Genomic DNA, 129,235 nt, shown 5'->3' with positions numbered 1-129,235 from the left:
AACTAAGGTTTGTAACCTGTCCTTTAAATCGGCTTCGGTACCCAATGATTGGAAGTTAGCTAATGTAATGCCAATATTTAAAAAGGGATCTAGAGGTGTTCCCGGCAATTACAGACCGGTAAGTCTAACGTCGGTACCGGGCAAATTAGTTGAAACAATAGTTAAAAATAAAATTGTCAGACACATAGAAAAACATAAATTATTGAGCAGTAGTCAACATGGTTTCTGTAAAGGGAAATCATGTCTTACTAATCTATTAGAGTTCTTTGAAGGGGTCAACAAACATGTGGACAAGGGGGATCCAGTGGACATAGTGTACTTGGATTTCCAGAAAGCCTTTGACAAGGTCCCTCACCAAAGGCTCTTACGTAAATTAAGTTGTCATGGGATAAAGGGGAAGGTCCTTTCATGGATTGAGAACTGGTTAAAAGACAGGGAACAAAGGGTAGGAATTAATGGTAAATTCTCAGAATGGAGAGGGGTAACTAGTGGTGTTCCCCAAGGGTCAGGCCTAGGACCAATCCTATTCAATTTATTCATAAATGATCTGGAGAAAGGGGTAAACAGTGAGGTGGCAAAGTTTGCAGATGATACTAAACTGCTCAAGATAGTTAAGACCAAAGCAGATTGTGAAGAACTTCAAAAAGATCTCACAAAACTAAGTGACTGGGCAACAAAATGGCAAATGAAATTTAATGTGGATAAATGTAAAGTAATGCACATTGGAAAAAATAACCCCAACTATACATACAATATGATGGGGGCTAATTTAGCTACAACGAGTCAGGAAAAAGATCTTGGAGTCATTGTGGATAGTTCTCTGAAGATGTCCACGCAGTGTGCAGAGGCGATCAAAAAAGCAAACAGAATGTTAGGAATCATTAAAAAGGGGACAGAGACCAAGATGGAGAATATAATATTGCCCTTATATAAATCCATGGTATGCCCACATCTCGAATACTGTGTACAGATGTGGTCTTCTCACCTCAAAAAAGATATTCTAGCACTAAAAAATGTTCAGAAAAGGGCAACTAAAATGATTAGGGGTTTGGAGAGGGTCCCATACGAGGAAAGATTAAAGAGGCTAGGACTCTTCAGCTTGGAAAAGAGGAGACTAAGGGGGGATATGATAGAGGTATATAAAATCATGAGTGATGTTGAGAAAGTGGATAAGGAGAAGTTATTTACTTATTCCCATAATACGAGAACTAGGGGTCACCAAATGAAATTAATAGGCAGCAGGTTTAAACAAATAAAAGGAAGTTCTTCTTCACGCAGCGCACAGTCAACTTGTGGAACTCCTTACCTGAGGAGGTTGTGAAGGCTAGGACTATAACAATGTTTAAAAGGGAACTGGATAAATTCATGGTGGCTAAGTCCATAAATGGCTATTAGCCAGGATGGGTAAGAATGGTGTCCCTAGCCTCTGTTCGTCAGAGGATGGAGATGGATGGCAGGAGGAAGATCACTTGATCATTGCCTGTTAGGTTCACTCCCTCTGGGGCACCTGGCATTGGCCACTGTCGGTAGACAGATACTGGGCTTGATGGACCTTTGGTCTGACCCGGTACGGCCGTTCTTATGTTCTTATGAGTAAGACTGAGGAGGAATTGACAGGAGTGCTCAGAGCAGAGGTAGGTCGGGGCCCCAGAGGAGAGATGAGTGAGACTGAGGAGGAAATCCCAGTTCATATGAGAGACAGGACTGGATTACGGAGCACAGATACTACTCTGGAGATGGAAAGAGCTGGCAAGTTCAGTGGGGAGGGGAGGCAGCAGCCCTACAGAGTGTGCTGTCCAATCGTCCTTGGGGAAACTGGGAGAGAGATTATCTGTGAGATGCTGGGACCTGGGCGCCGGGCAGGTGGCAGCCCACTGCACTGTAAGTGAGAATGTCCCTGGAAGGGGACAAGGGCCGGGCTCCCCTGGTCAGACAGAGCCCAGGAGGCAGCTGGATGCTTGCCCCTGGAGCAGGCTACTGTCTCCCAACAGCAGCAGCTGTCATACAGGAGGGGAGTCATCACAGCTAAGGGCCAGGGGACCTGGTGCAGAGTATGGTGGGGAAAGGGCTTCCATCAACAGCACTGTCAGCAGCAGAGTTTGAAATAGCCCCTGGCCTGCTGTGGAGAGAGCATGGGTAGGGCTGATGGTGAGAACATAAGAATGGTCATGGACTAATGGTCCATCTAGCCCTGTGTCCTTTCTTTGGTAGCAGCCCATACCAGAGCTTTTGGGGGAGTAATCAGAACCGGGCAATTATGGAGTGATCCACCCCTGTCTTCCAGTCCTGGCTTCTGGCCATCAGAGGTTTAGGGTCATCCCGAGAAGGGGTTTGCATCCCTGACCATTCTGGCTAATAGCCATTGATGGACCTATTTTCCAGGAACTTCTGCAATTCTTTTTAAACCCAGTTATTCTTTTGTCCATAAGAATATCCAGTGGCAATGAGTTCCAGAGACTAATTGTCCATTGTGTGGAAAAAGTACTTCGTCTTGCTTATAGTAATTCTGTAGCCTGTTAGTTTCATCAGGAGAGTTGGCAGCCCTACAATCGTCTCTTTTCTAAACTCAACAGCCCTAATCTTTTTAGTCTTTCCTCATATGGCAATTGTTCCATACTTTGGATCATCTTTGTAGTCCTTGTCTGAACTTTTTTCAGTTCCACTATATCCTTTTTGAGATGGAGCGACCAGAACTGGACATTGTATTCAAGGTCTGGTAGGAGTATGGATTTTATCGAGGCATTATGATATTTTCTGCTTTATTTTCTATCCATTTTTGACCACTGCTGGGCAGTGAGAAAAAGTTTTCAGAGAACTATCCATGGTGACTCTTGGGTGGTAACAGCTAATTTAGACCCCATCATTGTATATGTGTAGTTGGGATCATTTTTGCCTATGTGCATTATTTTGCACTTATTAGCATTGAATTTCATCTTCTGTTTTGTTGACCTGTCACCCAGTTTTGTGAGATCTCTCTGTAGCTCCTCACACTCTGTTTTAGACTTAACTATCCGGAATGGGGGGTCTAGGAAGTAGTCTTACACCTAGCATGGGGACAGTGCTGCAGTGAAAGCCAATGCAGAGGCACAGTAGCAATGAGGTTCTCCACTATCTACTGAAATCACTAAGAACTGAGCTAAGTGGTAGAACCACAGACCAGGGCAGTGCCAAGGTGTCAGCGAGCAGCAAGCCGTAGCAGCAGCGATTGCAGCAGGGTTGAGCAGTGGCAGTGGTGAGCGTGGTAAAGAGGGCAGCGAGCAGCAGGCAGTGGCAGAGTTAACAGCATCAAGAAAGCAGCAGCAGAGAACGGTGGCAGAGAGCAGTGGAGGGGTGAGCAGTGGCAGAGACAAGCAGGGGGCAGTGGCAGTGAATTCTGGGACTTCACTGACCATCGGTGAGTGGGTGCCACAGAGGGAGTGGGGAGTGGCATATAAAGGGATGTTTGTTTGTCACACTCTCACCCCACAAGGTGGGAAACTGAGGCAAAGACCACTGCCCAATGAACTTTGAGGTGGGCGTTTACTTAGGGTTACCTGCTTTTGAATTGTGATTGTGGTGTTTTCCCAAATTGCTAGGTTCCCTCTCCCGTTTAATAAATCGTTCGTTTTGTTTTTGTTATACACACACTCAGTGGTTGTGAGAAGGGAAGTATTGCGTCTTAGAAGCACCCAAGGGTGGGGTTCAGTTTTCCCAGAACTGAGCCAGTTTTGTTCTGCATTATTAAGAGGAACCCCTCGATAGTTGGGCAGAGGGGTAACACAAGGATCAGCAGCGTAAATGTTCGGTCAGATTGTGATCTAGATCTCTGTTGTCTTTGCCTTTGTTCAGAAGGACACAAATGTTCCCTTCCCCACACATCTCTAGGAGAGTCCCTGTATCCTGGCAAGCATGACACCAGGGGCGGCTCCAGGCACCAGCACCCCAAGCACGTGCTTGGGGTGGCAAGCCACGGGGGATGCTCTGCCTGTCGCCGTGAGGGTGGCAGGCAGGGTGCCTTCGGCGGCATGCCTGCGGAGGGTCCGCTGGTCCCACGGCTTCAGCGGACCTCCTGCAGGCAAGCCGCAGAATCCGTGGGACCGAGGACCTCCCGCAGGCAAGCCGCCGAAGGCAGCCTGCCTGCTGTGCTTGGGGCGGCCAAATACCTAGAGAGGCCCATGCATGACACATGCATACAAAAAAGAAAATCACATGTGTGATGAACGACTCCCAGCTATTAACAGTAAGTCACTGCTGTGTGTTACCCTAGGTTGTACCCTAATTTCTTCTGGAGAAGGCTATCATTGTCACAATAAGGAAGAAGATTAGTGAGCCTGTTAATAACCCTCTCCTTCTTCTCTGTGTACTCAGGAACAAGCTCAGGGCTGTTTCTAAAATTCAAATAATGGAGACGAGAGGAGGGAGAGAAAGAAACAGTGACAGGTATTAGCTTATTGTGTTAGTCAGAATTACAGCGAAGTGAACAAGCATGAGGAACATACACTATGTTTATACTAGAGAGATATCTCCTGTCCTTATCTAAACACAAGGCTAGAAATTACTTATGTAAATTCTTGTCTCCTGCAGAAGTATTATTTCCCTTTCATTAGATAAGAGCATACAAACAACTAAAAAAAATGCACAAGCCAAAACCAGTAGCATGATCAGAAAGCTCCCTCTGGGGAGTGTGGGATGGAGAGAAAGTCTGTCCCTACAGCCACTGGAAACTCACAAACAAGTGCAAGAAGCTTGTTCCATCTCTTCTTTTGATCCAGATTGTCATTATCAAACATCCAAGGGTTTTGTCTAAAGCCCTTTGAAATAAAAGGAAAGGCTCCTTTTTACAGCTAGATGGAATTTTTGCACCATTTGTTCATTGAAAAATGAAGTTTCAGTTGACCCAAAAATATTGAGACATTTGACATTAATTTGCTGAATGCTTTTGGCCAAAAAAGGAGACTTAGGGAACCATTCAGAAAATTGCCAGCACAGACAAGACCTTCCTTGTAATGTGTAGCCCAGTGGTTAGCATACTCAGCTAGAATGTGAGAAATCAGGGTTCAATTCCCCCCTCTGCCTGAGGTGGACTGGGGATTTATATGTGGGTTCCTCATATTGTATGCGAGTGCATTAGCTATGGGCAGGGGCGGCTCTAGGCATTTCGCCGCCCCAAGCACGGCTTCATGCCGTGGGGGCGCTCTGCCGGTCACCGGTCTTGCGGCTCTGGTGGACCTCCCGCAGGCATGCCGCCGAAGGCAACCTGCCTGCCACCCTCCCGGCAACTGGCAGAGCGCCCCCCCACGGCATGCCGCCCCAAGCACACGCTTGGCGTGCTGGGGCCTGGAGCCACCCCTGGACAGGATCTGGCTATCCTGAGAACTATCACACCTCCTCCCTCCCCACTGGTCAGGGCCCAGAGACAACACCTTGATAGAAATCCCAACATCCAGCTGGGAAAGGCTGGAGGCTGGGCTTATCACCAGAGCATTTCTGCTGAACCTCTCGGTGAGGTCACTGACCTCTCTGGGTATGTCTACACTGCAGTTAAAAACCGGAAGCTGGCCTGTGCCACCTGACTCAGGCTAAAGGCTGTTTAACTGTGGTGCAGGCATTTGGGCTTGGGCAGGAGCCTGGGTTCTAGACTCTGCAAGGTGAAAGGGTCCCAGAGCTCGGGCTGCAGCCTGAGCCCAAACATCTACACCACAATTAAACAGCCTCTTAGCTTGAGCCCAAGTCAGCTGGCACAGACCAGCCACAGATGTCTAACTGCAGTGTAAACATACCCTCTCTCTCCTGGATAGTAGGTTTCTGAAAAGTTTTTCAAGACCTGCTGTGACGTTATGCACCTTGTGGGAGCACCCTTACATCCCCATGTTCATCCTTATAATAAGATTGTGTGGTATCCAATGCAAAATTTGTCATGTCAGGTGTCTTCAGAAGGCTCATGGTGCACTGAGCATCGTTCTTATAGTGGTGTTATATTCATTATTGTTACAGTAATGTTATAGTAATGTTATAGGTTATAATTTTCATGTACATAGTTATGAGGCTGAAAATGTATCCTCATGGCTTAAAGCAAGCCAAGGCAAAAACTCTCCACCTGCACGTAGCTCCTTGCTCAGCTCAGAATTCTGAAATGTTCACTCATGCTGAGGATTATTTATTTGTGTAAGTCATCTTGCTGAACCCTGTCAGTCATTAGGAGCCTGTTTTTCAGAGGTTTTGTGCATCCACCATTCCCTTTGCTCAGCATCTCTAAAAACCAGGCCTATAGCACTAGAAATATTAGCTTATAGGACAGAAATGCAAGGAAAAGCATAGCTTACAGGCCAAATACTTAGGAACCATATTGATATTTTGCATTGTCAGCATCTGCTGGACTCGAAGTTTGATCTTACCAACCATGCTGAAGAAGCACAAGAGACTATATCCACCATTCAAGTGGTTGTGAGGACAAGTCTTAGCATGATGAAAGACTTCCAGATCAACCCACACACCCTAAGTTCACAATAAAACTGGAGGAGGGAATGAAGGGAGATAAATTCTTAATCACTTATCCAGGGAGTCAACATTTCTTTAAAAAGTTTCACTTTCATGAACCAAACTGTCAAGCTGTTAGCACAAATCTTATCTTATTATCAAAAACTAAACTTTAAAGCGGCGGAACAGAGAGAAGATCTGTGGATATGTATAAGGCCACCAGAGCTGTTATAATGGATCTTAGCCCCATTCTCTGAATTTCTTCAGCACTTTGAGGACAGCATCATCTCATACATGCTTTGGCCTTGTAAGAAAATATGCCAATGCCCTTTCTTTGGCTATTTAAAAAAACAAAATTCTTTGTTGAACTCCCAGACTGTGAACCTGCTCAGCAGGCTGACTTGAGAATGGAGGACACTGTTAGAAGATGATCCTGCTGGAAAAGGGTTAAGAGAACTTAGGTCTTGGCTACACTTGAGAGTTACAGTGCTGTTATTGGCTTTATAGTGCTGTAACTCACTCCCCATCCACACTGGCAAGTCACATACAGCTCTGTATCTCCCTGGCTACAGCATTGCTTGTACTCCACCTCCATGAGAGGAATAAAGAGAATAGCACTGCTGCTGCAGTGCTGGCATGCCAGTGTAAACAGAATAATCTTAGTACGCTGTAACTGACCTCCGGAAGCTTCCCATAATCCTTTTAAATAAAGATTACTCTCTTTGTTTTGTTGTGATGCCTCCCTTTATTTTGTTGTGAACTCCTGGCTCCTGAAGCTGCTTATCAAAAAAACAAACACAGCTAGTGTTTGCTTGAAAAGAGGGGGAGGGAGGGGGCTTGAGGAGAGAAGCAGCACAGCGCGTGGGAGGGAGGGAGCGGGGGGGGGGTCCATTTCGAGGAGGCTGCTTATCTGGTCTGTTTGTTTTCAGTGAGTGAGAGAGGGGTGGGGGAGGGGGTCAGAACTTGCAAGGCAGCTGCTGACACATTGTCGGCTCCAAAAATCCACTATCTTTCTCCCCCACGCTCCCTGTCACACTCCACCCCACCCCCCTCTTTTGAAAAGCACGTTGCAGCCACTTGAATGCTGGGATAGCTGCCCATAATGCACCGCTCCCAATGCCACTGCAGATGCTGCAAATGTGGCCATGACAATGCGCTGGCAGCTGTCAGTGTGGACAGACTGCAGAGCTTTCCCTACTCAGCTGTACGAAGACAGGTTTAACTCCCAGCGCTGTACAGCTGCAAGTGTTGCCATACCCTAAGTTTCCTCGCTGAGGCAAGTGGCTTATTACTGAAGTAAATGTAAGGAAGAGGAGAGTGGCTGTCAGAAAGGGCATCTTTTCCTGGGCTGAGCATTCCTGATGTAGGCACTCCCAGAATAGCCGAGCCTGGCAAGAATTCTTGAGTTGAATTTTATTAACAAAGAAATTCACTAAAACATACAGCCAAGTCAGAGGAAATGGGTAAGCTTTTGATACTATGGATTGGAAGAATTTTGTTTTATAGTAGGTTGAGAAAGGCACCTGCTCACAGATGCTCACTGCTAGATGCATCAGTTACATATTACATACCCCCTATTTCCTCAATTAGAAGAAAACTGCTTCATTGGTTTTATGAATGAGCTTGAAAACATTTCAGAGGATCACGAACAATAAAAACTTAATTAACACACAACTAAGATTGAAAGCATGTTTGAATGGAGCCCAAGTAACAACCCAAACCAATTATACTGGCTTTACAAAAATGCCACATTTTTACTGCAGGATGAATTACAATGTGTAGCTTTGAATTCCTGTAAAATGGAAAATCTTTTTCTACACTACAAGTGGAATTTTAGAACTGCAGACCTGTAGAAAAGTTCTTTAACTTTCATTCATCTCTCTGAATGGGTGGAATGCAATATTATTGCTGGATATTCATGTAATTTTTAAAACTTTCATATAAATAGTGAAAGTATAGATAAATCCTTTCATTTTTTTAAGAAGTTAAGATATATGATTTTCAACTGTATAATACCAAATGAAAAACAAATCCCGGCAGGCAAAGTCATGATGTCCCTTAGCATCAAGTAAAATTTTCTACTAAATAGTCAGTCTTAATTTTGTGGTCTATATGTGAAACCCACATCTAAAGTTACATATGAAAAAACAGTGAATGTTTACCAGGAATATTTTACACACACCAACTTTTTTGGAATGTGAAATAGATACTTTCAAAATATGAATAGAATTACAATTTTTCCCTAATACTTAGTAACCTTCAGCTACTGTAAGGAGGAACAAAATTACATTTCAAGGCGAAACTGTATTTTAATTAGCGTTACCTAGTACACCCACACAGCCCTCACCTTCAGTGCAATAAGGGAAAAACTGTTACACTCCGCAAATGTCTTTGGCTGCCACTGCAAAGCACCGAAGTTGGAGCCCCAGCAAAAAGGGGGCAGGAAGGTAAAATTGGCTTCAAGTCACTGTAGTGACACCCTAGTTCTAGGATAGCAAACAACCTTACAAGACTGTTATATGACTGCAGTAGGCTGCTCTGCAGCCCAGAAAAAACACTCCCCTTTCCATCCCAATCAACCCCCATGGCAACCCCTGCACTGGGAGAAATCTCCAGGGGGCTATTACATCTCCCCTTTTCTACCAGAGTGGCATCAAGAGGCTGGTGCAGTGGATAAAGTCTGTCCCAGGGTGGCCTTAAAGCAACTGTATTCCATCACAGAAACCCTCTTTTGAGATCCTGATGATGAAGGAAATGCTACTATACCATGGAGGTGTGGTGCTGAGCCAGTAACCACACACAGAACTGCATTTGCCCAACAATCCAGCAAGGTTATGAGATTGCTGGCTCAGCAACACTGCCAAAGTCTGTGCATTTGTGTCATCTAAGCAAGCAAGACTTTCTGGGCCACAGACATCACGGAGGCCTGAACTGTAATGTCAGCCCAACATGCTAAAACTCCACAGTTAGTGACATCACAGAGGCCCGTGTATTGACATCACACCACTATATACTCAGACACCTGAAAGAAACCCTAATCTTGAAATTTACCTAGTTCCCTGATGTTCCCTGATGTTCCCTGATGTCAGACCAACAAGCTACAGGTCCCAAGTCAGCAAGACGCCTCCTGCCTTGACATCAGACCAACTACCCAAAAGAGCTGAACCAGTGGACCGTCACCAAGGCCCATATCTTTAACCCAGTGCAGCAAGCTGTGGCCATTCTGCTAGTAAACTTCAGAGGGGTCTGCGTGTTGACATCAGATCTGCATGCTAGAGTTGCTGACCACAGGTCTCACAGTCACCATCTGACATCAGCCAAGCAAGCTAGATGTGGCAAGTCAGTGACCTCACAGAAACTCATACCTCAACATCAGTACAGAAAACAAGAGAGGCTCTGAGCCAGTAATTATTATAGAGGGCTGTGCCTTGTCATCAGCCCAGCAAGCTAGAAGTGTGGAACCAGAGAGCTTACAAAGACATGAACCACACAACTCAGTCAAGCACCCTGGACTAGAACTGGTTGGAGCTGGGGCATGGATGAGGGTAAACTGGCCAAACCTCTACCCGGACAAAACTGAGCAAAGATGGTAGGGTTAGGGTTAGGGCCAACAAAATAAATGTGTGCTATAAAGAGAAAAAAAGGTAGAATTAAAAACTCCAAATTACAAATCAAAGTACAAAAACCATAGCAAGTGCTATAATAGAAACACAGATGGAATTGCTAAAACCAATAACAACTACTTACTTGAATTTTTTTGATGAGCATTAGCTATTAAAATGCAAAATAAACAGCACAATGACATGCATTGCACAATGATAATACAGATAAATGACAAAGTGTTCAGAGTAATAAGAGTAATAGAAATAACATTTTTAAAGGAGCAAAATGATAATTAAAATGGATTACAAGGAAGAGAGCGCAATTCAGGGAATCATGGCAGCAGATAAGATAAATGTGTGAACTGCTATGAGACTTTATGTAGACATATAGTGATAAGAGACTCTTTTAAATACTCAGAATATGTGACACAGAATTTGCGGGATTGTAGGTAAATTATTTCACTGCATCACGTCTCCTGTAGCAGTAAAGTAGCACCAGGGGCAGCAGGTTTGTATATTTTTTGGTGGTGTCTAGAACAGGTCCAAGGCAGTTTTTACTGTGAGAGGGAGTTTGGGGTCAGTACTGGGTTTACAATGAGGCCAATGGTGCCATGACACCAGGCCCACACTAGGAAGGGGCCCATTACGGACCCCTCTAACCCATCCACACAACCAGGTCTGGCACCTCGCCCGGGACAGTCCAGCACCCAGGCCTTGCTGTGTGAGCAGCTCTCAGCCAGCAGGTTCCACTCACCTGTAGGGGGCTCATCACACTGCAATTGGGGTCCATCATGTGGGCTGGGCAAGGCTGCTGGCCACAGGGTCAATGGGTGTGGCTGGGCCAGGTGGGATCTCGGGAATCATGTCCCAGGGATTTGCCACACTCCCCAGCACTGCTCCAGCTCTGAGCTGTCTCTGCTCTGGGTCCTGTGTGTCCCCATCTGCCTCCCCAGGGGCAGAGCCACCTGGGACCGGTGCAGAGGCTGGGCTAGTCTCAGCCAGTCACAGGAGACAGTGCAGGGGGGCTCAGCTGAGTCCTGCCAGGCATGTGGGTCCTGAGGGAGCCTGGCTTGGGTAGGATCTGCTCTGGCCTGGCTGATTGCACCACTTCCAAGGGGCCAGAATTATCCTGCTCCAGGACCAGCCCTGGCTGCCCTGCCGACTCAGCCTGGCAGACACAGTTACCTCCCATCAGGGCTGGCTACTGTGGCCAGGGGTCAGAGTGTGGGAGAGTAGGTCTATAGGGAGTCTCGCGGGGGTGCTGGGCATTGAGGGAGTGGGAGGTGCTCAGCAGTGAGGAAGGTTTGCATGTTTAGGGGTGCTGGGGAGTGTGGGGCTTTGGGGGACACTCGGCAGTGGGGTAGGATGACCAGACAGCAAATGTGAAAAATCGGGACAGGGGGTGAGGGGTAATAGGAGCGTATATAAGAAAAAGATCCAAAAATCAGGACTGTCCCTATAAAATTGGGACATCTGGTCACCCTAGGGTGGAGAGATCTGTGTGTGTCAGGGTGCTGGGAAGTGGGGGTGTCTGTGCAGGGCACTGTGCAGTTGTGGCGGTGGGGCTGTGGAGGGCACTGGGCAGTGAGGGGCTCTGGGGGGCAGGTGCAGGTTGTTGTGCAATAGTGGTGGGAGGGCTGTTGGGGTGTTTGGCTGGGGGCACTGGGTAGTAAGAGGATATGTGGGGGGGGTTCTGGGTGGGTGGGTGGGTGCTGGGCAGGGGGTTTGTGGGCATCTCTGGGTGGTGTGGCACTGGGCATAGGAAGACAGAGGGGTGCTGGGCAGGGGTGTAGCATGGTGCGGGCGTGGGCCTGCCCCCAAGGGGAAGAAGCATGATGGCAACGCAGGGCCAGGCAGGCCGGTTTCGTCTGGTGGCTGCTGGTTTGTAAACAGTGCCCTTGTATTGGGCTGGGTGGAGCGGGGCTGTCCCGCTGTGCCATGACCCATCTCCCATTGCTCCCGGCCAGCTCCTCGCTTGCGGGGGGCAGAGTCCTCATTTGCCCCCATGGGGGTCCACAGATGTTTAGCACTGGGCCCACAAAAGGTTAATCTGGCCCTGTTTGGGGTCCAGGCTCTGGGGGGGAGTTTGGGTGCAGGAGGGGTGCAGGCTCTGACCTGGAGCAGAAGGGGATGCAAATGTGTGGGCTCTGGGAGGAAGTTAGCACCTCAGCATGTTATATAAGAGAAAGGAGCTGCAATGACTTCATATAGACATAGAAACTGATAGAAGACACTTTTAAATACTCAAAATGTGTGAGGCAGAGTTTGAGGGAGGGAGTGTCTGTACAATATTACACAGCATTAAGTCTCCTGGCTGTAGCAGTAGAGTAGCACCTCAGCGTTTATATAAGATAGAGAGGAGCTGCAGTGTCTAAGCTTTGACAGTCTAGGACTTGGGATGCCTGTTGTCAAGGTTCCTTCCCCACTCTGAACTTTAGAGTACAGATATGGGGACCTGCATGTGAACCCCTAAACTGAATTACCAGCTTAGATTTGGTTTTGCTGCCACCACTCCCAAGTACTAACTCCCTTCCCTGGGTAGCCTTGAGAGACTTCTTCACCAATTTCCTGGTGAACACCGATCCAAACTCTTGGATCTTAACACAAGGAGAATTTAACCATCCCCCTCTCCTTTCCCCCACTAACTCCTGGTGAGTCCAGATCCAACCCCCTTGGATCTTAAAACAAGGAAAAATTAATCAGGTTCTTAAAAAGAAGGCTTTTAATTAAAGAAAGAAAGGTAAAAATCATCTCTGTAAAATCAGGATGGAAAATAACTTTACAGGGTAATCAGATTTAAAGAGCCCAGAGGAACCCCATCTAGCCTTAGGTTCAAAGTTACAGCAAACAGAGGTAAATCCTCTAGCAAAAGGAACATTTACAAGTTGAGAAAACAAAGATAAACCTAAGGCGTCTTGCCTGGCTGTTACTTACAAGTTTGAAATATGAGAGACTGGTTCAGAAGATATGGAGAACCTGGATTGATGTCTGGTCCCTCTTAGTCCCAAGAGTGAACAACCCCCAAAACAAAAGCCTTTCTCCCACCAAGATTTGAAAGTATTTTGTCCCCTTATTGGTCCTTTGGGTCAGGTGTCAGCCAGGTTATCTGAGCTTCTTAACCCTTTACAGGTGTAAGCAGAGTCAGGATGAGCCCTACCCTGACATCTGGTGGTACATTATGAGGAGTGGGCAAAGGAATTTTAGGAATGTGCATTTGCATTGGTAAACCCACTCCACTTAGCATAACACACAGCAGCATGGGAAGGTTATTTTCACACTGTGGAATCCCCAATTTCTTTGTTATTGGGGCAGGAAGGAAAAAAAGGGGCTGTTACCTTAATTATGTGAATGAGGAACTATGAGACTGCTTTATGACAGAAATGACTCAACCTACATTAAATAGTACTTGCTAGCCAAGGGACATGGGTTCCAAAACCCAGTGAAGAGAGAGAGAGGCTGGGGACTGGTGTGTGTACCTGATGGTATGGGCCCCTTTTGAGGGCCTGGAACACCAATTGCACTTCCTCCTCTCTCCACTGTTAAAGAGCAGAGCTAATTTTGAATCCTTTAGGAGTCCATCTAGAGGCTGCTGACCTGAATTCACGTTGGGCCATGTGGCAGTGGGGCTCTCCTACTACAAGTTGAAATCACTAGGAGCTGAAATCACTAAAAGAGCTAAGCTTACTAAGCTAAGATCACTGAGTGCTGTGTTAAGTGGTGGGAGAGCCTGAAGATCTATCACCAAGCAGCTGGCAGAGCGGAGCAGTCTGCAGCACGTTGGAGCAGCCCATGGAACAGTGAGCAGTGTGGAGCGGTTTGTGGGGGATGGCTGATGTGGTTCACGGGTCTGCTGGAGGAGCGGCACAGCTGGTGGAGTGGAGCCAGTCGTGGTGAAGGCTGCAGCAGAACTCCACGGAGAAGCGGGGCAGTCGGCCCTGGCCCACGTAAGGTGTCCCTAGCACCCTGTGTGTGCCCCCCCCCCATTTCCACCCAGGCTGGGGGGGGGGGTAAAACTCTGCAGATAAACTTTTGAACTCTGGGGTGGCACTGACCGGAGACTGAGACTTTTGGGTTGTTGGACTTTGGGGTGATTGGACTTAAGACCCTAAGGACAGTGCCAAATGTACTTGGAGGGGGGGGGGGTTTGCTTATGGTTTGTGTATAGTCCTGTTTGTGGTGTCTCTCCAACGTGATGCCACATTGTTTCCCTCCTTTATTAAAAGGATTTTGCTACACTCAGATTTCGTGCTTGCGAGTGGGAAGTATTGCCTCCTAGAGGCGCCGGGGTGGTAGGTAAGTGTCCCAGGTCACTGGGTGGGGGCTCGAGCCGGTTTTGCATTGTGTTATTGAAACGGAACCCCTGGATACTGAACCCGGCCCTTGTTGCTGCCAACTCAGAGGGGCAGAAGGGTTACATTTTGGGGGCTCGTCCGGGATCCCTGGGTCAGTACCCCTCGCAAGCACCTGTTGAGTGTTCCACTGTATTGGGAAACAATGGTCTTTATATTTTGAGGAATTACTGTTTGTATAATGGCTAATATGTCGGATTTGTTGGGCCCCAGTCCTGCAGCCCCTAGCTCAGGGGCGGCAGCCTCAGCCAATGATTGGGCACAAGCACTGGGGCATATATTGGAAAAGATTGTGTTGGCCTATGCTACATCAAACTCTTGTCGTAAGTTAAGGTTATTTGCTGGGGAAGAGGAGTTTGAACCCTGGTTGGAGCATACCACTGAAATGCTGCGGGAGTGGGCCGTACCTGATGTAGAAAAGCGAAGATGTCTAATAGAGAGCCTTAGTGGCCCAGCATTAGATGTACTTCGCACCCTGAAGCTCATTGACCCTAAGGTCAGTGTGAAGGATTGCCTAGAGGCCCTTGATAATACCTTTGGGAGCGTAGAGAGCCCTGAAGACAGTTACTGTAAATTCCTTGATTCCCGACAGGAAAGGGGTGAGAAAATTTCAGCCTATATACAGAGGCTGGAGAGACTGCTTCAGAGAGCTGTTATGAGGGGAGCAGTGACTGCTGAGCAGATGGATCAGACCAGACTGGCTCAAGTTGTAAGAGGGACTCGGTATCAGAACCCGATCCTACTTCATCTCCGACTAAGAGAACGGCAGGATCATCCCCCAAGTTACTCCCAGCTGATAAAGGAGGTCAGGAAGAGGAAGAAAGGCAGGCTGCCAGCGAGTGTTGGGAAGCCCAAACATTGGAACCAGCCAGCACAACGCCACTGCAAATGGCCAGTGTACTGATGGTGAGCACTACAGAGGAACTTGCCCAACAAATGCAGGTCCTGACAGAACGGATAGCTGAGCTGCAAAGCACCGTTGACCGAGCTAAGATTTCCAGGAATAAGGAGCCTCAGACTGTGACAATGGAGAAGTCAGTATCTAGAGCCACTGTCCCACCCGGCGAAGGGGAAAGGGCAATTCTTTTGCTATCGGTGTGGCCAGGATGGGCACAGTGCTACTAACTGCCATAAGGAAGAGAACCCCTCCTTAGTGTACGAAAAGCTGAGGAGCAGTTGGGAGAGACCCAGTAGCGGCCGGAAGGTCTGGGGACAGAGACCACCTAGACCTACAGGATTTGAAGATTCCCCCAAAAGAGACCGTCCAGCTGGGATCCCTGCAGGACTGATAGGGCCGCGAGCAGAGGTCATGGTGAGGATTGAAGGGGTGGAGTGTAAAGCCGTGCTTGACACTGGATCTCAAGTGACTATTATATTTCAGTCATTCTACCAACAGATGCTTAGGCACCTGCCTATACAGCCACTGACTGGCATTGGTCTGTGTGGCCTCAGCATGGATGAATACCCCTACCAAGGGTATGTCATAGTGCACCTGGAATTCCCAGAGGAGGTTGCTGGGGTAAGGGAAGAGGTAGACACAGCTGCCTTAATATGCCCTGACCCTAAAGGGACCTCTGATGTGTCTGTGCTGATAGGGACCAACTCCAGTCTCTTCAAGGTGCTCGCGGATTACTGCAGACGACGGGCTGGGGACCAGTAAGTTGGTATAGTAGGGAATGTGATTTGTCGGGACGACAAATTCTCGGCTGGGGGGAGGATGTAAGCAGAGTCAGGATGAGCCCTACCCTGACATCTGGTGGTACATTATGAGGAGTGGGCAAAGGAATTTTAGGAATGTGCATTTGCATTGGTAAACCCACTCCACTTAGCATAACACACAGCAGCATGGGAAGGTTATTTTCACACTGTGGAATCCCCAATTTCTTTGTTATTGGGGCAGGAAGGAAAAAAAGGGGCTGTTACCTTAATTATGTGAATGAGGAACTATGAGACTGCTTTATGACAGAAATGACTCAACCTACATTAAATAGTACTTGCCAGACAAGGGACAGGGGTTCCAAAACCCAGTGAAGGGAGAGAGGCTGGGGACTGGTGTGTGTACCTGATGGTATGGGCCCCTTTTGAGGGCCTGGAACACCAATTGCACTTCCTCCTCTCTCCACTGTTAAAGAGCAGAGCTAATTTTGAATCCTTTAGGAGTCCATCTAGAGGCTGCTGACCTGAATTCACGTTGGGCCATGTGGCAGTGGGGCTCTCCTACTACAAGTTGAAATCACTAGGAGCTGAAATCACTAAAAGAGCTAAGCTTACTAAGCTAAGATCACTGAGTGCTGTGTTAAGTGGTGGGAGAGCCTGAAGATCTATCACCAAGCAGCTGGCAGAGCAGAGCAGTCTGCAGCACGTTGGAGCAGCCCATGGAACAGTGAGCAGTGTGGAGCGGTTTGTGGGGGACGGCTGACGTGGTTCACGGGTCTGCTGGAGGAGCGGCACAGCTGGTGGAGTGGAGCCAGTCGTGGTGAAGGCTGCAGCAGAACTCCACGGAGAAGCGGGGCAGTCGGCCCTGGCCCACGTAAGGTGTCCCTAGCACCCTGTGTGCCCCATGTCCACCCAGGCTGGGGGGGGGTAAAACTCTGCAGATAAACTTTTGAACTCTGGGGTGGCACTGACCGGAGACTGAGACTTTTGGGTTGTTGGACTTTGGGGTGATTGGACTTAAGACCCTAAGGACAGTGCCAAATGTACTTGGAGGGGGGGGGGGTTTGCTTATGGTTTGTGTATAGTCCTGTTTGTGGTGTCTCTCCAACGTGATGCCACATTGTTTCCCTCCTTTATTAAAAGGATTTTGCTACACTCAGATTTCGTGCTTGCAGTGGGAAGTCTTGCCTCCTAGAGGCGCCCGGGGGGGGGGGTAGGTACTTGTCCGGGGTCACTGGGTGGGGGCTCGAGCCGGTTTTGCATTGTGTTATTGAAACGGAACCCCTGGATACTGAACCCGGCCCTTGTTGCTGCCAACTCAGAGGGGCAGAAGGGTTACACAGGTAAAAGGATTTTGGAGTCTCTGGCCAGGAGGGATTTTATAGTATTGTACACAGGAGGGCTGTTCCCTTCCCTTTATAGTTATGACACCTGTGCTTTAAGAACACAGTCCCAGGAGCCCGCCCTCTGCTCCAGCACTGACATGCAACGTCCTGTGAGAACTAAAAAAGCCTCTGCCCCCCTGCACACCCCTATATTTGCAAGCACAGCAGATGGCTCATCCCACAGGGTAACTGTTGGCCCCTCTCCCTGGACAGAGGTTTTTGTCCCCTCACAGCATCTGGTAGCATCCTCCCCTGGGCTTTACCCAGGCTCCCCCCACAATTTTCCCCCTCCAGCCCGTCTTCTGCTGCTACTTACAGTAGCTCGATCCCCCCAGCCCATGAGGCATCTATGTGCATCCTTAGATGGCTATCTACTTTTAAATGAGAAGGGGAGTTAGTTTCATTCTGTCAGTTTAAACAGATTTCTTTATTTGCTTGTTTTTGTGACACTTATTCTACTGCAAAACACCTTGGGGAAAAGATCTGCTTGTTCCAGATTCAGCCCCTCCATCTCCAATGATAGTCTGAGAAAACTCCTGATGCACATGAGGGCCCCCAACAAGCCCCAGAAGCAGCAGGGAAGACCAGGTTCCACTGCCTGGATGCCACTGAAGGGAAACAGACAAATGACAGAATTGTACTTTTTCCGGGATGGAAAAGCTCCGGGATCTTGTCAGACCTCCCCAGTGCCCTGAGAGACGCTCACAGGAGCTCAGCCACCTGCCCCCCAGTTATTCTCCCCTCTTCAGCTCAAGAGAGTTTCCCAGCTGAGGCCTGGGAACAGTGAGAAAACAGCCACTGGGTGAGGGGAGCTGGAGGGTCCCTGATCTCTGGTTCTTGCTGTCCTCTCTCTTCCCTGGCAGCTGTCACCCAAGGGAAGGGATGGCTCCTCTCTGGCACCTGGGGTCAGGAACTTCCCAGAGCTCCCCGCTCATGGGGCAGTGGGGCTGCTGATTCAGCGCCCTCACTCCAGCCTCCTCCCTGCTTTAGGGAGGGTCACCTGGCAGGGGGACAGCAACAGCCTGGGATGCAAACTTTAGCCCTGGCCAGGCCCCAGTAAGGGTCACAGCCCCTCTTATGGTAAGGGGGTTACAGTCCCCCACCCTAGTATCACGGCGTCGCCCAGGGCTCCCTGCTGCCTGCATCAATGGCAGGGGCTGGGGCCCCAGCACATCCCGGTTAGTGACTGAGTGTGGATGAAAAGTTCCCTTGGATTTTGCCCTTTTCTCTCTGATAACTCCATATTGATCAAATCTCCACAGACTTCCCCCATTTCCCATTGAATTCCCAAATTAGATGTAAAATCCCCTGCAGCTCGGCCCCGTCTCTCTTGTTACTGGTGACTGATATAAAATCTCCTCAGGTTGTGTCACTTTGTTGAATTCTCAAATACTGATGTAAAATCCTCTCCGGCTCTGGGCTCCCCAGTCCCTGTCTGCTGCCACTTCCTGTTCTGAAGGGAAACTGTTGCCCTGAGTCATCACCCCAGTGTGGGGGATAGGGGCTGAACCCCCCAGTGACCAACTTTCCCCTTTGCTTCTCAGAATCAAATTGTTTCCCCCTCTATACACTTTAAAATTGACCTGTTGGTGGTGACTATCCCCCATTTGGGAACAGGGTCTCCCAGCTGCTAGTGGGACACTTGGACAGATCTGATCTACTGCATCTGAGGCTAAAACCAGGATGAGGGGTCACTCTCCACCCATGAGGGCTGCTCTGTGTGTGGCTGGGTCCCTGCTCCTCACAGGCAGCGCCCAGAATGGCTGAAAATCTGCACTTAACCCCCGGCCCTGCCCTGCCATTGATATGGGAGGCAGGAAGCCATGGGCGACGCTGGAACAGGGAGCGGTACAGAACAGGAAGCTCCTTTGGTGAGTTGGGGGAGGCAGCAGTCGGGAAGGGCAGCTGGGAGGCTGGATTGGGTTAATGATTCAATCATTTGGAGAAATGAGAGTAGTAATTAACTCAATAGCATTCATCACCATGCAATTTTGACAGGTTTCCATGCCCCTTTTAGGGCTTATGTTCCACCTTCCCACCCCCTGTTTCCGTTGTCGTCCATTTTGAAAAAATGTGAGCGTGTATGTGTTTGACTAGGGGAAATGTTGTGTATGTTTGTGCTTGGGTACATGGAGAGAAAAAGGATGAAAGAAGAGTGTAAAGAGGAAAAAAGAGAGTTTGAGTAAGGTTTAGAGGAGAAAAAGGAAATTTGAAAGAAGAGAGGTAAGTTATTGAAGAAAAGAGGCTGGTTATTCAAGAATAGAAAGAGAAGAAAAAATAAAGCAGTAAGTGGATTTTTTACTGAACACATGTAGAGCAAGACATCCTACCCCTACAACTGTTGGTAGTGAAATGATAGCTGTTCTGGGTGGTGAGGCTGGGGAGCTAGCCCCTCCTTTTGGTGGACCAATCAGAGGTGGTTTTACAGTTAGGTCACAGAACACAGTTGTTAAACCAATCCTAGAGTCCCAACATTTTAAACGAGAGCCTTTTAGAAATGAGCTATTTTTTACCAATGAGCATTTTGCCTTGTGTATAAAAACACGTAGTTTTGCAAGCCTAGATACAAAAACATGTCCATGTACAAGACGCCTACAGAAGCCAAGAAGCCGGAATTGCCTTGGGTGCACCAGTCTGTGTTCAGATGAGAAGGCCACTTTACACTTATTTTGCCAACGAGAAAGGGTTGTTGCCGAGCCCTATGTTTCATCCTGAAATAGAACCGAAGAAAGAGGAAGACTTTATGGAGCCACAGTCATTTGTAAAAGAGAAAAATGATAAAGTGTGAAAAAATTTGTTGTCGGATTTGGAAAAAACTGACTCGAAGACAGAGGTAAAAGCCCTTTTTATAACAAATTAATGAAAAAATTACAAAATGTTTTATAAAGATAAATGGTTAAATATTTTTGTTTTTTATAGGTAGGAATAGAAGAAGAGCCTATATATGAGGACATGGCAACCAAGGGACAGTCGCAGGATAGCAATGTCGAGAACCAACCAATAGACCCCGAGTCATGGAAAGATGGCGATGTTGTTATGGTAAAAGCAAGTGAAAGCTTTACCAGTTGTGAAAAAATTATCACATTAACGTGCTTAAAAATGACTTTTGTGGTTTTTTTGGGCAGATAACCAAGCCGGGGCCGTACAAGATTACTGCTCTGGTGTGTGACAAATAGCCAACAGGCGCAGAGACAGAGGCAGATGGGGAGGTAAAGGCGGCTTAAAATATTTGAAAGAAAAGAAATATATCTATGTATGCCACTAATTAAACGTTACTATACGGTTGGCTTAATAATAGGTTGCTGAAACTATGATCAACAGCACCCTTGCCGGTGGTGATTCAGAAACAAAGGACACGAAAAGGGTGTGCAGCGAGCGGTTGTCAACGGTAGAACCAAAAGAACATGATGAGGTAAAAGTTACTTAGATAATCTTGAAAGAAATATAAATATAAACATATATAAGGGGAGGTTAAATAAAACTATATGTTTGTGTTTAATAACAGGAAGGTGCTACGGGGCCCGACGGTGCATCAGCCGAGGGTGATGATGATTCAGAATCAGACGAGGGTACGATTGAGGTAGCACAAATAAAACTGTAGGTCTTTTTTATTTTTAAGGTTTTGCAACAAAGAATTTAAAACATGTTTTTAGTTTGTTTTTGACAGACATCTTCAGAGGATGAAGAGGATAAAGAGAGGTGGCCTTTGAGCAGAATAACCGTGATATGCACCTGTTGTTTTTGCATAAAGCAAGATGTTAAAAAAAAGTCTGTAAAAAGTAAGGAGGGTGACCAGAAGAGCTGCGAAGATGCCGTTATGGCTGATATTATTAGGGCTGTTGTAGTAAAAGCCATTTACCGCTGTTTGAAAAAACAACTTTTGGAAAACTGTGCAGCCTGCGCGGTAAATGAGCCCAACCCTTTTAGCCACCCTTGGTTTTTTTGGGGTCGCTCAGAAGTATTTAATCAGATTAGATATATTTCTTCTAAATTGAATGTGGCCCAGCTTCTAAATATAGTTATAGCCGAAGGCTACAAACTGAAAAAACTTAACATAACCACTGAAACTATAACCAAAATTGTTAAAATGATTAGGGAGGTTGCAGAAACATCTGACCCAGTGGCTTTGCTGGTAAACCTGTCAAATGAGGTGGCAGCCGATATTGGCTGATCGGTGTGTAGCAGGGTTTGTAAAATGGATTATAAAACTTATTACATATCAGCTCCTGACCCTAAAGGCTCCAAAAATATTGATTAAGATGTATTGTAAAATAAAATAAAAAAGTTTGTATAACCGTTTTCTATATTACTTTGCTTATGCATTAAAGAAAGGTGTATTATGGTACCGTATATTACTTTGCTGTTGCTTTAAAAGTTTTTTTTAAAAAGTAAGATGTGTATAGACGCTGCTGTATTAAATAAAAACAAAAGCAAAAACAAACTCTTGTGTATATGTGTGTTTTAAAGCAAGATGGGTTAAACATGGTGAAGTTGCTAAAGAAAATGTATTACTCTCCCGGAGAAGTTGGGAGTTTTGGGGGTGTAATACCCTTATTTCAGGCTGCTAAAAGACACCGTAAAACTTTAAGCAAAAAAGCAGGTTGCCGCTTTGTTTGTGGATCAAGATGCTTACACTTTACATAAACCGGCAAGACTTAAATTTAAAAGAAATAAAACAGTTGTGTATAATGTGGATGCGCAATGGCAGGTGGATTTGGTTGATATGGCCACCCATTCTAACCACACTGATGGTCGTAAATATATTTTAACAGTAATAGATATTTTGTCTAAATACGCCTGAGCAGTAACCCTAAAGAATAAGACCGGGAAAGAGGTGGCAAAGGCGTTTAAAGCTATTTTTACACAAGGCCATGTGCCTCAAAAATTACAAACAGACCAAGGAAAAGAGTTTTTAAACAAAGCTTTAATGAATTTGTTTAAGCAACAGGGTACACCATTTTGTTACCAATAACGAAGTCAAAGCCGGGATTGTGCAGAGGTTTAACAGAACTTTAAAATCAAAGATGTGGCGGTATTTTACCGCCCATAACACCTTTCGCTACATTGATGTGCTGCAGGCCTTCATAGATGGTTACAACAAAAGTTATCACAGAACTATTAAAGGATGCCCAATTGAGATGACACAAGCTAATGTGCTGAGCATGTGCAAAACCGTCTACGGGGATAGTTTTAAAATAAAGGCGCCACATGTGATTTTTAAGAAAGGGGATCACGTAAGAGTATCTAAAATGAAGGGCACTTTTGAAAAGGGATATCAGCAAACCTTTACTGATGAAATATTTATAGTGTCAGGGGTTTTATTAGGAGGACAAAGGCCTGTGTATGCATTACAAGATTACTGAGGAGAGGAAGTCACGGGGTCTTTTTACCCTGAAGAATTACAAAAAGTAAACCCTAATCAGGACCGTGTTTACAGGGTAGAAAAGATTTTAGCAAAAAAAACGTTAGGGAAGAAACAAGTATTTGTTTGTGAAATGGAAAGGTTGGCCTAAAAAAATTAACAGCTGGTTCATAGAATCTCAGGGTTGGAAGGGCCCTCAGGAGGTCATCTAGTCCAACCCCCTGCTCAAAGCAGGACCAACCCCAACTAAATCATCCCATCCAGGGCTTTGTCAAGCCTGACCTTAAAGACCTCTAAGGAAGGAGATTCCACCACCTCCCAAGGGAACCCATTCCAGTACCTCACCACCCTACTAGTGAAAAAGTTTTTCCTAATGTCCAACCTAAACCTCCCCCTCTGCAACTAGAGACCATTACTCCTTGTTCTGTCATCTTCTACCACTGAGAACAGTCTAGATCCATCCTCCTTGGAACCCCCTTTCAGGTAGTTGAAAGCAGCTATCAAATCCCCCCTCATTCTTCTCTTCTGCAGGCTAAACAATCCCAGTTCCCTCAGCCTCTCCTCATAAGTCATGTGCTCCAGCCCCCTAATCATTTTTGTTGCCCTCCGCTGGACTCTCTCCAATTTATCCACATCCTTCTTGTAGTGTGGGGCCCAAAACTGGACACAGTACTCCAAATGAGGCCTCACCAGTGCTGAGCAGAGGGGAATGATCACATCCCTCGATCTGCTGGAAATGCCCCTACTTATACAACTCAAAATGCCATTAGCCTTCTTGGCAACAAGGGCACACTGCTGACTCATATTCAGCTTTTCATCCACCGTAACCCCTAGGTCCTTTTCCGCAGAACTGCTGCCCAGCCATTCGGTCCCTAGTCTGTAGCAGTGCATGGGATTCTGCCATCCCAAGTGCAGGACTCTGCACTTGTCCTTGTTGAACCTCATCATATTTCTTTTGGCCCAATCCTCTAATTTGTCTAGGCCCCTCTGTATCCTATCCCTACCCTCCAGTGTATCAACCACTCCTCCCAGTTTAGTGTCATCTGCAAACTTGCTGAGGGTGCAGTCCACACCATCCTCCAGATCGTTAATGAAGATATTGAACAAAACCGGCCCCAGCACCAACACTTGGGGCACTCCACTTGATACCAGCTGCCAACTAGACATTGAACCATTTATCACTACCCGTTGAGCCCGACCATCTAGCCAGTTTTCTATCCACCTTACCGTCCATTCATCCAGCCCATACTTCTTTAACTTGCTGGCAAGAATACTGTGGGAGACTGTATCAAAAGCTTTGCTAAAGTCTAGAAATAGCACATCCACTGCTTTCCCCTCATCCACAGAGCCGGTTATCTCATTATAGAAGGCAATTAGGTTATTCAGGCATGACTTGCCCTTTGTGAATCCATGCTGACTGTTCCTGATCACTTTCCCCTCCTTTAAGTGGTTCAAAATTTATTCCTTGAGGACCTGCTCCATGATTTTTCCAGGGACTGAGGTGAGACTGACTGGCCTGTAGTTCCCTGGATTTTCCTTCTTCCCTTTTTTAAAGATGGGCACTACATTAGCTTTTTTCCAGTCATCCGGGACCTCCCTCGATCGCCATGATTTTTCAAAGATAATGGCCAATGGCTCTGCAATCTCATCGGCCTACTCCTTTAGCACCCTCGGATGCAGTGCATCCGGCCCCATGGATTTGTGCTCGTCCAACTTTTCTAAATAGTCCCGAACTACTTCTTTCTCCACAGAGAGCTGGTCACCTCTTCCCCTTACCATGCTGCAGAGTGCAGCTGTCTGGGAGCTGACCTTGTCTGTGAAGACAGAGGCAAAAAAAGCATTGAGTACACTAGCTTTCTCCACATCCTCTGTCACTAGGTTCCCTCCCTCATTCAGCAAGGGGCCCACACTTTCCTTGACTTTCTTCTTGTTGCTAACATACCTGAAGAAACCCTTCTTGTTACTCCTAACATCTCCGGCTAGCTGCAACTCCAAGTGTGATTTGGCCTTCCTAATTTCACTCCTGCATGCCTGAGCAATACTTTTATACTCCTCCCTGGTTATTTATCCAATCTTCCACTTCTTGTAAGCTATTTTTTTGTGTTTAAGACGAGCAAGGATTTCACTGTTAAGCCAAGCTGGTCGCCTGCCATATTTACTTTTCTTCCTACACATTGGGATGGTTTGTTCCTGCAACCTCAATAAGGATTCTTTAAAATACAGGCAGCTTTCCTCGACTCCTTTCTCCATCATGTTATTCTCCCAGGGGACCTTGCCCATCAGTTCCCTGAGGGAGTCGAAGTCTGCTTTTCTGAAGTCCAGAGTCTCTGTTCTACTGCTCTCCTTTCTTCCTTGTGTCAGGATCCTGAACTCGACCATCTCATGGTCACTGCATCCCAGGTTCCCATCCACTATTGCTTCCTCTACTATTTCTTCCCTGTTTGTGAGCAGCAGGTCAAGAAGAGCTCTGCCCCTAGTTGGTTCCTCCAGCACTTGCACCAGGAAAGTGTCCCCTACACTTTCCAGAAACTTCCTGGATTGTCTGTGCACCGCTGTATTGCTCTCCCAGCAGATATCGGGGTGATTAAAGTCACCCATGAGAACCAGGGCCTGTGATCTAGCAACTTCTGTTAGTTGCTGGAAGAAAGCCTCGTCCACCTCATCCCCCTGGTCTGGTGGTCTGTAGCAGACTCCCACCACGACATTACCCTTGTTGTTCATACTTCTAAATTTAATCCAGAGACTCTCAGGTTTTTCTGCAGTTTCATACTGGAGCTCTGAGCAGTCATACTGCTCTCTTACATACAACGCAACTCCCCCACCTTTTCTGCCCTGCCTATCCTTCCTGAACAGTTTATATCCATCAATGACAGTACTCCAGTCATGTGAGTCATCCCACCAAGTCTCCGTTATTCCAATTACATCATAATTCCTTGACTGTGCCAGGACTTCTAGTTCTCCCTGCTTGTTCCCCAGGCTTCTTGCATTTGTGTATAGGCATGTAAGATAACTCACTGATCGTCCTGGTGTCCCAGTATGGGGCAGGAGCCCTCCCCTCTTGCACTCACCTACTTGTGCTTTCTCCCGATATCCTACTTCCCCGCTTACCTCGGGGCTTTGGTCTCCTTCCCCCAGTGAACCTAGTTTAAAGCCCTCCTCACTAGGTTAACCAGCCTGCTTGCAAAGATGCTCTTCCCTCTCTTCATGAGGTGAAGCCCGTCTCTGACTAGCAATCCTTCTTCTTGGAAGACCATCCCATGGTCAAAGAATCCAAACCCTTCTCTCCGACACCATCTGCGTAGCCATTCGTTGATTTCCACGATTCGACGGTCTCTACCCTGGCCTTTTCCTGCCACAGGGAGGATAGACAAAAACACCACTTGTGCCTCAAACTCCTTTATCCTTCTTCCTAGAGCCACGTAGTCTGCAGTGATACGCTCAAGGTCATTCTTGGCAGTATCATTGGTGCCCACATGGAGAAGCGTCTCAAGTGCAAGACCTTTAATAAAGAGGGGAGAAAATGACTGAACAAACTTTTTACATTACCTTACCAAGCAACGCCTCTGCTGGGGCTTTTCCTCAAAATACTGATTCCAATTTTACAATACAACTATCCAAGCCTTTAAATTTGATAGGTCAGTGGGATGTCGCTTTATTGGAAATTCATTATTGTCACTCGTGGAACACACTCTTTTACGATACACCATTTACGTTAGCATCAGAAAAAGAAATCCGAACCTACAACATAGATGCCGGCTATTATTCAAGCATTCATCATTTAATAGAAAACATCAACAAGAATATTGACAAAGATACTGAAAAACTAAATGTCAGCGTCATTTACAGCTCGGTGACTAGAAGGGTTCAGTTAAAAGCAAAGGATGAAAATTACTTTTTTTCCACAAGGGGAAAACTGTCAACAATATTGGGAATGCTTCCGGATTAAATGTGTAGGATAGCACCGTACCCCGCAGACATTACGGGTGGATTTAACTCTTTATACGTGTACACAGACATAGTGGAACATCAGTTAGTGGGGGCTTACTACGTGCTGCTGTTGCGCTGCGTTCCCATTCGCGGTAGCAACAATTAATTTATTAGCATCACGTATGACAAACCGCATTATGTCCCCGTGAGTAAGCAGCATATCAGAACAATTACTATTGAAATAAAGACGGATCAGAATAAACATGTTTCATTTAGTTTTGGGAAGGTGATTGTTAAACTATATTTGCGCCCCAGAAAAGCTGAAGAATGGTGACTATGAAAAACCATGGGGACCCCTTTTTGTATAGGAACTACTACAAAGCCCAGGCTGGTTATGGTTTACCGGGATATCAAGGATTATCCGTTATGTACGGGGCCTTTTTAGGGGGGATATTTCACAGTCTTTTTAGAAAAGCCATGCCACTTTTAAAAAGGGATTTTGACATTATCAAACCCCACATGAAAACAGCTGCAAAAATATAACCAAAGACATCGTGAATCATCGGGAAAGCCGACTGCTGCAGAGGAGCGTGTGGATCGGACACAGACTTCTCTTAGGGGAGAGTCTGATGATAAAGAATCTCCAGGTTATAGTCAGGAGCAGAGGAATGAGAAGTATAATGTAAGGGCCGGATCAGATGGTAAACAGTCACATAAAAAAGAATCTGGCACATCAGAAAAGGGCAGACAACTAAACAGGGGCAGGTTTTTAAAGTGCTTGTACACAAATGCCAGAAGTCTAACTAATAAGATGGGTGAACTAGAGTGCCTTGTGATAAAGGAGGATATAGATATAATAGGCATCACAGAAACCTGGTGGACTGAGAGCAATCAATGGGACACAATCATTCCGGGGTACAAAATATATCGGAAGGACAGAACAGGCCGTGCAGGGGGAGGAGTGGCACTATATGTTAAAGAAAGTGTAGATTCAAATGAAGTAAAAATCTTAAGCGAATCCACAGGTTCCATAGAGTCTCTATGGATAGAAATTTCATGCTCTAGTAAAAATATAACAGTAGGGATCTATTATCGACCACCTGACCAGGACAGTAATAGTGATGATGAAATGCTAAGGGAAATTAGAGAGGCTATCAAAATTAAGAACCCAATAATAGTGGGGGATTTCAATTATCCCCATATTGACTGGGAACATTTCACTTCAGGACGAAATGCAGAGATAAAATTTCTCGATACTTTAAATGACTGCTTCATGGAGCAGCTGGTACAGGAACCCACAAGGGAAGAGGCGACTCTAGATTTAATCCTGAGTGGAGCGCAGGAGCTGGTCCAAGAGGTCCGCTTGGAAATAGTGACCATAATACAATAGCATTCAACATCCCTGTGGTGGGAAGAACATCTCAACTGCCCAACACTGTGGCCTTTAATTTCAAAAGGGGGAACTATACAAAAATGAGGGGGTTAGTTAGACAAAAGTTAAAAGGTACTGTGACTAATGTGAAATCCCTGCAAGTTGCGTGGGCCCTTTTTAAAGACACCATAATAGAGGCCCAACTTCAATGTATACCCCAAATTAAGAAAAACAGTAAAAGAACTAAAAAAGAGCCACCGTGGCTTAACAACCATGTAAAAGAAGCAGTGAGAGATAAAAAGACTTCCTTTAAAAAGTGGAAGTCAAATCCTAGTGAGGCAAATAGAAAGGAGCACAAACACTGCCAACTTAAGTGGAAGAGTGTAATAAGAAAAGCCAAAGAGGAGTTTGAAGAACGGCTAGCCAAAAACTCCAAAGGTAATAACAAAATGTTTTTTAAGTACATCAGAAGCAGGAAGCCTGCTAAAAAACCAGTGGGGCCCCTTGACGATGAAAATACAAAAGGAGCGCTTAAAGATGATAAAGTCATTGCGGAGAAACTAAATGAATTCTTTGCTTCAGTCTTCACGGCTGAGGATGTTAGGGAGATTCCCAAACCTGAGTTGGCTTTTGTAGGTGACAAATCTGAGGAACTGTCACAGATTGAAGTATCACTAGAGGAGGTTTTGGAATTAATTGATAAACTCAACATTAACAAGTCACCGGGACCAGATGGCATTCACACAAGAGTTCTGAAAGAACTCAAATGTGAAGTTGCGGAACTATTAACTAAGGTTTGTAACCTGTCCTTTAAATCGGCTTCGGTACCCAATGACTGGAAGTTAGCTAATGTAACGCCAATATTTAAAAAGGGCTCTAGGGGTGATCCCGGCAATTACAGACCGGTAAGTCTAACGTCGGTACCGGGCAAATTAGTTGAAACAATAGTAAAGAATAAAATTGTCAGACACATAGAAAAACATAAACTGTTGAGCAATAGTCAACATGGTTTCTGTAAAGGGAAATCGTGTCTTACTAATCTATTAGAGTTCTTTGAAGGGGTTAACAAACATGTGGACAAGGGGGATCCGGTGGACATAGTGTACTTAGATTTCCAGAAAGCCTTTGACAAGGTCCCTCACCAAAGGCTCTTACGTAAATTAAGCTGTCATGGGATAAAAGGAAAGGTCCTTTCATGGATTGAGAACTGGTTAAAGGACAGGGAACAAAGGGTAGGAATTAATGGTAAATTCTCAGAAATGAGAGGAGTAACTAGTGGTGTTCCCCAAGGGTCAGTCCTAGGACCAATCCTATTCAATTTATTCATAAATGATCTGGAGAAAGGGGTAAACAGTGAGGTGGCCAAGTTTGCAGATGATACTAAACTACTCAAGATAGTCAAGACCAAAGCAGATTGTGAAGAACTTCAAAAAGATCTCACAAAACTAAGTGATTGGGCAACAAAATGGCAAATGAAATTTAATGTGGATAAATGTAAAGTAATGCACATTGGAAAAAATAACCCCAACTATACATACAACATGATGGGGGCTAATTTAGTTACAACGAGTCAGGAAAAAGATCTTGGAGTTATCGTGGATAGTTCTCTGAAGATGTCCACACAGTGTGCAGAGGCCGTCAAAAAAGCAAACAGGATGTTAGGAATCATTAAAAAGGGGATAGAGAATAAGACTGAGAATATATTATTGCCCTTATATAAATCCTTGGTACGCCCACATCTCGAATACTGTGTACAGATGTGGTCTCCTCACCTCAAAAAAGATATTCTAGCACTAGAAAAGGTTCAGAAAAGAGCAACTAAAATGATTAGGGGTTTAGAGAGGGTCCCATATGAGGAAAGATTAAAGAGGCTAGGACTCTTCAGTTTGGAAAAGAGGAGACTAAGGAGGGACATGATAGAGGTATATAAAATCATGAGTGATGTTGAGAAAGTGGATAAGGAAAAGTTATTTACTTATTCCCATAATACAAGAACTAGGGGTCACCAAATGAAATTAATAGGCAGCAGGTTTAAAACTAATAAAAGGAAGTTCTTCTTCACGCAGCGCACAGTCAACTTGTGGAACTCCTTACCTGAGGAGGTTGTGAAGGCTAGGACTATAACAATGTTTAAAAGGGGATTGGATAAATTCATGGAGGCTAAGTCCATAAATGGCTATTAGCCAGGATGGGTAAGAATGGTGTCCCTAGCCTCTGTTCGTCAGAGGATGGAGATGGATGGCAGGAGGAAGATCACTTGATCATTGCCTGTTAGGTTCACTCCCTCTGGGGCACCTGGCATTGGCCACTGTCGGTAGACAGATACTGGGCTTGATGGACCTTTGGTCTGACCCGGTACGGCCTTTCTTATGTTCTTATGTTCTTATGTCTAGCACCGTTATAAACAAAATAGGAGCACACATGCCACAGGAAGGTTTCAGTTTAGTGGTGATGAGAAGAAAAAGAGCAGTGTTGAGACAGCCGTTTAAAGGACCTCCTAGGCCCTTTTTAAAAAAAAAAAAGCTGTCAGAAGACGTCTTACCCATAAACCTAAAAGGTGCCCTAAGAAGAGGAAGCATCGCGTCACCCGTGGTAAAAGAGATATATTTTAAAATGGCTTTTATTCATTGTGGCTCTGATGAATGCACCAAATCGGAACTGGATTTATTTCAAATAGCCCCCCCACAAACCAGTATCGAGAATAGCTTTTATGTAGAGGTGCCTTCTTTGGCCACTTTGACGGCGAACGCCCCTCTTGATTTTTTTATTTCGGGACACGGGGATCATTACTTAGACCTTAGACCTACTCTACGTGTGCTGCAAGGTGGTAAAAGAAGATGGGTCAGACATTGATGATAATGCCCGGGTGGCCCTAACAAACTACCCCATTGCCACCCTTTTTAACCAGCTGGATGTTACTTTAGGTGACCGTCTTATCAGTCAGAGCAACAATTGTTACCCTTACAGAGCCTTAATAGAGCTAATTTTGAACTACAGCCATGACACCCTCGCTACGCAGTTTTCGACAGGAGGGTTTCATAAAGACACGGCGGGGGCCCACGAAAACACCCTTTTGGTCGGTGCGGCTAACGAGGGGTTTATGCGCAGGACCAGACTAATGGCCAGCAGCAGGAAGCTGGATTTGTTGGGACCTTTAAACAGCGATTTGTTTTTTCAAGAAAAACTATGTCTGAACAGCATGGATTTAATAAATAAACTGATGCGTAGCAAAGATGTTTTTTGCCTCATGAGTGGGAATGCCAACCAGAATTATAAAGTTCACATTATTTCAGTGTCCCTGTTTGTAAAACGGGTAAAAGTAACCCCGGGGGTTCATTTGGGGCACGCTGAAGCTCTAATGACCACAAATGCTAAGTACCCGGTAGACCGGGTGGGCATAAAGGTGTTTAGCATTCTCTCCGGCAGTCGTGTTAGTAACCAGGAAAACCTCTTTTTGGGACAGCTACCCAAGCAGCTTATAATCTGTTTTATAGATCACGAAGCCTTCAGCGGCAGCTACATTAAAAACCCTTTTAACTTTAAACATTATAACATTAATTTTGTGGCCTTGTATGTGGATGGCGAACAGGTGCCAGGAAAACCCCTACAACCTGATTTTGAAAATGGAAACTGTGTGAGGGAGTACATGCAGCTTGTGCAGGCTACTGGAAAATATGTAAAAGGCCGCTCGCTCTTAATCAACAGTGATGAATTTGTCCAAGGCTATACACTGTACGCCTTCGATCTGACCCCGGATCAGGAGTGTGCCGATCATTATTCTCTGATTCAAACTGGAAACCTGAGAGCGGAAATTCGGTTTGCATTGGCTTTGCCCTCTACGGTTAACATGATAGTGTATGGGGTTTTTGATAATGTGCTCGAAGTGAATCATAGAAGAAACATCCTGTTTGACTATATGTGATCATGAACACCGTGCAGCTAAGACATATTTTATCAAACAACCCTTCTTTTTTAGATGTTTTTCCTAGCGACTTGCTTCCGAAAGGTTTTGTGTCCGGAAGACCTCTGGGACTTATTGTTAACACTCACCCCCATAACTTACCTGGGGAACATTGGCTGGCCCTTTATTTACCAAAACAGGGTCCTGGTGAGTTTTTTTGGCTCCTACGGATTTTCCCCAGGCAGTAACTTTTTTCCTAAGTCTATTATGACTTTTTTAAACTGTAACTCTAATAACGTTGTGTTTCATCAAAGACAACTACAGGACCCCCTAGCTGTAACCTGTGGTTATTACTGTATTTAAAAAAAACAACAACATAGTAGGGGTTTATATTTTGATTGCATTTTAAAATTGTACACCGATGATTTACCAGAAAATGACCGCTTGGTGGTGCGATTTGTAAAAGGGAAAAGACCAGACATGCCCAGGCATGTTTCAAACATGTTTCAACATGTCCAAACATGTTTGTCTTGTCGTGAGTTTAAAGAGGCGCATCAATAAAGCACACCTTGAATTTTATTTACGTCTTTTATTTTACACCATTAACCATTTGATTTTTCGCTTTTTAACAGGGACATTTTTAAAAGGGGTGATGCTACTTGTGGCCTTGACAGGATCTAGCCCTGTTTTAAAATGTTCTAAAAATTGTTTATTGGTAACATGCCCTAGGACAGATGTAGGCACGTTCAATTCCACCAAGGCTTTCATAAAAACATTCCACCCTTTAGGAGTCCTTTTGTTAGCGAAAGAATAAGAGCCGGTTATCCCCCTGACTAAATCGAGCATGTGAGACTCCTCAATCGCTTTTCCGCGGTACACAAAACTGCCATTATCAGCCCAAGAAGAAACATCTTTAAGTTTATTTAACAATATTTCAGCTTTTTTCTTATAGCGAGGATTTACCCCCTCCAACACTTCCTGAATGACAAAGTCCGATGAACCCCCCCTGAACTTCAGGAGGTTGAAGTTCCTCTTGCTCTTGCTCTTGCTCGGGGAAAAAGAGGTTTATTTTAGTCTTTTCCGTTTCACCATGCTTGGCCAATACCAGGTATCTTTGCAGAACCCCCTCGTAGAGTTTAGCCTTTTCGTAGTCAGATAAACCAGTTCTTTGAAGAATGTCTTTCATTTCTGAATCCAACTGGTGAGTGGTTGTGTTTCTGATATTTTCTTCACCGCTAGAAGCACACTTTATTTGTTCTAAATAATGGCTAGGAACGAGGTACATTTTTTCAGCGTGTTCCATTATCTGTTAATTAAAAGGCTTGACAGTAGAGGGAGTGCAAAGCTCAACAAAGGTCCAATAAAGCCACCGGTCTGTTTTACAATTCGCTCTTTTCTTTTGAGGGATAGCTTTTTATCGCTCAGCTTTTTAATAATTCCCCATTTTCTTTTTAGGATGCTTATTTGTCGGGGTTTCAGAGGAACATTTCCTTTTAAAGTGTTAAGTGCTATTTCTGAGATGGCCGCTACCAGGTCATCAGAAGCCGAGGAGAAATTAGCCTTCCTTTGCTGCGGCTTGGCTTTGATGAGAAATTTTAAAAGAGACAGGTTTCTCTGCACGCGGTTAGACATGTTTGTCAAGGGGATGATCTTTTTTAAAATAGAAGATTGATAAAAATAACTATTTTTATAGGGTTTTTAAAAGGTGTATACACAGGGCCAGTCTGGGGGAAAAAGACCTGTTCTTAACCTGAGGGCTTCAGGCATTGAAGCATTTAAATCCTCCAGCAGATACCCGTAGGGGTTTTTGGTAGCGTTCTCAAAAGCCTCCAAAAAGAATTGTGTTTTACTAGGGTACATTTGCTGGGCCAAAGTGGTGATTTGAAATTTATCGCGTTTTTTTTTAAAAAGAACCATATACTTAGTATTTAAATTAATTGTACGGCTTTTTTTCCCCTGACAAAACACATTTTGCACAATGTACATAATACTTAGGGTTTTTGTGGTGTAAGTATTTTGTAAGGCTTTCTCGATTTCACTGCTTTCAGAAGCAGACTCCATTAGATCATCTATAATAACCATATTCACTTTATTACTAGGAAATACATGTTCATCATTAAAAGTATTAGGTAAACCTTCCAAAAATGTAATACATGGAAATTTTTGCAGCAAATCTTTATAAAATGGTTGCCAACAGCTATAACACCACACAATATTTTCAGGCATACATGATAACAACTTATTACCATTTTCTAACAATTGCTTTATAAAAAACGATTTTCCAGAATTTGAGGGGCCACAAAGCAAACAGGAAAAAGGGTGAACAAACTGAACGTGGTTTTTCATAATAATTAATACATATACAGCAAGGTTTTAAAATCCTCCTCGAGGGCTCTTTTGTCATAAACGACTTTTGGGGTTTTCTTCAGAATTCTTGTTTCTATCATCCAGTGCTTTTTTACCCTTACGATTCCTGTCTGCTCTACCATGATTTCTTTTGGGACCTCTTCCATGGGGTAATCCCAGATGAATTCTTTTAAGCTTTCAAAATTAATTTTCTTGCTATTCCCTGAGTTCAGTGTGCTTCCAGAGGAGGCCATTTCTTACGAAGGACACGTGTTTTAGGAAGCATGGAAAGGCTGCTGAGAGGAAACATGGACTCCTTCACCACCCCCGTCAGAACTTCGTATTTTGTTTTAGCCCCGAGGTTCTTTGACCATCCACGGAGAAAATGCTACATCAGCGACAGTTCTGAGGAGGAGGAGGGAGTGACCAAGGGGAGCCCTTTGGCCCAGCCATTGATGGATACGCTGGAATCCGACCCCGAAACTCTCCTGAGACATTCCAATGATGGCGACCTCTCTTTGTCCACCCCCTCAGAGGACTCTTTCCAATTTTTCCACATCCTTCTGGTAGTGTGGAGCCCAAAACTGGACACAGTACTTTAGATGAGGCCTCACCAATGTCGAATAGAGAGGAATGGTCACATCCCTCAATCTGCTGGCAATGCCCCTACTCATACATCCCAAAATGCCTTTAGCCTTCTTGGCAACAAGGACACACTAGCAACAAAAACACATCTCTGTGGTGATCTACTGGTTAGGCTTTGGCGCTCTCACTGCTGCAGCCTGGGTTTGATTCCCAGTCAGGGAGTGAAGTTCTGGGGGGAGGTATAGCTCTATGGTTTGAGCATTGGCCTGCTAAACCCAGCAGTGTGAGTTCAATTCTTGAGGGGGCCATTTAGGGAACTGGGGTAAAAATCTGTCCAGTGATTAGTCCTGCTTTGAGCAGGGGGTTGGACTAGATGATCTCCTGAGGTCCCTTCCAACCCTGATATTCTATGACTCATATCATAGAATATCTTCTTGTCCACTGTAACCCCTAGGTTCTTTTCTGCAGAACTGCTGCCTAGCCACTTAGTCCCTAGTCTATAGCAGTGCATGGGATTCTTCTGTCCTAAGTGCAGGACTCTGCAGTTGTTCGTGCTGAACCTCATCAGGTTTCTTTTGGCCCAATCCTCTAATTTGTCTAGGTCCCTCTGTATCTTATCCCTACCTTCCAGCGTATCTACCACTCCTCCTAGTGAAATGTCATCTGCAAACTTGCTGAGAGTGAAATCCACGCCATCCTTCAGACCGTTAATGAAGATATTGAACAAAAACGGCGCCAGGACTGACCCTTGGGGCACTCCGCTTGAAACTGGCTGCCAACTAGACATTGATCACTACCCATTGAGCCCAACGATCTAGCCAGCTTTCTATCCACCTTACAGTCCATTCATCCAGCCCATGCTTCTTTAACTTACTGGCAAGAATACTATGGGAGACCGTATCAAAAGCTTTGCTAAAGTCAAGGAATAACACATCCACTGCTTTTCCCTCATCCACAGAGCTAGTTATCTCCTCATAGAAGGTAATTAGGTTAGTCAGGCATGATTTCCCCTTAGTGAATCCATGCTGACTGTTCCTGATCACTTTCCTCTCCTCTAAGTGCTGCAGAATTGATTTCTTGAGGACCTGCTCCATGATTTTTCCAGGGACTGAGGTGAGGCTGACTGGCCTGTAGCTCCCCAGATCCTCCTTCTTCCCTTTTTTAAAGATGGGCACTACATTAGCTTTTTTCCAGTCATCTGGGACATCCCCTGATCACCATGAATTTTCAAAGATAATGGCCAATGGCTCTGCAATCACATTCGCCAACTCCTTTAGCACCCTCGGATGCAGCACATCCGGCCCCATGGACTTGTGCTTGTCCAGTTTTTCTAAATAGTCCCAAATCACTTCTTTCTCCACAGAGGGCTGGTCACTTCCTCCCCATACTGTGCTGCCCAGTGCGGCAGTCTGGGAGCTGACCTTGTTCATGCAGACAGAGGCAAAAAAAGCATTGAATACATTAATTTTTTCCACATCTTCTGTCACGAGGTTGCCTCCCTCATTCAGTAAGAGGCCCACACTTTCCTTGACTTTCTTCTTGTTGCTAACATACCTGAAGAAACCCTTCTTGTTACTCTTAACATCTCTTACTAGCTGCAACTCCAAGTGTGATTTAGCCTTCCTGATTTCACTCCTGCATGCCTGAGCAGTATTTTTATACTCCTCTCTGGTCATTTGTCCAGTCTTCCACTTCTTGTAAACTTCTTTTTTGCATTTAAGATCAGCAAGGAATTTCACTGTTAAGCCAAGCTGGTTGCCTTCCATATTTACTATTCTTCCAACACATCAGGATGTTTTTTTCCTGCAACCTCAATAAGGATTCTTTAAAATATAGTTTGCTCTCCTGGACTCCTTTCCCCCTCATGTTATTCTCCCGGGGATTCTGCCCATCAGTTCCCTGAGGGAGTTAAAGTCTGCTTTTCTGAAGTCCAGGGTCTGTATTCTGCTGCTGTGACGTTATTGATATAAACTGGGACCATATAGAATATGGTTTGCAACCAAGGTCCTGTAGTGGCATCAAATCTTATGTAAACAGGTTCATATAAGGTGTCTAAGACCAGGTTATGGGTTGCTGGTTATGATTATGCTGTCTGTGTGCATGTATCATTTTTAGTTGAAGTTATGAATATTGGCTCTATACTGTCTGTATTTCAAGTTGGTGCTGTGCTTCTGGGAAACATGCCAGACAAGTTGGTGTTAGCTCTGCCTAGCCTGCTTGATGGCCCATTAAGGACCATCAGCTACACAATTGACCCATGGAGAGAAGGCAGAAACGCCTTGTGACTCAGCAAAGTATGCAGGGACTGGCCCATGTGACTCCAGACTCCATTTTGCTGTAATTTTCCACAGTAAGGACAAAGAGGTTCTTACACCTGGAAAAGCCTATATAAGGCTGAAGCCTCATCTCCATCTGGTCTTCAATCCTGCTTCTTACCTCTGGAGGGACTTTGCTACAAGCTGAAGCTCTGCACAAAGGACTGATGACCCATCCCAGCGGGGGATGTTCTCCAGAGACTTGATTTGAACCTGCAGTTTATTCCATCACTGCTACAAGCCTGAACTAAGAACTTTGCCATTACTGTATGTAATTGATTCCAGTTAACCAATTCTAGCTCTCATCGCTACCTTTTTTGAATAAACCTTTAGATTTTAGATTCTAAAGGATTGGCAACAGCGTGATTTGTGGGTAAGATCTGATGTGTATATTGACCTGGGTCTGGGGCTTGATTCTTTGGGATCGAGAGAACCTTTTTCTTTTATTGGGGTATTGGTTTTCATAACCATTCATCCCCAGGACGAGTGGCACTGGTGGTGATACCCGAAATTGCTTGTGTGACTTGTAGTTAGCCAGTGGGGTGAGACCAAAGTCCTTTTTGTCTGGCTGGTTTGGTTTGCCTTAGAGGTGGAAAAACTCCAACCTAGGGCTGTGACTGCCCTGTTTGAGCAATTTATCCTGATTTGGCACTCTCACTTGGGTCCCACCAGAACCGCATCGTCACAGCTACTCTCCCTTCTTCCTTGTGTCAGGATCCTGAACTTGACCATCTCATGGTCACTGCCGCCCAGGTTCCCATCCACTTTTGCTTCCCCTACTAATTCTTCCTGCTTTGTGAGCAGCAGGTCAAGAAGATCTCTGCTCCTAGTTGGTTCCTCCAGCACTTGCACCAGGAAATTGTCCCCTACACTTTCCAAAAAACTTCCTGGATTGCCTGTGCACCGCTGTATTGCTCTCCCAGCAGATATCTTTACTTGGTCTGTAAAGTGACAGGGGTTAACGTCACACACTCAGCATCAGCATCTCAGCGCACAGGTGAGTCGTACTGGTGTCTGGTTGTGTTACAGCACAGGGGATTGTGATAGGGCAAGGCCAGATGGCTACAGTAAAGTAGTAAGGAACAGGTATGTTAGCCCTAGGCTAAACAAATCCCTAGTACCATGGTAACCAAATGGCAGTTGCTCCAGGTTAATCAAGACACCTGAGGCCAATTAAGAGCTTTCTAGAAGGCAGTGGAGATAGCTACATTGATTGGGCCACCTGAAGCCAATCAAGGGCTGGCTGGAACTAGTTAAAAGACTCCCAGTTAGTCAGTGAGTGGTGTGTGTGAGGAGCTGGGAACAAGAGGCGCAAGGAGCTGAGAGTGAGAGGGTGTGCTGCTGGAGGACAAGCATTATCAGACACTAGGAGGAAAGTCCTGTGGTGAGGATAAAGAAGGTGTTTGGAGGAGGCCATGGGGAAGTAGCCCAGGGAGTTGTAGCTGTCATGCAGCTCTTCCAGGAGGCACTATAGACAGCTGCAATCTACAGGGCCCTGGGCTGGAACCCGGAGTAGAGGGTGGGCCCGGTTCCCCCCAAACCTCCCAACTCCTGATCAGACACAGGCGAAGTTGACCCAGACTGTGGGTTCCACCAGAGGGGAAGATCACTGAGGTGAGCAAATCTGCCAATAAGCGCAGGACCCACCAAGGTAGAGGAGGAGCTTTGTCAAAGGATACAGAGAGAGAAACACAAAGGTAAGTGAATGTCTGTGAGGCTCTCATGACTACCATAGTGTGTGTGGCTGATAAACCATTTGCACCCTTTGCTAAATCAGCTGCGTCACTAGGAGTGTGTACAATGAAACTCTTTTAATTCTGCAAAGCCAATCTGCTTCCAGCCTCACCTGTCTGACCTCAGCACGACATTCTCCCAGCTCAAGGTCACCAGCTCCCTCCCCAGAGACAGCACCAAGGGGATGAGCTGCTGGGCAGGGCAGCCAAAGGGGGGTGGGGCAAGTGGAGCAATTTGCTCCAGGCCTCAGAATGTCTGTGGCTCCCCCGGTACCTCAGCATGCCATGTCAAGGAGTGGCCTTGGACAGCACTGCAGTGGCGTGTAGCTCCGCGGGACCTGAGCTCCTCCCCGCTCAGAGCTGTGTGTAAAGGGGGCGGGTCTGGTGGGCCGAGCAGCAGGAGCTCAGGTCACGCTGGAGCCACGCCGCTGCAGCGCTGTCCAGGGCCGCTCCTGGACGCGGCTCACTGAGGTTCCAGGAGAGCAGAGAAGTGGGGGGAAGTGGCATGGTAAGCCCCTCTGAGCCGGACACCCCCCTGACACCATCCTCCCCACAGCCCTGACCCCAAGCTCTGAGCCCAGCCCCGGTGAGCCAGACACCCCTGTTATATCCTTGGGGGCAGCCGGTTTATGAAGAAATCACTTGAGATCAGAGAGCAGACAGCTAACAAAACTACCATTTTATTATTTACAGACACAGAGCTCACCCAACCGGCTGAAGCCGGCTGGGCTATCCCCTAATAATCTAACTCAGTTGCCATAGGAACAAAAACCATGACAACCAAATACACAACATATTCCTCCCCCTCTGATAAGAACATCCCCTAAATAAAACACACACTAGACTGGAGAAAGAGGGTAGACTGCCTCCATTCCCGGCTAAACCCTGGGGATTATTTTGCCCCATAACTGTGGGTTCGCCCTAGCTAAAGATCCAGCCGATGAGGAGGCCTTCCGTCTCTAGGTGGATTACGGCGAACTTCTGGTGTAGTTGCACCCGAAAGTACCAGGGGCTCAGGGTCCGCAGCACGAACAGGTGAGGAGGTGGTATCAGCTCGTGCTGGGCAAAGGGGTATCTCAGCTGCCGGCAGTAATGGAGGAGAACAGTCAGGAACAGGTAATTCGTGATTCGGTGTCTCACCAGAAGAAGTGAAGTCAGACCCCTCAACTGTAGATGTGTCCTGAGGACTGGCATGACCTGGCAACAGCTGATCTACATGTCGCCGCCAGGTAAGATTCTCTGCAGTCCGGACTGTGTAGGAAACAGGTCCTGTTTGAGTGATGATTGTGGCAGGGACCCATTTAGCTCTGGAAGTATAATTCTGAGCCAAAATTGGCTGTCCTGGTCTAAAGGTTCGGTCTTTTGCTCTGGGTGCCTGTCTGATGACTTGATATTGCTGCTGATGTTGCACAATTCATCGGGGTTCAGAACATTTCAGCAGATCAAAGCAAGTGCGCAGCTGTCGTCCCATCATTAGAAAGGCTGGGGATGCCTGGGTCATAGCATGAGGTGTGTTTCTGTAGGAAAGTAAGAAGGTATCCAGACGCTTTTGAATGGAGTGTTGTCCCCTTGCTGATTTCAAAGTGTTTTTCATTGTCTGCACAAATCTTTCCGCTAATCCATTGGTGGATGGATGATATGGTGCTGACGTGATGTGGTGTATCCCATTTGCCTTCATAAAATTTTAAAACTCCTGAGAGACGAACTGCGGTCCGTTGTCGCTCACAAGTTGTTCTGGCAGACCAAAACGACTAAAGAGTCCTCGTAGTTTTTGGACAGTACTCTCTGCAGTAGTGGACTGCATTATAGAGACTTCTGGCCATTTAGAATGGGCATCTACTGCCACCAAGAACATGCTTCCTTCAAGGGGGCCAGCAAAGTCAATGTGAATATGTTGCCACGGGTTTTCAGGCCAGTCCCATGGGTGTAGGGGTGCCCACTAGGGTGCATTACTCACACCCTGACATGACATACAAGCTTTTGCCTTCTCTTCAATAGCACTGTACAATCCAGGCCACCAAAAATAGCTTTGTGCAATTTCCTTCATGCGCACTATTCCACAGTGACCGGAATGTAGCTGTTCTAACATCTGTGATCTCAGTGGTGGTGGAATAATGACACGTCTCCCCCACAACAACCAACCAGATTGGACAGATAACTCTGTCCTCCTGGACATGTAGGTAACAAGGTCAGGTGAAACTGGAGAGGTTTGTTGAGATTTTCCATGCATCACCAGGTCCATAACTTGGGACAATACTGGGTCAACGCGAGTTGCCTTCTTTATCTGAGTAGCAGTGATGGGTGTATTCTCTACCTGTTCAAAGTAGAAGATTTCCTTTTGGGCACTATCGTGATGTTTGACCGGCAAAGGCAACCTTGAGAGGCCATCTGCATTGCCGTGCAGAGTGGATTTCCGATATTTCATGTCATATGTGTGTGCTGAAAGTAACAATGCCCAACGTTGCATACGACTAGCAGCTAATGGGGGAATGCCTGTGTAGTTTCCAAAAATTGACGTCAGAGGTCGATGGTCTGTGAGAAGAGTAAACTTTCGCCCAAACAGGTACTGATGAAACTGCCAAATTCCAAAAACAATTCCTATTGCCTCACATTCGATTTGGGAGTAGTTAGTTTCTACTTTGCTTAAAGTGCGTGAAGCAAAAGCAAAGGGGGTCGAAGTCTGCTTTTCTGAAGTCCAGGGTCTCTGTTCTACTGCTCTCCTTTCTTTCTTAATCCAATTTCTAAATTTGGATAAAATTCAGGTAAATTATATGAATGAATTAACTGGAGAAGGTCCAAACTAGTTGCGCATGAAACGTTTGGAAACAACGCTAATGCCTGATGTTAAAACTCTGAATCTCTGAAGAAATTTCTGTGGCATTCGAATCGCTGTCATATTTGAGACTTAAATCCATTGCTACTTTTTGAAGATTTGTAGTGTCCTTTTAACAAGCGAATCACCCAAAAGAAAATCGAAATCAGAAGATATCTCATTTGAAATTTCATATCTCCAATTTAACTGAACTATTATGGTGTCAAATGTGGTTTTTATTTGTACTTTGAAAGGTTGTTCAGCTGATAAATTAGAAGATTTGTCTGCACACTCATAAAGTTGCTGCCTTTTTACTTTTCACTTTCGGGATTCAATAAATTCTGCTGGTATTTCTATATTTTCAGCCTTTTTTTACAATCTGTAAAAATATTGACCATATTGTTATCGCTTTCACGCACCTCTTGTAAAATATTTTGTAATCCGTTGATCATTTTACAAGCCTGAGAAACAGTGATGCCTTTTGCTTGTAGGGCTTTATTCACTCTGTCAATATGAGTTAGGATATTGCGCCATATGGGTAATGTGCACAAAAGTTCATAATTAATTTTTTTAAGAAGGCTATCAGTTGTTGATACTGCTTCTGGACATTTCGATGCAACAGCGACATTTTTAGAGCCTTGGTCACTTCTGTAATCTGTGAATTTAAGGATTCAGTTGCATTAGCTCTTGATGACCATCTAGTATAAGCATGACCTTTTAGCGATACTTTTAACATACCCATTAAAATATCCCAGCAACTGATTGAATGAGAAAAACATATGTATAACTTTTGTACAGTGGCAAAGAATGAAACCATAGTAGGATTTATGTAAGCCGCACATACTCCAACTAAATTCAGACAGTGGGCTGAACATGGTACAAAATTCACTAATCTATTTTTTTGCAAAATGACAGCTTTGACGCCTTTGTACACATCTGACATATTTGCACCATTATCATAGCCTTGGCCTCTTGTGTTTTGAAAATCAAGCCCATCATTTTCGAGCTTCTTTATTATTTCTTTGGCTAATCCACTTCCTGTTTTTTCTTTGGGTTCAATGAAGTCTATGAAACTTTCTTCTATAGATACAATTCCATTATCGATTCTCACGTATCTCACAATCTGGGACATCTGCTCTCGATGAGATATGTCTGATGTGCAGTCCAGAAGGATAGAATAATATTTAGCTTTTTTAAATTTTGGATATAATTTCATTACGAACTTGGTTTGCTAGTAAGCCAATAAATTTGTTTTGTATAGCCAGTGAAAAATGACTCACTGAACCTTTTTTGTGAGTTACGATATGCTGTTTTAGTTGGACATCATAATGATTTATAAATTCCAATAGATTAAGAAATATTCCCGAATTAGAGTTTTCTATACTGCTACATGATCCTCTAAGTGGTAAATTGTTTTTGGCGCAAAACATCACGGCATCAATAATTATTTTTAGAATTTGTCTCCATTTTTGTTTATCAGTTTCAATAGCTTTTTGTAGTGCATCATCACCACATTCTCCGCTTAGTAATATCTTTTGTAAGGATTTCCATTTACAGAAATTTTCATGATGATTGGTTGAATTTTCATGTTCCACAACACGGTTTAAATTTTTCCAATAATTAAATCCTACTTTCTGATTTGCAATATTAAGTTTGGTAAAGCGCTGATCGAACAACATGCATGGAAAATAAAAAAATAGGCTTACTGGTTTCTGAGTAAATAAGTCCTAAATTCGGGGATTGTACCGACTGACTGGAGATTAGCTAATGTAGTTCCTATATTCAAGAAGGGGAAAAAAAGTGACCCGGGGAATTATAGGCCTGTTAGTCTAACATCTGTAGTATGCAAAGTCATGGAAAAAATCTTAAAAGAGAGAGTGGTTCCGGAGCATGAGGCCGATGGCAACTGGGATAGATTACAGCATGGATTTACGAAAGGTAGATCGTGCCAAACCAACTTGATCTCCTTCTTTGAGAGAGTAACAGATTTTTTAGACAAGGGAAATGCGGTGGATCTCATATATCTGGATTTCAGTAAGGCGTTTGATACGGTACCGCATGAAGAATTACTGGTTAAATTGGAAAAGATGGGGATCGAAGTGAAAATCCAGAGGTGGATAAGGAGCTGGTTAAAGGGGAGACTGCAGAGGGTAGTATTGAAGGGGGAACTGTCCGGTTGGAGGGGGGTTACCAGTGGAGTTCCTCAAGGCTCGGTTTTGGGTCCGATTTTATTCAATCTATTTATTGCTGACCTGGGAACCAAGAGTAGGAGTGGGCTGATAAAGTTTGCGGATGACACCAAGTTGGGGGGTATTGTCAATTCGGAAGAGGATCGGGATATTCTCCAGGGAGATTTAGATGACCTTGTAAACTGGAGTATTAGTAACAGGATGAAATTCAATAGTGAGAAGTGTAAGGTTATGCATTTAGGGATGTCTAACAAGAACTTTAGTTATAAGCTGGGGACGCACCAGTTGGAAGTAACGGAGGAGGAGAAGGACCTAGGAGTCCTGGTTGATCGCAAGATGACTATGAGTAGGAAATGTGATGTGGCCGTTTAAAAAGCTAATGCGGTCTTGGGTTGCATTAGGCGAGGTATTTCTAGTAGGGATAAGGAGGTGCTAGTCCCGTTATATAAGGCGCTGGTGAGACCTCATTTGGAGTATTGTGTGCAGTTTTGGTCTCCCATGTTTAAGAAGGATGAATTCAAACTAGAACAGGTACAAAGAAGGGCCACTAGAATGATCCGAGGAATGGAAGGCCTTTCGTATGAAAGGAGACTTGAGGAGCTCGGTTTGTTTTCCTTAACCAAAAGAAGGATGAGAGGAGATATGATTACACTCTTTAAATATATCAGATGTATAAATACCAGTGAAGTAGAAGAATTATTTCAGCTCAGTGCGAATGTGGACACGAGGACGAACGGATATAAACTGTCAGTCAGGAAATTCATGCTTGAAATTAGACTAAGGTTTCTAACCATCAGGGAGTGCAATACTGGAACAGTCTACCGAGGGAAACAGTGGGGCGAAGGACCTCCATGACTTTAAGATTAAGCTAGATAAGTTTATGGAGGATGGTATGATAGGATAACGGGCTTAGTCAATAGGTCAATTATGTGCCTGGTATGATATAACCTTTTCCAGAGGGTTTGGCTGGAGAGTCTTGCCCGCATGCTCGGGGTTCAGCTGACCGCCATATTTGGGGTCGGGAAGGAATTTTCCTCCAGGGAAGATTGGCTATGGCCCTGGAGGTTTTTCGCCTTCCTCCGAAGCATGGGGCAGGGTTCACTTGCTAAGGAGTGGGTGGATCGGCTTATGTGGCCTGCATCTTGCAGGAGGTCAGACTAGATGATCATAATGGTCCCTTCTGATCTTGAATTCTATGATTCTATGATTCTATGATAAGTCAATGATGCTCTACAGTTTCACCATTAAAAAGCTTTTTAAAAAAACAGTCTCCTGAAAATTTTCTTCCATCTGCAGATTTTCCCTGGTCAGGTCCATGTTCAATAAGGTGGCATCTTATTTCATCATGTATACAGGGCCAAGATGGTGAATAGTTAAAATTGATTTCAATTATTTGCCTTGCAGAGGAATTATGTTGCTAATTGCAGCTGTTCACATTAGTTTTAGTCATGATATCGAAGGTGTCGATGCCTCATCATTGTCAGTAATCAATACTGAAGGTGAAGTTGTAACCTCACGATCCAATTGCTGGTTGATAGCAACAATAATTCTGAAGTTGTATAATTCTCATTGTTACTATTACATAGGGGTGCCGAACTTATGACGTCAGAGATGTCTGTTGGCATATTCCCATCGTTTGATGCATTTTTCACTAGCCATTTCCCCATTGTCATTGACAATTTTTCATTTTCTACTGTAGCATGTTTTCGTCATTTATGGTTGTCAAGGTGTCTCCCCCACTCTGAACTTTAGGGTACAGATGTGGGGACCTGCATGAAAATAACCCCTAAACTTATTTATCAGCCTAGGTTACAGTAGTTGCCACCACTGAATGCTTTAAACAAAAAAAAAGGGAAAGGACCATTTGGAGTTCCTCTTCCCCCAAAATATCTCCCTCCCAAGTCACTATAACCCTTCCCTGGGTAGACTTGAGATACTTCTTCACCAGTTCCCTGGTGAACACTGATCCAAACCCCTTGGATCTTAAAACAAAGAAAAATCAATCAGGTTCTTAAAAGAAGAATTTTATTAAAAATAAAAGGTAAAAATCCTCTCTGTAAAATCAGGATGGACCTTAACTTTACCAGATAATCAGATTCAAAGAGCCCAGAGGAACCCCCTCTGCCCTTAGGTTTCAAGTTACAGCAACCAGAGGTAAACCCTCTAGCAAAAAGGAACATTTACAAGTTGAGAAAACAAAGATAAAACTAGCACGTCTTGCCTGGCTACTACTTACAAGTTTGAAATATGAAAGACTCGTGCAGAAAGATTTGGAGAACATGTATTGATGTCCGGTCCCTCTTAGTCCCAAGAGCGAACACACCCAAAACAAAGAGTACACAAACAGAAGCCTTCCCCCCTTCCCGCCAAGATTTGAAAGTATCTTGTTCCCTTATTGGTCTTTTGGGTCAGGTGTCAGCCAGGTTATGTGAGCTTCTTAACCATTTTGAGGTAAAAGAGGAATCAACCCTTAACTGTCTGTTTATGACAATGGTACTCTGCCCCACTCGGACATTTAGAATTCATAATATTCATAATGCAGGGTCTTGTTCAGTAGACTGGAATAAAAATTTAAAATACATAAATGTATTAAATTTGTCTAAACATTAAACAACATTAATATATTATAGAGACTGCAGATTCCCAATCTGTGATCTCCATAAGAAATAAGGAATGATAAACAAAGGCACTCACCATTTGGTGAGTCTTAAGCGGATCCGATAAGTCCTAATATATAATAAGCGTGTGCTCACTGGGAATACTAGAACTTGATTACTCGAATGACGGTTGTTGTGTCTGCAGACTAATGCACTAACACAGGCCTGCAAAACTCGTAAAGCAGTGAGGGCCATATTACTCCAAAGAAAACAGCTGAGGGCCGAAACCCACGGCCTCTCTGAACACCCCCTCCAGCGCCGCCCAGCCCCCTGAAACACCCCCCCCAGCACCACCTGGCCCCGCGGAAACAACCCACCCCCAGTGCCGCCCGCCCCATGAAAACAAACCCTCCTTCCCCAGCGCCGGCCTGTCGAATCAGCTGTGGGACGAAAAGGAAGGGGGGGAAGAAACGGCACACATAGGGTGACCAGATCACAGCAGTAAAATAGGATCTGCCCCCTCCCCACTTGGCCCAACCATCACACCCCTCTTCACCCCCTAAACCCCTGCTGGCTTGCTGCGTCCCTCCTACTCAGTCCCCCACCCACCACTCGCCTCCTTTCACCTTCTCCCTCCCTGCCAGAAACCCCCATGCCTGCCCCTAGAACTCCTGCTGGCTCACTGCTCGCCTCTTTGCCCACCTGCTCCTTGCCCACCTGCTCACCTCCAACTTGCCACTTGCCGTCCCCGCCTCTCCCTCTGCAAGTATAAAGCCTCATTCAAAGATCCAGGGGTCACTATATTACTGCACACAGCAGTCAATCAATGCAGTTGTAGATAAATCTCTGCATTATGCATTTTTGTATAACTTTTATATGACTTTGTATTGACCCTTGGGAATATGTTATAGCGGGCCCCTAAGGTAGTATAATTAAGGTAAAAGAAAAATGTCTTTTTGCTAGATGTAGAATAAGATCTCCCCCCCCCAGTTTGTAATCAATTGCCTGTTGAATGAACGAGGTGTGAATGAGGAAGGCGTGGAAGGCAGCACCTCCAGTCAGCTGCAACTCTTGGAGAGGGGCTGGGAGCCAGACCAAGGACAGGCAAGCTTGTCAAGTGGGCTGACTAGAGAAGAGCAGACATACTGATGGCCTCTGGGGTTAGAAGCAAGCGCCTTCCTTTGGGAACACCCTCTTTGCAGCATTGGGACAACTCCCAGCCCAGAAAAAAGCAGCAAAAAGGACCAATGGACACAGTCCCAGATTTTGAATCTGGGAGATTTGCCCCTCTCCATCCACCGACTTGCCGCTCGCCTCCTCACCCCTCCTCCAAGTATCAGGGGCGGCAGGTTTGTAGAAATTTTGGTGGTGCCCGGAATGCTTGGAGCCCGCCCCCCGAGACTCTTGCCTCCCACCTGCCTAAGGGTCTGTGAGGGAGTTTGGGTGGGGGGAAGAGGTCTGGGGTGCAGGCGCTGGGTTGGGGCAGGGGATTGGGGTATAGGATGGTTGAAAGTTTGGGCTCTGGGATGGAGTCTGGGGTACAGGCTCTGGGATGGAGTTTGGGTGCTGGATGGAGGCTCTGGGACAGAGTTTAGGGGCCGGAAAGGGGGTGTGGGCTCTTGGAGGGGGTGGTGGGTGCTGGGCGGGGGAGAGAACTGCCATCACATATGGCTTCCTTCCTCCCCTGCTGCTCCTCACCATAGCCTCACTGGGGGTGGGGGACGGGGCTGCCCCATGCACAGTTTACAGGAGTGGTGGATGGGGGGTGGATCACAGGGTCAAACACTCACTGAAGCCACAGCAGCTGCTCAGGTGAGTGAGGTCCACTGCAGATGATCCTGTCTCCCTCCGGAAGCCCCCCTGGCATCTCCTCCAGGTGGGTGCCGGGGAAGGGGAGGGCTGCAAAGCACGTGTGTGCCTCCTCCACCCTCCCCCTCCTAATGTGAAGCAGCCGGCTGCCTCGGGCCCACTGCCGGCTTCTCTTGTTGCCATAGAGGCAGCAGCATCTGGGAGAGCTGCGCACAGTTTTCGTTCTGGCAGGGACGCTCCAGGGTTTTTCTGTGCCTTCAGCTTTGCGCACCTGAGGCAAGTGCCTCACTCACCCTGCCCTTGTTACGGCACTGCCTGGAACACTGGACATTCCAGAACTTCAGGAACAGGATGAACCTGTCTTCACTGGTGTGACGCTGGCCCCACTGTCATGATTTTGCCGGCGCCACTCATGTGAAGTCACGCTGTACGGAGGACACCATTTTACAGACTGTGCCACCCTGCCCCACCCAGTATGTCCAAGGTAATGCCGGCAGAAGCAGCATGGCAAGCTCTGCAAAATGGTGTCTTCCATAATGATACCGGACAAAAGCATGTATGGTACTAGACAGGGACAAACCTTTCCAAAACCAGCATTGTCCAACTTAAACCAAATGGCCTGCCTAGAGACGAGCCTTAAATACATTTTAAAATCCATTTAGTTAAACTTGTGCGAAAGGATGTGTGGACACTCTTATTTCAGTTTGAACAAGGCTTATTTCAGTTCATCTCAAGTCAATTAGGAATCAAGTTAATGTAAACCTCCATAAGGTGTATTTAAAATGAAATAAGAGGAGTATCTACACAGAGGTTTTCTCTGGTTTAACTAAATTGGTTTAAAAAACAATTTCAGGCCATGTCTACACTGGCAAGTTAAAGCGCTCTAACTTGCTGGTTCGGGGGTGTGAAAAATTAATCCCCCTGAGTGCAGCAAATTTGAGCGCTTTAAAGCAGTAGTATGGACAATCTCTGAGCGACTCCCCTCCTGGAGGTGGATTACCCAGAGCCCTGGGAAAACTCTATCCCAGCTATCAAGTGCGACCACACGTGCACATCAAAGCACTTATCGTGGTTCAGAGTGGTTTATTTTGGTGTAGCTTAAGCAAGTGAGGCCATGTCTACATGTGCAGATGTAAAGCAACGAGAGTTAAACCACCCCTCAGAGAGTGCTCCAAGGAAAGCTCTGGCAGCTGGCGTGAACGCACTTGTGGCACTTGCAGTGGCATTTGGAGGGGTACATTCTGGGCAGCTATTCCACAGGGTACCTCTTCCACTTCTGCCACTGAGGCTTGTGGGAAGGCGGGGAGGGGGGATCGCGAGGCATCCTGGGTCCTGTCCTAATGCCTTATCATGCATCTCTTTGCAACCCAGCAGCCCCTTTGCTTCCATCCACACTTGGTGCCATCTTTCAATTGTTTTTGTACTGTGCTCTCTGTCTGCCTCTTCGGTCTGCAGGAATGGATCCTGAACTGTTGAGAAATGTGCTGATGGGTCTCACTAACACATCACAAATGGCAGCCCAGTTACTCCTTAAACTATAGACGAGGAGTCTGATGATGATATCGCCACGCGTACTAGCTACCACGTAAGATTATTTGTGGCATTCACGGATGTGCTGACCAGTAAGGAATTCAACTTTTGGGCTTGGGAAACAAGCACTGAGTGGTGGGATCACTTCGTCATGCACATCTGGGATGATGAGCGGTGGCTGCAGAACTTTTGGATGAGGAAAGCCACTCTCATGGGACTGTGTGCTGAGCTCACCCCCACCCTACGGTGCAAGAACACAAGAATGAGAGCTGCCCTGACGGTGGAGAAGCAGGTGGCAATCGTACTGTGGAAATGGCTACTCCAGACAGCTACTGATCAGTCGCTAACCAGTTCAGAGTGGGCAAGTCAACTATTGGACACATGTTGATGGAAGTGTGCAGGGCCATTAATCGCATCCTGCTCAGAAAAAAAACATTGCTCTGGGCATTGTGGATGGCTTTGCACAAATGGGCTTCGGTAACTGCAGAGGGGTGATACATGGCACGCATATTCCAATTTTGGCACCAGACCACCTAGCATCTGAGTACATTCACCGGAAGGGGTATTTCTCGATGGTTCTCCAGGCGCTTGTGGATCACCGTGGGCATTTCATGGCGATTAATGCAGGTTGGTGTTGACAGGTGCATGATGCACATATCTTTCGGAACACAGGCCTGTTCAGGAAGCCACAAGTGGGGACATTCTTCCCATACCAGAAGATCACCACAGGGGAAGATGAAATGACCATTGTGATCCTGGGAGATCCCGCCTACCCCTTGATGCCGTGGGTCATGAAGCCTTGACAGCAGCAAGAAGTGGTTCATCAACAGTTTGAGCAGGTGCAGAATGACTGTCGAGTGTGCCTTTGGCCGTTTAAAGGCCTGCTGGCAATGTCTGTATGGGAAGCTGGACTTGGCCGATGACCACATCCCTATGGTTATAGCCATGTGATGTACCCTGCATAATATTTGTGAAGGGAAGAGTGGAAGTTTCACTCTGACCTGGAGCACTGGGTCTCAGTGGCTGGAGGGTGAATTTGAGCAGCCAGGGCTGGTGCAACCATTTAGGCAAACTAGGCGGCTGCCTAGGGCGCCTAGTTGTTGGGGGCGCCTAAAAGCTCGCTCAGGCGAGGAGGTGGAGTGGAGGTGAGCTGGGGTGGGGGAGGGGGGGAAGGGCACGGGGTGGGCCGCCTGCAGTAACGGGGCGGGGGCAACAGGGGAACCGCTCCCCTCCCCAGATCACCTCCACTCTGCCTCCTCCGCTGAGCACACAACCCCCGCTCTAATTCTTCTCTGCAAGCCTGGAAGAGTGGAGAATTAGAGCAACGCCTGCATGCTCAGTGGAGGAGGTGGAGCCAAGGTGAGCTGGGGCAGGCTCCCCAGGCAGGGTTAGCTGCCTATTTTCACTTAATGCAATTGTGACGTTGCACTTCATATACTTTATGAAAATATGGTTATGAACATGAATATACCATAACTGAAATATGCTTTATTCTAAATGCCCCATGTAACATACCATTAGAAAGGTGATAATCTATTCTATTGGCGGTGACATGGGGGCACAAGGGAAAGAGTTTTGGGACACAGGCTGCAGGGAGTGCAGTGCGGAACTGCTCCGTATGCAGTTCTACAAGCACCTGCATCAAGTCCGCTTGCCGTTCCAAGATGTTTAGGAGCCGCTCTGTGTTCTCCTTCCGTTCCCTCAGCTTGCTGTCACACCACTCCTACATTTTTCTGTTCTCAGCAATGGTCTGCTACATAACTTCATGCAGCAGGTCCTCTTTACTTTGTCGAGGCCACTTCCTGAGTTTGTGCAGCTGTTCAGCTGGTGATAACAAGGACGACTGGGATACCAAGGTTGCCTCTGTGAAGGCAAAATGTAACATTTTACAGAGGCATCATTGTTAACACTAGACAGAGCAATGATACAGCTGGTCTTAAACACAAGCACAACTCACATACCTATCACAACTGTCTGTCCCAAGGCAAGAGAACATAAGCAACAAGACCCCCAAAGTGTGAGTAATCTCAGGGGCCAGGGGAACTCATTGCTAAGGGACCATGTATAAGGGGGAGAGCTAACACTGCAGGGAGGCCTTATACTCAATACTATCCACACATTTTCCACAGGCTGTGTTCATCACTCAAGATATCTCGCTGCTGAGGGTGAGCAGGGAAGCAAATCAGAGGTTTCTGCAAGTCTGCAGATTCCGCCGTGGCCCTTATGCGGCTTCCCTTTGTGCAGCAATGGTCCCGCCACCCTTGATGGCACAATGGCGTGGGAATGTTACCCTTAATGGGACAATGAACACAGCAGCGTTGTCAAGGAACCTACAGAATCGAATTGCCTGGTATCTGCATGAGACCTTTGATGAGATCTGTGAGGCCGATTGCCAAGATGTGAGAGATGCATCAATGCCCTGTTCTGCTTCTAGGCACCGCACAGACCCAAGCCTGCTTTCTGCAACTCTCCTCGCTCCACCAACCTGTCCCCAGCAAGTCACTTCCCAAAAGCAAAGGTGCTTACCAGGTGCCTCCTCTGATCTTTGTGATTCCCCAAGTTCCAGCTGATGCAGCTGGCTAGCTTCCTCTGGGCTTGAAAACAGCTTCTGGATGCATGCATCTATGAATGCCTAGTGATCCTCTATCTCTGGACTCCCCTCCTCCTCAGCACTCTCACTCCCAATTTCCTCCTCCTGGCTCGTTGCACTCTGGGCTGGCATGGCCTGTGAAGTGTCCATGGTGCTCCTTGGAGTGGAGGTGGGTGTGATGGGTTGGGTCACAGAGATCCCCTTGGGACTGTCATCTTGTGTGCTGAAATCACCCCTAGACCATTTTCCCTGCCAGCCTTGGCCCCCCAGAACCCCATGTAGTTGAGCCAGACACGCTAGCCTGACCAACACAGACCCAAGGTCTGCGCCAAGCCCCCAAAGCTGCAGGCTTCACTGAAAACAGCTCAGCAAGTTACCTGTCTCCAGCACCCAGATACCCAGCTCCCAGTGGAATCCAAACCCCAAATAAATCCGTTTTACTCTGTATAAAGCTTATACAGGGCAAATTCATAAACTGTCCGCTCTCTATAACACTCAGAGAGATGTGCACAGCTGTTTGCTCCCCCAGGAATTAATCACTTTTAATAAATTAATTACTCTGGATTTATTAATAGACAAAAGTCGTTTTATTAAGTATAAGAAGTAAGATTCAAGTGGTTTCAAGTAATAGCAGACAGAGCAAGGAAGGTCACAAAAGTAAAATAAAACAAAACGCAAGTCTAAGCCTAATACACTAAGAAACAGATTACAAGTAATATCTCACCCTCAAAGATATTCCAATAAGCATACTGCAGAGACAGGATTCTTTCCTAGCCTGGGCCCAGCAATCTTGCTTTTCAGACCAAAGCTGTAGTTTATGGCCTGGGTCCAGCAATCTTGAGCCAGCTGAAGACAAACTGGAGGGTTTCCAGGGTCTTTTATATTCTCTGCCTTGTGGGAGGAAACCCCTTTTCAAGATTACAGCAGCTAGATGGAGTTTGGAGCCACATGGGCAAGTCACATGTCCATGAATGATTCAGCTTTCTGCAGGCTGATACCATTGTTTACATGTTAGCTTAGCACATGTGGATTGGTGTCTCCCACAGTCCATTGTTAGTCACCTACTTCCAATTTACATGAATAGTCTTCACAATAGGTTGGCTCACCCTCCCATATGTGTTTCCCACAGCAAACACTTAACATACTAGACTAGAGCCAGGGCTCATAACTCTAGATATGCAAATGATACATGCATACAAATAGAATGAATATATTCAGTAGATTATAACCTTTGCAGAGATACGTTACATGGCATATTTAGCATAAAACATATTCCAGTTATGTCATACAGTAACTACTCACTTAAAGTCATCCCGGTTAACGTTGTTTCATTCTTATGTTGCTGATCAGTTAGGCAAAATGCTTGTTTAAAGTTGTGCAATGCTCCCTTCTAACGTTGTTTGGCAGCCACCTGCTTTGTCCACTACTTCAGAAGAGCAGCCTGTTGCAGCTAGCTGGTGTGGGGCTTGGAACTAGGGTGGACCGGCAGCCCCCTATCAGCTCCCCACTCCCCTAAGTTCCCTGTGCAGCACTGCATCCCGGTCATGGCCCCTTTCAGTTATGGCTCCTGAATCTGTCCATAAGTATCGTAATTCCTATGGCTGGAGTGCAGCTGGGACTGAACAGCTTTCTCCCGCCAAACACTGATGAGGTCTAGCAGCTCGGCATTGCTCCATGGTGAGGATCACCTGGAGCGTGGAGGCATGGTCACCTGGAAAGATGCGCCGAGAGAGCTCCATGCCTTGCTGAGCAAATAGAAAGGGAACTTTCAAAATTCCCAGAGAATTTAAAGGGCGGGTCTGACAGTTGGTCACCTAAGGCCAGGTCAGTAGAGTTCAAACTGATGACCAGAGTGGCTATAACTGGAATTGTGGGACATGTCCCGGAGGCTGATGAGAGCACAGCAATAGAGCAGGGCGTTCACACTGGCACTGCGGCGCTTTAGCCTGGGTGCAGAAAGCTCTACGCCTCTTGTCGAGGTGGATTACCAGGAGCGCTCCAGCCATGGACTCGGGGCACTCTATGTGCCTTGCTGGTGTGGACACCTCGAGAGTTATAGTGCCTGGGACTGATTTAATGCGCTCCAACTTGACAGCATGTGAAGTGGAAAGAGGATGTGTAAAATTATATATCACCATGGCTGTCCAGAGCAGATACTGGCAGATCTGGGTTCTGAATATAATAATGAGGTAACAGTTTCCATTTGGTGTTATTTTCACTACATGGTCACCTGCACAATCATGGCAGTGTGACAGGGGCTGTTAGCGGCTACAAACTGAGCCCTTTGGAAGCTTGTGATATGCATTGCACAGCTTCTTCACTGAGAGCACCCAGGGCACCGGGTGCAGTTAGAGGAGGAGGGACTGAGCAGTTTGGGTTTGGAAGGGCAGAGGGGATCACTTGCACCTGTAGGGAGCCTGATGAGGTCACTAGCTCAGCGCTGAGAAGAAAGCAGCTGTATAAAAGGCTGAACCAGGAGCAGGAAGGGGCCTCCACGTAACTGCTGCTATGTTGTGATGCACGATAAATGGTAATAAAGACACTAGGTGGAGGTTCCCTGGCAGACTCCCTGCTGCTTAATTCACACAGAGGTCTGCCAGCCAGGGGTTGCAGGAACTGATGCAGGAGCATTCATAGTTAGAAAATTTAAAATGAACATTGCCTGCAATCTCTTCATGACATTTCATGCTGTAAATTGTTAGTGACAACACACTTTTATGTCTTGTCAGATATGTTAACATACAACATAGTTTTTAATATTTGTGAACATATTTTCCCATGTAATAATGCAATAAGATTGGATAAGAAATCACAGTAATTACACATAATTCAATGGGAAATAGGGAAAGGAATGCAGATATTTCTGAAGGAAATTTTAGGAAAAAATATCTATTTTTAGATTAACACTTCCCGTGTTAAAAACTAGGAAAAACAGATAGCTTCAGCCAGGGCCGGCTCTAGGTTTTTTGCCGCCCCAAGCAAAAAACATTTTGGCTGCCCCCCACCTCAACCCTGGGCTCCCCCCCACACCCCTGGGCTCTCATCCCCCTGACCAGTGCCCTCCCCTACCTGCACCCCCTGCCGCCCCAGCCCTGGGCTCCCCACCACCAGTGCTGACTCCGCCCACCCTCTCCTCGCCTCCAGCCAGTCTGGTGCTGGCAGGGTCGAGGTAAGCAGCAGGGCTCCCGGGCCACACCTAAGCCCAGGGTCCCTCTGTGACGGTGCTGCCCATGGGAGCCAGCTGAGGTCACTCAATCAGGGTGAACTGCAAACAAAATGGGGTAGATATACCCCAAACACTGGTGGTTATTCCAATACTTAGATTTACCAACCAGCACAAAACAGCTACTATAGTACCACACTGGTTACTTAGAAGTCCAAACAACACCGTTCCCTTAAAGTACCCAGCCTCAGGCCTCCGTCCAGACACACCTGTCAGATATGATGATGATTACTGAAAATCTTACCTCATCATATAACGGAAAAGGTTCTTCCAATCCCAAAGGATCAGCCACATACTCAGGTCCAATTATAACTTAGACCTTACCCAAAATACACGCTATAGCCAATTCTTATTAACTAAGCTAAAATGTATTAAAAAAGAAAAGAGAGAGAGAGTGTTGGTTAAAAGATCAATATACAGACAGACTTGAATTCAATTCTCGAGGTTCAGAGGCATAGCAGAGGTGAGCTTGTAGTTGCCAAAAGTCCTTTTAGAAATAGTCCATAGGTTACAGTCCAATTTCTATATTCAGGGTGGCTCCAGTCAATTACTGGGGATCTCAATCTTTGTGGCTTAAGGTTTCCCCCTCTTGAAACCCAAAGCAGATCTGAGATGAAGCAGGATCATGTTCTTATTCACTTCCAGCAGCCTTTCGGCCTGAGAAAACAAGAGGCTTAACTCTCCTTCCAAACATTCTGGCAATTAGTACAGGGTAATTTATCAATTAAACAGTTCAGATACAGGTTACCACAACCTTCAAAGGGACACATAGACAATAATACCATTTCACTCAAGTATCATCGTAAATGTTAATATTCCTTTTTTTATCTTTGAATTAAAACTATAGCAATAGACAAGACTTGTTTGCTTACATCACAAGCCCTGAACAAACATCTACCCTTCTACCTCTAACAATGCAGACTTGCATTTCAAAGCTCTATTCATTTACATATCTTCCTAACCAGTCCTTAAGGTTCACCCATGGTTTAGGTCAGTCTGTGAGGTGAGTTAATTAACTCTTTCTGGCCCTGTCACCTTTCAATGAAATATTATATTACACTCATAATGTCACACCCTCCAGCCAGGGCTCTCACCTCCAGGACTGGCTGGGACCCGGGAGGGCAGAGCCAGGGGAACTGCCCTGGCACGGGGCTGAGGAGCCAGGGCAGGGCAGCCCCAGAGGGAGTGGAGCCCCAGAGAGCGGGACATGGTCCCTGCATGGCAGCACCCCGGGTACCAGTCCTCTCTATGTCCCCGCTACTCCTGGCCACCCTGCCGCAGCCCCTGGGCGGCTTGGGCTGGTTTGCCCAGCCCTAGCTGTGGCACTGGGGAGCGGCCACCCTGCAGCACCTGCAGGCAGCTCTGTGCACCTCTGTGCACTGCGTTGCTCCCCAACATGAACCACAGCAGTCCCAGGGTGCCTCCTGCACAGGACTTGCTGCTGCTGCCAGGTCTGGATCTAGGCTTTTGCCACCCCAAGTGGGGGAAAAAAGAAAAAAGAAAAAGGCTGGCTGGAAAGCTGCCCTTGAAAATGTGCCACCCAAGCATGTGCTTGGTTTGCTAGTGCCTAGAGCCGGCCCTGACTTCAGCAGCCCCATGCCACCTAGACAGCAGCAGACTGGATAAAAACACAAAAGAATCCATCACAAGATAACTTTAGGGTATTTATTTTCAAATAATCAAAGTAAGTTTAGGGCATGAATAAATTTTCAAAACTGAATTATTACATTGAAAATGTTCATAGTGCATCACGTTTAAAACAAAAAGTAGTCCTAGCAATGCCATGCAATGTGCCTCCCCTCATACTCTGCTCAGCTAGCTCTTCAGGAAATGAGGTTCAATTGCTAATTTCAATGAATTAGACCAATCAGTCACTATTTGTACACAGCATTCCAGAAGGTGGTGGACAGAGAACCCAGAGGAACTGTGATGAATTTCCTGGATAAACTTTATTTTCTTTGTACTCTAAACCTCACATGACAACAAAAATAACCCCCTTTCAATTGATTTATGGCTGAGAAGAAAGGTTTCCCAATAAAGCTTCACTAAATTTCATGTTATGGGCCATTAAGTGCCAGCATCTTTAATACAGTTAAGTTAATTTGTGATGATTCAGTAAAGGAATACAACCCCTTCTCTGTTTTTTTTACAAAAATACATTTGTTACGTCCTTAGAACCAAGAACATGAACAGCCCAGCAGTACATTAAAATCAACAGTGGACACTGACAGTACATTGCCTGCAAATAATATTTCTAAAGAAAAATAAACTAAAAAAAGGATATTGTAGAAGAGATTTCTAGCTACAGGAAGCTAGCATTTGAGGTTGGGGACCGTGTTTTCTTAATTGATGTGAGAACAAGAAAGGAAGGGTCATGTCTTGATTACTGATTATATGTAGCTAGAAAGTTAAAAATCATGTGAATTAATGCTGGCAGAAGTTCAAAGACTATTTTATAATCTTGTGTGAGTTAATTTAAATATATTGCTTAATTAATTCTATCATTTTTTCACCTATTAATTGTCAAAGTTGTAGTGCAGGAGGTGGGTGTATGTGCCCTGCCTGCCGGAGAGAACCAGTCAAGACAATAAAGAGAGTGAGAGAGCAGCTGCACATGTGTAGTTGTGATGTTTATGACACATGTACACTGTAACTGAACAACCCAGTCTGATAGGTTTTAATAATTATTTTGATAAGAGAAATATTTTGGATTTCCTGAAATGACACAGTTGAAATACAAATGATGCTATGTAGAGAAGTTAAACCTCAATATAGATTTGAGGGAAGAATAAAAATAAATGTAAATAATTCCATTTCTAAAAATATGTTTAGAGGCTTGTTTCTGAAATACTGTTGAAATGTAAATGAAAATATTCTTGTTTAAAATAAAACAGTTTCTAATTTAGTATAATCTTTTTGTTCATATTTTGCATTGAGATTTCACAGGGGTAGAATATTCTGACAGGATTGAATGATCCCCGTCCGTCACCATCTGCTACCCCTGGGCAGGGGACGGGGAAAGGTGACGGCAGCAAAACGCACCAGCTGTCTGGCAGGATTTCTTACCAGCATCACCCTGTGCCAGGGGTGGAGCAAACACAGAGGGAGGGGGTGGCGTGGGGAGGGGGAAGCTGTCTGGGCTCCTTCCAGCAATTGTTCCCATTCACCCAGCCTGGCTTGTGGTCACCAGGTGTCCGGGTTTCTACTCCAACTGAAAAGGGAAACTGGCAGCCTCTGGGCAGCATCAAAAAATCCAGTTCCCTGCAGTAACTGGCCCCCACCACCAGGGGGCGGGAAGAACAGCGGGGATGGGAGGGGCCAGTCTGTGCCGCGGGGTCACTGTCAGGGACCGAGATTCCCTCCGGCCTGAGCTGGGACCGGGCAGATGATCAGCGGAGCCGCGTTTTTACCCCCAGTGTTGGCACCAGGATAGAAATAAGGGTGGAGCTTCCCGGAGAAGGTGCCAGTGAAAGTGAAGAGATGGGACCTGTCAGTCACATTGTAAAACGAGACCTCGCCCGCCTCATAGTCCAGGAAAATCCCCACCCGGCTGGGCCTGACGCTCACGGGGAGGGGGGTCCAGGGGCAGGTGCAGGCCTCGTATTCCCCATCCTCCAGCCCCACGACCCAGAATCCATCCTCAGGTGTGTGTGTGACCCACTCCTTCCTGCTCACAGATTCCCTACAAACCCCCAGCTCCCACTCAGTCTTGTCTCCCACCTCCACCTCCCAGTAACACCTCCTGCCCGCAAACCCCTCAGCACCCAGGACAATGAGATAAGTATCAAATCTCTCAGGGTTGTCGGGCAGATCCTGTTCTGTGTCTGAGTCTCTCACACGTTTCCGATCCTCAGACAGGACAAGCCAGGGATGAGCCGTGTCTGGATCCAGAGTCACGTCCACTGGGGAGAGAGTCACAGAGTCAGGGCCGGGGGCAGGGGCTGGTCACTGGGATCAAAGGGAAATTAACCTGCGTCCCCGTTAATCACTGTGCAGGGTGGGGGAGGGGTTGTTGCCTGAGGGGAATCAGGGTCCGTCTACCTGTGAGGAAATGGGAGATGCTGGGGCAGGGGTGGGAGGGTGTCAGTGGGGAGGAGGGGAGGGCAGCAGAGGGATGGGGAGAGAGAGCTTGATGCTGGGAGAGGAAAGGGGAGGGGCCGGTTATGGGGCAGCGGGGAGGGGCAGAGGAGGGCAGGCACAAGGGCAATGGGGGCAAGAGGAGCCGGCACCAGGAGGGCAGGGAGGGTGAAGGGGGCAGATTCAAAGGGGTTGCAGGGGTGAGGGGTGGAGCAAGGGAGGCAAGAGAAGCAGTGGGCATCAGGAGGACGGGAGGGGAAGGGAAGAGCAGGTTCCAGGGGTGAGGGGAGGGGTGGGCGCCAGTGCAGAAGAAGGGGACAGACCCCAGGGGCACAGAGAAGCAAGGGAAGGGCGGGCACCAGGGGCACAGAGGTGTGAAGGAATGGGGGGAGCTCCAGTGGAGTGGGGAGGAGAAGTGGGGCAGGTACTGGGAAGGCAGAGGGGGGTAGAAGGAGAGGCTGGCACCAGGGGAAAAGGAGGGGGAGGGAGAAGGTGCTGGTGACAAGGGGAGGAAGCGGGTGTGGGGTAGGGCAGGTGACAGAGGGATATGGGGGGAAAGGTGTGGGGCAGACCCCAGGGGGAAACAGGGGACTGAGAGAAGGGGCTGTCATCAAGGGGGAGGGGGCATGATGGTAGGGGTGGGTATTGGTGGGGTGGGGTGCGGGGTGAGGAAGGGCTAGTCCCCCGGAGGGAGGCTGGGGCTGAGCAGAGGGGCAGATGTAAGGAGGGGAGACAGGAGCGGGGTGGGCTCCAGGGTGCAGAGTGGGGGAAGGGAACAGGTGCACACCGGGGTAGAAAGTGGGGTGTGGAGAAGGGTGGGCCTTAGGGGGGCACAGGGGTGTGGAGATGTGGGCACCAGGGGACAGAGGGAGGATGAGGGGAGGGGTGGGACCCGGAGGCGAGGAGAGGGTGTGGGGAGGGGTGAGCACCAGGGGGGCAGAGATGGGGGAAAGGAAGGTCTGAAACTAGGGGGCCCAAAGTGGGTCAAGGGAAGGGGTTTGCACCAGGCAGGCAGAGGGAGCAAGGGAAGGGGCAGGCACTATGGAGGCAGATGGGGGCAAAGGTAGAGATGGGGGGCAGAGGAGTGAACAAAGGGGCTGGTACCAGGGCACTAGAGGGGGGTGAGGGGTGCAGGTGCCAGAGGGCAGAGAAGGATGAAGGGGGCAGGCCTGCATCTCTGTTGCTTTGGGGCCGTGTGTGGTTGGTTTGTTACTAAGAGCAGGTCGGTGCTGTCCCCACATACACTGGCCAGGCAGCCCTGCCCCAGGGGTGGAGCTAGGAGTCTCCATGCCGGCTGGCCCCATGGGCACCACCTTCCAGCCAGACAAACTCCACAGCCGGCCCCTTCCCTCGCCTGGCCCAGCCCCTCCCCCAGGCCATGGGAAGTGGATCTGGGCTTGGCTCCTGGGTGGGGGCAGGACAGTGGGGGGTGCTTGGAGGTGTAACTGGGTAATGCGGGCAACAGGGGCCATTACTAATGAGGCTTGGGCAGTGGGGAGGGTGGGGGCATTTCCCCACTTCCTGCCCCCTCCATCTGGGAGAAGCTGCACCCAGGGCCAGTCCCAGCTCACACCTGCCCAGTGCACCTGCACTAGGGGTTTGCACGGGGGCACTGACATGGCTGAGGCACTGCTGTGCCAGGGGTCGTAACTCCTCCCCTCACTGGGATCAGGGGCGGCTCTAGACACCAGCGTGCCAAGCAGGCGCGTGGGGCGGCCGTTTCCCGGGGGGGCGGCATTTGGCTCCGGTGGAGCTCCCGCCGGCATGCCTGCGGCAGGTCGACCGGAGCCCAGGACGAGCAGACCTGCCGCAGGCATGACTGCGGCGGGTCCCGTCTTCCCGCGGCTCCGGTTGAGCTCCCGCAGGCATGACTGCGGCAGGTCCGCTCGTCCCGGGCTCCGGTCGACCTGCCGCAGGCATGACTGCGGCGGGTCCCGTCTTCCCGCGGCTCCGGTTGAGCTCCCGCAGGCCTGACTGCGGCAGGTCCGCTCGTCCCGGGCTCCGGTTGACCTGCCGCAGGCATGCCGGCAGGAGCTCAACCGGAGCCACGGGAAGAGGGGACCTGCCGCGGGACCGGGGAAGGGCGGCGCAGCGCTCCACGCTGCTTGGGGCAGCCTACTTTCTAGAGCCGCCCCTGACTGGGGTTATGGGTCAATAATTACAGGGTCACTGGGGCAGGGGAGCTGGACTCTGGGCTCCCAGTTGGAGCCCGACCCACTGGGCTGCAGAATCATTCTCACTCCCACGCTCTGGCCAAGGGCCCATGGCAGTGTTTAGTCAGGGGGTGTCTTCAGCAGGAGAGATTGAGGGAGCCCCACATCAGACACCCAGAGCCCAGTGGTTCCAGCCCTGACCTGAGGGTGGGGGGAGACCCCCATTCCAATTCCTGCCCCACATATCACAGTGGGGGATTGAACCTGGAGCTCCCAGCTGAGGGCCCAGCCACTGGGCTAAAGGCTAGAAGGGAAGTGGTGGCACCTTCTTCTGTTCATTCAAATCATTCACCAAACTCAACATGGATTTGCAAAGTTTCAGTCGATCCAAAATAATATATTGCAGCAAATAAACTATTTGTCCGAAACATTTCACCCAGCTCCACTTCAAACCTGTCTGAACAACTTAGGAGCCCAAACCCCAGTGACTTGCAGTGAGTGACTGTCAACATCCCCAGCAACGCAGAGTTATGGGCTCAGGACATCGGCTGTGAAACACCCCAGAGCTGCTGTTAAATTTGCCCTGGGTAGAAAAATTCCCCACCCCCCACAGCTCCTGATCTCACCCCAAAAACCAGGCTGAAAATGGAGTCTCGGCTGCAGCCTGAACTCTCTGCTCAGAGCGATTTGTCCCCTGGACTCTGTGAGCAGCACAGACCCTCTGCAGCTGCATCTAGGCATCTCCCAGAGTGGATAATGGTCATGGAGCCCGTCTCAGAGCCCCAGGGCTCAGGTGTCTCCATCTAACAACAGCACCAGTCTCATTAACCGGCCTTGGGTCAGACATGCTGGGAACTTTCACACCTAGATTCTGGAGACACTTTGGGTTCGTCTACACAACCCGCGGCAGCAAGTCTCAGAGCCAGGAGAACAGACTGAGGTTTGTGGGGCTCCTGCTATGGCGCTAAAAAGAGCCGTACAGACCTTCTGGCTCAGGGTGTAAGTGGGGGCTTCAAACCCAGGCTCCAGCCCCAGACACAACATCTGCACAGCTGTGTTTAATGCTGTAGCACAAACCCCACAAGCTGACGTCTGTCCCCCAGGCTCTGAGACTCACCCAGGAGGGCTGACAGAGCAGCACGACACAGACACCTTCCCCGCCGGAGGAACATTCACTCTCCCAAGCTGGTGTCTGGAGGGCCAGCAACAGCCAAGGGTGTTCCAGCTCCCATTGCTGGAAGTGCCCAGGCACCCACAGCGATGCACTGGGGAGGGCCAGTGACTGGAAAGCATCACCCTAACCCACCGCAGACAGGGCTGGTCCAATGCTGTGCACTTACTGTGGGCAGGACGGGCACATAAGATGGTGCTGCCTCCAGGAGCAAGGACAGGGAGACTAGTCTGGTTTCCCAGAACACTCAGGGAACAGGGGAGTCTCAGGTTATTAAATACAAATAAATGTACCCCATGTACCATGGGGAGGTCAGGCCCAGGACTCTGGGAACCCCATTTTGGACTGGGAAGAGTGACCCCCCCAGGGTTAATTTGTTTTGACTGCAGGGAAAAGGGACACATAAAAAGATGCTGCTTTACAAGAACTTTGGATTTGGGGCAGAGATGCTGTTGCTATGGGGCAGTGAGAGTTTCTAATACTGGGTAAAATGGGTTGCTAAGAAAGCAGGCCCTGGGGTAAAACCTTCAGAGGGAGAGGCCAGCCATGGGTTTCAGACGTCCCTCTGCTTACCAGGGATACCTTAGCCTCCCTCCCAGATTCAAAGCTTGGGAACTGGGGGCATTTGAGTAGCTTCCCCCAACAACCTGAAAGGACTCCCTTGGAAAATGATCCAACCAGCAGCTCTAGGGGACAGCCGGCTCTCTGGGCCAGGGGAGCTGAGGCAGAAGCTAAATGTGATTCAGCATTTCTGGTGGTCCGAAGAGAAGGGTGTGACAATAGCTCTGAGAGGGCTATTGAACAGCTCTGTAATTTGTAGGCCCGGGTGCAGGTTTTCTTACTGAAACTTGCCAAGCAACAGGAGCAAACCCAGTGACCAGAGGACAGGCAGAAGGAGCTACTCACAGAGCAGGAGAGAAGCCACCAAGTTGAGGCTATGGAGAGCAAACAGGTCAAGGCACCAAAAAAGAAACAGGGCTTTCGGCAAAAGAAATTCTGCCCTAGCTCCCAAGAAGCCCAGCCATTGGAGATAAAGCTCTAGCACCTGCTTAAGTGAAAGACTGATGAGATTATTCAAATACAGGATAAACTCACAGCTGCTCAATGTACCAAGCACCAGGCACCACCCCACAGGGAGGAAGCAGCAGTTGAAATCGCCAGTATCCCTGGTCAAGGAGCCCTGGCCCTAGAGAAGAAGCAGCACCTGGAGACCAGAATAGTTCAGCCATTGGAGGTGCAAAGCAACAGGGAGCTGGGAAACAACAGTCTCTAGGCAGCCAAGGTAGGAAATGAGCCATGCAGAGGAAAGTTACCCAGGAGCCAAAACTGAAAGGGCTTGAACAAGCCCTAGGCCTTGCGAAGGAGGGGCCCAGAAAGAGCTGCAGGATGTGAGTGGTGTGGCTGGGAAACTAGAGCAGGGTTTGCTGGGACACAGGAGCCTGCCACACCGGTTAGAAGGAAGAAATCTGCCAAACTGGAAACTGGGAGTGTCCGCAACTGAGCTGGGAGGTGAGATTCCCAGCTCATGTAAACGTACCTGCACTAACTCTGCTCAGGCTAGCACACTGAAGCTCGCAGCTAATAGAAGCAGTGTAGTCCGGCTAGGAAGGGCAGCTTGGGCCAGCTGCCTGAGTACGTACCAAGGGGGCTGGGCGGGTTTCTACTCAGGCAGTAGCTGAAGCTGCCACCTGTGCTAGCCTGGCCACATGACTATTAGGTGCTAGCTCAGCTACGTCTACATAAGCTGGGAATCACACCTCTTAGATCAAATTTAGACATTTCCTAACAGAGGAGAAGAAACAGCTCCTGGAATAAGTTACAGAGCTGAACAGACTAAAGCTGAGGGTGAGGGCAAGGGCAGAGGTGCAGGCTGAGGCTCTGGTGTGTGCGATAAGAGAGAGCCCAGCAATAAATCACCCGGAGGCTGCATTTACACAGGGGAGTGCAGTGATGCTGCAGGTGTCCTGGGAGACTTTTTAGGGGAACAAGTGGATCACGCACTGAAGGGCTGGATGCCAACAGGCACAGATACAGAGGTGCTGGCTACAAAGGAAGCTGCACTAATGGCCATGTCCTCTACAGCAACCCAACAAACCCACCCACTAATGGACTGGGAAAAGCTAGAAGAAAATGTTGCTGCAGCTGAGGGGAGCAGGGCAAAAGGCCTTGCACAGCTGAGCACCCTCCAGGCCCAAAGGCTGAGGCCCTGCTGGAGCTAGAGGAGATGCGCTGGCAAGGGACTGGATCTCAGCCCAAGCCATCCAGCGGGAGCAGGAGCACTGGAAGAAGACTGTCTCAGCACTGGAAGGTGACCGGGGAACAGCAATGTTTGTTGCTGCAGAAGGAGCTGACTAATCTCCAGAACTAGCTTAAGATCGAGTGTGGAACGAAGCTCAGCTCTGACATACATAGAAAGCAGGAGAGCCCAAAGGCCTTGTGGAAAGAGATGAAATTATGTTAGAGAGCAGGCGCGGCTTCTCCAGAAAACAGAGCAGCTGGGCAGCAAGCTACACCAGCCAGCTGGAGACAAGAACAGCGCTGTGGTGGGTGCAGAGGTACAGGCCCATCGCGTGGAAGATGGACTGTCTGAAGTGGGGATTCCACCTGCTGGAGGGAAAAGCCACCATAAAAACACATGTTGGGGCTAGTCTACACTTACCTTCCGGGTCAACGCGGTGAGTTCAACTTCTTGGAGTTCGAACTATCGCGTTTGATCTAGACGCGATAGTTCGAACTCCGGAAGCGCCGCGGTCGACTCCGGTACTCCACCACTGCAAACGGTGGCGGTGGAGTCGACGGGGGAGTCGCGGAGTTCGACCCCGCCACGTCTGGACAGGTGAGTAGTTAGAATTAGGGTACTTCGAATTCAGCTACGCTATTCCCGTAGCTGAATTTGCGTACCCTAATTCGAACCCCCTTTTTAGTGTAGACCAGGCCCAAGAGGAAGCTGAAATAGAAAAGGAAGAGACTGGGGACCTCTCCCCGCAGAGACCTGAAAGAGCAACACAAAGCCCAAACCAGAGCTGGGCTACAATGAAGTCCATCCTACGGGAAAAGGGGAGGAGCCGAAAGGCACTTTTCCCAGCTGCTAACGTTACACCCGCCATGTGGACAGAAGAGGATCTGAAATGTGCTCCCAGAGCTCATTTACTGAAGGCTGCAGGAAAAAAAAGCTGTGCTCAGTAATAATAAGAGATGCTAATCAGGAGCTCTCTGAATGAAAGACAAACTTAACTCCAAAGGCACGTGTGTGAGTGTGTCCTGGGAGACAGCTGTTGGAGGGACCTTGTAGCTAAGTGGGGCTGTGTGTAACAGACCTTATTAATGCTAACCTCAGCCATACCTGGCAGAGCCTTAAAGGGCCTTGTGAAGAGCACATCTGGTGTGTATCTGGCTCTGTAGCCAGCCCGTATCTGTTACAGCAACATGACAGCAATGGTGGAAGCCCGGTGCTATTGCCTACTTCTGCTAACTAGGCCATGTTGAAGACTATGGGGGATTTTGCCCATCACATGAGCTACACAGGACTGTGGGGAACACAACTCCTGGTCTCTTCATTTATTCACAATTCAGTGATGAGAATAAAAATATGGCCAAGGGCCTTGTAGGTTTCCTTGTGGCAGAAGGGCAGGAAGTGCCCCCTGGCTGCAGAACATAACCAAGTGTTAGCCATGGTCAAGCCTGCCTTTAGGTAGACTAGGGAAGAGAGGTCATGGGGGTCGACCCTTTTAGGGGAGTCAGGGACCAGCCTACTTGTGACAGGTTCCTGTAAGGGAGAACCAGCCAACCCAGCCCCACCTGGAAGTAATTAAATCCCTAGGTGCCTGATTGGCAGCTAAACAGCTAATGAGCCTGATAAAGAGTTACCAGGGCTCAGCTGAAGGGATCCCAGAAACAGGAAGCTACTGAGGAGAGGGACTCCCAGGAGAGCTCACAGAGCATGGAGCCTGCATCCCTGAGTGAGAACCTGGAGCAACTCAGCACAGGATGCTGCCTCCCACCTGACTCCTGGCCTCCCCATCCCACCTCCTAAGCTGTTCTCTCTTGCCTGTGGCTATCTCTGAGCCTGCTGTCCCTGCCCTCTGGCTGCCCCTGCTCAATGGCTGCATGTCTAGTTGGCAGCTGGTATCAAGCGGAGTGCCCCAGGGGTCGGTCCTGGGGCCTGTTTTGTTCAATAGCTTCATTAATCATCTGGAGGATGGCGTGAATTGCACCCTCAGCATGTTTGCAGATGACACTAACCTGGGAGGAGTGGTTGATATGCTGGAGGGTAGGGATAGGACACAGAGGGACCTAGACAAATTAGAGGATTGGCCCAAAAGAAATCTGATGAGGTACAACAAGGACAAGTGCAGAGTCCTGCACTTCGGATGGAAGAATCCCATTCACTGTTACAGACATGGGACCGAATAGCTAGGAAGCAGTTCTGCAGAAAAGGACCTACGGGTTACAGTGGACGAGAAGCTGGATATGAACCAACAGTGTGCCCCTGTTGCCAAAAAGGCTAAGGGCATTTTGGGCTGTATAAGTAAGCGCATTGCCAGCAGATCGAGGGACGTGATCATTTCCCTCTATTTGTCATTGGTGAGGCCTCATCTGGAGTACTGTGTCCAGTTTTGGGCCCCACATTACAAGAAGGATGAAAAATTGGAAAGAGTTCAGCGGAGGACAACAAAAATAATTAGGGGGCTGGAGCACATGGCTTATGAGGGGGGGCTGAGGGAACTGGGATTGTTTAGTCTGCAGAAGAGAAGAATGAGGGGGGATTTGATAGCTGCTTTCAACTACCTGAAAGGGGGTTCCAAAGAGGATGGATCTAGACTGTTCTCAGTGGTAGTAGTTGACAGAACAAGGAGTAATGGTCTCAAGTTGCAGTGGGGGAGGTTTCGGTTGGATATTAGGAAAAACATTTTCACTAGGAGGGTGGTGAAGCCCTGGAATGGGTTACCTAGGGAGGTGGTGAAATCTCCTTTAGAGGTTTTTAAGGTCAGGCTTGAGAAAGCCCTGGCTGGGATGATTTAGTTGGGGATTGGTCCTGCTTTGAGCAGGGGGTTGGACTAGATGACCTCCTGAGCTCCCTTCCAACCCTGATATTCTATGATTCTGTGCCCTGGGGGGGTACTGAGCCCCCTGATGGCTGGATATTGAACTGACGGTGATCCAGGGCCCAGCACGGAGCCAACAAGGTCACTACAATATTCTGTCAGACCCAGCCAGACAGGCCCAAGGGTGCATTGGGATCCTTGCACTATCTCAGTGTTTGCTGCTGCCCTTGCAGGGCCTTGTCCATACTCAGACCAGGAGCCCTGTAGAACGGCAGCCCCTTGTTCTGTCTCTGCAGGGCCTGGCTCACTTGTGGGCACTATATCAATAATAATGCTCACTGCCCAGCCCCTAAGGGCTGTGTGACAGCGCAGGGCCGTCCCCATTGCACACGGGGACCCTGGGATGCAGGGAACCCTGGTTACTCTGCCCCACACATTCACCCAGTGACTCCCTGGAGCTGCCAGACCCGGGTCCCTGGGGTCAGAGCATGGGCAGTCGAGTGGTCAGTGGCTGGTAGGGTGGGTGGAAGGAAAGGGTTAATCCCAGCACATTGGCACTTTGCTGCCCAGCCCTGGCTGTTCTCTGCCCTCTGGGTGCAGCACAGGGCGTGTGTCTCTGAGCAGGTCCCTGCCCACTCACCTGCCATTTGCCGCAGACACAGAGAACCCAGGTGCTGAGGGAAGGAGCAGCCCCCGCAGCACGACATTGGCCCTGGCACAGGCTAAGCCTGTGAGCGCAGCAGCAGAGGCAGCAGCAAGAAGAGGGGCTCAGGCAGGCAGAGCAGCAGGGTCTCCACCTCCAGGGGAGGGGTCAGCGCTGGGACAACAGGCCGGGCTGGGTCAGGGGCTGGGAGCTCTGGCAGCGAGCGCGGTGCCAGCACCAACAGCCCTGCTGGAGACCCTGGGCCTGGCCAGCCGGGAGCAGCCAGTGAGTCTCTCAGGGCCTGGAACTCTGCCCAGGACAGGGCAGCTGCTGGGGAGGATGGGGGGCAGGAGGCTCCCCAGGGGCTGGAGATTCCCTAGAATGAGGCATCGAGGAGCCGGGCTCAGGATCCCAACAGGCTCAGGGCCAGGGATGTGAAATGGCCCCAAGAGCCCAGCCCTGCCCACGGCCCTGTGGCCATAGACTGCGCTGGGCTGGGGGCAGCAAGGGCGGGGAGGGAAGCAGGGCTGGCAGTGGTAGGGGTCTGAAATAACCCAGAAGGAGCATTTGGCCTTCCTGACTCTAGCCTTGCCCGGCCAGTCTGTCCTGATTGCTGCCAGCAACTCCTCCTCCTCATCATCACTCTGGCCCAGCACATAAAAAACAATGACTCACGTTTTAGGTTCTTTTGCAAAAATTTATATAAATATATGAATGTGCCAGTGGACGTTCTATAGCATCTGTCTACCTTCCAGAGCTGGGGTGTCTGTGACTTTGCTCAATGTGTTCATAAACTATTTGTAAATCTAAAAGAGTTCCTAGAGTGTGAATGTGCAGCTGTGCACAGCGGGGTTCCCAGTTATGTCATGATTTAAATAATACTGGGCCTGATCTTGGGACAAAAACCGGTCAGCCCTAAAAGTGAGAACTACAAATTCGTAAGTAATCAATATAGAATCTCTAGATTGGGCTACAGGCCCCCTCACACCCACTGCCGTCCCCTTCACTGGCTCCACTCCTTGTCCCCACCCCCAGGCTCTGCCCTGCCCACCTGACACCTGACATCTTCTGCTACTCCCCCTCTACCAGCCCCACTCACCCTCCTTCTCCCTTTGTTCCCTTCTCCCACCAGATCCCCCTACACCCTGAACAAACTCCCTGCTGCTGAGCATCATCCAGCCGCCTCCTCCTCCTTCCTGCCTCAGAACCCCCTGCTCTCATCCACTTCCCAGCTCCAACTGCCCCCCACACTCCTGTGCTGCTTTAATTCACACACCCAGGCACTGGGCACTAGCACTGTGCATATGCACAAGAATCATAGAATCATAGAATCTCAGGGTTGGAAGGGACCTCAGGAGGTCATCTAGTCCAAGGTCCATGTCCTATGGTGGCACATGAGACCCAAGCTCTGTGACAGTCCCCTGGCGTTACGGGGCTCTGCTCCCCAAGCCCTCCCCTGCCACTGCCCCTCCCTGGCAAGTCCAGTGTCCTATCTGTTACTGGGATAGTGAACAGATGCTCTTGTGGGTAAAGTGCTGACCCAGGAGTCAGCAGATCTAGGCCCAACTTTGCCACAGCAGGGGGGAGTCAGGGCTTGTGGTCCCTGGGAGGGGACCTAGTGGGAGGCTTCTCCTCTTTCCCGTGGAAGCAGGTGTGAAAGTAACTTACATTTCTTACAGGTGCTGTCCTATGGCAACTGCCCCTTGGGGAGGGAGCTCAGGGCAGGGGGTTGGGGCAGCGCCGCCTAGGACTGTGGGTGCTGGCTCGGGCTGGGGCCTCCCCCCTCTGTCCCTGGTCGTCTGGCACTGGGGCCGGGGGTCACAGGGGTGGTGGTTTGGGCTCCGGTGGGAGGGAGTGGGCAGAAGGGGAGGGATGGGTCGCCCATGCCCAGCACCGCCCAGTGTTACCCTGTTGGCAGCATCCACAGCCCCACCTCCAGCGGGTCAATCTCTTACTGGTGTGCTACACTGGGGCACCCTGGCTCACTTTCACCTCTGTTTGGAAGTAACTTTAAGGACTTGGCTAGATGGGGGGGAAAAGCCCTGAGTAGCTAGTGCAGAACAGCTAGTCAGCACTAGCTGCCTGCTCGGACACTCCGATTCCATGCTAAGAGTGCCCGTGTCTGCTTTGGGTTAATCCCCATTGGAAGATACAAGTGCAGAATATTCCACACTAGCTACTCTGGGCTCTTCCCCATGAATTCACCATGCTGAGAAGCCCTAAATATGGGGACAGGAGGTTTAAATTCCTTGTTCCTCACCCCGGCAACCCTTCTAGAGCCACCAGCTGCCCCTCTGCCCTCCATCCACTCTCTGCCACTGCACCCAGCAGGACTGGATAAGCTCATTGGCTGGATGTTTCTGCCAAAAAATATTCAGTATTGAGATAAACAGTGTATTAACTAGAGGCTATAAAATGGCAACAGCAAGCAGTTAAACAATTTTCTGTTTGCACCAGCTCGCTCCTGCCCCCAGCAGGTACCCTGGGTGTGTGGGGGGGTGTGAATAGCCAACCTCCTCAAAGTTTCATGCAATGATATTTTGCCCCACCTCTTAGGTAGGTATTGTGAGAGCTGTAAGAGGACTGAGCAGCAACCGAGTATCCCAGAGGAATGGGACTGAGAGTGACTGCGGGAGTTAGGGTGACCAGATGTCCCGATTTTATAGGGACAATCCTGATTTTTGGGTCTTTTTCTTATATAGGCTCCTATTACCCCCCATCCCAATTTTTAGCTGTTTGTCCTGCGTCCTGACCGATCTCTGGTCGGGATGCAATTTGTGCCAATATTTTGCATTCAGCTTTTTTTTGCTTGGCCGGCAGGGCTTGGCCTTTTTTTTTGTGCCCTCCTCCCCCGCCCCCGATGTCCCGATATTTTCTTCATCTCATCTGGTCACCCTACCCTAGTGGCAGTATCAGTGTTAGTTACCTGCGTATCCTTGGGCTCTGGGGAGACCTGAAATAATCAGAACCAACAATTTACACAAACGAAATGCAGCCTCAGCAAGTCACAAACTCAGTAAGTCACAGACTCAGCAAGTCACATACTGTGAAAAACAAACAACATGGAACTTACCCAGTTCTGCCAGAGGGTCCATGGGAATGAGAGGGGAGAAGAAGGGGAAAAGAAGATAAATGAATCAATAGGAGAGATTCTCAGTAACAAAAGTGCCCAGTTCTAACCCCACATTACATTGGCTGAAGTGGGAATTTTGCCTGACAAAGGACAGCAGGATTGGGCTCCTAATTGTTAGTTATGACTTCTCCTTTATTGCATCTGATCCTGCAAACCCTCCCCCCAGAAATCAATGGGGCCGCACCTGTGGGGATCACTCATATGAGTCAGGGGGGCAGAATGGGGCCATTGGTGGTAAGGGGCCCAGTTCTTTCCCCTACTCCGGTCACTGTGTGCAGGGATGGCGCAGACTGGCTGGAACCAGGCCCTGGACGTCAGAGAATTCCCCTGCCATAGGGAGAGCCCAGACGGGGTAAAGCAGCATAGCTGGCTCCTGTGTCAACTGCGCCCCCCTCCACCATTCTGGTATAGGGGGTGTGTCAGGGCTGGGAGGGGCTGGGGGGAGCTGTGCTGGGGCAAGGCAGGGCACCTCACCAATTCTCTAGGACCACAGCCAGCTGGAGCGAATTAGAGCAAGCCCTGGGGCAGCCTGAGAACCAGGGAGCCATAATCGGTTCCCTCACTGCCCGCACCCCAAGCAGGTCCTGGCCCAGCAGAGAACCTGGGCCTGCAGCTCAGAGAACTCTTCCTTCATAAGTGTCTCCATCAGCTGGGTGATGCTGGGTGATCCCAAGAGGTGATAGTGCCTGCAACTCCTGCCAGCTTCAGTGGGATCAGACCCATGTGCCTGATCCTACAGCTGCTGTGTGTGGAAGCCAACAGGGCCCAAGCCTGCTCCAAGGAGACCTAGGGGTGCGGGAGAACATTCATGGAGAGCTCACTGGGATGGGCTCCATTGGTATAAAAGAATCATTGTTCTCGTTACAGGGTCTCTCTGGTGTCAGTAAGTGACGTTTGTTTGTTTGCTTTTTAAGGGTGTTTCCAAGGGTTGATGTTGTGAAAAATAAAACTGTTAATATTCATATTTCAATACCAAAAATTTCCCATCCATTATGACTGGGTAATATCTGGATTTCCCCTTGTCGTGTACGTTACCTGTCTCAGTAACACATTAATGTTTTACACTAACATGTCTTTGCACACACAGCTCTGAGTGTTCCTTTTCCAATTTAAAGCATAATCAAAGATAGTACAAATGCCCTCACCTTTCGCTGCCTCGTATTCCGCTGGAAAGTCAAAGACAGTGGGAGTTAATGTTGAGTCTCAAAACTTAATGGGCAACAGTCAAGCTAAAAGCGACGTCTCCCTCACTGGTGATACGAGTGTTTTGGAAGATTTGTCCATAAGGCACTAAGCAGAGCACAGCACAGGAGCCGGCTTCTTATGGGTGAATGGACTGAAGCTGTCCTGCCCCAGCTGTTATATCTACTGCGTTATAAATCTCGGATAGTGGACAAGTAAACCTAGCCCGGAGAGCAGGGCTTCCTGGCTCCATGTCATTACTCATCTCTGGCCATGCCACACTGGTCCCTGTAACCCCCCACCCACCTGCATCTCTTCATCCCCCGTCCTCTGCGCAGACACACATACATTTAAGGCTCACCCCAGGCCATATCTCCATAGCCCAGGGCCAATCTCCTGCCCCGCTGCACATTGTTATTTGCATTCCAGTAGCATCTAGCGGTCGCACTCAGAGCTGGGCCCCCCTGAGCTGGGTCCTGTACATGCACGCTGAAGGTCAAACTCCACAGCACTAGGCCCTGTACACACACACTCAGGGCCAGGCCACACTGCGCTAGGTCCTGTACGCACACACTCAGGGCCGGGCCCCACGGCGCTAGGTCCTGAGCGCACACACTCAGGGCTAGGTGCTGTACACACATTCATGGGTGGGCCCCACTACTAGGTTCTGTACACACACACAAATACATACACACACACACACACACACACACTCAGGGCCGGGCTTCTCTGAGCTAGGTCCTGTACACACACACAGAGTGCCAGGACCTGTGGTGCTAGGTCCTGTACACACACTCAGGGCCTGGCTGACCACGTGTCCAGCCAGGAGCTATTCCAGGGGCCACAGCACAGCTGGGTTTGGAGGAGGGATTGAAGAGAGAAGGGGGCAGCTTTACTAATACTGAGGAGATGTTTTTGTGTATACGGAGAGGGAGGGGGAGAATACACAGAGGTGTTTAAGGGAGAAGCAGACAGATGGGTGACCCAGAGTGCGGGTGACCAGACACCCCAATATGATCAGGACCGTCCCAATAATAGGAGCTTTGTCTTATAAATGTAACTATACACCCTACCACAAAAAAAAAAAAAAAAAAAAGAAGTGTCCAGATTTTTCACACTTACTATCTGGTCACCCTACCCAGTACCCAGGCTGCCAGGAGAAAAATAAATAAAAACCCCAGTGGCACTACAGCTCCCCCTGGAAGTGATGCTGATGTGGCCCTGCGCGCCCACCCCTAGAACCGGCCATCACTGGCAGGGGGAAGGTGGCTCCAATCGCTCAGACAGGGTGGGACTAAATGTTGAGTTGAGGGGCCTAAAGGCAAAGACAAGGAGCTTGTGCTGGAGCGGTGCTGGAGGGTCCTCAGTGGAACTAAGTGGTGGAGGTGGCAGGAGAGACGAGCCTGAGGGCTGAGCCTAGCAGCCAGGCTTTGGGTGCAGCTGAGGGGACAAAGTGACTGGTGTCAAGGCTGGGCAGGAGGAGATCACAGCAGTGGAGAACATAAGAACATAAGAAAGGCCGTACCGGGTCAGACCAAAGGTCCATCTAGCCCAGTATCTGTCTACCGACAGTGGCCAATGCCTGGTGCCCCTGAGGGAGTGAACCTAACAGGCAATGATCAAGTGATCTTCCTCCTGCCATCCATCTCCACCCTCTGGCGAACAGAGGCTAGGGACACCATTCTTACCCATCCTGGCTAATAGCCATTTGTGGACTTAGCCACCATGAATTTATCCAGTCCTCTTTTAAACATTGTTATAGTCCTAGCCTTCACAACCTCCTCAGGTAAGGAGTTCCACAAGTTGACTGTGCGCTGCGTGAAGAAGAACTTCCTTTTATTTGTCTTAAACCTGCTGCCTATTAATTTCATTTGGTGACCCCTAGTTCTTGTATTATGGGAATAAGTAAATAACTTTTCCTTATCCACTTTCTCAACATCACTCATGATTTTATATACCTCTATCATGTCCCCCCTTAGTCTTCTCTTTTCCAAGCTGAAGAGTCCTAGCCTCTTTAATCTTTCCTCGTATGGGACCCTCTCTAAACCCCTAATCATTTTAGTTGCCCTTTTCTGAACCTTTTCTAGTGCTAGAATATCTTTTTTGAGGTGAGGAGACCACATCTGTACACAGTATTCGAGATGTGGGCGTACCATGGATTTATATAAGGGCAATAATATATTCTCAGTCTTATTCTCTATCCCCTTTTTAATGATTCCTAACATCCTGTTTGTTTTTTTGACCGCCTCTGCACACTGCGTGGACATCTTTAGAGAATTATCCACGATGACGCCAAGATCCTTTTCCTGACTCGTTGTAGCTAAATTAGCCCCCATCATGTTGTTTATATAGTTGGGGTTATTTCTTCCAATGTGCATTACTTTACATTTATCCACATTAAATTTCATTTGCCATTTTGTTGCCCAATCACTTAGTTTTGTGAGATCTTTTTGAAGTTCTTCACAATCTGCTTTGGTCTTAACTATCTTGAGTAGTTTAGTATCATCTGCAAACTTGGCCACCTCACTGTTTACCCCTTTCTCCAGATCATTTATGAATAAATTGAATAGGATTGGTCCTAGGACTGACCCTTGGGGAACACCACTAGTTACCCCTCTCCATTCTGAGAATTTATCATTAATTCCTACCCTTTGTTCCCTGTCCTTTAACCAGTTCTCAATCCATGAAAGGACCTTCCCTTTTATCCCATGACAGCTTAATTTACGTAAGAGCCTTTGGTGAGGGACCTTGTCAAAGGCTTTCTGGAAATCTAAGTACACTATGTCCACCAGATCCCCCTTGTCCACGTGTTTGTTGACCCCTTCAAAGAACTCTAATAGATTAGTAAGACACGATTTCCCTTTACAGAAACCATGTTGACTATTGCTCAAGAGTTTGTTTTTCTATGTGTCTGACAATTTTATTCTTTACTATTGTTTCAACTAATTTGCCCGGTACTGACGTTAGACTTACCGGTCTGTAATTGCCGGGATCACTCCTAGAGCCCTTTTTAAATATTGGCGTTACATTAGCTAACTTCCAGTCATTGGGTACCGAAGCCGATTTAAAGGACAGGTTACAAACCTTAGTTAATAGTTCCGCAACTTCAAATTTGAGTTCTTTCAGAACTCTTGGGTGAATGCTATCTGGTCCCGGTGACTTGTTAATGTTGAGTTTATCAATTAATTCCAAAACCTCCTCTAGTGACACTTCAATCTGTGACAGTTCCTCAGATTTGTCACCTACAAAAGCCAGCTCAGGTTTGGGAATCTCCCTAACATCCTCAGCCGTGAAGACTGAAGCAAAGAATCCATTTAGTTTCTCTGCAATGACTATCATCTTTAAGCGCTCCTTTTGTATTTTGATCATCAAGGGGCCCCACTGGTTGTTTTGCAGGCTTCCTGCTTCTGATGTACTTAAAAAACATTTTGTTATTACCTTTGGAGTTTTTGGCTAGCCGTTCTTCAAACTCCTCTTTGGCTTTTCTTATTACACTCTTCCACTTAAGTTGGCAGAGTTTGTGCTCCTTTCTATTTGCCTCACTAGGATTTTACTTCCACTTTTTAAAGGAAGTCTTTTTATCTCTCACTGCTTCTTTTACATGGTTGTTAAGCCACGGTGGCTCTTTTTTAGTTCTTTTACTATTTTTCTTAATTTGGGGTATACATTGAAGTTGGGCCTCTATTATGGTGTCTTTAAAAAGGGCCCACGCAACTTGCAGGGATTTCACTTTAGTCACTGTACCTTTTAACTTTTGTCTAACTAACCCCCTCATTTTTGTATAGTTCCCCCTTTTGAAATTAAATGCCACAGTGTTGGGCAGTTGAGATGTTCTTCCCACCACAGGGATGTTGAATGCTATTGTATTATGGTCACTATTTCCAAGCGGTCCTGCTATAGTTACCTCTTGGACCAGCTCCTGCGCTCCACTCAGGATTAAATCTAGAGTTGCCTCTCCCCTTGTGGGTTCCCATACCAGCTGCTCCATGAAGCAGTCATTTAAAGTATTGAGAAATTTTATCTCTGCATTTCGTCCTGAAGTGAAATGTTCCCAGTCAATATGGGGATAATTGAAATCCCCCACTATTATTGGGTTCTTAATTTTGATAGCCTCTCTAATTTCCCTTAGCATTTCATCATCGCTATTACTGTCCTTGTCAGGTGGTCGATAATAGATCCCTAATGTTATATTTTTACTAGAGCATGAAATTTCTATCCATAGAGACTCTATGGAACATGTGGATTCGCTTAAGATTTTTACTTCATTTGAATCTACACTTTCTTTCACATATAGTGCCACTCCTCCCCCTGCACGGCCTGTTCTGTCCTTCCAATATATTTTGTACCCCGGAATGATTGTGTCCCATTGATTGCTCTCAGTCCACCAGGTTTCTGTGATGCCTATTATATCTATATCCTCCTTTATCACAAGGCACTCTAGTTCACCCATCTTATTATTTAGACTTCTGGCATTTGTGTACAAGCACTTTAAAAACTTGTCCCTGTTTATTAGCCTGCCTTTTTCTGATGTGCCAGATTCTTTTTTATGTGACTGTTTATCATCTGATCCGGCCCTTACATTATACTTTTCAGTCCTCTGCTCCTGACTATAACCTGGAGATTCTATATCATCAGACTCTCCCCTAAGAGAAGTCTGTGTCCGATCCACACGCTCCTCTGCAGCAGTCGGCTTTCCCCCATCTCCTAGTTTAAAAACTGCTCTACAATCTTTTTAATGTTTAGTGCCAGCAGTCTGGTTCCACTTTGGTTTAGGTGGAGCCCATTTCTCCTGTATAGGCTCCTCCCATCCCAGATTTTTCCCCAGTTCCTAATGAACGTGAACCCCTCCTCTCTACACCATCGTCTCATCCACGCATTGAGACTCTGAAGCTCTGCCTGCCTACCTGGCCCTGCGCGTGGAACTGGGAGCATTTCTGAAAATGCCACCATAGAGGTCCTGGATTTCAGTCTCTTCCCTAGCAGCCTAAATTTGGCTTCCAGAACATCTCTTCTACCCTTCCCTATGTCATTGTTACCTACATGTACCATGACCACCGGCTCCTCCCCAGCACTACACATAAGTCTATCTAGATGCCTCGAGAGAACCGCAACCTTTGCACCAGGCAGGCAAGTCACCATACGGTTCTCCCGGTCATCACAAACCCAGCTATCTACATTTCTAATAATCAAATCTCCCATTACTAACACCTGCCTTTTCCTAGAAACTGGAGTTCCCTCCCCCGGAGAGGCAACCTCAGTGCGAGAGGCAACCCCAGCACCATCTGGAAGGAGGGTCCCAACTACGGGAAGGTTTCCCTCTGCTCCCATTGACTGCTCTACTTCCCTGGGCCCTTCTTCCTCCTCAACAGCACAGGAGCTGTCTAAGCGGAGGTGGGATAATTCTACAGTGTCCCGGAAAGCCTCATCAACATATCTCTCTGCCTCTCTCAGCTCCTCCAGTTCTGCCACCCTGGCCTCCAAAGCCCGTACATGGTCTCTGAGGGACAGGAGCTCCTTGCACCGACTGCACACATACGCCACCCGTCCACAGGGCAGGTAATCATACATGCAACAGTCAATGCAATAAACTGGATAGCCCCCACTCTGCTGCTGGGCTTCTGCCTGCATTGTTTCCTAGTTAGTGGAAGGGTGGTTTACAGGAAGGGGTTTTGGAATGTGGTTTGGTTTATAGGTTTTAGGGGGGGCCGCGGGGAAGGGGTTACGGCCGGTGAGGGGCTCCCACTCCCTTCCTGCTCCCCTTCTAAACTCCCTGTTAGCAGCCCCTGTTCGCAAAAAAGGTGTGAGACGATGGGGGAAACGAGAGCCTGGGATATCAGGACAGACACAAGAGGCTGTATCTGTGACGTGTTATACACACAGGAGCAGGGAGACTGGGGTGAGGTCAGGACATGGGGCCTAGAGAGAGGCTGAGTTAGAGACTATGTCTAGATTGATTGGGCTGATAGAGATGTTGTTGGGGTGGCCAACACTGTATTTCAAAAATACAGGACAGTTTTTTTCTCCCCCTACAACCCCTGACCTGGACCTACTTCATGGAGCGATTCTCCCAGCCAGTGCAAGAGAAATACCCCCCAACCTGTCCCATAAGGAGCCACCTCGAGCAGGGCTCAGATCCCAGGCCTCCCACTCTGCTCTGGGCTCCCTGTAGCCAGCTCGGGCCTCACACCCCAGCTCAGGGCTACAATCTCTGGCCCACAGAAGGGGCAGAGATCCTGGTACCTAGCTCAGGGCAGCCCAATGTGAGGGATGGGAGGCAGGGAGGGAGGGAGAGCTGTCACAGCCCCCTGCCTCGGGGAGGGCTTGTGGTGTTATTCCAAAGAGATGAAGAAACTAGGATGTGGGGTGGGCTGTGAGGTGCCGGAAGAGCTTTGAGCTTAAGTTGCCCGCTGGCCATCGACGAGGAGATGTCAGACAGGCTGAGATGTGGGATGGGAGGCCCAGGAACAGTCTTTAGCAGAGCAAGAGTTTGATAGAGGTGGTATCTGATGCTGCGAGTGTCCGTAAGAACCACTAGGGACAAGCACTGAGCTTTAGGGATGTGCTGTGAAAGAGGGAGACAGGAAGAGACCCACCCAACAGAACAGACACAGAGTGATGAGAGGCAGGAGGAGAACTGGGAGAGGAGGGAGCTGTGAAAGGCGAGGATTTAATGGAGATAGGAGTGGGCAGGCCGCGACAGCAATTCCAGGCCCCAGGGCAGAACAGTCATGGGGCCCCCACGCACACACTAGCTGTGCCCACGCAGACATGCTCCACCTGACATTTGGGCAGTGCTGCCGGCGGCGCTGCTGGGCGCGCTCTTCCAGCATGGTCAGGGCTGCCACATGCCCAGCTGGTAGCATTGCCAATTGTCTAATGACACAAACACAAAGATCCTTGCCATGCCTCCTGCTCCGTCCCTTCTCTGAGGCCCTGTACCCTGCTCACTCCATCCCCCTCCCTCTGTCACTCACTCTCCCCCACCCTCACTCACTTTCACCAGGCAGGGGAAGAGGGTTGGGGTCTGGGAGGAGGGGTGGGATGCAGGCTATGGGAGGCTGTTTGGATGCAGGAGGGAGTGCGGGGTGCTGGCTCTGGGCTGGGGCAAGGGGGTTGGGTGCAGGGAGTCAGGGGGTCAGTGGTTTCCTCGGACAGCTCCCAAAAGTGACTGGCACACTCTTCTGGCAGCAGCTGCTAGGCGCAGGTACTGGGGGTACTGCGGGGGCAGCAGCCTCGATGGGGAGCTCAGAGCTCGGGCAGGGTTTCAGGGAGAGGGGCAGGGGGCAGAGGGATGGTTCACGCACTGCCCAGGAAGAAGGTTCTTCTCCTCCCCATCTCTCACCTCAGTTCTGGGTGTCCTCTGTGTATGTCTACTAGATTAGGCCCCATGGGTGACATAGATGCTCCTCCCCCCAGTTTATGTATCTCTGGGGACAGAGGTGGGAGATAGGTGCCCAAATGTCTAGAATGATGCAGCAGTGCATTCTTCATGCCCAGAGGCAAAAACTTAGCCAGTGTGAGAACTTACACAGAGATTTATGTCCTGAGTGATTTAGGTGCCTACAGGGGTAGGTGTCAGGAGGGTTGTGGATCACAATGCCTAAAACGGGGATTTTGGCTGGAGTTTCGGTGCCTAAGGCTCTTTGTAGATTGGGACCATAATCTGATTCTGAGATAAAAGCTGAGGGAGGTTGTGGAATTTCCATCATGAGAGCAGGTTAGATGAACACCCGACAGAGATGGTCTAGATAATGCTTAGTCCTGCCATCAGTGCAGGAGACTGGCCTGGTTGACCTCTCAAGGTCCCTTCCAGTCCTACGAGTCTATGATTAGTGGGGTTTAAGGTGGAGAGGATGTACTTGTAATTTAAGGGTAAAGCACGGGATCCCCAAACCAAGTGTAATAAACTCAGGAAATACAGAACTAAGGTTCAATTTAAAAGAAATCCAAACATGCCATGGTGTAGAAATGCAGCTAAGACACCTAAGCAACCTTAACTCTGCCCTGTAGTAACTTTATGAAGGGAAAATTAAAAACAAACAAACCCTAGCATGCCTTTAAAAATCAGTTTCATTTAATATAGACCCTCCCACACACTGCTCTGCATTGACCAGACCTGTGCGGTTATTGTGCGGAGCTGCTGCAGGCTGGAGTTGAGGTTGTGGTCACTGAGGGTGAAATCCTGCCCCCTCCCACATTACAAGGGTATAGAAGGGCCAGAACACAGGGGTTTCCTAGGTGCAGGATCTTGTTAAATACTGGACAAGTCTCTGTGGGTTTGTCTACACTAAAAAAAAAAAAAAGCCCTGTGGCTACACTGCTTGATTGAGCGCTGCAGCGTGAGCTCCAGTCAGCTGACCCAGACTCAGACTTGTGGACATGGGAGGTTTTTTGCACTGTACACGTACCCACAGTCTCCAGCAATGAGACTGACCGAGCTGGGCTGGTGTGTTCAGGCTCCTGGGCTCAAGGTGCCATTTCTGTAATTCCCATGGGGTTCATTAGATCAAATGATCTCTTCCCCTTCAGAGCCTCTTTGTGTCAGCGTGAGCTCAAGTGTTGAGATGGAGATGTTCCCCATCACTCATTCAAACAGGCTGTAACTCCACCTGCTAAAATTGGTCTAAAAGTGTTAAACTGTTACTCCACTAGCATTAAATGGGACTTTCAATTGAGTCAAGTTGGCTCGACTGAGCTAACTTAACTGACATGAAGTGAAATGTTCAACCCATCCCGTTTGCCCCAAACACTGACCTTTCTGTCTCTCCATCTCAGATCGTAGAGTCTCTAGGGGGAGAAAAGGGAAAGAGGTAAGATTCCCCCCGTCATGTTTATAATGGTAACCCACTGCTAACATAACTGGTCCAGACACTGACCTTTCTGTCTCTCCATCTCAGATTGCAGAGCTTCTAGAGAGAGAAAAGGGAGAGACATGAGATTCTCCCCGTCGTGTTTATAACGGTAACCCCACAGCTAACATAATTGTTCTGGACACTGACCTTTCTGCAACTCCATCTCAGATTGCAGAGCCTCTAGAGGGAGAAAAGAGTTAGAGGTGAGGCCTGGTCTACACTACGCATTTATACCGAATTTAGCAGCGTTAAACCGAATTAACCCTGCACCCGTCCACACAACGAAGCCCTTTATTTCGATATAAAGGGCTCTTAATATTGATATCTGTACTCCTCCTCGATGAGGGGAGTAGCGCTGAAATTGGTATTGCCATTTCAGATTAGGATTAGTGAGGCCACAATTTGACGGTATTGGCCTCCGGGAGCTATCCCACAGTGCACCATTGTGACTGCTCTGGACAGCAATCTGGAATCGGATGCACTGGCCAGGTAGACAGGAAAAGCCCTGCAAACTTTTGAATTTCATTTTCCTGTTTGCCCAGCGTGGAGAGCTCATCAGCACAGGTGACCACGCAGAGCTTATCAGCACAGGTAACTATGCAGTCTGAGAATCGAAAAAGAGCTCCAGCATGGACCGCACAGGAGGTACTGGATCTGATCGCTGTATGGGGAGAGGATTCCGTGCTAACAGAACTCTCTTCCAAAAGACGAAATGACAAAACATTTGAAAAAATTTCCAAGGCCATGATGCAGAGAGGCCACAGCAGGGACTCAGTGCAGTGCAGAGTGAAAGTTAAGGAGCTCAGACAAGCCTACCAGAAAACCAAAGAAGCAAACGGAAGGTCCGGGGCAGGGCTTCTATGCTGCTTCTATGCTGAGCTGCATGCAATTCTAGGGGGGGTCCGCCACCAGTACCCCACCCCTGTCTGTGGATTCCGAGGTGGGGGTAATCTTAGCCATGCCTGAGGATTCTGCGGATGGGGAAGATGAGGAAGAGGAGGATGAGCTTGCAGAGAGCATACAGCACTCCGTTCTCCCCAACAGCCAGGAGCTTTTTCTCACCCTGACAGATAACACAGCGAGATAAAGAACAGATGTTGCTTGAATGCCAGCAAACACCAGAGGAATTTAATTAAGGGGACAGAGATGGTTGGGCTGTTTGCCTGTGGCTTAAAAGAAATCCTTCTCTGCAGTTGGCCAAGCAGCGGGAGGAGGGCGGGAGGGTGATTGGCACTGAGCTTTTTTGCGTTTGGCTAGCTGGGATCTTCCCTGCCACCAGCCACACGGTGTGGGGGAGGGTGGCTAGCTGCGATCTTCCATGATACCAGCCATGCAGTGCGGGGAGGGGTAAAGCGATCATCCCAGAGAATTGGATGGGGGCGGTTCTGGTGCTGCACGTTAACAGGAAAGAAGCAGCACTCAACGGGATTTGCTTGCTATTTGGGAAAGGAGGGCGCTGGATATATGAAGGCTGCAGAAGCCGAAAGACAATGGCTTATCATGGCCGCATGCAAGCCGAATTCTGCTGCCCGGACCTGCGTCTGTGATCTCTAACACCAAAGCCACAGGCACTCAATATTAAGATGCAAAATGCGACCTTGTACTGAGATCACATGTGCTATGTAATGTGAATAGTGTTGTTCACCATGAAAGAGTATAACCATTGTTCTGTAAAATGTATCTTTTTAAATACTTCTCTCCCTTTTTTCCCTCCCTCCTGCAGCTGCAAATTTTTCAAGTCTCCCTCCTCCGTCCCGAAGGCTATCTCAGATAAGGCGGCAGAAAAAAAAGACGCAAGATGAAATGTTCTCGGAAATTATGGAAGTGACCCGCAATGAAAGAGCTCATCTGAATGAGTGGAGGGACGTGCTATCAAAGTACAGGAAAGATGCCAGTTAACGTGAGGAGAGGAGAGACGAGATGAGAGGTGGTGGCAGGAAGATCAGAGGAGGCATGATGCAACGCTGGGGCTGCTGCGTGATCAAACTGACATGCTCTGGCGTCTGGTGGAGCTTCAGGAACGGCAGCAGGATCATAGAGTGCCGCTGCAGCCCTTGTATAACCATTGTCCCCCCTCACCATGTTCCTTATCCTCCTCACCCATCAGACGACTAAGAACACGTGGGGGGAGGCTCCGTGCACCTGCCCACTTCACCCCAGTGGACAGCCCAACCAAAAGGCTCTCATTATTTTGAAATTCTTTTAGTGGCCTTTTCCTTCCCTCCTAACCCTCTCCCAAACCCTACCCGGGCTACCTTATCAGTTCTCTCCCTCTTTTTGTAATTAATTAATAAAGAACACATGATTTTTAAACTAGAGTGACTTTACTTCCTTTGGAAGCAAGCGGTAGTCGAAGGGGGAGGGTGGGTGGCTTACAGGGAATGAGTCAATCAAGGAGGGAGGGGTTTCATCAAGGAGAAACAAACACAACAGTAACATCATACCCTGGCCAGTGATGAAGCTCGTTTTCAAAGCTTCTCTGATGCGCATCGCTTCCTGGTGTGCTCTTCTAATCGCCCTGGTGTCTGGCTGCGCGTAATCAGTGGCCAGGTGATTTGCCTCAGCCTCCCACCCCACCATAAAGGTCTCCCCCTTACTCTCACAGAGATTGTGGAGCACACAGCAAGCAGCAATAACAATGGGGACATTGGTTTGGCTGAGGTCTGAGCGAGTCAGTAATGTGTGCAAGCGTGCCTTTAAATGGTCAAATGAACATTCTACCATCATTCTGCACTTGCTCAGCCTGTAGTTGAACAACTCCTGACTACTGTCCAGGCTGCCTATGTATGGCTTCATGAGACATGGCATCAAGGGGTAGGCTGGGTCCCCCAGGATAACTACAGGCATCTCAACATCCCCAACTGTTATTTTCTGGTGTGGGAAGTAATTCCCTTGCTGCAGCCGTTTAAACAGAGTAGTGTTCCTGAAGACACAAGCGTCATGAACCCTTCCTGGCCATCCCATGTGGATGTTAGTGAAATGTCCCTTGTGATCCACCAGTGCTTGCAGCACCATTGAAAAGTACCCCTTGCAGTTTACGTACTGGGTGCCCTGGTACTCCAGTGCCAAGATAGGGATATGGGTTCCATCTATCGCCCCACCACAGTTAGGGAATCCCACTGCAGCAAAGACATCCACTATGACTTGCACATTTCCCAGAGTCACTACCTTTCGTAGCAGCAGCTTAATGATTGCTTTGGCTACTTGCATCACAGCAGCCCCCACAGTAGATTTGCCCACTCCAAATTGATTCCCGACTGACCGGTAGCTGTCTGGTGTTGCAAGCTTCCAGAGGGCTATCACCACTCGCTTCTCAACTATGAGGGCTGCTTTCATCTTGGTATTCTGGCATTTCAGGGCAGGGAAAAGCAAGTCACAAAGTTCCATGAAAGTGCCCTTACGCATGCGAAAGTTTCACAACCACTGGGAATCGTCCTACACCTGCAACACTATGCGGTCCCACCAGTCTGTGCTTGTTTCCCAGGCCCAAAATCAGCATTCAATGGCTACACTACAAGAAGGATGTCCCCACACTACAAGGATGTGGAAAAATTGGAAAGAGTCCAGCGGAGGGCAACAAAAATGATTAGGGGGCTGGAGCACATGACTTATGAGGAGAGGCTGAGGGAACTAGGATTGTTTAGTCTGCGGAAGAGAAGAATGAGGGGGGATTTGATAGCTGCTTTTAACTACCTGAAAGGGGGTTCCAAAGAGGATGGATTTAGACTGTTCTCAGTGGTAGCAGATGACAGAACAAGGAGTAATGGTCTCAAGTTGCAGTGGGGGAGGTTTAGGTTGGATATTAGGAAAAACTTTTTCACTCAGAGTGGTGAAGCACTGGAATGTGTTACCTAGGGAGGTGGTGGAATCGCCTTCCTTAGAGGTTTTTAAGGTCAGGCTTGACAAAGCCCTGGCTGGGATGAGTTAGTTGGGAATTGGTCCTGCTTTGAGCACGGGGTTGAACTAGATGACCTCCTGAGCTCCCTTCCAACCCTGATATTCTATGATTCTATGAACCTGCCCCATTACCAGCATGATCTCCAAAGCGCAGGGGCCTGCGGTCTGAGAGAATTCTGTGTCTATGTTCTCATCACTCTTGTCGCCGCGCTGCTGTATCCTCCTCCTCCTTCTCTGGTTTTGCAGGTCCTGGTTCAGCATAGACTGCACGAGAATGTGCAAGGTGTTTACAACGTCCATGATTGCTGTCTTGAGCTGAGCAGGCTCCATGCTTGCCATGCTATGGCGTCTGCACAGTTCACCCAGGAAAAAAGGCGCAAAACGGTTGTCCGCTACTTGCACGGAGGGAGGGGTAAGGCTGTACCCAGAACCACCTGCGGCAATGTTTTTTGCCCCATCAGGCACTGGGGTCTCAACCCAGAATTCCAATGGATGGGGGAGACTGCAGGAACTATGGGATAGCTACCCACAGTGCAACGCTCTGGAAATCGACACTAGCCTCGGTACATGGACGCACATCGCTGAATTAATGTGCTTAGTGTGGCCGCGTGCACTCGACTTTATACAATCTGTTTTTAAAAACTGGTTTCTGTAAAATCGGAATAATCCTGTAGTGTAGACATACCCTGAGACTTCTCCATCATGTTTATGGGAATAATGTTAATATCAGTTAATGTAACAGGCCCAGATACTGACCTTTCTCTCCTTCCCATTCAGTCAGCAGGGTCTCTAGAGAGAGAACAAGATGAGAGATGATTCATCAATTCACAGATTCCAAGGCCAGAAGGGATCAACGTGGTCACCAAGTCTGACCCCTGCATGACACAAGCCAGTGGGTTTCCCCACAATAATTCCTACAGCAGATCGTTTAGAAAAAGACCCAATCTTGATTAAAAACTGCCAGTGCTAGAGAATCCACCATGATCCTTGGTATGGGTGGCGGGTATAATAGGCTAGGAGAGGCTCAGCGTCCCCTGCTGCTGCCACAGCCGCCAGACCTCCATTTGTAGGGAAGTTTTTGATTTATTATGCCCCATGCAGGTTCAGGGCAGCTGAGGAGGGAGTATGTGCTATTCAGCTTCCTGGATTCAATTGGTAATTTCCCTGGATTGGAGATTACTGATGAACCCAGGAAGAAGAGTGAGATAGAACCCGGAACCTGCATGAGGCATAGCAAAAGCGTCTTCGAGACCTAAGAGATGTTTTTGCCCAAGCAGCTTGGGGTCTGGGGAGGGGAGGCACAGCACAGCTGCAGCTGACCCAGGGCAGCTCCAGGCTGGTGTGGTGGGGTAGGGCTCAGGCTTCAGCCGGCCTGGGGCTCCTTCAGCCAATGGAGGGGGGTGCTTGGGGCTCCTCCAGGCATGGGGTGGGGGGGTCCTCAGGGCTCCAGCTGAAGGAGGGCAGAGGTGGAAGAGGCGGAGCTGGGGCTAATGAACCCATGACCCTCGGTAAATTGTTCCAATGATTAATTAATAACAGTTGGCAAGATTTCACCGTGTCGTGTTTATGGGGATAACTCTACTGCCAGCTAATGTGATGGGCCCAGACACTGACCTTTCTCGCTCTCCTTATTCGATCGCAGAGTTTCTAGAGGGAGAGAAGGGCAAGAGGTGAAATTTCACCATCACATTGAAGGTGCAGTTCCTGCTATTAATGTAATTGTTCTGTAACTAACTATGAAAGTGAGGCAGACAGACTGACAAACAGGACTCACAGACAGATCTGTCTCAACATCCCTGCAGCCAGCATCCCCACTGCCTGGGCCCTGTCACACTCCTGTCTAATCTGGCTGTTGCGGGTGAGGAGGGGAGGGGGAGAAGGTCTCTTTTTGTCCAGTTCCTTGCCTGCTCCCCTCTGTGCCCATCCCCTGAACAGCCCCAGCTCTTTCCTGACCCCCAGCTCCTGACTGTGGGGATGGAGGATGGAAGTGAGCGGTGGGAATGGGGCATTGACCTGGGCTGTGAAAGGGACAGGGTCTGAATGGCTCCATTCTAGGCCAACACCTGACCTGTCCCCTGGTCTTAGTGATACATGGGAACAGCTCCCCCTAGGGCCTGGGTAGATGGGGAGTGTCCCAGCTAAGAACATGGTGGAGAGACCTTTCTTTAGCTGGGTGCTCAGGTCAGCAGGAGTCAGGGAGGGGGGTGTGGATGGGCCCCTACAGGTGTCGCCTCTAAGATCAGCTCTTTCCCACTGGGAGCTCGTCCCCTTGATGTGTCAGCCCTGGGGTACCAACACTGCAGGAAATGGAGGTAGCGTCATGTCTGACAGTCACTGCTGAGAACAGCCTGAGTGAGACCGTCGTGTGCCCAGTGTGAGCAGTGCCTCAGACCAGTTGTGCAAATCCTGGATGTGTTTGTGTTATTACAGCACCCGAGCCACAGCTCACCAGTGCAGCTGGTACAGAGAATTCTCTGAAAGGCCCAGGGAACAAGGCAGTGACAGTTAATTGTTCTGATTGTTTAATGCTTCAAAATGAGCCCAAGAGAGTTCTCTCTCTCTCTCGGCATATACACGACTTTTACATACAACTCAAAATGAGTGTATCCCTGTCACTTAAACGTGCACTCAACCCACATAATGTATCTGTTAACTAAAGCCACTAACTAAACCAGTCACACTTGGTGCCGACAGAGTGTGCAGGTGACAGTCTAAAGGTGCAGCATCCAGTTCCAGCTTTCACAGGTCCAAAGCTCCTTTCTGCTTCTCTGAATTACCTGCTTCTGTCCCCACTGGGAAATCATTGGAACAGACATTTCCCCTTCCCAATCCTTCCGACACTGTACATTTCTACATCATTTTCACAGCCCTTCAGGTGAGAAAACCTCTGGGTGGGACTTTCACAGCTGCCTTGAGGGTTTGCACACTCAGTATCCATTAATTTAAACAAAAATTGGTCATTCAGACCCCTTAGGCAGCATCCCTATAAATACATAGATCACTGAAGGGCAGTTCTGCCCTTTGCAGCCGGAGAAAAAAACAACAGCTGAGCACTTATACTGCAACAGAGAGTTCATTGCCCTATTTCTGTAGTGTAGCAGGATCTCAGGCAGAGCAAATCTGAGTGTAGATAAATTCTAAACTTTCCATTTGCACAGTGACTGCTTTGCCCATCCACAGCTCCTACTCACAAGCACAGAGACTGGGGAGCAGAGTTGGGCCCTAACAAACCCCTCTTCTACTTTGTGTTCTGTTTTTCTTGCAAGCAGCCAAATTCTGTATGTCAGTGCTCTCAGCCCAGCTCAGTGAGCCCCTATGGGTGTTTCAAACTGAGCTATGTGGATCCCCAGGGAACGGGTCAGACTCACACATTTGCTCAGGATCCCAGAGTGAGATCTGAAGGGCTGAAATGACTTGACAATTCTTGGTTCAAACATGATCATAATTTCTTCAGCTCCATCTTCACCCTCAGCCCAGCTCCCACTGCTTGAAACTCCTCCGAACACTGAATCAAAGCCCCTTAATCCCTGTCTCTTTCCTTTTGGTTTGGTTTTTAAATCTCTGTCTGTCTCTCACCAGGTTCCCTCCACCCCTCTCATTACATCACCTTTCGCTCTGCATTGCCTCCAGAAGCAGTAACCGGCCAGGGCAGTGAGACCAGCCAGGAGAGGCAAGATCACCCCCAGAGCCACCATCCAGGGATTGACCCTCAGGAAAAACAGCTCTGCAAGAGAAAGTGCCATTGACTAGGAAGAAAACACATGCAGAATGAAGGCAGGAAACTGTGACAGTGGTGACACTGTGGCCTGGTCTAAACTATGAGTTTATATCGAATTTAGCAGTGTTAAATCGCATTAACCCTGCATCCGTCCATACAACGAAGCACTTTATATCGATATAAAGGGCTCTTAATACCGGTATCTGTAATCCTCCCCGACAAGGGGAGTAGCGCTGAAATCGGTATTGCCATTTCGGATTAGGGTTAGTGTGGCCACAATTAGATGGTATTGGCCTCCAGGCGCTATCCCACAGTGCACCATTGTGACCACTCTGGACAGCAATCTGAACTTGGATGCACTGGTCAGGTAGACAGGAAAAACCCTGCAAACTTTTGAATTTCATTTCCTGTTTGCCCAGCGTGGAGTGCCAATTAGCACGGGTTACCATGCAGTCCCAGAATCAAAAAAGAGTTCCAGCATGTTATGGGTGATACTGAAGCTGATCTCTGTATGGGGAGATGAATCTGTTCTATCAGAACTCCATTCCAATAGACGAAATGTCAAAGCACTTGAAAAAAATCTTCAAAGCTATGATAGACAGAGGCCACAACAGGGACTCAACACAGTGCTGTGTGAAACTTAAGGAGCTGAGACAAGTGTAATGGAAAGCCAGAGAATCAAATAGACGCTCATGGAGGGAGGGAAGACTGAGGACTCTAGCTATCCCACAGTTCCCGCACTCTCTGAAAATCATTTGCATTCTTGGCTGAGTTCCCAAAGCCTGAAAGGTCAAAAACATTGTCGTGGGTGGTTCAGGGTATATGTTGTCAGCCCTCCCCACCCCCGTGAAAGAAAAGGGAAAAAAGTCATTTCTTGCCTTTTTTCAGTGTCACCATATGTCTACTGGATGCTGCTGGCAGACACAGTGATGCAGCGCTAAACAATAGCATCCCCTCTCCTCCCTAATGGTACAATATGACTGGTATCTCTCATCATCATCCTGTGAGTGCTCTTGGCTGGCCTTGGTGAGGTTGGCTGGGGGTGCCTGGGCAAAAATGGGAATAACTCCTAGTCATTCCCTTCTTTAAGCTTTGTCTAATGGAGATTCAGTCCTGCCTGGAATATCATAGCAGTGGAAGGCTGCATCCCCTCCCCTTTCTTTTATCTCTGATAAAGTCAGTTTCTTATTCATGCATTCTTTATTACTTCATCACACACATGGGGGCGATAACTGCCATGATAACCCAGGAGGGGTGTGGGAGGAGGGAAGCAATGGGTGGAGTTGTTGCAGGGGTACCCCCTAGAATGGCATGCAGCTCATCATTTCTGCGGGATGTCTGGGGCTCTGACCTGGGGTGGCCATTTGCCTCTCTGGTTCTTTAGTAGACTTGCCTGATATTCTGACTCTCCATTAGACAAAACTTAAAGAAGGGAATGACCTGGGGAGTCATTCCCATTTTGTCTATGCCCCCCCGCAGCCAACCTCACTGAAGCCAGCCAAGAGCACCTATGACAGCAGCAGATAGTATAATATGACTGGTTAACATCATTACCAACTTACAAAGCAGCAGATAGTACAATAGGACTGGTAACCATCTCTGCTAACTTGCAAAGGCAAGGGGATGCTACTGTATAGCACTGCAGTACCGCATCTGTTAGCAACATCCAGTAGACATACAGTGACAGTGAAAAAAGGTTGAACAGGCTCCATGGTTGCCGTGCTATGGCATCTGCCAGGGCAATCCAGGGAAAAGAGTGCGAAATGATTGTCTGCCGTTGCTTTCACAGAGGGAGGATTGTCTGACGACATTTACCCAGAATCACCTGTGACACTGTTTTTGCCCCATCATGCATTGTGATCTCAACCCAGAATTCAAATGGGCGGGAGAGACTGTGGGAGCTATGGGATAGCTATGGGATAGCTACCCACAGTGCAACGCTCCGGAAATCGACACCAGCCTTGGTACAGGGACGCACACCGCCGAATTAATGTGCTTAGTGTTGCCGCGTGCACTCGACTTTATACAATCTATTTCCAAATACCAGTTTCTGTAAAATCGGAATAATCCTGTAGTGTAGACATACCCATGACTACTTACAAGACTCTCACAGAGAAATACACAGGGAGATGTGGCTGCCAATGGAAGACTAAGCTTTAGCCTGGTTACTTAGCTTGGTTAATTAATGGAAGGGGTTGTGTTGGGGATAGGGAGGGGGTAGGGTGCAGCTCCATTATACTACACCAATCCCCCACTGGCATAAGCTTAAGAAGTCCCTAAGTTACTCTAAGTGATCCCAAGGCTACAGATTGGGGTTCAGCTTCACGGGAGAGACTGGCCCAAAATATGTTAATGCAGGATTTTAATAAAAATAAAACTTGAGCCTATAGATTCAGAGTAAAAATTCCTCCAGAGTTCTCTTCTCTGGGCCTTGGAGCAATGGCTGACTAGAGGGTCCTTTCCTAAGTGATTAGTGGTGTATACTGAAAACTGTGTAAAAATTACAAGCTGACACTTGAAATCCTGAGGGGATTCCTGGTCCTACTTGCAGGCTAAAGGGCTCTTTTGGGAGCGTGCATCTGGGTCCTCTGCAGTCAGTCTGCAAAGAGCCAGCCTAGAGCAGGGTGGGTTTGGTTCTGCCTCTCCGCCTTAGGGAGCAGCCTGCTTTGTCTCTCTCTGTATTTGGCTGTGGCATGTTAGAGTTCTGGGTTCTTAGAAATAAAGCAGTGCTACATTGCAGCCTTTTGGGAAAAGTGTTTATGTGTGGTTTCAACTCTCTCTGTGTGTGTGCTGTGAACATAACAATTAGGTAATTCGGGGCATATCATAGACTAACCGGTAATACAGCACTATGAGACCTCAGATGAATAGTGCTTTACAAATACAATATTCCTACTATTACAGTGATGAAATAGTCATTCAGTATTAACTAAGTTATTTGGTAGATAATAATACATAAAACCAGAACCTTTTTGTTCTAAAAATTAAGGTGCTCCTAGGTAAGAATTTGTTTCAGCCAATTTTGTGCCTCAACTTTTATTGCTGGTATTTTCAGATGTATTCTACGTAGCAATGCTCACACCATATCCAGGGCTCTCTTCTGCTGTTTAGAAAAACATACTTCATTAGTCAGATTTTCATAAATACTCAGCACCCAGCAGCTCTCACTGAGAACAAAGGAGAATTCCTTCCCCTACCCCCACTGAGAACTGTGATGGTCACAGCACACAGAGCAATTAGACACAAACATAAATACTCCTGCTGGAAGGTTGCAGCATAACACAACTTTATGTCTTAGAATCCAGAACCTTAACACACAAGAAACCTTAAAACAGGAGAGGGGAGCTGCTCCCTAAGGCAGTGGGCACAACTCACCCCACCTTGCTTTATGTCAGCTTGTCTATAGGCACAGAATGTGCATGGCAGGCTGGGGTGTAAATCCACCTCACGCTAGCCTGCTGTGCCCTAACGGGCTGTGTGCACCCTGCTGCACTGCACTAAAAGTTCCCTGGTGCACTTTGATCTGTTCCTGTTTCAAAGCAGGGTAGATCAAAGCGCACTATGGAATTGTTAGTGCATGTAGCAGGGTCCACATGGACAGTTATTGCACAGCTTTACACCCCAGTTTGCAGGGCAGGAGTAAGCACTAGGCGAACTAGGTGGCCATCTAGGGCACCAAGATTTGGGGGCACCAAGATTTCAGGGCACCAAAAAGCGGTGTCCGGCGTCATGGAAGTCAGCTGAGTGGGGCAGGGCAGGGAGTGAGGCCTCCATAACAAACTTGCCCCTGCAGTGAGGGGCACCGCACAGGACGGTCAGTGGGAGCCTGCGGCGGAGCAAGAAGGAGACAGCTGGCCAGGCATGGCAACTAGCGTGGCTGAGGGATGGAGCCATTGGTGGAGGAAGGACTCAGTCCTGAGCTCAGGTGAGCTTTGTCCTCCACCATGCCGCGCCTAGAGCTGGGTGCAGCCTCCTCCTGGGGCAAGGGAAAGTGAAACTAAACCCTGCAGTGCGACGGAGGGTAAAGGGTTGGTGCAGGTGCCACTTCCAAACACTGATACCCCACTGTGGCACTGTGTCAATGCGGGGAGCCGGCTCTGCTCCCCGGGAAAACCCAGCTCTGCCCTCCTTGCCCCAGGTCACCCCTGGAAGTTGAAGTACTCAGAGCCTGGGAACGTTTAGAGACCCTGTGAGCTGGGGGCATTCTCAGCATCCTCCTTGCTCATAGGTTCCCCTGGGACAGAAGGGACCGTTGTGATCATCTCCTCTGACCCCCTTGTATTAATTGTAATGAACAATGCCACATCATGCAGTATTCATTTTTTAAAGTTTATAATAAGCAATGCTCTGGGGGGAGGGGAAAGGGAAGTAGTGGGGGGAACAAGGTGGAAGTTTCACCTAGGGCACAAAATATCCTTGCATAGGCCCTGCCAGTTTGCCATAAACCAACAGTTCCTGTAGACAAGCTCTGATTCTGCTCACACACTTTGCTACAGAGCCCTCTAGCCTGCAAACAGGACCTGGAAACCCCCAACTCTTACAGTGATAGCTTGTAATTCCAACACAGTTCTCACTACAGCACAAGAACAAAGGAGAATTCCTTCCCCTTCCCACACTGAGAAGAAGGATGATTGCTGGGTACAGAGCTGTTAAAACGTCTGTTAGTCTATAAGGTGCCACAGGATTCTTTGCTGCTTTTACAGAGCTGTTATGAAATTCTGGCCAATGGCACCCCAGCCTTCAAGGTGCTAAACACTCTCAGCTCCTACTGGAGTCAAAGGGTACGTCTATACTGTAATTAGCACCCGCAGCTGGCCCATGCCAATTGACTCAGGCTCAGGGGGCTCAGGCAAAGGGGCTGTTTAATTGCAGTGTAGACCTTCAGGCTCAGACTGAAGCCCAAGCTCTGGGGACCTCCCACCTCACAGGGTCCTAGAGCCCAGTTTCCAGCCCAAGCCTGAATGTCTACACTGCCATTTCACAGCCCCTTATCCCGAGCCTGTTAGCCTGATCCAGCTGGCACAGGGCACTAGCAGGTGTCTAATTTCAGTGTAAACATATCCAAAAAGAACTGAGGTTGCTCAGGACTTTCCAAGATGTGGTCAGCACTTGAAGGTTCAGGCCAATAAATAGGAGACACCATGATAAATGCTCTCTGCCCATATCTGCAGTGACTCAGTCTATCCATGTGCAGCATGGACGGGCACTGACCTGCTACGGAAATCACTGACTCTCTCTCCTGGTTGAGTCGGGTGTTCCTGACACAGCAGGACACTTTCTGGTTGGACTCTTCTGTTAGAACAATGACAATCTCTGTTTGAAACAGGCCATTGGCCTCTGGGGTTATTTCTTCAGGGGTTGATGGTAAGAGTTGTCCCTGGTGATCTCTCCACTGAGCCTTGGGCTGTGGGTACCATCCGGATGATCGACATACCACCCGGATCCCTCCGTACTGATGTCCCTCCACAGAGATGACAGGAGCACAGCCCAAATCTACAGAAGAAATAAATGAACTTGAGATAATCCTCCAGTGCCCAGTAATGAGCCAAAAGCTTTATTACACTGTTATCAAAAGCTATTTCTTATTAAACTAATAATCGAGTGTGAGTCCATGAGTGTGGCTGGTCAGTTAATCTGGCCAGATTCATATTTGATACACAGTAAAATTAATATTATATTAGGGCTTTTCTATGCACAAATTTGCTCCAGTTTAGTTAGACTGGTTTAGTTAATCAAGTGCAAATTCCTCTGTGGACACTCTTAAATCAAGAAGGAATTAACTCAAGCTAAATCGATATAAGCCATTTCCAAACCCATTTAAGTGTCCCTAGAGAGGTTTGCATTAGTTCATGGAAAGCAGTGCATGTGTATGTGTAAGCAGAGTCAGAATGAGCTCTCCCCTGACATCTTGTGGTGAGCTGTGGAAAAGGACTTCAGGGACTGATCTTATTTGCATGGGCACACCCACCCTGCCTAGCATGATGGGACTGCTTGCCCAAATGGTCACTTTGGCTACTGTGGGATCCCAAGTCTCTTTGTTATTGGGGCAGGAATAATAAAGCATTGTTTTCCTGGTATTGTGAATCAAGAACAGCAGACCTCTACTTGGCATTTTCTGATTGAGGGACTCACCCTCAACTAAGCAACACTCACTAGGCAAACAACATGGGTTCCAAAGTTGATTGAGTTGAGAAAGAGTGGGGGATAGGAAGTTGTGCTGTCTGGTATAGGCGGTGGCGGTGGCGCTGCTGCTGGCGCTGCTGCTGCCTCTTTGAGCTCAGATGGGGTGAGTAGTCTCTTGGTCTATCCAAGGCCGTGATCAAGTGTCTTGATGTTTTTGGTCTTTTGGCCTCGAGATGACAACCTTGTCTGTGTCTTGGGAACCTTGAGGTAAAAAAATTATCTAAGTTGTATCTCTCCTTCTTCCTCCATAGAGCTAATTTGGACTTAATTAAGAGTCTAGTTATACATTGTAGAGCTGGAGCATTAGACCTACTTTGGGCTAGGGGTTCTGATACAAGAAGACTATCCAGTGTGCACCAGCAGTGAGGTTCCCCTACTAACACCTGAAATCACTGAGAGCTGTTGCGGGACATTTTTGAATGGCTAGTGGAGAGGTGCAGCAATTGGCGGGGGGGGGGGGCAAGTAAGGGCCTGAGCAGTGGAGCATGTAAGGTGCCTCCATACCTTTCCCCGCTTCCATGCAGGCTGGGAGGTGAACTCTGCAGATGAACTTTGAACTCTGGGGCTGCACTGACCAAGGACAGCAACTGTGAGTGGAGTGACTTTTGGGTCACTCGACTTAAGAACCGAAAGGGGAAGAACATGGCCCAACCTACTTGAGGGTGGGTCTACTGACTCATGGTTTATGTTTATGAACCTTGTTTGTGGTGTTTCCCCAACATAATGCCTCATTGTTTCCCTCCTTCATTAAAAGGTGTTTGCTACCCTCAGACTCTGTGCTTGTGAGAGAGGAAGTATTAGCTCCTAGAGGTGCCCAAAAGGGTGCTGTGTAATTGTTCCAGGGTACTGGGTGGGGGCTCGAGCCAGTTTTGCATTGTGTTACTGAAACGGAACCCCTAAATACTGAACCTGGCCCTTGTTGCTGTCAGCTCTGATGGGCAGGGGTTACATACATGTAGACAAGCCTTAAATTAATTCACAAATAAAAAACCTTGCAATAGGGGAGTTTGGGTTGTGTTGGCAGTGCCTTGTAATCTTCCAGAATGCAGAAATGGGTAGCAGAACCTGGGTAACTGAAAGCCAGGAAACACACTCAGCAAAAGAGAAACACAAACACTAGACAGAATCACAGAATCATAGACTATTAGGGTTGGAAGAGACCTCAGGAGGTCATCTAGTCCAATTCCCTGCTCAAACAGGACCAATCCCCAACTAAATCATCCCAGCCAGGGCTTTGTCAAGCTGGGCCTTAAAAACCTCTAAGGATGGAGATTCCATTACCTCCCTAGGTAACCCATTCCAGTGCTTCACTGCCCTCCTAGTGAAATAGTGTTTCCTAGTATCCAACCTAAACCTCCCCCACTACAACTTGGGACCATTGCTCCTTGTTCTTTCATCTGCCATCACTGAGAACAGCCAAGCTCCATCCTCTTTGGAACCAAGGGCACCATTTGAGGGGAAGGGGCTGCCACCCCACCCCCACGTTTCGTACCAGGACACTGTCTCCTGCCTCTCCCCTCACTAGCCAAGGGTGAGAGGAATGCAGGCAGCTTGTGTCTTTGCTTTACTCCCCTCCCCCGCCCGGAGTGAGGGATGCCCACTCATCAAGCAGAACAATTAAAGGCTCAGCCCCTGCAAACTCCTGTAAGGATGGGAATAAACATCACCTCCATGAAATTCACTGATCCTACTCAGGGCTGGGAGCTGCTGCTGCACTTTTTTCAAATTCAAAACAAGCAAGCTCAGGGAGTGATTGTGCTTATGTCAGAGGAGCAAGCTCCCTCCTTGTGACACCAGTAGACAGGGCTGCTCAGGCGGGAGAGGGCGGAGGGCTGGCTACTTCACAATGAGGTTAGAAGCCCAGCTTTGGATGTCAGTGCGTCACTGCTAGGGCAGCAGAGCTAAAGAATGAGCACCTGGGATCTTCCCCTGCTGGCAAGAAACAAACATGAGGCGTCACACCACAGATGTTGCTTAAATTACACTTAAAACTTTCCCATTTTTTCCAGCTCTCTAATTTTGTAGTGAAATGGCCACACTGGGCACTGCCATTATGCTACCATTTAGTCCCACTTGTCTGTGGGAGTCTTTCCTTTGCCAACAATGGGCTTTGGGTGAGGTCATCAAATCCAGTCCCCTGCACTCATGGCAGGACCAGCACCATCTAGAACATTCCTGACTGGTGTTTGTTTAACCTGCTCTTAAAAATCTCCAGTGATGGTGATTCCACAACCTCCCTAGGCAATTTATTCCAGTTCCTAACCACTCTGACAGTTAGGAAGTTTTTTCTAATGTCCAACCTAAACCTCCCTTGCTCCCACTGCTTCTTGTACTATCATCAGAGGTTAAGGAGAACAAGTTTTCTCCCTCATCTATTCTTCTATTTAGTCCCAGTTGTCTGTGAGATTCATTCCTTTAACTACACTGGGCTTTGGGTCAGGTTACCAGATAGGGCCTTATAGGCTGTTACACACAAATACTGATTCCTCTGGGAATGCCTAGATCTTACCAAATCTCCCCAGGATTGCAGTTTTCTCCTTTACATGTGCAGATAGAGGTAACTGCTGCCCTTAAGCAGTCATTTTATAGCCTGTGTCTGCTGTGCTGTACATCCTTCTCTTCCAACTGGTAAGTAATCTTTGCTCCCATCTACTTACTCTTTAATATTTCTGAGGGTGCCAGAATCTCACTAATTTGAGTGCAGTCTGTGAATTTCATTGACATGATGTTTACTCCCAAAGCCTTCCAACTTAATCCTTTGTATTTATCATTTTGTACAAACCCTTCAGTGCACATAAACCTAAAGCAATCTGAACAATTTGTATGATTTGGCTGCCAAAATATTTTAGTGATCTATATGCTGCTAACATCCATCATTAAATTATTTAGACAGTGATTCTTTTTAAAGATATAGACCTTAGTGTTAATAAAAATAATGTTTAAGTAAGTATATTGGGCTACTTTTGAAGTGACTGTATACTATTGATGAAGTAAAAAATATCCCTGGGAATCATGGTTAAAGCCACCCCCCACTACCGAAATCTGAAATGGTGCCCCTGTTTGGAATCCCTCTTCAGGTAGTTGAAGGCTGCTATCAAATCCCCTCCCACTCTTCTCTTCTGCAGACTAAATAAGCCCAGTTCCCTCAGTGTCTCCTTCTAAGTCATGTGTCCCAGCCTCCTAAACATTTTTGCTGCCCTCTCTCCAATTTGTCCACATCCCCTAACTAGTGGGGGACCCAAAACTGGACTCAGTACTCCAGATGTGGTCTCACCAGTGATGAATAGAGGGGAATAATCACTTCCCCCAATCTGCTGGCAAAGCTCCTACTAATGCAGCCCAATATGCAGTTAGCATTCTTGGCAATAAGGGCACACTGTTGACTCATATCCAGCTTCCCATCCACTGTAATCCCCAGGTCCTTTTCTGCAGAATTACTGCTTAGCCAGTTGATCCCAAGCCTGTATCAGTACTTGGGATTCTTCTGTCCTAAGTGCAGGACTCTGCACTTGTCCTTGTTGAACCTCATCAGATTTCTTTTGGCCCAATCCTCCAATTTGTCTAGGTCACTCTGAACCCTATCCCTACCTCCGGCGTATCTACCTCTCCTCCCAGCTTAGTGTCATTTGCGATCTTGCTGAGGGTGCAATTCATCCCATCATCCAGATCATTAATGAAGATATTGAACAAGACCAGCCCCAGGACCAACCCCTGGGGCACTTCACTTGATACCGGCTGCCAACTAAACATGGAACCATTGATGACTACCCATTGAGCCTGATAATCTAACAGCTTTCTATCTACCTTATAGTCCATTCATCCAAGCCCATACTTTTTTAACTTTCTGGCAAGAATACTGTGGGAGACCATATCAAAAGCTTTGCTAAAATCAACATATATCACATCCACCCCTTTCCACATATTCACAACGCCAGTTAACTCATCATAGAAGGCAATCAGGTTGGTCAGGCATTACATGTCCTTGGTGCATCCATGTTGACCATTCCTGATCACCTTCCTCTCCTCCAAGTGCTTCAAAATGGATTCCTTGAGGATCTGCTCCATGATTTTGCCAGGGACTGAACTGAGGCTGACCGGTCTGTAGTTCCCCAGGTTCTCTTTCTTCCCTTTTTTAAAGATGGGCACTATATTTGCCTTTTTCCAATTGTCTGGGACCAGTTTTCAAAGATAATGGCCAATGGCTCTGCAATCACATCAGCCAACTCCCTCAGCACCCTCAGATGCATTCGATCCAGCCCCATGGACTTGTGCATGTCCAGCTTTTCTCAATAGCCCTTAACCTGTTCTTTCACCACTGAAGGCTGCTTATCTCCTCCCCATATTGTGTTGCCCAGGACAGCAGTCTGAATGAAATGCTGGGTTAAAGTCATGCTTCCCACACAGAGTTGAAAGTAAGCTGGTATGGCATACCAGCAAGAGCCAGTATGCCATGCCGGACTGGACTGGTTTCCCCGGCAGTGATTTAAAGGGCCCAGGGCACCAGCCACTCTGGGGAGCCCTGGGCCCTTTAAATTACTGTGGGAGTTCCAGCAACTGGGCTCAGGGGGTGACTTAAAGGGCTCGGTGCTCCTGCCACTGTGGGGAGCCCCGGCCCCTTTAAAGTGCTGCTGGAGCCCTGCTGCCCCAGGGTAGCAGTGGCTGGAGCCCCGGGCCCTTTAATTTGCCCCTGAGAGCTCAGCCGCCTCTGCAGCTGGTAGCTCCGTGATGATTTAAAGGCCTTGGGGCTCCCAGCCACATATGGAGCCCCAGAACCTTTAAATATTGAAAGGCCCCACCTCTTCTGGCTGAGGCCACACTTCCACTCAGGACTCCAGCATACCTGTAAGGACTTTAAATTCTTTCATCCCTGCTCCCGCACCAGATCACACTTGGATTTTTTTTATTATGGGTTAGCTAAACTGAAATAAAATTCTCTTAATCTGAAGCAAGAGTCTTGTACCTTAACCAGGTGTGAATTCAAACTGATTTCATTATTGCGGTGTCAGTGTGTGTGCAGAGAGGCCCTCAGGGAGTTTGGAAATTTCACACAGACCAGCCTAGAGAGGGAAACAACCTCCCAGGAGAGACAGAGAGGTTCGGTTATCTGGAAACTTCCCTGTGGGATTCTTCACTAGATGAGCACAGGCTACTGAGTCCCCTCCCAGCAGGGGTGTGACTCACAAGGCTTTGGTCCAACAGACTCATGGGAAATGCCCAAGAGCCACAGACAAGAACTGAGGTTAAAGGGCGTATGGTGGAAATTATAAGTAACCCCCGCATTCCATCCCATCCCATCCCCATGCTTCAGTGTCTGTTCCTTTTAAACAGTTCACTGATTCCAGCTAGTCAGGGACTAGCAGGTGTAGAGTCTGAGGCCTTTTCCTACAGCCACATTAGGAGAGCAGCAGCCATGAGCCAAGAAGGAGAAAGTCTCATTGTTTCAAAGTGTATGCACCAGTGCTCTTTTATTCTTGTGCCAGTTCCCACCACCTGCTATGTACACTTTATACACTGTCTTCAGGCCAACACCCTGGGGAACCACTAGCTTCCACAGTTAGCAAGGATCTAGAGCCACACACTCCTCCCCTTCCTGTGGACCCCCCCTTGGCTTCCTCCCTGCCTGCTTTATACAGCCAGCTGGCAAATCAGGCCTGCAGGTGCCTACGCTCAGTAATCAGGGTGCAGTCTCCCCTGCCAGCCCCAACTAATTCCCCTTAATTGGGGCAGGCTAACAAGGCCCTGGCCAGGATCTCCAGGCCAACACCCTGTTACACCCATCCTCACATTCCATCTAAATTACATTAAAAAATGTAATATCGGGCTGTTAAGGAGGTGATCCTGTCCTAATAGTGCCCATCATCATCCGATAAGCCAGGAATCTCTTAAGATGTTTAAAGAAAACTTTGCCTGATGCCATTCTGTCTGGCAAGGAATCACTTATCAATAGTTGTGGGTGTGGGTGTGAAACCTCTACTTCGTTATTATTTTGCCTTTATTGTCCCCACTTCTCTATCGTTTATCTGTCTGGTTTCTGTCTAGTTCATTGATTGTTTCTGTCTCTTGCATAACTAATTTTGCAAGATTTAAATCAACAAAGGGGTGGGGTATGATTGGTTAAAGAATTGCTTCACAGTATGTTAGGCTTGATCGAAGAATATTTTGTAATATTTTAGTTAAATGATTGGTTAAGCTAAGCAGGATTCAAGTTTCACTATGTAACCTGGAGTCCAAGAAGACCAGAAGAAGGAACAGAATAAGAATAAGAATAAGAAAAGACCTGGAAGAAGAACTCACTTGTAAGATACAGCCCAAGATCAGAGCTGCTACAAATTCTCTGCATGACCATGATGGGCAGCAAACAGAATCCAGGCAAGACTGACCTTGCCTGGCCAACAGGGAAAGTCACTGGTGAGCATAGGATGGTATGCTAAGCATGTGTATTCTGCTTGGAAATTGTTAATAAATAGAGGGTGAGGATATTACTCTATAAGGTTCTTTCACTGGTAAAAGGCTCCACAAACTACAGAAGAGTACTACCTGAGCCCTAGGAATTGGGTAAGTATTGGGTGTTGTAGAATGTGTGGGTAACACGGGTGAACAAAGGAAAAAGTTTATGAACCTGCTCAGTAGGGCATCTCCAAGGGTGGGGGCCAATTCCACTCCCAATATAAAGAAAAAGGGTACCAAAGTCTTCAGTAAGTTCAGCCAGACCCAGAGGGCAACAGCCACACCAGAGGGGAGGTGAAGATTTCTGCCCTGAGCGCTGATAGTCACAGGTCTGCTTTTACTGATTGCAGTGAGAAGATAACCACAACGAGATGGATACCAGCCTATTCGAAAAACTGGGCGCATGCTGCTGGTTCAGCTTGTGGCGGTGTGGTGACTTTAATGCCAAATCAGCAGTGTAAGTTTTAAATGCAGGATTTGTGGCCTATGAACTATTTGGTATTGAAGAAATCTGTATGTTTGATGCTAATTTTGTTGGTTCTGTTTGTAAAATATTTGCTGTATGGATGTAATTATAAGATTTTGTCTAGATTTGTGAGGAGTTTCAGTTAACCCTCAGATTGTCCTCTTATGAACCTACGATTGTTTCAATGTGGGGCAGCTTTACTCCATTGTGGTGTCTTTATTCCAAACTGGAGCAACTCAGGGTATGAGCATCCATTACTGTCCAAATGTGCATATTTATTTCATGTGTTGTTATCCATGGTTGGGAGTTCTGCTCTCAAACCAGACTGAACCCACTCACTCTCCCTGCAGTAACATGGAATTATAGCAGGTGCTTGTGTAACCAAAGTTTGGTGGGTTACATGTACATTACACAGGGAATGACCTTGTTGTGGTTATAAAATGAACTCTGTGTAATACCCAGTTGTGGCAGCTCAGGTTACCCACATTTAACAGTTGTTGTGCTGTGGCTGGAGTGAGTGGCTGGAAGGGTTTTAAGTAAAATTTTATCAGAGTTACTGGCTATGATTGTTTGTCTTACAGGTGTGTTGGGTGCTGTACACATAGGCAGTGGGTGAACCCTGCCCCTTCCGCCAGAGGCCCCACTGCAGCCAAGCCCCGCGCACCATAGGGGCAGGCCCCCAGACCCCCCTTGTGAGTGGCATGGGGCTCCAGCCTCCCCGGCCCTGGCGTATGGGAAGGACAGACAGCCACAGCCTCCCTGACCCTGGAGCACGGGGAGGGTGGGCGGTGCACAGCCCCATGAGACTGGAGGGAACTGCGCTGAAGCGGGGGGTGGGGGAGACGGGCGGGCTGGGGACGGAGTGTGGGCGGGGCCACGTCTGGCATTGCCTTCCCCTGTCTCTTATACCTGCTGCCCATGGCTGTACACACATTTAATCTATGCCCTGCCGAGTTTACAATCTAAATGGGCAACACAGACAAAGGGTGAGAGAGGAAACAGAGACTTGCCGAAGTTCATGCACAGCTTAGTAGTAAAGGTAGGACTAGAACTCCATCCCTTGACACTCAGTCCACTGCACTATCCACCAGGCAACCCTGCCTCTCATCCATTACTGTTCTAGCATATGTGCATGTTCTTCATATTGTCTACCAATCGTGGGGAGCTGCTACATAATCTTGCAGTCTCCTGAGCAGGAATAAGGGACTGATTCTCCCTTTCATGAACACAGACAACACCTCTCATCACACACTGCGTAGCAGGGACAAAAGGTTGAATCAGAAGAACTACTGGAAAGAGCTGAGCACTGCTCAACTGATGGGCAGGGAGGCCAAACTCTTCCACTATTTTCACTTTCAAAGCTAATTAGAAACATATTTGTGACCCCCCCTTGGGGTTTAGAGATCATGGGCCCCTCAAATCTGTCCTGGGGCAGAGGAAGTGCTGGAAGTTCCAGAGGAGGAGAGTGGAGAGAGGGAGGGACAGGGTGCGTGTGTCTGTAGATCTGGACAAAAGGGCTACAGTGAGAGGCCCTCACACAATGAGAGCAGACGAAAACTTGCCAAAAGCCCAGGAAGGACAGAGCGGCTTACTGGGGCGTCACAGGATGGGAGCCAGGAGGAGCACTGTGCCAGGTAGGACTCCCCTGAGAAGGACAAACCAGAGCAGGTCCCAGTATCTCTGTCACCCAAAGCTGTATGTAGTTGTGAATACTGGGGACTTGTGACTCTGTATTGGGAATAAGGAGGGAGGTTGTTAGCTAGTTAAGTGGGGAGCTGGTTGCTCTGTGGGGTTTGCAGAGAGCAGCAGAAAAGGGCCCCAGAGAGGTTTGTTGGGGAATGTTCACTGGCACCGAAGATGAGCAGAAGCACCCAAGTCTCACATCTGAACTGGAACTTGCCTAGGGCTCCTGAACTCTGAGTGTAGACACAGTGCCTGGCATCTATTCTTTAATGTTGTGGTACCTCTAGGCATGTGGGGCCTCGTGTTGGATGTAAGTGTGTTTTATCCCTCCCCCATCTTCTTCCTGTTTTTTTGCTACCTTCATCCCTCTGTAAATAGATATTTTCCCATCCTATGTTTGCTCTACTATTCTGATGGGTGTGCATTGACACCAGAGGTTTTGGAACAGGCAGGATACCTCCTATTGTGTGTGTGGGTTGGGGCAGGGTGATAGCTGGCTTCAGCAGTATTACTGAGCAAGCTCAGTCCATGTCAGCATGCTCAGTACAAGCCAGGCAACAAAGCTGGGGGAGCATGTCATACCATATGCCCTGCCAACACCAGTGTCCTGGGGTGGAAGGGAATTACACTGCTGCACTCCAATTCACACTGTTCTTGGCCAGAGCTGCTCTGTAGAGCAGACTCCATCTCTGCCATGAGAGTTCTACAGTTACAGATTTAAAAATGTGAACAGTACAGTGTTTAAGCATAGAAGTTTCTGGTGACTAGGGAATAACATACAGATTATCAAAAGTGCAAAGTTTGTTTTAAGAAAACCTACAAAATACTTGCCAAGGAAGAATTACAGTTGCACCAAAATTCAGAGAACAGCTAAACTTAAACTTCTAAAACCAAGGAAATACAAAGTAGCAGCATACACCACCCCAACTCTGCCTCCTGGCGCTGGCAATAAGCTCTGGGAACAGTTCAGTGAGGGTGGTGTGATACCAGTCAGCTTTGTGTTCTTGGGGAACCAGGATGCAGTATCCAGCCTGACTCATGAAAGATACACCCCCCTCCTCCCCCAGCCTCTTCTTAAACCAAAACCCATCAGAGAAAAAAAAACTTGCAGAGAGTAGTGAAGGGCGCTGGGAGACACAGCTAGACCCCTCCTGACAAGAGTGACAAGATTAAGACATCTTCATTTGCATACAGAATGAAGAACAGACACAACTCCCCTAGCCTCATCTGCATGAAAGATGGGACAGGAAGACATCTCAATTTACATACAGAATGGAGAACAGAGAACCATACTGAACTCTGGGACCAGAAAAAGCAGGGAAGCAGTGCATCATGGGAATCTTTGGTCCAGATGCTAATGAACCTATGTCTGCACACACCCAGCTCAGTAGTTATCAGACCAATTCTAGTAATGAATCCTTAACTGATATCCAAAATACTGAAGCAGCCTAGTTGCATTGTGAGCTCCCTGGAAGAAAACACCACCCATAGCCAAAAGTGATCAGCTCCTATTGTCTAGCCCAGGGGTGGGCAAACTATGGCCCGCGGGCCACATCCAGCCTGCGGGACTGTCCTGCCTGGCCCCCGAGTTCCTGACCCAGGAGGCTCACCCTTGGCCCCTCCCTTGCTATCCCCCATCCCCCGCATCCTCAGCTCGCTCGCTCCACCGCTGGCGCAATGCTCTGGGCGGCAGGGCAGCGAGCTGCGGAGCCCGGCCTGACCCAGTCTCTGTGCTGCACGGTGGCAGCAGCTGCGTAGCTGTAGCGCTGCCAGCCAGCCAGTGGTGCTCCAGGCAGTGTGGTCAGGGGACAGGGGGGTTTGGATAGAGGGCAGAGGAGTTCAGGGTGGTGGTCAGAGGGCGGGGGTGTGGATAGGGCAGAGTGTGGGGTTACATCATCCCTATGCTGCCTTGGTGGAAAGTTACAGCAGCAGGACAACAATAATAGAGGAGTTAGATAAAGTTGTTATGAGAAAGTTGAGAGCTAGCCCGTGGGAGACAGACGCCAGGTGGCCTAACTGGGATCAGATAAGTTGCATGGGAAATGGGAAACCAGTAAGCAAAGGGCCATGCATGTGAAAAGTGTGTGTATCAGACAAAGAACCAATCAGCAGCAATGTAATGTTGGTGTGTCTGACGTTTGCTAATATGGAGAAGCCTATATAATATGATGCATTGTAAATAATAAATGATTCAGCTTGCAATCATATTGGTTGTTGTGCTTTATCCGGCCCGCATGCAACGCAACAAATGGTGACCCCGACGTGATTCGTATCGAATGAAAGTGTCGGTGGCCTGACCCAGGCGGAGAAGCCCTGAGCCCAGAGGCGAACGGCCAGGAGCCTGAGCCCAGAGGCGAGCGGAGGAGCTGCAGCGGGGAGTGCTGGAGAAGCCCCCGGGCGTCCGAAAAGAGAGACGCACCTGAGCCCTGAGGAGAGTGGCTATAAGCCGCGGAGGAGAGGGGCGGCTATAAGTCGCGGAGGAAAGCGGCGGCTATAAGCCGCGGTGGAGAAGGGCAGAGCAGCTAACGTGAGTACCGCTGTATCAGCTGAAGAAAAGATAACACAGAAGCTTTATTTGCACATTATGAACCGACAGGGGGAAAAGATTTCCCCTGCTGCACTGATTCATTTATTAAGAAGAGAGGGGGAGTTGGGGAGGCTCCTCCTGACCGGCCTTCGGGCACAGGACGAGGAGGTGCTCCGCTGGAAGCGAGCCCTGGACGGGAAGACGTTGGAGTGCACGGCGCAGGCAGAGGCTCGTGCCGTGGCCCCGGAGGTCGCTCGGACCTACAAGCAAGTAAGTTGTTTTGGCAGGAGCCCGAAGAAGGCGTTCTACGCTGGCTGGTCTAAGCCTGGGACAATGCCGGGAAAACCGTTATGCTTCTCCGGTATGAGCAGCAACAGCTGGGTGTTCTGACACAGGATTTACAGATTAAAAGAAGCCAAGCAGGGAAAGAAAAGGAACAGGATAATTTAATCGAAGAAAAGCTCATTTTTTTCTCGCCCCAGTCAAGGACACACATTGCTAACAGCTAAGACTTGGCGAACAGCCCAGACTAAAGAGAGCTTGACTGGGCCCAAAAAAGCTAATGAGAGCTGCAAAATCCTGCCAGGCACTAACGGACTGTGTTAGCTGTCTCCTTTCACAGGTATGGAAGAGCTGCCCAAAGATCCTAGCAGCCCTGCCATTTTTGCAACCAGGAGACTGATTGCCTGGACCCATGATTTTATTGCAAAAGACCCCTTCACATCAGGAGAATTTTCCTACTGATGATTGGCCTAATTATTTTTTAGTTCCACTGTGCTTTTAAACAGCAGGAAAAAAGGACAAGGTAACGTGCTGGCTAATTTTTTCCTCGTCCGCTGCAGCCCCCACGTTCTGATTATTTCCCCCATAGAAGCTGAACCACGACGGTGGTGGAAAAGAAGAAAAAACACTCACGTTGTTGATATTGCCAAAGACCAGAAATTCCTGACTAAAAAGACATTGAGAACTGACCCTGGTGAAGAAACGAAGAATTGTACACTGGCAGGAAGAAATTTGGGACTCCTGCTAAAAAATGTGGTATTGATTGGATTTTGGGATTTATTTTACAGGCTGTGCCCTGTGTTTTGGATAAAATTTTTAGCATATATTGCCCTCCCTAATTGGATTGTAAATGATATTACCCCCCCCATTACTAACCCCAGCATGTGGACCGGTTGGGTTTGGGGGTGAGGGCTCTCACATACCGAACCCCTGCCGGGTTCATGGGGAGGATGATTGTGGAACTAATTACCCCAGCTTTTTAGAGTTTAATTGTTTGTTGTTTTTGGAGTTTGAGAAAACTCGGCCAAAAGGTTTGTTGAGTATTCTCAAAGGGGGGAATTGTGGGTTATTTAGGCATTAAATTTAGGTAATTTGGGAGAATGGCTTTGAATTTATGTGATCCAAAGTACCTTTATGTAAAGTGCTTTTGTTAGTTTTATTAGATTTTTTTGTAAATTTTGTGTTATGTGCTGATTATTGGTAGCTGTAAGATTGCTTGATATTAGATATAGCCTATATTATAATAGATAGGTTGAAAGCAGATGTTGTAATTTAAAGTTATATGCATGAGAATGTAGCCCCCACGGTGGGAAAGTACAGATAATTGCTCGCAGTAGACACTAGAAGGGTGGGGGCTAGTTAAGAAGTACACCCTCCTAGCTAAATTGATAGTGAAATACGTTGGTGTTTATGTAAGGAACGGTTTAGCAAGAGAAAAAAAAAGGATCGGGCCCAGGCGGGTAGGCAACAGACAGAGAATCTGAAGAGGGAAAAAGGATCGGGCCCAGGCGGGTAGGCAACAGACAGAGAATCTGAAGAGGAAAAAAGGATCGGGCCCAGGTGGCCAGGCTACAGACAAAAGCTTGGGAATTTCAAATATTCAGGGGGATACTTGGAATGGTGATTTAGTTGAGACAGGTGGTTGTTGAAATACAAGCGAGTAATTTAAGGCAGAGTAAAAAGTTAACTCTGTGGTTGCTAAAGGGAATAATAGCTGAATTTTGTAAAAATGCTGAGAGAGAAAAGTTTTTGGTGTTTTTAAATGTTTGTAATAAATTTAGGCAAAGAAATTAGTTTGCAATTGTTTGGCCATAAATAATTTTGTTGCATTAGCTGAAGAATGTATATAGTGCTATGTAATTGAGATTGTATTAGGTTTTATGGGCATATAAGTGGTGATGTCTTTTTTTTTTTTTAGTGTTTATAAGTAGAAGTTAATAGTAAGAATTTTTAAGCTGTGATTATCTTTGGATTTTAGAAGTAAGCTAGGAAGCAATTGTATTACTGTAAATGATTTAATTGCTGAAGTGATTCCCCTGTTTTGCCTGAAATTAATAAGGGTATTTGTGTATTTTAAGTAATGATTGATTGCCCAGTAGGGGTATATTTGTTTTTGTTTTTTAGATATTAAAGAAAATTAATGCCAGCTGCATAGCATTTAATATACCATGCATTTACTAATAGAGTAAAAATTTAAGTTTTGTGTTTTATGTTTTGTTTTGTGGTGTTTGTTTGTAGCCAGAATAGTTGTGTTTAATATTTTTATGAGATGGTCTGATTTGAAATTAAGCTGAAGAGTTAGATTGAAATGCAGATATTGGTTTTATTTAATTTAAAATACAAAGTGTTTGAATACATCAGAAGAAAAATGTGATATGCTAAAGTTTAATATATTTTTTTTAAGTAAGAGAGAAATTTTATTGGCCAATTCTTTTATTTTAGAATGGTTATTAAAATTTGCATACCAATAGTTTTGGAAAGCAAGGACATGGTTGTAAGAATTTTGAAGGTATGTGTTGTATAAATGTATTTGATTATTTGCATTTTATGTATGCGTTGCTTTAGCAATTGCAGGATAACATGTATAAGCTTACGCATGATTATAATTTTTTGTGAAACTGGCTTAATGGCTTTGGCTGGCCCACTTGGGTTATTTTTTTTTCTTCATATGGGTATAATTGCGTTGAAAGTTTTTTTTTTTTTATTTTTTTATTTGCTTACCCTGTTTTGTACGCCCTTTGCAATGAAGTTTGAAGAGGTTTATTGGATGGTTTTTTTTTTTTTAAGAAAAGAGGGGGAAATGTGGGGTTACATCATCCCTATGCTGCCTTGGTGGAAAGTTACAGCAGCAGGACAACAAGAATAGAGGAGTTAGATAAAGTTGTTATGAGAAAGTTGAGAGCTAGCCCGTGGGAGACAGACGCCAGGTGGCCTAACTGGGATCAGATAAGTTGCATGGGAAATGGGAAACCAGTAAGCAAAGGGCCATGCATGTGAAAAGTGTGTGTATCAGACAAAGAACCAATCAGCAGCAATGTAATGTTGGTGTGTCTGACGTTTGCTAATATGGAGAAGCCTATATAATATGATGCATTGTAAATAATAAATGATTCAGCTTGCAATCATATTGGTTGTTGTGCTTTATCCAGCCTGCATGCAACGCAACAGCAGAGGTGGGCAAATTACAGACCGCGAGCCACATCTGGCCTGCGGGGCCATCCTGCCCAGCCCCTGAGCTCCCAGCTGGCCCCGGCCCCTCCCCGGCTGTCCTTCCTCCCCCGCAGCCTCAGCTTGCTGTGCTGGCAGCGCGGCATCCTGGCTGGCTCCGGGGCTGGGCGGCGCGGTGCAGGGGCAGATTTACAAGTGAACACAGGGTGCCCTGGCAAAGGCCCCCCAACAACAGGGGGACCCAGGGCCGGGCACTCGGGCAACTCAACACTGGCTGCACTGAAATCATATGCAGGCGGGCGGTGCAGATGGCGGGAGCGCAGGGAACGCAGGCGGAGGACTCAGGGGGAGCACTGGGAGGCCACGCAGCCGGCCAGAGAGAAGCGGCCCTTTGAAGGCGAAACCGCTTCTCTCTGGCTGTGCGGTGGCCCCTGCTCCGGTTGCGGCCTCTGCCCTTGTGTGCGGGGCCACATTCCAAACGGGGCGGGGGGGGGAAGATGGATAAGGGGTAGGGTCCTGGAAGGGGGCGGTCAGGGGCAGGGGGTCCTGGAAGGGGGTGGTCAGGGGGTGGGGGGGGTGGATGGAGGGGGGTCGGTTGGGGACAAGGAGCAGAGGGGTTGGATGGGTTTGGAGGTTCTTAGGGGGGCAGTCAGGGGGCAGGAAGTGGGAGGAGGTGGATAAGGGGTGGGGGGCAGGCTGTTTGGGAAGGGGCACAGTCTTCCCTACCTGGCCCTCCATACTGTTTTGCAACCCCAATGTGGCCCTTGGGCCAAAAAGTTTGCCCACCCCTGGTCTAGCCTAAAGAAAAATCCTCAGTCATCAGTTTACCCATAAACAAATCTAGTGTTCTCCCTTGAACCATTATATTTTCTCTACAAAAATCCCTACTTGCTCTCCAGTCAGTGTTCTGATGCTTAGATTCAAACTATGCATCAATTCTACTGGGACTCTATGTTCTCCTGGCTGATTATGCTGGGGACTCTGCCTGTCTCCTGCCCTCAGGGCCCTGAGCTACCACCATCACTTGGGAACCCCGACCAGTTCAAGCTTCAGAGAGTGGTGAGATCCCCTTTTCTTTCTTTCTCTCTGTTTTCCTTTCTACCTCAGGAATCAACCTTTAATAATGTATATTATGTTGGTTTAGGCTCCTTGTGTAGTTATCGCTATTATTCAATAAATAACTTTCATGGTTAAGCTGGTTGCTTCTCTCTGTCTTGCTGAACTTTACACTTTTGTGATTTTAGCTTCCTCCATTCACTCTACAGCAACACTTCTTTTACCTAAGCTAAAGATCCCTGTAGCACCCAAAATACTGTGGGGTTTGCTCATCAAGCAGGTTACTGCCAGTACAATTGTGTTGTGAGAGCGGGGATAGGGACGTGCTGAATCTGGGATGCATAAGGGTGACAGCTTGAAAGTGCTGCTTGACCCAGTCCATGGAGCTCAGGGGCACATAAGTGGGGGACAGCCTGAAAGTGCAGCTTCATCCAGCCCAGTGACTTCAGGGACATATAAGGAGTCAGCTTGAAAGTGCTGATTGACCTGGTCCACTCAGGTGTGTGTGTGTGTGTGTTTTCATCCTGTTTTGGGGCTGGAGAAACCCAGCTCTAGGGAACCTAGGTCCTGCAGGATAGCTCCATTGGGAGGTGACTTGCAGAAGGGAGGAGTAGAGCTCCATATGAAAACACAAGTGACACAAGCAGCACATTGATAGAATTACAGAACCCCACCCCCCGAAGAGTAACCTGAATAAATGAGCATACTCCAGAGTAATGGGCAGATCTGGTAACAGGTGCCACAACAACCAGGCATGACAGAGACTGTGTTCGGAGTCGCATTAGTGACTGGGGGAGGGATTAATTCAAGCAGGCTGGCAGAGCTGTCACAGTGATGTGAGGAGAGGTGCATATACCTTGAGGGGTCACGTATGTGTCTCATTTCATTGCTGAGGTCGTTGGCTGTGTCAGTAGAGGTGTCTTCTTGCCACACCATGGGGGTTGTCAGCAATCTGGTGTTTGCTGCACCATGACCCTCATGTCCTGGTTACAGAACTACCTACACATGTGCCCTTACTGGTCTCTCTAGCAGCACCTTCAGGGGTCAGGCCTCCTGCCTTTACCTGTCCTGGGGAGCGGGGAGAATTCCTCAATTCTCCCACTCTTATACCAGCTGCTGGTCTACAGGACTCTGTGTATCAACCACTGTTACCCTGTGAGTGCCAGACACATGCTGAGATCAATCCCAGCTGGTGACATCAGCATGGGGAAGATCAGCCATTGTCTGGCCCCAGATGTGCACAAAAAAGGTGTAATAACCACAACATGCCAATATCACCTGATTTTTTAGGGGTGTTTGTGTATCTCATTAATTCCTTGTGCTAATGAACTCAATCTTAGCCCACTAACCCTGTCCCACACGCCAATGTGTCACAGAAAATTTCAAGACAATCTGAGTATATTTCTGGATTTTAGAGCCCTTAGAAAAAACAGCTGTTAAACAGTGAACTAGAATAAACCTTAACCAGAGCAGAGCTACTGCCCCACTATAATGAGACACATCAGGTGGCATCTCACAATGACCCCTCTGACTCCACTTATTACCCTGTTGAAGATGTCAAAGTATCAGAACAAGTTACTGACCTGCCACCTGAAGTTCCAATAAAGCATCTTTGTAAGAGGCACTGGACTGAAAATAACACGTGTACTGTCCATCGTCGGAGGGTCGGATATCACGTATTCTCAGGGAAACTCTCCCACTGGTAATATTGTCTTTCAAGAGCTCAGTTCTGCCTTGATAGTCCAGCATCTGCTCTCCGTACTGATCCTTCCCATTACGGTACAGGTGCACGACTTCAGAGTCCTGGGATCGTAACCATCCCACCTCCATGTTCTCAGCGCTCATCTTGGGGGAGAGGTGGCAGGGCAGGATGGCCTCCCGACCTAGGGATGCGGTGACTGGATGGTCAGGTCCAGTCACTGTGAACTGTGCTGTGAAATGAGTCAGGGGAAAAAGAAAATTGCATTGGAGAGGAACCAAGACAGACAGGAATGTAAGTGCAGCAGGATGCGTATTCCCAGCTTTGAAGTGTTCAAAAATCAGGAGACAGTCCCCCCCCACCCAAATTATGAGATTGGCTTAAAAATAAAGAGATTTTTTTAAAATCATAAAATTGGTCTCTGCTTTCTGATTTCTGAATCTTTACAGATGACTTGGGTCACATTTCCAAGTATTTATCTGCACCAAGATGGACAGAAATGTACCTTAAAACAAAATGAAAGATGAGATTCTCAGCTAATCACAAGCCTCCGGGAGCTATGGCTTTAAGAAACCTATCAAATAGCATGAGACTTGTGATAAAGTTCTGTGAGCTGGTAACATTGAGGGGACATCTACATTTTGAGCTGGAGCTGTAATTTCCAGTGTGCGGAGACATGCACCCACTAGCTTTGATTGAGCTAGCATGAGAAAGCGTAGCCATGGTGGTGTGAGTGGGGGAATAGGCTAGCCCCCCAGGTATGACCCTGTCCAAGACCAGGTACATATTCAGGGAGGCTCCTCATGCTACTGCGGCTACTCTGCCATTTATAGCACGACAGCTTGATCAGAGCTAGCGCAAGTACATCTACCCCATCTGGAGACAGCAAGGAACAACATCTTACATATTAAAGGCTTCGACAGTGCTAAGGGGAGGGAGAGCTGGAATGTTAGAGGGGGAAGGGGAGGCAACATGTTGTGAAGGATGGTCGGGCAGAGGATGGAGAAGGAGTCAGACTCAGCAGTTTTCTCTCATGTTTACAGTCACTGTAAGCACCAGGGAATTGTCAAGATGCTGGGACATGGACTATGTCTTGGATTTCTCGCACCAGCTGTGTTAGCAACTACACACTGTAAACCCTTCAAAGCACAACCTCATTATCCCCATTGCACTGTATCAAAATGTACAGGCAGAGCGAGGAGTGCTAAAGAATGATATAGCAACTTTGTGCCCTAGTGCAGAGACCACTGGCCTAGGACTATTCCTGGCTTTGCCACTGGCCTACTGGATGATCTTGGGCAAGTCTCTTCACTGCTCTGAGCCTCAGTTTCCCCATCTGTAAAATGGAGATAATGAATAAAGTTCCTTGAGCTCTACTGGTGAAAAGTACTATAGAAAAGTTAGGGCTTCGTGTTATTATCTAGCCACAGTCATGTATCAACTGCTAATCTAAGTGAGGACTACAACTGCCTAAATGACCATTAATGTCTACTGCAAGAAGTCCTCTTTCTGTTGAAGAAACTAGGAAAGACACTGACAAAAATCTTTGCTAATGCAGAGTTAAGGTTCCCAGAGGTATCTCAGGTCCCTCCAGAAAACAGTTCAGCAAAACTCAGGGCTCTGAACACTAGCAAATGCAAAGTTAAGGTACAGGCCAAAGCAACCTTAACTCTGAGAGATGATCCAATACACTCACCGCACAGAGACCCGCATGCTGCCTTCGCAGATAAAGCACATCACTCAGGGATCAAGGCTTATGACAACTGTAGCCATGGCCATCCCTAGCCATTTTGGTGCCCTACGCAGCCCCCCTGCGAGGGGGCTTTGTGGGGCCCCAGGCCTCCACGGCAGGGGGCGGGAGAGAGCTGGCCCCAGGCCTCTGTGGGAGGTGGGGGGAATGGCTGGCCACTTCTTGCGGGACATGCAGTGACCCAGACCCAGCCTGCTCTGTTCCCATGGCTCCCAGGAGTGGCAAACAGCGGAGAGACCGAGGGAGTTTGACTGGGAGTTCACTTGGGGAGAGCCCACTGAGGCTTTCATCTTGCAGGCTTCTCTGAGTAGTTACTGTAACAGCTGAGGAAGCTCTTAGAAGGAAGGTAATCAGCTGTTGTGACCTGCACAGGATGTGGCATGTTTGTCTTTCTTCCACAGGACAGAAGTGACTTGGTACAATGTGCAAGCTGGTCTCCATATTGAAAGAGAAGGTTCAAGGTCTGGAGAAACAAGTATCATAAGAGATACATAAGAGTAAATGAAGATTTCCTGGACAGACATCAGGATATGCTTCTATGGGCATAATATTCTGAAGAATCAGAGGAGGCTGCTCAGCGGGGACATAAGGACAGTGAAGCAAATTGGCAGCATGTGACCTCCAGAAGAAGAATGAGGAGCATCCCTGTACCAGCAATGCAGATACAGTTGTGCAACCGTTTTCACATTCTCTCCACAGGTACTAATGCGGAGAGTGGATTTGATGATACATCTGAGGGAAGGGAGCTGAAGGAGACACCACCAATTGCATGAGATGCACTGTCCTAGAGATGAAGGTTCCACAACCACCACTCCCAAGAGAAGGAGGTGGGTGGCAGTGGTCAGGGACTCCCTTCTAAGGGGGACTGAGGGCATGCCTACACTTGCAGATGTACAGCGCTGTGAGTTAAACCCGCCTTCATACAGTGGAGTAGGGAAAGTGCTGCAATCTGTCCACACTGGCAGCTGACAGCGCAGTGGTGTGGCCACATTTGCGGCACTTGCAACTGCATTGGGAGCAGTGCATTATGGGCAGTTATCCCAGCGTTCAAGTGGTTGCAACCTGCTTTTCAAGTGGGGGGTGGAGTGTGACTGGGAATGTGTTGTATGTATGTGTGGGGAGAGAGAGTGGGTTTTTGGGGGGCTAGAGTATGTCAGCATGCTGTCTTGTAAGTTCAGACCACCCTGCCCTCCCTGCTTCTCACTCACTCAAAGCAAACAGCAAAATGTTTGCTTTTTCTCTCTGAAACGGAGCTTTGAAAGGGCACTTCCGCATTCCTGCAGCCGATCACAACAATGAGAAGACCCGGCACTTGATAAGGGGATTATCACAGCGCAGTAAGTTAACTCCTCGTCCACACTGACACCTGGGAGTTGTAGCCAAGGCGCAGCAAATGTTATTTCTCTCAGGGAGGTGGAGTACCAGCAGCACTGTAGCCCTGGAGACACAGCGCTGTACATGCCTTGCCAGTCTGGATAGGGAGTGAGGTACAGCGCTCTGGGCAGCTTTATTGCACTGTAACTCGTAAGTGTAGCCAAGGACTGAGTCATCTATCTGCCATCCCGAATGGGAAAACTGAGAAGTGTGCTGCTTGCCAGGAGCTAGGATTCACGATGTGACCAGTACCGGATTTACAATTGCGCCACTGGTGCCGGGCCCATGGTCAAAAGGGGCCCAGGCCTGCTCTTCTGCGCCCTCCCGCTCTCTCCTGTGGGGTCAGAAGCTTTCCCCAGTGTGCTACATTTCCTCTCGCCCCCTCTGCCTCCCGCCGCCGATCAGCTGGATCAGCTGCTTGCCAGCAGGAAGGGGAGGAGGAGCGAGCTGCAGCATGCCGCTCGGGGGAGGAGGAGAAGAGGGGGTGTGAGGCCTTGGGGAAGGGACTGGAATTGGGGCATACCCCCTCCAGCCCCCTGTGTGAGCACCCCCACTGCCCCAGACCACCCCCACAGCCCTCTGCCCACCTGACCACTGCACCCCCCTCACATTCCCCGAGCCCCCTGCCCTGACTCCTGCACCCCACACATCCCCCCCCCTAATCCTGAGAACCCAACAGGAACTGCGCCAGATAAGTGCTCCACACCCTAACCTCCTGCCCCAACCCTGAGCCCTCTCCCTCGCCAGGGCCGGCGCTTCCATTAGGCAACCCTAGGTGGTCGCCTAGGGCGCCAGGATTTGGGGGGCGGCATTTTGTGCGCTCCCCATGGGGCGCACGGGAGCTTCTGGTTCCGCTCCCGTTGCACCGCCGAAGAAGGACCTTCTGCTGATGTGCCATGGAAAACAGCGGCAGGCAATTGAGCAGCTCAATGACTGCCGCTGTCACCTGCAGCATTTTGGTGGAGGGTCCTTCTTCGGCGGCATGATAGGAATGGAACTGGAAGCTCCCACGCGCCCTGTGGGGAGTGCACAAAATGCCACCCCCCGAATTCTGCCTTGGGCACCAGAAACCCTGGCACCACTCCTGTCCCTTGCCCTAGCTCCTGGCCAGACCCTGCACCCAAACATTTTTTTACAATATTTGGAAAGATCATTAAGTGGTCTGTCAAGACCCTCCTTGATTTTCAAGTGGTCTGTGGAAAAATAAGTTAGACTACAAGAACAATCAAGGTACCTCACTTTATTTTCATTTACTTGCTATTACTTATAGGAGGAGGATGAAGAAAAAAAGAATGAAAAACGGGGACAGGGGGAGATAAGAGAGAATGCTCCTTTTCTTGGCTGGGTCCCAAGGAGGATCCCCAAAAATGAAGCTGAGCACAGGGCCGGGGGCCCCACTAACTCTAAATCCACCACTGGCTGTTACGTCACCTGGGCTGGGGATACTGTCAGGGCCAGTGTAACCACTAGGCAAACTAGGCGACCGACTAGAGAGCCAAGATTTGGGGGTGCCAAAAAGCGATGCTCCATTTTTTTAATCTTTTTTTTAATATTACAGTGGAGTCACATCTTCCATAGGGGTTAGGTTCTAAGGTCAGTGCGTAAGAGGAAAATTGCGTATAGTGAAAATTACCATAAAGTACAGTATACACAGTATACACTAGAACAGGGTCCTCAACCTACAGCACGCATGCCAAAGGTGGCACGCAAGCTGATTTTTTTTTAATGGCAGGCTGCAGGTCCCGGCCATCGCTGAGCCTGCTGACGACCTGGGGTTCTGTTCACTCAGCCAGCAGCGGGCTGAGTAGGGCCAGCAGTGGGCCAGCTCCTGACAGCTGGGGTCCCAGCCGCCAGCCCCGCTCAGCCTGCTGGGGTCCCAGCCAGCTCCGCTCAGCCTCCTGCCAGCCTTGATGAATGCTCTGGGGTTCCGTTCACCCAGGCTTCTGTCCGCCGGCCTGGGGTTCTATTCACGCAGACCAGCAGGAGGCTGAGCGGAGCCGGCAGCTGGGACCCCAGCTGCCAGTGAGCTGAGGTCCTAGCCACTTCCGGCCCCTTGCCAATCAGGGTCCCAGCCACTGGCCTCGCTCAGCCTCCTGCTGGCCTGGGGTTCCATTCACCCAGGCTGCCAGGAGGCTGAGCAGATCCGGTGGCTGGGACCCCGGCTGAGCAGGCTGAGCGGGGCCGGCAGCTGGGACCCCAACTGGCAGGAGCCAGCAGACAGAACCCCAGACCGGCAGCGGGCTGAGCAGCTCAGCCCACTGCCGGTCTGTGATCCTGGCTGCCGGTCCTGCTCAGCCTGCTGACGATCTGGGGTCTCGGCTACTGGCCCCGCTCAGCCTCCTGCTGGCCTGGGTGAATGGCAGGAGGCTGAGCGGAGTCACCGGCTGGGATCCCGGCTGCCAGCTGAGTGAACAGAACCCCAGGCCGGCAGCAGGCTCAGTGGTGACTGGGACCCGCAGCCTGCCATTAAAAAAAAATCAGCTTTGCATGCTTGCTGTAGGTTGAGGACCCCTGTTCTAGTGTACACAGTGTATACCATGTGTACTGTACTTTATGGTAATTTTCACTATACATGATTTTCCTCTTACATGCTGACCTTAGAACCTAACCCCCACGTAAGAGTGACTCCACTGTATTCATTTTTGAAAATTTATAATAAGCGATGCTCGGGGGGGTGTGTGTGTGTGCAAAGTGGAAGTTTCGCCTAGGGTGCAAAATATCCTTGCACCGGCCCTGGATACTGTGCCAGCTGATCCCCACAGTCTCCAACCTACCTGGGCAGCAGAGCAGACATGGCCCTGGCCACTAGCTCCTCTCCATTCCCCCAGCCCCCCCCCCCCACCACTTCCCCTTAAGGCTTAGCCCTCTTACTTTTAAAAATGATTGCTTGCCCCTCTCCCCCCTCAGGCTTTTCTGGCAGCCCTGTTGCCAGGTATCCAGTTTTAGACTGGAAACTCCAGTAGAAAACGGGACCTGAGTGTCCGGTTAGCAGTTCTGACTGGGAACTAAATGTCCAGTTACAGGAGTAACCACATTAGCCTCTGCTCCTCCCACTCCCAACACCCACCCCAGAGGGCTGGAAGAGAACCTGTCCTGCTGCTGCGGGAGGAGGGGCAGCTCAGTGCAGAGAGACAAAGAGAATGGGCTAGAACCAGATAGGTACCCGCTCTATGTGGGCTGGGACGGCGGGGATCCTGTTTACCTCCTCCCCAGCCCTGCTGCACTTGCAGTTTACCCCGACTCATCCCTTGCTCCAGAGCAGGGGCGGCTCCAGACCCCAGCACGGCAAGTGCGTGCTTGGGGCGGCATGCTGCGGGGAGCACTCTGCCGGTCGCCGGGAGGGCGGCAGGCGGCTCTGATGGACCTCCCGCAGGCGTGCCAGCGGACAGTCCGCTGGTTCCGCGGCTTCGGTGGCGCATCCGCAGGCACGCCTGCGGGAGGTCCACCGGAGCCGCGGGACCAGCGGACACTCCGCAGGCACGTCTGCAGGAGGTCCACCGAAGCCGCGGGACTGGCGACCAGCAGAGCGCCTCCCGCGGTGTGCTGCCGTGCTTGGGGCGGCGAAATTGCTAGAGCCACCCCTGTTCCAGAGACCAACCCTAGCTCCTGCCCCAGTGTGTTTTTACCCCTAGCCCCTTTTATAATCATTCCTCAGGGGGGGTCCCACAAATATGTTTGGCGCTGGGCCCACAAAAAATTAATCCAGCCCTGGATGTGACAGAAAGACTGCTGAGACTCATCAAGCCCTCGGATCACTACCCCCAGGGCCATCCTTACCCATAGATAAAATAGGCAGCTGTATAGGGCATGCAGCTGCATGCTGCTCCAGCCCCTGCTCCCACTCTTCCACATGGCCCCCGCCACTGCTCTGCCCCCGCCTCTGCTGTGCCCCAGCCCCACCCTGCCCCTGCCCCTGCTCTGCCCCAGTCCCACCCCCACTCCCCTGAAGATTGCAGCCAGGCCCAACCCTGCACTCACCGAATAGTAAGTGGAGTGACTTGGCCCCAGCTTGCTCCACTCCCCTGGTTCCCAGGCTTGGGGGGAAGGAGGGAACCACTCCCTAGCACTCACTGGCAGTGCAGCTGGGAGCCAGGGGAGTGGAGCAGGCTGGGGCCGGGTCACTCCACTTTCCACAGGAAGCGGCCAGCCTGCCCCCTCCCGTGGAGGCCTGGGGCCAGCCCCCCCACTCCCTACCATGGAGGCCTGGGGCCCCACACAGCGGCGGGCGGGGGAGAGGGGGGCTGCGTAGGGCACCAAAATAGCTAGGGACGGCCCTGGCTACCCCTTCCTGCTTCTCCACGTGGGCACCAATGATACTGCCAAGAATGACCTTGAGTGGATCAATGCAGACAGAACAAGGAGCAGTGGTCTCAAGTTGCAGTGGGGGAGGTTTAGGATATTAGGAAAAACTTTTTCACTAGGAGGGTGGTGAAGCACTGGAATGGGTTACCTAGGGAGGTCGTGGAATCTCCTTTCTTATTGTTTTTTAAGGTCAGGCTTGACAAAGCCCTGGCTGGGATGATTTAGTTGGGGATTGGTCCTGCTTTGAGCAGGGGGTTGGACTAGATGACCTCCTGAGGTCCCTTCCACTCTGATATTCTATGATTCTATGAACTGCACTGAGCCAGGGCAGCAGAGCGGGCTGGGGCTGGATCGCTGCACTTACCACCACTGGTGAGTGCGGGGAGCCTGACTCCTCCTGCAGTCCTCAGGGTGGGGTGGGGGCAGGGCTGAGGTGGAATAGGGGCGGAGAGCAACGGGGTGGGGACAGAGGCTTTGGGGAAGGGGTGGAGTGGGGGCAGGGCTAGGACAGAGCAGGGCCAAGAAGAAGCAGGGTTGGGGCGGAGCAGGGTTGGAGGCTTTGGGGAAGGGGAGGAGTGGGGCAGGGTTGGGGCGGAGCAGGGGTGGGAAGAGGCAGGGGTGCAGCGGAGCAGTGGCTGGGGCCATGGCGAAGAGGCGGAGCAGGGGCTGGAGCATCAGGCAGCAGAGCTCTGTGTGAGAACAGGCAGCAAACCCAGCGAGGAGGCCGGAACTCCTACCTGACACCAGCCTGTGAACCTGTAGAGTGAGACAGAGAGCGACGTAGCCGGGCAGAGCAGAGCTCACTGTGGAGCCACAGGAGAATGAGGGAACCTTCCCCGTCATCGTAGCTGGGTCTAGGATAAGAAAAAACAAACAAAATCAGACGTGCAGTGACTGGCACAAGGGTTAGCCCACTCTGGTGTGCAATGCATAGAGTTGGGAAGGGATTCTCCCCATAGCTCTAGTTTGCACTAGCTCCAAGCAGGGACAAACATCACTGGGGTTAAAATGCCAGCAGTAGCTGGCAGCCCGTCTGCACTAGCGCTTGCTCTCTGGAGCTGCACCTGTGCTAAGGTTAATGATTATTCCACAATAAATCCATATGTACACACTAATTTCAGAGTAAGAATGCCTTGTTTCTGTGTTAGCCCACTTCTGCAGTGCACTGGGTAAACAGGAACAATGCAATTGTCTTCTGGAATAAGAGTGTTGGATAAATTTAGCTGTAATATAGGGTATGTCTACACTTTCTGTTGACCCAGCCTCTGAGGCCTGGTCTACACTACGAGTTTAGGTAGAATTTAGCAGCATTAGATCGATTTAACCCTGCACCCATTCACACGACAAAGCTGTTTTTTTCGACTTAAAGGGCTGTTAAAATCGATTTCTTTACTCCTCCCCTGACGAGGGGATTAGCGCTGAAATCGACCTTGCCGGGTCAAATTTGGGGTAGTGTGTTTGCAATTTGATGGTATTGGCCTCCGGGAGCTATCCCAGAGTGCTCCATTGTGACTGCTCTGGACAGCACTCTGAACTCAGATGCACTGGACAGGAAAAGGCCCATGAACTTTTGAATCTCATTTCCTGTTTGGCCAGCGTGACATTCTGCAGGTGAGTGCAGATCTCATCAGCAGAGGTGACCATGATGGAGTCCCAGAATCAAAAAAGACCCCCAGCATTGACCGAACAGGAGGTACGGGATCTGATTGCTCTATGGGGAGACGAATCCATGAAAAAATCTCCAAGGGCATGAAGGACAGAGGCTATAACAGGGACCCGCAGCAGTGCCACATGAAACTTAAGGAGCTGAGGCAAGCCTACCAAAAAATCAGAGAGGCAAACGGCCACTCTGAGTCACAGCCCTGTAGCAGGGTGGACCCTGCTCCTGCTGTGAGGGGTTTAAAAGTGGCCTGGCAGGGCTTGAGAGCGGCTGCTCTCAAGGCTGGGCTGAGTGAGAAAGTGGCTGCAGGTGAAGCCACACCCCAAACTGAGCTACAGCTGGCCCCTATAAAAGGCCAGGGAAGCCAGAAGCCCAAGTGAGTTTTCCTCTGCCTGAAGAGGAAGAAGGGCCTGGCTGCAGGGGCTATAGGCAAGGTACCTAGAGTGAAGCAGGGTTGGGGAAAGGCTGAGGCGCTGGGGAGCTCTAGCCTGGAAAGCCCCAGGCTGCGGCCTAGCAGAGGGCCAACAGGTACTGGGGGTTGCAGAGGGCAGCCCAGGGGTAGGCCAAGGCAGCAGGTCCAAACCCCTTTGCCTGTGGTGAGTAGGCTGATACTGCAGTCTGCCCCAGAGTGTGGGGCTAGACAATGACTAGCAGTAGCCATACACTGTGGCAAGGTGGGGATAGAGGGTGGGGGTTCCCCAAGGAGGGGAGATCCAGAGAGAAAGGGGTTACTGCCAGGGGCAGCACCCCATGTAAGAGGGCACCGGGTCCAGGGAGGGACACGGGGGGCCTGAAGACAGGCAGATCACTGGCCTGCAGAGGGCGCTCCAGGGCTGGAAAGAGCTCATTCCCCAGAGTCACCAGCAGGAGGCGCCGCAGGGGTGAGTTGACCCGTTACAAGCCCCAAACATGCCACTTCTATGATAAGCTGCATGCCATTCTAGGTGGTGCAGCCACCACTACCCCAACCCTGTGCTTTGACTCCATCAATGGACTAGCAACAGGGATGTGGGTTTTGGGGATGAGGAAGATAGCTCACAGCAAGCAAGTAGATAAACCGTTTTCCCCGACAGTCAGGAACTGTTTCTCACCCTGGTCCTGGAGTCAGTACCCCCCGAACCCACCCAAGGCTGACTCTCAGACCCACCAGGTGAAGAGGAGACCTCTGGTGAGTGTACCTTTGTAAATATTGTACATGGTTTAAAAGCAAGTGTGTTTAATGATTAATTAGCCCTGGCATTCACGGCCAGTACAGCTACTGGAAAAGTCTGTTAACATGTCTGGGGATGGAGTGGAAATCCTCCAGGGACATCTCCATAAAGCTCTCCTGGAGGTACTCCAGAAGCCTTTGCAAAAGGTTTCTGGGGAGGGCAGCCATATTCTGTCCTCCATGGTAGGACACTTTACCACACCAGCACGTAATCTGGAATCATTGCATAACAAAGCATGGCAGCATGTGGTCCCGCTGTTTTCTGGCATTCAAACAATATCTGTTGTTTATCTCTCTGTGTTATCCTAAGGAGAGTGATATCATTCATGGTCACCTGGCTGAAATACGGTGATTTTATTAAGGGGACATTCCGAGGTGCCTGTTCCTGCTAGGCTGTTTGCCTGTGGCTGAACAGAAATGTTCCCCCTTGTTAGTCATGGTGAAGTGATCATCTCAGAGAATTGGTGTGTGTGGGTGATGGGGTTAGTTGGGTTTGTGCTGCACGTTAACCTGAAAACCGCAGCCCCTCCTTTTAAATTGCCAACCCATTTTAAATGGCCAACCCAGTGGCCACTTGGTATGGGAAATGAGGGCGCGGCTGTTTGAAACCATTCCCACATGTTATGAAGGCTAAAGAAGCCAAAAGACTGTGTCATACCATGGCTGCCTGGAAGCTGAATTCTGTTGCCCGGCCCAGCGTGAGTCATCTCTCACACCAAACCGGCAGGCCCTCAGTAAGAGGCAAAATGTGACCTTGTACTGAAACACATGTGCTATGTAATGTTAACAGCAAGGTTTATCGTGAAAGAGTGTACCCATTGTTCTCTAAAATGTGTCTTTTTAACTACTACTCTCCTTTTTTTTTCCTCCACCAGCTGCAAATGTTTCAATGCTCACACTATCTTCTCATTCCCAGAGGCTAGCAAAGATCAGAAGGCGAAAAAAACGCACTCATGATGAAATGTACTCTGAGCTCATGCAGTCCTCCCACACTGAAAGAGCCCAGAAGAATGCATGGAGGCAGACAATGTCAGAGTCCAGGAAAGCACAATATGAATGCATGGACAGGTGGGGGCTGAAGATGATAGGTGGTGACAGGAGGCAGGATGTAATGCTGAGGGTACTGGAGGAACAAACTGATATGCTCCGACATATGGTTGAGGGTCAGGAAAGGCAGCATGAGCACAGATCGCCATTACAGCCCCTGTGTAACCAACCACCTTCCTCCCCAAGTTCCATAGCCTCCTCACCCAGATGCCCAAGAACATGGTGGGGGGACCTCCGGGCACCCAACCACTCCACCCTAGAGGACTGCCCAAGCAACAGAAAGCTGGCATTCAATAAGTTTTTAAAGTGCAGTGTGGCCTTGTCCTTCCCTCCTCCTCCACCCCACTCAGTGCTTCCCTCTTCCTCCACTGCTCCCGGGCTACCTTGGCAGTTATCCCCATATTTGTGTGATAAATTAATAAAGAATGCATGAATGTGAAGTAACAATGACTTTATTGCCTCTGCAAGAGGTGATCAAAGGGAGAAGGGGAGGGTGGTTGGCTTATAGGGAAGTAGAGTGAACAAAGGGGTGGGGGGTTCATCAAGGAGAAACAAACAGAACTCTCACACCATAACCTGGCCAGTCATGAAACCGGTTTTCAAAGCTACTCTGATGCGCACCACGCCCTCCTGTACTCTTCTAACTGCCCTGGTGTCTGGCTATGCATAATCAGTGGCCAGGCAATTTGCCTCTACCTCCCACCCTGCCATAATTGTCTCCCCCTTACTCTCACAGATATTGTGGAGCACACAGCAAGCAGTAATAACAATGGGAATATTGGTTTAGCTGAGGTCTATCCGAGTCAGTAAATTGCGCCAGTGCGCTTTTAAACATCCAAATGCACCATTCTGCACTTGCTCAGCCTATAGTTGAACAGCTCCTGACTACTGTCCAGGCTGCCTGTTCATGGCTTCATGAGCCATGGCATTAAGGGGTAGTCTGGGTCCCCAGGGATAACTATAGGCATTTCTAAAAGCAGCAAAGAGTCCTGTGGCACCTTATAGAATAACAGATGTATTGGAGCATGAGCTTTCGTGGGTGAATACCCACTTCATCAGATGCATGTAGTGGAAATTTCCAGAGGCAGGTGTATATATGCAAGCAAAAATCGGGCTAGAGATAATGAGATTAGTTCAATCAGGGAGGATGAGGCCCTCTTCTAGCAGTTGAGGTGTGAAAACCAAGGGAGGAGAAATTGCTTTTGTAGTTGGCAAGCCATTCACAGTCTTTGTCTAATCCTGAGCTGATGGTGTCAAATTTGCAGATAAACTGAAGCTCAGCAGTTTCTCTTTGAAGTCTGGTCCTGAAGTTTTTTTGCTGCAGGATGGCTACCTTTAAATCTGCTATTGTGTGTCCAGGGAGATTGAAGTGTTCTCCTACAGGTTTTTCTATATTGCCATTCCTAATATCTGATTTGTGTCCATTTATCCTTTTACGTAGGCATTTCAACATCCCAAATGATTATTTTCTGGTCTGGGAAGAAAGTCCCTTGCTGCAGCTTTAGAAACAGACCAGAGTTCCTGAAGATGCGAGCATCATGTACCTTTCCCGACCATCCCACGTTGATGTTGGCGAAACATCCCTTGTGATCCACCAGTGCTTGCAGCACCATTGAAAAGTACCCCTTTCGGTTTATGTACTCGCTGCCTTGGTGCTCCGGTGCCAAGATAGGGATATGCGTTCTGTCTATCGCCTCACCACAGTTAGGGAATCCCATTGCAGCAAAGACATCCACTATGACCTGCACATTTCCCAGAGTCACTTCCCTTGATATCGGCAGCTCTTTGATTGCGTTGGCTACTTGGATCACAGCAGCCCCCACAGTAGATTTTCCCACTGCAAATTGATGCCTGACTGACCGATAGCTGTCTGGCATTGCAAGCTTCCAGAGGGCTATCGCCACTCGCTTCTCAACTGTGAGGGCTGCTCTCATCCTGGTATTCTTATGCTTCAGGTCAGGGGAAAGCAAGTCATAAAGTTCCATTAAAGTGCCCTTACTCATGCGGAAGTTTCGCAGCCACTGGGAATTGTCCCAGACATGCAACACTAAGTGGTCCCACCAGTCTGTGCTTGTTTCCTGGGCCCAGAATCAGCGTTCCATGGCATGAACCTGCCCCATGACATTCACATTGCTGGGGCCCGTACTTTGTGAGAAGTCTGTGTCCATGTCCTCATCACTCTCGTCACCGCGCTGCCGTCGTCTCCTTGCCTGTTTTTGCTTTTGCAGGTTCTGGTTCTGCATATATTGTAGGATAATGCGTGTGCTGTTTACAGTGCTCATAATTGCTGCAGTGATCTGAGTGGGCTCCATGCTTGCCATGCTATGGCGTCTGCGCTGAAAAAAGGCACGAAACAATTGTCTGCAGTTGCTCTGATAGAAGGAGGGGTGACTTGGCTTACAGGGAATTAAAATCAACAAAGGGGGTGGGTTTGCATCAAGGAGAAACACACACAACTGTCATACAGAATGGCCTCCTCAAGGACTGAACTCAAAACTCTGGTTTTAGCAGGCCAATGCTTAGTCCACTGAGCTATCCCTCCCCCAGCTAGTTAAGGAAGGACTGAATCTCCATTAAACTTTTCAAGGTGCCCCTGACAGACCTCACCAAAACAATTGTCAGCCATTGATTTCACAGAGGGAGGGAGGAGCAAATGAATACAAAACAAATCTTGTCTCTTTCTTGTTTTAATCCATTCCATCTATCTTTTGCATCTTAGGCTGGCAGCAGATAGTACAGTACGATTGCTAGCCATCATCGTCTCCTGGCTGCTTGCCAGAAGATGGTGCAGTATGACTGCAGAAAGGACTGAATCTCCAGGAGACGAAACTTAAAAAGAGAATGACTTGGAGTCACTCCTATTTATGTCCAGGCGCCCCTGACCGACCTCACCAAGGTCAGCTAAAAGAGCACCCAGGAGAAGACGGCGATGGCTACCAATTGTAATGCACCATCTGCTCCAAAAGGCAGTGAGCTGAAGCTGTGTAGCAATGCAGTGCCAAGTCTGCCAGCACCTAGGAGACGTACGGTGACAGTGAGCTGAGCGGGCTCCATGCTTGCCGTGGTATGTCGTCTGCTCAGGTAACACAGAAAAACAGGTGAGAAATTATTGTTTGTCATTGCTTTCATGGAGGGAGGGATGGGGACCTGACGACATGTACCCAGAACCACCCCGGACACTGTTTTTGCCCCATCAGGCATTGGGATCTCAACCCAGAATCCCGATGGACAGCAGAGACTGTGGGAACTCTGAGATAGCTACCACAAGGCAGTGCTCTGAAAGTCGACGCTAGCCTCTGTATTGTGGACGTACTCCACCGAGTTAATGGTCTTAATCGTCTTAAGTGGGGACACACACAATCGACTGTATAAAATCGATTTCTAAAAAATTGACTTCTATAAATTCAACCTAATTTCATAGTGTAAACTTACCCTGAGACTTACTGCTGCGAGTCTTTTATTGCTGTGTGGACGTACCCATAGGAGCCCAAAGAGTCAAAGGTGTTAACATGACAGAGGGTACGTCTACACTATGGGATTATTCCGAATTTACATAAACCGGTTTAGTAAAACAGATTGTATAAAATCGAGTGTGCGCGGCCACACTAAGCACATTAATTTGGTGGTGTGGGTCCGCGGTCTGAGGCTAGCATCGATTTCTGGAGCGTTGCACTGTGGGTAGCTATTCCATAGCTATCCCATAGTTCCCGCAGTCTCCCTTGCCCCTTGGAATTCTGGGTTGAGATCCCAGTGCCTGATGGGGCAAAAATCATTGTCGCGGGTGGTTCTGGGTAAATTTCGTCAATCATTCTTTCCTCCGGGAAAGCAATGGCAGACAATCATTTCGCGCCCTTTTTCCCTGGATTGCCCTGGCAGATGCCATAGCATGGCAAGCATGGAGCCTGTTTTGCCTCTTGTCACTGTCACCGTATGTGTACTAGATGCTGCTGACAGAGGCAATTCAGCAGCGCTACACAGCAGCATTCATTTGCTTTTGGTATCTAAAAATAGAATCAGTCCCGCTTAGAATATAGGGCAAGTGTACTAGAGAAGCAGTGTATCAGAGAACCAGAGAACACAGCTGCTCCGTGTCAGATCCCGCAGAAATGATGAGCTGCATACTATTCACAGGGGGTGCCCCTGCAACAACCCCACCTGTTAATTCCCTCCTCCCACAGCCTTCCTGGGCTACTGTTGCAGTGTCCCCTGCCCATTTGTGTGATGAAGTAATAAAGAATGCAGGAATAAGAAACAGTGACTTGGTAGTGAGATAAAATGAGGGGAAGGCAGCCTCCAGCTGCTATGCTAGTCCAGACAGGACATTAAGCAGTGTGGGGGAGAGGAGCCCAGCATCCCACTGCTATGATAGTCCAGGCAGTACACAATCTTTTCTTTACACATGAAGGGTGGGGGCTGATAGAGCTCAGCCCCCTATTGCTACAATGAAGATGGTTACCAGCCGTTCTGTACCATCTACTAGGAATGATCAGGAGGTTTTTTACGGAGGCGCCCCTGGCCGACCTCATCTGAGGCCGGCCAGGAGCACTCACGGGCTGATGATAACAGGTACCAATCCTATTATGCTGCACCATCTGCTACAAGGCTGATGATGACATCGGTTACCAGTCATATTGCACCACCTGCTACCAGTAAGGGGGAAAGAGGATACTGCAATTGAGTGCCACAGCATCGCATCTACCAGCAGCATTCAGTAGACATAGGGTGACATTTAAAAGAGTCAAGAGACGATTTTTTTCCCTTTTACTTCTGG

The 129,235-nt window shown here is 48.4% G+C and overlaps 1 protein-coding gene across 1 annotated transcript; it reads right to left on the bottom strand.

The window, feature by feature from the left end:
- Nucleotides 1-59,061: 59,061 nt before the first annotated feature.
- On the bottom strand, nt 59,062-121,390 carry LOC120394622 (butyrophilin subfamily 1 member A1-like). The gene is made up of 11 exons (XM_039518860.1): nt 121,285-121,390; nt 113,006-113,353; nt 94,822-95,103; nt 89,500-89,616; nt 87,507-87,539; nt 86,649-86,681; nt 82,020-82,052; nt 73,107-73,127; nt 71,902-71,907; nt 71,755-71,781; nt 59,062-59,641 (listed from the first exon to the last, which is right to left on the bottom strand). Exons 1-11 carry the CDS (start codon nt 121,388-121,390, stop codon nt 59,082-59,084), a joined length of 1,566 nt encoding a protein of 521 aa, XP_039374794.1. The 3' UTR covers nt 59,062-59,081.
- Nucleotides 121,391-129,235: the final 7,845 nt, after the last annotated feature.

This window comes from Mauremys reevesii, unplaced genomic scaffold (assembly GCF_016161935.1).
Source record: "Mauremys reevesii isolate NIE-2019 unplaced genomic scaffold, ASM1616193v1 Contig7, whole genome shotgun sequence".
NCBI classification, from domain to species: Eukaryota; Metazoa; Chordata; order Testudines; family Geoemydidae; genus Mauremys; species Mauremys reevesii.
The sequence above is the reverse complement of the archived record's forward strand: the minus strand, read 5'-3'. Positions and strand labels throughout refer to the sequence as shown.

What these genes read in the sequence shown, in the direction of transcription:
- LOC120394622 (XM_039518860.1), bottom strand. Translation starts at nt 121,390, where the DNA reads ATGACGGGGAAGGTTCCCTCATTCTCCTGTGGCTCCACAGTGAGCTCT. An exon ending in GGTTCACAGGCTGGTGTCAG is followed by an intron (nt 113,354 to 121,284) that starts GTAGGAGTTCCG and finishes CTCATTTCACAG; the next exon opens with CACAGTTCACAGTGACTGGA. An exon ending in TGAGATGGAGAGACAGAAAG is followed by an intron (nt 73,128 to 82,019) that starts GTCAGTGTCTGG and finishes TTGACTTTCCAG; the next exon opens with CGGAATACGAGGCAGCGAAA.